At 39.1% G+C, this 122,106-nt stretch overlaps 1 protein-coding gene across 3 annotated transcripts; it reads left to right on the top strand.

The window, feature by feature from the left end:
* Nucleotides 1–20,649: 20,649 nt before the first annotated feature.
* phf14 (PHD finger protein 14) lies at nt 20,650–92,201 on the top strand. Of its 3 annotated transcripts, none has more exons than XM_042506374.1 (18): nt 20,650–20,725; nt 23,092–23,202; nt 24,274–25,028; nt 27,133–27,265; nt 34,828–34,987; nt 35,813–35,924; nt 36,949–37,086; nt 38,225–38,371; nt 38,607–38,877; nt 39,532–39,638; nt 42,398–42,493; nt 48,261–48,367; nt 48,732–48,863; nt 50,484–50,634; nt 55,201–55,263; nt 56,624–56,745; nt 74,958–75,075; nt 91,345–92,201. In XM_042506374.1, coding segments are annotated over exons 1-18 (2,799 nt in total). In that variant the 5' UTR covers nt 20,650–20,724; the 3' UTR covers nt 91,420–92,201. The 3 variants fall into 3 exon arrangements, with proteins under 3 accessions (XP_042362308.1, XP_042362307.1, XP_042362309.1); XM_042506373.1 differs by having other exon boundaries at nt 50,484–50,646; XM_042506375.1 differs by lacking the exons at nt 74,958–75,075; nt 91,345–92,201 and adding an exon at nt 59,825–62,126 and having other exon boundaries at nt 50,484–50,646.
* Nucleotides 92,202–122,106: the final 29,905 nt, after the last annotated feature.

Raw genomic sequence — 122,106 nt, 5'->3', positions numbered from 1 at the left:
CACACACACACACACACACACACACACACACACACACACACCATCTCCCCCTTTTCCTTCCAGTGTAGGGTGAATGTTTATCAGTGCCGCAGTTCCATGGTTATGGATGATCCAGGCGTGATGCAGCATAGGTTGTCCCACCTCGCAGAGCCTAAGCACTGCTTATTTCAGCAGAAAGCTGCGGCGGAGAGCAAGCGTTTAGCAAGCATAAGCACAGGACATGGTGGATGTGATGTCAACAGAGGGCCTCTAATAGATCAATCTGACCCTCCCAGATAAATCTGGGGTTTTATGTTCTTGAACAGTGCACTGGTCCTGCTCCCACTCAGCAAGTCAGAGATTCTGGAGGAAATTGCTTCAGAAATTAAATGAGGAGTGACTGCTAAACCTTAGTGTGTTATGATGCCAACCATCGATCACTCTAAACATGATCATCAAGGCTTTTGTTTAAATAAATGTTTCGCTTCATTTTTTCCTTAAAATGTCTGTATATCTTAGAAATATATCATATTGACATACAGTTCGTTATGATTCTGAGATCGTACATGCAGACACTTTGTTGCGCCCCCTCATCATGTCATATCACTGTAAGGCAGCCTTTGGCATCTTTATGTGACGCAATATGCTTGCAACAAACCCATCTGCTGCAATAGTTGAGAGCATAGAGGGAGAGAGATCAGGTAGGGTGGTTCGGATGGGTGGTGAATGGGTCAAACAAACATGGACTTTCACCCAGGAGATTGATTATTGTGTGGCATGTGAAATCAGAAGTCAGAGTTGTTTTAACATAATGTTACATAAATGACACAAGTACATCCCATGTAAAGCAAAAGTGAGTGAACATGATGTTGCGTAATAGTATTGCATAATAGTAAGAGGTGAGAAGCAGAGGGGCTGAAGTGACTTTGGGGAAAAAATGAGTTCCATGTATGAAATTTTATTTCTTGATGAGCTATTTTTATTACCAAAGGATACTTTTGAAGTCTTAACAAGTGCATATACTCAATTAAAAAAAAATCAATGAGTTTTAATATTAAAGGTTAAATGCAATTATCAAAGTTGGGACAAAGTATAGTCATTTTTTGTTTTGGCTGTCATGTAAAACTGATGAAATGTCACTTGCATCCCTCTGCTAATATGACGTATTGACATCATGTTTCGTATTTCTTTTAACCCCAAAATTATTGTTTTTCTTAACCTAACCAAAATGTTTTCTTACCTAAACCTAATTGTAACAGTTGTAACAAAGTGAACCACGTGTTACACCTTTTACCTCGGAGACAGCTGTGTGTCACATACAGATGCTTAAGGATGCCTTTTGCGTCAGTATCAGATGCTGTGGGGAGTGTGACAAGTGTTGAACTGAGAATGTCAATAACACCTAATATCACACTGAACTTGAAGCAGCTTGTAAACATGCGTAGTTAAGTGTACCAGTGACCTCGGTCTTTAAAGCCAGTCTTTCCACTCTGTTCCCACTGATTCTGTTCACGCACAACCAGTGGGGGAAAAAAGGGGGGAAAAAACAGCAGCTCGAGACTAATTACCACTCAGGCATAATCCATTTTCTCTGATCTCCCCCGATTTTGGTTTAATATATATATAACAGGAAGGAATTATTCAAATAAAACTGCTCAGTGGAAGTCTGTTCTGTACCTGCAGGCATTTGAAGGGGGGGAGAGGAGGAGAGACGAGGGAGATAAATTGGAGGAAAGTATTGAAATGGCCTCCAAGGTTTCTCTCCCTGATATTTTCCCTCTCACACTCTTCTACTTTCTCTCCTGTCGTCTCTCTCTCTGCTTTTCTTTCTCCCGTATGTTGGTGGACATAGTGAACTTTAGCTGATATCCTAGCTAAGCCTGGTAATTGACTCTGGGCTGTTTGGGTTGATCTCCTAAATCAGACACGAGAGCACAGACCTTCAGCCTGCTGAGCTCACACCCTGGCTTTGAAGTAATAACTGATAGGCTGCTGATAGTCTGTCAGTGCGGTTAGCATTCATTTGTAGGAGCATCAGACCAACATCAACATGGCTCAGGACTCGGGCATGTCAACAGAGATAAGTAGCTTCTGCTCAACATGCAGGTATGTGCATTATAAAGGAAGTCAGCTCTGGAAAGAATCAGTTTCATTTTATTGTGTTACCTCTCCACCATATAAGAAATATAACTTAAACTAATCCTTATGTACCCCAGCCTATAGAATTAATAATGAAACCCTGCTAACAGCGGGGCCGGATTAACTCCACAGGTGTCCAGGGGCAAAAATATATAGGCCTATGTAATATTATACAATAATATAAAATGGTTTTTCAGCCCTTTTAGTCTATTTTGCGCTTTAGTTATGTCAAAGTATGACAAACTTGGACCCCTGAGCAGTTGGTCAATTTGTCCAGAACTTCTGTGAGTCAAAATAAAAATATTTTATAAGGTAATATATGCATTGCATATATGCTTTTACGTGTCTCTGCTTACTCCACCTGTGGCTTGTTCCTCCGATTACCTCCCCATATATATGTATACTTGTGTCTCTCCCCCTGTCTTTTGTCACCTTATCTGTGTTTGCTGTTGTAGTCATCACTGTGTTCCTTACTTTTCGTCTCCATGTTCTTCAGTGTGTCTAAGACATCACTCAGTTTCTCCCTGTGTTCCACGTGTTAACCCCGATGGCTTCAGTTTAGTTTTGGTTTGTGGTTTTTTTTGTACTTTGAGTTTTGTTAGCTGCTTGTTTTGGGAGATTTTCATCAGCATTAAACCTCACTTTTAGTTTGTCTGCCTCTTTGTTCTGCATTTGGGTCCTCATCCTGAACTTACTCTTGACATGCAGGGCCCAGAAGTTTTCTGAAATCAGCTTGGCTAATAAAAACAACACACCATCTGTTGCTGGCCACATGTTGTCCTTCATCTTCACTTAAAACTGACATCCATGGAAAAGTTTTGTCTTATTTTGACCATCTGCAGATTAATTCTGTGCTAAACATGTTTTAATCCATTATGATCTGGTTAGGCATGTTATAAGATAAAATATTCCCTGTTTTTGTAATCTTTGGCCGCCTGGCAGAGACCTGATCTCAAGAACACCTTCAGTCTAATACAGTACAGCCCAAATAAGGGAAATAAAATAATGCCTATAGCACCACTACCACTAACCACAGCTTCAGTTATGACCATCAGTGGTGGACGGTAAAAAAGTACATTTAAGTACTGAACTTAAGTACAATTTTTGAGTATCTGTACTTGAGCATTATGTTAAAATGTATTACTCTGACTCCAGTACATTTGAAAGACAAATATTGTACTTTTGACTCCACAGCATTTCTATGAAGGCTGTCATTCCTCATTACATTTGCCTTGATTTCAGCAAATGGATTGTCTTGTTCTTTTCTAAAATGCACAAGTACATAAAACCACCCAAACTGTTGTGACTGGCAACAAAAGTTCACTTTTGGACTTTGAAAATTGGGTGGATGTTACCCCAAAATTAAACACTGTCTGGGAGTTATTCGTAAGATTTTTCTATGTAGCCAAGATGCTGTTGACCAGTTACAAGATGTGTTACTGGAATGTTAAGGTAGATTGTTTATTTATTTATTATGTTAATGATTATTTTTACTTCTGTACAGCACTTTGGTCCACTGTGGTTGTTTTAAAGTGCTTTATAAATAAAGTTGGATTGGATTGGATTTTTCCAAGAAGCTGCATCTAAAGCCATTCCTATGTTTTCTAGAATTTTGGTTTGAGCTAGGACATATTTAAAATAGAGACAAACAAGACCTGCAGTTCAATAAAAAAAGAGGGGTTTCTATGGGCATTTTTTATTCTTCAAGTTCTGCAAGCAAGTGAGTGCAGTCAGTTATGATGACCATAAATATGGATCAACATCTCTGCCAACAATCAAATTCAATTCATAACAAAACAATCATATTGGCTTAAGTTTGGACAAGCGCTGGTGTTATTTTGTGCCCTTGTGTAGGCGTCTATTAAATACTGATACATCTATTTATTTGTATTTGTATACTTTAACAAATATGATACCATTTCAGTCAGCAGAAAATCAAAGAAATAAGCTGTTTACTTTGCTCTTCAGCTAACAACTAACAGTAACATATGCATACACAGGCACACACTGCTCAGCAAACAGGTCATTTAAAACCTGCGGTCTGTTCATGCAGCTGTGTGTGAAGGTGGTGGAATGCTGCTGCTGCTGCTGCTGCTGCTGGGTGCATGGCGATGATGCTGGCAGTCAGGTACAGTGATGGTACAGCTGGAGAGTCCTGTATAATCCCTCAGTGTGAAAAGCCCTGCCACTGGCAGCTCATTTTGCCTCTGTGGTGTCAGTTTGTGCGACAGCCTCCCTCGGAAAATCGCAAACTGTCTCTGTAAAGCTGTTTATTCAGGTAAACCTAGTGACAACACATCCAAACCTGAACAGGATCAAGGCAAGTTAGCTAACAGCATGTACTGTATGATCTTTTGATTATGTTTTTTGTTGTTTAACCAAAAATTAACAAGCAAGTATCTGTCAAATAAGCTGGTGAGCAGGCAGTGACCTCTTTATTTCCTGTATTTTTAACATAATTCAAGGGAAAAGTAGTTTAGTAGTGAATTTTAATAATATTACTTGAGATCACTGTAATTTTTAATTAAAAAATATAAAACAAAAATATAAAATATATAAATATTTAAATAAATATTTTTAAGCCCCTATGTGCATATCTTTAATATTTCTGACTTTCACCACCCAGTGGTAGTTATCTAAAAAGTATGTGGCAGAAAGCAACGTATTCCTCTTTTAATAGAGGAGTTTGTCTGTTCACCACAGGGTACATGTAGACCACATTTCCCCTGTGGTGTTTTTATCAGTTGCTTTTATGATAGTAAGAGACATTTCATACAGCCCTAAAGCTTTTTTTTGCAGCAAAGAAAAGCTCAGAACCAAAACCAAAATAATTATCCAGAGTAGTGTTGTATGCTTGCCTGTAGACACATTTCACATTTTACATGTTGAGCTGACCTGCTTTAAGAGTCTCCTTGTTATACTAGCAATTAATTGGAATTGCTTTATTAAAGTACCATTCTACCAATGTCTCTTTTCTCCCTTTAATTAGTACCAAATACATTTTTTTTCCAGGAACTGATTAGAAAATAATATATTTCAGTGGCTCATATATTGTACTTAAGGTGGTACAACACAACCTGCAGCACTATTCATATGCACTGCATGATACTGATATCAATGACAAATGAATCACGTTATATATGTGTTTGTGTGTGTGTGTGTATTTATATACATACATACATACATACATACATAGATATAGATATATACATATACACACACATACATATACGTAGATATACACAGACACACACACACATATATGTTTCAAAATTATTTTAAAAACATATTCAAAATGTTTTGTTGTCATAGCTTCTGCCTCTTTGAACATACCAAATCAATGAACTCTGAGCCCACAGCAACATGGGTAAATGTATAACAGCTAATGCAAGCATTACCAATAGTCAGAATTGTTTGGCGATGCTTGTTAAACTATTTCAGCTTAAAATATTTCCATTATTGGTTTGATTAGGGACAGCTTTGATCATGGACACTATTTTTTTATTCACACACAGCACCATCTCAACTGCATCTCAACCAAAGGAAAGGGTTCATTCAGTGCGCTAATTGCAATGGTTATTAATAATACTGCCAGGCACTATCTCGAGCTGTCTTACAAGTGCCAACCCTGAGAATTATTCCCATCACTACTTTTCATCACAAATGACACAAACGTTGCACAATGTTACTCTAACATTTCACATAGGAGGGGGGTGGATGTCATGTGACTATTGCAGGATGTGAGAACGCGTTGGTAATCCACAAAAGTAATGCTGAGATATCGGACAAAATAAAGAGGTTTTAGGTGCCCTTTCCTGTGCTGTCTACATAACACATGATTTTCTGCTTTAGTTTATCATGTCTTTTTTATCAGTATTTATCATGTCAAAGTGAAACAAAAGGAGGATGGTGACTTCCCGGGCATTTATCTCGATGTGATGTCAGTGCTGAGAAACCAGGGAATGAACTTCCTTTGGAAGCTGTCGAGCAGTCAACAAATAAAAGAGAAAACAAAGCTGAGGCAGAACCTGCTGCCAGCACCCAGCTTTACTCAACTTGCCAATTAACTGATTGTAGGCAAGTGATCAGCAGTGGCTGGCGCGACCACTTCCATCTCATCAATGTCAGAATCGGCTCAAATCCGTTCTTCCCTCTGAAAACAAGAAACTGGTCAAACTCTATTCTTTTCCCATTTTCCTTTTTATTCTGGGGAATATACCAAAGCTGCTGTTCCTATTCAGATCAACTGATGTGTCCGACAACGGAAGAATCTTTAGTTCATGAATCCTCAACATTTAAGCACCTAATGAGTCATTGTGCTGTAAATAGTGAGCAATAACAAAACAGAAAAGTTTGCTCTGGTTGGTGGGTGGTTTGCTGTTTCATTTTCAGCAAACTTTTGGAAACTTTCTCATTTTACAGCTGAACAGTACACTAACATATGTTTCTGAAAAGATTTTAGGTGAGAAGAAAGGCAATGCAGAAACAGAATCTTGATTCATATTGTATCAGCGCTGCCTAGTTTGACAGTCATGACTGACATTTTTGACAGCTGAGTCAGACTCCTCTGCTCTGATTGGTTGTTCATGTGTGGTGGATTTTTGCAAATGCCATAATTTTTTGCAGTTATGTGACTATTACGATGTGTGTAATTCAGATGGAGGGCAAGAAGTGATCGATGCATATACTGGATCTAAATGGAAATAGAAGAACATGATTACATAAAAATGTTGGATGAACCTGCAAGCAGCAGGTATCATCAAAAAACTGAAATGTGATTTTTCCGAAAACTTGACCAATTTGCTTGATTTGGGCATGATTGTGATTACATATTACCTGGTCCTATAGACCTCCTAACATTACTAACTTTACACAGCAAGTAGACAAATGCATACAAGAGTCTAGTGGACTGTGGGGTTTGGGTCTATGGCTGAAATGACTGCGGTTTTGTTTTTGGTTGGGTGAGCAAATGTGTTTGAGTAAAACTGTTTTTTATTTTTCCACTTTGTACCTACGTGCTCGCACCGCTGTCAGGCAAATGTCAGTTTCTAAGTTAACATTAGATTCTATTATGTCATCTGTTTCCAGAGGTCTGATGAAATGCCGTTAAAAATGTGGGCTGGGGCTTAAAACACTCAGAAGTTGTCACAGCACATTGAAACTGCATCAAATTCAAGGTGTATTTAACAAATGTGTTTTGTATCCCAATTCATCAAATACTTCTGCATTGTCAGTGGACCTACATTTATAACATGATGCGCCAGGTACCCTCCTGCGACAGCTGTATATATGTACTATCTCTGTCTTTATACCACGGTAGTTGCTGGCTATGCCTCAGACTTCCATGGTCCAGGTGTATTGCACTGCCGGGAAGGCTGCCTGACGCCAAGGTCCACTGACAAAGCGGTTGTATTTGACAAGTTGAGTTGGTGCCCGCTGCATTTGAAATTGCCGCCGCCTGTTGCATATCATACCACTGTAAGAGGTTTTCTGTGTGCCGGTGAGATCCACTGACTAAATGGAAGTATTTGGTGAGTTTAAAGTGAGTAAAGGCTGATTTATCACAACACTTTAATGTTAATTCCTCCCATTTATGTCGTACTATTTTCAGGACTTGAAGTGGCCCTTGTTTTTTCCCACTTAGATTAATTGGAACAGCCATAAACAATGCAAATCAGAGGAGTTTGTCAGGGTTGGTGGTCTTTGCCTCCAGTTGCCTGCCCTCCAATAACACAGCTCACCACTGTATGATCATATACAAGGAAGCTTTTAATAGCAGTAAGAGGAGGCATTGTTTTTTTGCCTTATTATCCCTCTAAAAGACAACTCAAGGATATAGTGACAGTTTCAGACAAATAGTGAAGTTACCAGCTACAACTTTAATTAGAATTGTCAAATGTTGCTAAATCCTGATTTTTGCATCAAAGTATATCTATTATCAACTCTTTCTAACTGTCTCTTAAGAGGAAACACAGAGAATTACAGAAGTCTCCAGTTTGAATAAAACAGTTTTAACTTCAGCTGAATATTGTAACTTCATGCAGGCTGCCATCACTTATAGTAAGGCGCTAATTGAGAAAATGTGTTCCCAAGGCCTTCAGGATGTGTGGGGGCCAGATCAGTTCTGCTAAGGGAACTAAAAAGACTTGTTAACAGAAGTATAAACATTACCTAGTGTATGTGAGAAAGCAATTTGGGCCACAGATCACAGGGAGAATGACTCAGTGGGGATTTTTTATGATATTTCATGCTCTGTTTGCATGTTTTTGCATGCTAATATGATAGGAGTTTTCTTTTTATTTTCTCTGGCTTACATCAGCCTCTGTTTTTGATGTTAGTTTTACTGCCCTCTGCAGGACATCTGTACAGGGCACAGCATCTTTCAACACACACACACACACACACACACACACACACACACACACACACAAAACATGAAACAACATTTGCCCTTTGCCCTCTTTACAGTGGTACAGGAGATGCATCCTCTGCAGAGTGTTTGCAGTTGGATGACAGATTAAATACATTAAATCACCTGCATTCATATTTAATGTCACACTCTCGATCCTCTTACTGGCATAGATTAATAAAGCAATCAACACAAGCTGCACTCCCGTTTAACACACACAGGCATTACACTTTCCCCTCTCTTAGTTAGTCTCATTTGAAGTTCTGCACAGAGCCATAACAATTAATCACACAATGCAACATAACGCACCCTGCGTGGTGTTCCTTGGGCCTCTAAATGGGGTAAATAACCCCAGCACTCACCATGCAGGGAGACATTTTGTCAAACAAATATGATCAAAACAAAACTAATGACGTGTAAATTGTTTATGATGTATTCTGAAATGAGCGGGGCCCGGCGCGCTGTCTGGGAGTAATCATAGACATGAGAAAGACATAATCAGGAGGAAATGAATATGAACATAGCTAGAGCGCACTGTGACACTCAGTGCTGTGTGTTGGAGTGGTCTAGAGGTGTGTAATGCAAATGTGTGTTTTCCTGGCAGCAGGAAAACATGTGGTCTCTGCCATTTGTGCTCGGTGAGGGAATAAAAAAAGATACCGTTTGAAGAGTGAATGACTGACACAGATATGAAAAGTGTTCCTCCATTTCATAAAAGAGCAATCACAATACTGAATGAAGTGTTATTTGTAAGAGAGGGGAGCTCTATTGAATTTCCTGAACTGGCTGCTATTGAACAGTGATTCAATAAATGAACTCAGACGACATCATTACGCTACATTTCAATTAACCAACACACCCACTGGTTACCAACAAAGGCAGATACAAATTTGTGCATTATAGTTGCAGGTACGGCCTGAAACAACCACTGCATATCATATGCATAATAATGTCATAATAAAAAAATACAATAATAATAATAATAATAATAATAATAATAATAATAATAATAATAATAATAATAATAATTTATCACAGTTGGTAGTATTAGTATAACTATATATATATAATTAAAATCATAAGCAGAACCACAGGAAGGCACCCCCACTGGTCAGTGTTAAGTTTTTGGGGGTTTTTTTAGAATACATATCATTTTGGTAAACTGGCCCTTAAACAACGGCTGCCCACTTCCCCACTTGCCCATTTAAAACCTCATCAAATTGATTTTGATTTCTTTCAAACACATTGGAGAGTGACTCCTTTTTTTCTGCAACATAATTTTGAATAAATAGAACATTCTGAACATTTTTCCCTCATTTCTTGATCATATCGAATAATCCCTCCCAGTTAATTTTTTAGATCATTTCCTTGTCACCTTTTACTAATTTTTTGCAGCTCGTGGGACATTTCTTGCTAAGTTGCTTATAATTTTTTCCCATGTTTTTGAAAGAAATCAAACCAGTTTTCTCAAGTTTCAGAGGTGTAAATGCCAGTGGAAAAACAACTGAAAGCAATAAATGAACAGCATGGAAATGAGAATAATTCAAGAACTAAAATTTAAAAAGTCTGTAGAAGTCTATAAAGTGTTAACAGTATCTACTATAATGGAACTTGGAGTATCTAGTTTAAACACTGTAAGAGGAGCTCATAGAGTTAATGGCGTTAAAAACAAAACAGTTTATTTTCGGATACCTTGTGACATATTGACATTATAAATGCATTTTAGTCATCTCTTTACACAAGTTGCTTTATTGCACCACTTGTATTGATTTTCTGCAAAGTTTCTTAATCTATGTGATTGCCTAAACTGTGCTGACATACCTTCAAGAAAAGTAACTTTCTCTTTCAAAAAGGTGCCTGCATGACACTGGGCTTTAGGCCCTACTTTTATGATAAATAGGCTACATATTTTGATATTCATAGTGCTTTGAGGTGTAGGGCAGATATCAGGGCACTATTAATGGAAATTTGAACTAAATCCAAGCAACAGGTCAGAAATGACATGAGATTAAATCGGTACACCCACCGTTTCCAGAGTGGTTATATTATGCACATTTAGCCAGTGGCCTGGGTCAATATATTGATCAATTTATTCACTTTTTTCTGTATTTAGTTGTGCAAAAAAAATGTTTTGTCCATCAATTTCATGAAGGCGACGTCCAAATCTGGTCAATGATCATGTTTTGTTATACCTTTGGGTGTCTAAAAAAAAAAAAGGCCGAAACTAAAGCCCTAAAGCCCTGGCTAGTCACTAAAAACGTTTAAACACATTTAAAAACTAACTTCACACCTTCCCCACAATGACACATCTCTGGCAGAGAAATATGTTTTAGCCAAAAACAAATGTAAGCATTTTAATTTTTTTAAAAAAGCAGCTTGAGTTGAGGACAAAAAAGGTCACCATTTGTAAAATGCATGCATTTGTAGAATAAGGTAATTAAATCCTCCTCAGTCCCTGAAAAACTTATGGAGGACATGTCCTCTCTGTCCTCACTAGCTCATTCCTTGGAAGTAGTCGAAGTAGATTTAGCGTTATTTGCCAGGAGCCGTGGCCAGCCTTTACCTCCACTGTGGGCATCCTTCCACAGCCAAAGCAGTGTGGCACTGCAGCCACTGTGTGACATGTGCAACCACAGCCAGCCTCTGCCAAGGCAGTGCATTACCAGTGCTAATCCCACAGGCTGAAGCTGAGGATCCTACATCAGAGAACAAAAGCTCTATTTCAAAAGTCTGACGGAGGTGTAGAAACAGCAGAGGTTTAGCGGGCACCTCAGAGTGATGTCCAGGAGGGTTTAGGACTGGATGAAGGTACAGGCACACAATGTTTATGGGAGAGATGATAAGAAAATACTTTGGAAAAGGAAAGCAAAAGAGAAGTCTTCCAGTAAGGTCATATTTATTTGTTCGATCCTTGTCAAGAAGTCACATTATGTAGCGTTAAAGGACAACAACCTTCCCATATTCGTTTGAAGATAATTAAATTCCCATGACGGGGGGAAAAAAGGAAAAGAAAAAGTGAAAAAAATGCAATCATGTTAGCTACCAAGCTAGTTAAATGCATCTTTGCGTTGACTTTGATTGCAATTTGAGTGCACACACACACAGACACACGCACACACATCTGTAAACAGGAGTGGATCCTGAAAATCCGGAATCATCATCCATCCGTGCAATATTCATGAAATATATATACAGGTATCTTATAGGATATGTATACGGACAATATCCAGAAGCATATGCGACAGATTAGATATTTTCCAGATATCGATGGACATGTTAAAGATAAATTGTATACCACTGGATCTTTCTGGCTAGCTGAAAGCCCCTTTGTCTTTGAAAAATTTTGAGGGTAAGGGACACCTAACCTCGTATGTCTAACAGGTTATAGATAAATACTACAACATTAGCATCTTTGACAAATCAGTTTAATGTTAAACATGTAATCCCTAACACGCTTGTGTAAAGATCTGTACTCGACCATAGATGATCCAATTTTTTGGCTAGCTGAGACAGTATTGCAGGTCTGTGAATATGTCAGTCAGATTTCTTTGTATCTGCAGTTGCCTGAAAATCAGTTGATGGTATTTTTCCAGATCTTTGTGATATACAAATCTAGCATCCTAACGGATACATCACAGATATCAGCAGGAAACATCATATTTATGGATCTGCTAAAGATCAGATCTTCCAGGATACGAAAATGTTATGGATATGTGACAGATCCAAAAACTTGTATACTGTTGGGTCTTTCTGGATACAGGTCCTTTTAGTCCAGTGTTGGTAGTCATGTTTTTCACTTTTAATGTCACGCTGTTTCCCCCAGCCTGCATTAGGCCTATCTATGCTGAGCTGGGCTAACTATGCCCTGAATCCAGCTCTATTCTCAACAGACGTGAGACAGATATCTATCTAAAAATCACATTTGAACCATTCCTTTAATATTGGCTACAGAGTAAAAGTGCTTCAGGTTTCACTCTGACTGTGTGAAGCCCCTTTTCCTGTGCTTCAGAATGGAGTACATTGATACTGGGTATCCTTTCACAGTAAATTTCAATGTCCCAAAATCAGGCTTGTGTTATGCTTTCATTTTCCTCTTCTGCTCCCTTTCTTCACATTGGTCCGCACAGCCCATTACAGAACAGCACTGTGTTGCTCTGCAGTTTTTAGAAAACATTTACTGAACCCAACACAACATCTTTCTATTAAATCATATTTGTTAGGAAGAACTCAGTGTTTCCTTTTTCAGCACTGTATAATAGAACATCCTCCTTATTTCACAGGAAATGTATCACGTGCAGCATTGCCAGAAGTTAATTTACCATGGTGCAGATATCCCGCACCTGTTTTGATATCGATGTAAATGTGTTTGAGGCCTTGAGGAAACATGATTTCTCCATACAATCTCTGGGCGTAACAGATGGATTTTCCCCTCCAGGAGCTGAATGAAGAAAAAGAACATTCAATATGTAATTACCTTCCATAGACATCGTCACGGTGTTGTCAGGAATTCAATATGCACCCATGACACTGGCGGTGTAACGCAAAGGAAATAAATGTTTGTTTGGCTTTGTGGAGGAGGGCAAGAGCCACCACAGTTGTTCATCATAAGAAGCAGGTCCAACACCCGTCTGATCCTGTGAGATGTCTCACTGTGCCAACGAGTTCCTGTTGAAAAAACACACACACATACATTCCCCCCACCAGCTACTTCTCAATGTGGTATTTGTAATGATTGTGTGAGACTCCGTCGCAATATATTTTTTATTCTTATTAACTGCATGGGTGCAATTTATTTTCCTCTCAGGCGATGGAGGTGGTTGGGAGTGAGGGTAACTCTGGTCAGAGCTGATAAGCTGCTGCTCACACGCAGGCCTGCTGGAGGGACCAGATTTACCAGGAAGACAATGTCCACGAGGTCAGACGCATACACGCGCAAAAATACAGGCGCATAGACACATAAACACTCACATATTTTAATTACACTTGTGAGGACATCTGCTGCATTTCTACTACAATCTCTAACCTTTCTGTTAAATAATATATTCCATTTATTTATTTATTTTTAAACTTGGTCTCGGATGAAAAACAAACATAGAATTCGGCAACTGCAGTGCAGAGATTTTGGAGATGGGGACAATTGTTTCCTACAGGAGATAACTTAGAGGAGCTAAGTAAAGGAAGGAATGAATTTGAATGAGAAGGGAGACAGGAGTGAACTTAAAGCCTCCAGAGATAACTTTCTTTTGTTTAAACATATAATTCTGAATTAAATATAATTGCACAATGTAATGGCTATAGAACAATAAAAACACTGTGTTAAAATTAGTTTGCTATTAGCCTAACTTTAACTTTGCAATTCTGCCTGCCAGAGACGATCTCTTGGGAAAAACGAAGGATCGATTTACAGCACAAAAAAAGTGTCGACCATTTTGCAACAAAAGCAGGAAGAGCACTGTGCTGTTTGTTGTCCCACGTCTAACGCTAGGTATCGGCGGAAAAGGAGTAATTCTGCAGTGCATAAGTTACTTTGCAGTTGTCATCACTGTTCACAGTTGTAGTGAAAAACAGCAGAAGATGGAACAAATAAAATAACTGCAGAAACTCTGCTTAGTGAAAGAAAAAGAGCCCTGTTAACGGAGGCTGCAAAAAAGGCAGCGACCAAAATCATTGCAAAACGTCAGTGAATCTTGGACGGGCATTTGAACGATAGAGGACGCTCCAGTATCTCACAGGTTTCAAAATCAACGTTGACTTGGAATTCCTCCTGTTTGATAAGTAAGTAACAAGTATTTTTTTCCTCTTCAGTGGACACGTTATTTCTTCTCTCTTCAATGTTGTGTGTGGACGATGTTAAATAAATCGCTTGTCTGTGGATAGTTGCTAAACTCTGAGGAAAACAGAAAATGACCCAGTTAGTCTTTGTAACGGTGGTGTCAACAATAATACCACTTAGAGACACTAGATGTTGGTAGAATTGTTGAAGTTGAAAAATTATCGCTTTCCACTTTAACAGTAACTCTATTAAAACCAGATGAGTTATAGATGGCAGCCCTGTCACAAACTTCAGTCCAATATAGTCTGAACATTGTACCGTTCAAAAGTTACTTACAAAAATAACGACATCATAACTCAGGAACAGAGGGGTTGACATTTGGTCAAATACTGAATTGGTAATACAAATATACCCAACTTAAAACTGAGCTGATGGTGTTGAATTTGGAGAAATTTCAACTGTGCTAGCTTCATGTAATACTGGAAAGACAAGGTAAACTGCAACTTGACTGGTAAGGGAGGCAAACAAGCATGAGGTGGTGATTCTTGTCTCTATTTAACACAGTCCTTAATCTGATTTGTAATATTAGGTTTGTTATTTTGATAGATAACTTCCTTTGTTTTGTCTTAGCCAAAATGTCTGTGGTCTGTTATTGCCTTAGTGGCTATGTCTATGAGTATAAGTAACATTGTGACATCATGAACACAGAAGTAATTACCATTTCAGATGAGGTAGTGACTGATGACGATTACCTTATGTGGCATCTGAGCTTCATCACCTAAGTTAAACCCTCTCAAAGTCATGATTATTCAGTTGTGCCGCTTGTTTGTTTATATGAGGAGGCCGGAAACAGCAGTCTAACGATAAGGGAGAAAAACTACAGCTTGCAGTGCACAGTCAGGAGCGCAGAGACGTCTATAAAGTAAAAGAAGCACTGCACTGTCGGAATATGACAGCCGATCCATCAGAGAAATGGAGGCTGTGTCTAAAGCGCCAAGGAGAGAGTGCCTGTAAGTTTTATAAATAGTTGCAGCTTTTAAAGGAAATTGGAAATTGTCAGACACATGCCATCTGCATTTTTTTAAGAGTATCTCCAAAAAAAGGCACTTTTTGAACATGACTGAAACATTATAACATATGACATGGCAGAGCTGAGAACCTATCTGGAAACGATTGGATCTCCGGCTGCACTGAGAGCCGTCTATTTGTGACCCAGTAACACAATGTCAAGACGCCAGGGCTAATGAACAGAGTTTTCATGACATTTGTTAACCTTGCTTGTACATATGCTGTGTATGTGTTTGTGAGACTGAGTGTGTGTGTTACTGTATTTTGTAAAAATCTGTCTTTAGGAGGAAAGCTGATCAAAATCTTCTAATTCTTCTTCTGCAAAGAGGGCCATTTGAAGACCGGGATCTCAGGACATAGAAATAAAAATATTATTTAGGGCTGTCAAATGATTAATTTTTTAAATCACAATTAATCACAGAATATCATTAGTTAATCACGATTAATCACATATTTTGTGTTGTCAGTTGTGTTTGTGTTTTCAATTCAGTATTTTTTTGCATTACAAAACAGTTATGAAATCAATTTGGAAAAGGAAAGCAATTCTTACCAGATTGTATTTATTAAGAATCAAATGGCAGCAAAAAAATAGATGTAACAAGCATTAAGTGGGCATGTCTGTAAAGAGGAGACTCTGAAATGACTTTACCATTTTTCCATCGCCAAAATTAAGCCTAACTTTGGAGCATTGTTCAGCCCCCTAACTGACAAGCAATGGACTCCTGGGGTCTTCTGGTTTATGAGTTAATATCCTGTCAAACCTTAACAAAGCATGTTTTACAAATGCACTACAATTTACTAACAAACGCAATGTAGTTTGCAAACGAAACACATTATTAACAAACTGATACATTTTGCATTCTGCTACATCATGCTTCATGAGTGCTAAAAATGGCCCTCATTAATAATTTGCAGATTGAATCCTATTTTGTTTAGTTACTTACTGCAAATTATCTTCTCAAACTTTTTTTTTTTTTAGTTTCAAGGAATTATGCATGCACTGTATTAAGACTCTCTTTTGGATTCATGAGTAAATGGGAATGTTCCTTTAAAAGATGAAATTGCATAAAAACGCACTTTGGCTCATTTTGAAAATGAGCTTTGTTTCTATTGTCCTCCATTGACTTTGCCAGTTTAGCAAATAAGAGACGATTAAAATAAATGAGGTGAGATTGATCCTGATACATGGTAAGGGGAAGACTGATGGTGCAGGCAAGCAAAAGGGATGATTACAACTGTCCTTGCTTGATGACAAATGGCCCCGCATTGTGCTGGAAAGAGGTAGTTTTTTTATCAGCTTGCATCAAAACACTTTGGGGATATCACATTTGCCATCATGGTCATCATCACTATCAGCATTTTAATCGCTTTCTCTCCTGCCCTGATTTGATCAACATAGCGCCTGTGATGCAGCCAGATAGTGTCAGGGGGAATATGACAAGTGTTGGTTCTGCAATCTCATTGGTCAATGTGATAATGTTAGTGAGGCCAGGTGAGAATTTACCAGACTTGCACTCAGTGAATTGGAACGTGGTCCAGGCAGAGCCCAGTTTGTGCAGTTCCTGAGCAGTACAAATAGATACGGAGCAGGAAAGTAAAGGCTATACTTCTCAACATTTGGTCAAATGACACATTGAATTCCAGACATTGTGTTTTGTACCCTTCACTGGGCCGCCTGAGGATAACATTTTTAAACAAGCATAATGGGAGAGCATGTAGCATGTAAGCTGTAGCATTTGGGTTTTTTTTTGTCAAATATGAGAGTAAACCCTTTGAAACCTAAACAAATGGGGTTGCTTTTGTTTTTTTTTTTCCAAGAAGGCAAAGGACAGTTGAACAAGAAAGGGTCCACAATTAGCAGAGTTAGTAAAAAGTAGAAAAAAGAAAATAAGCAACAACAAAAAAAAGAAAAGAAAGAAAGGAAAAAAACAAGACAAACAAGAACGTATGGATTTTCTCTGTAATATAATTTAAAAAAATATGATGATAATTTAATAATTTTTAGAATTAAGAATTTTAAAAATGTTTTTCTGGACTTTTTACCCTTGCTTTTTTTCACATCTAATAATAATAATAATAATAATAATAATAATAATATTAATAATAATAATAATAATAATATATCCCCCAGCTCAATTTCATATCTTTTTTTACATTTTCGCAATTTGCAGGACATTTTAAGTTGCTCATTCAGATTCAGATTCAGAATCAGATAGCTTTATTTATCCCAGAAGAGCAGTTCAGTTTAACAGTCAAGCAGTCACATAAACACACATCCTGAGGCATCTAAATGTAGCACAAGACAACTGATGTCAATCCAGGTGTTAAATTTGGTTTCAATATTTTACAGCTGATATAACTAATAACCTGATATCTGAGTTCCACAACAATGCTGTTTTAATGTGATGTGTATCTGTTAGGCATTCATTGTTCTTTAAATAGGCTGGATGTCTCCTCAAAAAGACAAATACACAGCTTTTTGTAAGGAACAAAACTTTTACTGGGAAGCCCTCTGAAGTTTAGAGGAGACTTGTGGGTACCCATAGAAAACATTTTCATTGAGATATCCTCGGGTGAGAGTTCAAGGAACTCCTAAATTGCTAAATTTAGCCTGACTTTTCTTAGTCAACTTCACAACAAGCTAGCATGACATGGTTGGTACCAATTGATGTGTTAGGTTGTCTAGTTTTAAAGATGCCACATTCTTCTTAAAGATGGTCATGTCTCTGAGGCTCAGATTAATTTCATCATAGGCCTAAAAAAGAACTGCTCTTTGGCTGCAGTATAAGTTGCTACAGAAATTGAGAAATGTTAGTATGTGTTTTTTTTTTTTTTGTTTTTTTTTTTCGGAATAGCAGTGCATGCTATCTTCTTTCTGAGTCCCTGTAGTTGTTGGAACAATCCAAGCAGTATCACTGACATCCTGTCAAATAGAGGGTAAACTCAGCATCTTTTTTTTTTTTATCAGCATCAATAAAACATTAAAATCAAATGCAATAGCAAACAATGAAACATAACAGTGTGTTACTGGAACTCATTGGTTTAAAAAAATAATAGCGTTGTGGAGTTTTCTAGGTGTTGACCATGTGTCTGTGCAGACAGTAATCAGAAAAGGGCATATAATTTACCTATATGTTCAATTTGAAAATCCTATTCTAAATAATCCCACATAGATTCAACTGATACTCAGTATATTGTGTTTTTTCAAGCACAGAAAAGGCTTGAGTTATTTAAGAGGGACAAATGAGGTGCACAAACATACCATATACATTGAAAATTACCCTCAGCCCATTACTTCAAGGGCAGAGTGAAATGCTGCAGACGATAAAACTAGATACTGGTGACTTCAGTGAAGTTTGATTTAAGAGGAGTGGTAGGAAAGGCTGTGCACGCTCAGTGCAGAGAGCTGAGATCTTGAGAAAGTGTCCTACAACAAATATCAGTCAGCTTGATGAACCAGAGGACAGAAGCAATTACATTGGGAGCAAGAATAACACAGGGTTTAAGAAATAAAAACATTACTATAAGGACGCTCCAAGACAAGTAAGGTTTAAAAACCTCATTTGAAGAGGAGTAATTGCATTGCATGTTATTTATGGATCCTGAGGTAAAATGTAGTGGAGTGTCTGTGTTGATACATGCACAGGCTCCTTCCATATCAAGATTTTGCATTTAAATTGGTATATTTATCTATTGATATGCTGTACATCACGTGATGCCATATTCTTGATTTATCTCTCATGAGACTGCATTTCCTTTTAGATCTTGAGAAGGTGAATTATAATCAAATCTCTACAGGGGAGTAGTGTGGATTTCAGAGTTCGGGAGCCCTGACAGCAAGCCCGATCCCCTCTGGTCACAAAAGTGGACCTGGGAACAGCAAGAAGTAGCTGATTAGATGATCTCAGACCACGTTCAGGCTCATAAGGTGTTAAGAGATCCATTATATACACTGGGGGCAGTCCAAGTAGTGCTTTTAAAGTGAGCACATTATTTAAATCGATTCCAAAGTGGAGAGAAAGTCAGTGCAATGATGCTAGGACAGGTATTATGTGCTCCCTTTTGTAAATGTCCATTAAAAGTCTGGCAACAGAACTCTGAACTAGTTATAGCTGTGAAAGTGACTAAGGCAGTAAAACAAGTTGCAATAACCAATTCTAGAAAAATATATATATAATATATATATATATATATATATATATATATATTTTACACACTTGAGTGATCATTGACAAGGAGCACTTGGGCTTTTGTGGAGGCCCGAGATTGATTTAGACAGGTTTAGTGCCATTTATTGGTGATGATTGCAAATTTCAACCCGCTTAAACTTCTCCTGATTAGAATTCTTCATTTTTCACAAGGTTTTTACCAGGATTTAATTATTTGCAGAGGTCCCTTATTATGGAGCATGTGATTAAAATTAGTTAAAACACAGAAAAAAAAAACCCAGTTTTACAGCAGTTCTCTGACAATATTTGCTTGTCGGAGATGAGCTGCCAGTCCAGCACCTGCTAATGTGTGCTCACCTTTTTTCTCTGATAACTTAAGGTCCAGACACTCTATTTTAATTACTCCATTAAAGTGATGTAATATATTGCATTTAATTACTTTTCTAGGAAATGTGTTAAACAGGGCAATAAAGCTGAACATACCTAAAAACATAAGTGCATGGATGTTACTCTCAAATTTGTCATACATGAACACAACACAATTAATGTTTTCATTAATGTATAAACCTTTTACCTTTTTTGCATATGCAATCCCTTTGTAATCACCAACAGTCTGATTAGTAAATGTAATTTAATCATATTTTTTCACGGTAACTGTTTGGTTATCTAATTAAATAGTTACTTATAACTAGTTACTCCCCAACACCGATTATATTATATTCATTATATGCCTATATATCCCCATTAATCATAAGCACTGAACTTTTAATTTATCAATGGCTGTATTTTACAATCCAGAATATCAATGCCAAACTAAAAAACTGTAACGAAAACTGTTTTGTTTCGTTTTTTTTCATTTCTCATAGTAGCATTTGCAATGTTTTAAAAGAGAGTGAGGTGTCTTTAAACGCGTATGCTTTACATACGTGATTTCAAAAATAGAAATGTGTATTAATATCAATTTACAAATTTATCAAATAAATTCAATCATTAAAGAAAACATAATTTGAATTCTATTTTTTTAATCAATTTCTCTTTAATGTAAACATCCTATATCGTCCTTCTCACCTGTCCCCATGGCAACAACATCCAGTCGTCTCCACGTCACAGCTGTGTTTTCCATTGTCCACATAACATGCTGCTAACAGGAGACCTGCCTTGTTCCTTATAGTAAATACGAAATACAGAGTGAGTGCTGCTTTCCACGTTGTAATATTCCTCTGATATTTAGCACGATTCTGTTACGTTGGTTTTGCTAGCACTCCGGTAAAACAACGTTATTTGCTATTTTGAACTGCTAATTATCAGCTAGCCGGGTAAGCTAGCCCATGAAGCTATGCTTTGTGCTAGCTAGCACTTTGTGTTGCTAACAGTGCTAACGCTAATTTGTTTTATATGCAGTTCGGCACCATGCTTGGTCTGTTATTGTCAGTCTAACCGGATTCTTACCCTTTAATGCTTCACTCATAGTGTTACCTGTGTGAAGCGTATTTAAGAATTTGCATAACAATGTCGTGAATGACTACAGCTAATGCTAGCCACATATAGCTACTTCGCTTGGTAGACATGGATGAGAGGTTGCGAGACAACTGCAATAAATGTGTCAGTGACGTTGTTGGACGGGATTACTGTGCACACCGAAACTCGATAGTTGAAAGATAATCTGTATGATTAACTACTGGTCGAAAGTGCTCGACTTTTCTTCAGCATTTTGTAGTTTTTCGGCAGCGACGCAGCGGTGCACTTTGTTTGCTAACTGTTTGCTAACAGCAAACGTAATGTGCACATGGGGAGCGTTCACTCATCTCATATTTGTCAGTGCCAGAGTTGTCTAATGAAGGAGTTGGACTGCATCAGTTTAAGTTTGTGTTTCGCGTTATTGTTGACGCTACTTAATTTAGTCACAGCGGTCTTTGTAATTGTCTGCAAAATGTCAACAAACATCAGTCGTGGGTATTGAAACTCCCTCAAATCCGAAACAGAGTCATGTAAAGAGAGCTGTTTGACTCAGCAAAGCATTAGTTACCTCGGTTGACCTTCTCGATCAAGCAGAAAAGCTGTACATGAGTTGCTTTATGAGAAAAATCTTTACAGATAGGATTTTATTCTGCAATCCCAACACAGGACCTAGATCCATATAGTGCAGTTCACAATGCTGTGTGCTATTTTATTGACAAGGAGGGTTTGGCAGCACTCTTTTTAATGGTAAACCTAATGCTGATATCAAAATGTGGCTGATGCCATGCCACATTTTTAAGTTAATGGATTCTAAGCGGTATGACACTATTCACTATTAATATACTGCTGCTGTTCCAGTGGCACATATTACCTCCCACTGGCATACATTGATTTGCCACTTCTGATTGTGGTATGTGCCTGCTCTGGGACACTTTTAAATAGCATGTCTGCCACTTGTGTTCAACTGGTAGATACTGCTCTCCACCAACATGTTCGTATCATATTCTAAATTGTCAGTGGTATGCCGCTTTGAGTGTTATGCTGCGGCTTGTGTTTTCTCCTACTATTTTCTGATGTTGGTAGAGATTGTTCAGCAACTGTGTTTTGCACAATGAAGAAAGCAATCTTCTTCTACTCAGTAACACTTAAAACATCCTTCTTACAATGATCATTATTCTCTGGTGAATTATTGAATATAAACATGATTCCATTGCAGCAGTCACCTTATGAGAAAACTGGCAAAACAGAAATTACTTGTCCACTATTTCTGTGTGTCATTAAGTGAAGTGGGGACTATAATTAAAGCACAATATGGCCAGATCATGCACATACAGCCTGACACAGCCCGATCACACATGATACATCTAATTAGAGTTATGGGGAGGCCATCAGTGGGTCAAATTGAGCACTGAGCTAAAAATCGAAACCTGTGACCTTTGTTAGCCCTTTGCAACCATCGTAAATCCTGAGTTGTGCATATGCCACTAGATTGGCACTAGATTGGAAGAGTTGCACACCATTGTCTACTTTTTAAGGATGGTGTTTTAAAATTGCAAAATTTTGAAACTGAGTTCAGCTAGGTTACCCTCCACAATATCCTTGAGCCGCCATAGAAAATAAATGTCTGATAGGATGCACTTATTGTTCTGCTAATATGATAAATATATAGTTTCACAAAGACATAATCCTAACAAGGTAACAAAAACTGGAAAAGGAACCATCATAAAACATGCTGGCCAACCTCAGCCCAAATCTGATGCTTTCAGTCTAAATTTGAACATATCAGGTTTTGATAAAGCAGTTTATGACAAATTTTGTATTATTTTGATTAAATCTCCTTTGACAGTTTATTTCAAGTCATTGTTATCCTTCGCGTGCATTAAAGTTATCTCTCCTTATAATTTGTGGAAGTAGTATACTTTGGGAAACTCAAAATAGCAGGTTTTACATGGTAGAGACAAGATTTGTCTCTTTACCTACTTTGAATAGGTACTTTTTTTGTATTTTTGCACTGCTGCTCACTGCAGTCCTAAATCCAAGTGTGTTTTGCTGCTGTATGGACGTCACAGCTCACTCTTTGTTTCTCTTTGTTGTAGTGGACCGCAGTTTGAAGCGCAGGCAGGTAAAGCCCCTTGCTGCCTCTCTCTTAGATGCCTTGGATTATGACAGCTCAGATGACAGTGACTTTGAAGTGGGAGATGCCTCAGGTAAGCCCAATATTTGCAGTGTCTAGAGCCATTATGTAAATTCACATCCTGATTAAACCTTTCAAGAAAGATTACAAAATGTAGGAGTCGTAGGATGCTTAGGCTTTCATGTGTACAATCCCCAGTATGTATGGAAAAAAGTTTGCCTACCTTGATGTGACTTCTTTAAACAAATCAATATCAGCCTATGACCTATGTAAGTTATGGCCTCACTATGGATGTAAGGTTTTTTTGAGGTATTAAGACCTAAAACTATCAAGTATTTCATAAAATAAATAAACAAATGACCAAAGAAGTAAGCCAAACAGCAGAAACAGTGAAAACTTGTATATGACAATATGGGCATCTGCTGTATCGCACATTAATTGATATTTGAATATATTGAATATATCACTTGGCCCTACTTTAAATGAAGAACAAAGTATTTTTAGTAGTCGTTAATACATTTAGGACTAGGGGTTGGCTGATGTTGTTTTTTCAGGGTCGATACCGATACATATAATAATAGTTAATGAGACCATTAACTGATATTTGGAGCTCATATGCATTTACAATAAAAATGAAAATCTTTCTGTCAAAATTAAAAATTTGGAATATAACAAACTCCAACACATAACTTTGTTTAAATGCCTTTAACCATGCCTTAAAGTAACAAAAAACTTCCTACTTCATATACAGCAAGTTCCCAGTAACTTTTTTTTTTATGAGGTCAAGTTAAAAACAATAATAAAAAATGAATAAAATAAAAATAGCTCACTGAATTTTTACAAAGTAAAAGTTCCTACCCTGCTGACACTTTCTTTGCATATACTGCAGAGTGTGTTGTCCGTCTTTATATAAAGTCTATGGTGAAAACAGTAGCACACTTTTTAATTAATGAATTTTATCACAGATTATCAAAATACAACACTGAAACAGATAATCTGCACAATGTGGTTATTACAGTTTTGACCAAATATTTACACAAGTCAGAAAACACACCATCCTTTTACTGGAGCTGTGACCCGGCCTTGCAGAATTTCCTTGCTGTTCACTCTTTTGATTCTGTTGTTATTGTTTCGGTTGTGATAGGTTCAGATGGCACAGGCAATGGCAGTGATGAGGAAGGGTCTAAAGCGAGCGCTGCAGGTTCAGAAAGTGACTCAGACAACGCTGGTTCTGCAGACGATGGCATAGATGAAGAGGAGGCCAAAGACCTGGCTGCTGAGGACAACTTAACGGAAGATGATGAGAAGACCAAACAGCAGCCTTCCTCGGACAGCTCCACCAAAGACACCCCCGCCGTCTCCCCACCCAAAGGCAGACGCAAGAGCAAGAAGACATCAGAGCCTGAGCCTGAGCCCGCTGCAGCAGCTGGCACTGAATCTGCCTCAATGCCAGGGCCTGGCAGTGTGAACACTGAGGAGTCTCAGGCCGAGCCCAAGAAATGGAATTTCCGCAGGAACCGCCCCCTGCTAGACTTTACCACTATGGAGGAGCTGAACGAGATGGACGACTACGACAGCGAGGATGATAATGACTGGAGACCCACAGCAGGGAAGAAGAAAGGCAAAGCAGCTGCTCAAAAAGGAGGGACAGAGGAAGAGGAGGGTGGCAGCGCTAGTGACGATGATGACGACGACGACGACGATAACGATGACGACGACGACGACGATGACGATGATGATGATGATGACGATGACAAGGAGGATGGTGATGACAACAACAACAACAGTAGCAGTGACAGTGAAAAAGAAGCAAAAAAGCCGAAGAAGAAAGCTAAGGGCACCAACACTTTTGATGAAGAGCTGACTAATGACAGCATGTCCCAGGGAAAGGGCAACGAGGTGAGCGCCACTCTAGTGTCACAAGTCCTTACATAAAGTCTCAGACCTCAAGTCCAGCTAAAATGAAATGACATGTTATGTGTTTGTTTATTTATTTTTTTTAATCATTTGCTACAACATTCAGACCTCTTGTGCTTTTTTTTTTTTTTTAGATTTGATACCCAAACGAATGAAATTAGCATTTTGTAGTTTTTGGTTTCATAACAATACCCCATTTGTGCATGAACCGGTCAGAATGCCGTCTTCTGTTTGTCTGCATTAACACATTTGTTGCAACTCGTATCTATATCATTTTCTTTAAGTCCTAAAACGTGGAAATGAGTTAGCATTTTTGCGCTCCAGGTTCCCTCATCTCAAAATTGGTGGGTTTTTAAATGGGTTTTTGGTTTGACGCCTGAAATAAGGTCTGTGGTTAACACAAGCTTAAGAGACTTTTTTGACACGTTTTGTTCTATGACATAAATTATATCAGTAAATACCCCACTGCGAAATTTGAAGCTTTTAGGTATCTCCACGTGTAAGGGACACAGCTCCAGTAAAAGGACACGACATAAAAACAGCTAAAGACTTTCAATGCAGTACACTTTAAATTTCTAGCTAATCTCTCCTTATTAGAGCTGCAACAATTTTTCAATTAACTGAATATTTGCTAGACAAAAGTCGGCTATTGTGATTATCGATTGCTTGTGTAATGTCAGGGAACATTTTGGATGCCACACCACAGATGGAGAAATTGTGGGAGGCTATTTGCTGAGTCTGTAAATTGCAACTGCCTTACACAGTGGTTTTCAATCTTTTTCTGTCATTCTCCTCCTCCTTCAGAAACTGAAAAAAAAGCCCTCCCCATCAGTCATTAACAGTGGTTGGGAAAGCAACAAAGAAAAAGGATCAGTGTTGAATTTTTGTGAAATAAAGATCAGTATGATAGTGACCCTCACAGATACCTCAAGCATAAATCAAGAATTAGGCTTTTAGGCTGAAGGAGAATTTCACTCAGTTTAAAAGTTTTTTTTCTTTCTTTCAGTAATAAAAACCTGAACAATACATTTGGACAAAACAGTTTGGACAATACATTTGGATAAACTACAGCCATTGTTCTTGGCTGATGTTCACCAAATACTTAGCTCTAGCTTGTAACTTTCTTTTAACTCCCATTTTTGTTTTTACAGTTCTGTTTATGTACAGATAAAACAAACAGAATGTATTTTGATAATAAGTGAGCATAGTCTGACTATTTTTTAACTATGGACAGAGCCAGTTTTGCTGCTTCGTCCTGCTGCTAGTCTTTATAAGCCTTGCTTTGGCACCGTGCTTGATAAAACTTGATATCTATCTTTTCATCTAAAACTTTGCATGAAACTGAAAAAGCATTTCCAAAAATGTTGAGCTATGTCTTTATAGCCTTGTTCACCCAGCCTGTTTAGTCATTTTGAGACTGGGAAACAATGTTTTTACAACAAAACCAAAGCAGCAAATGAAAAACCTCTTGAGGTTGTGAGAAGACAGGTTTTGGAAAGTCAGTGAAATTAACAGAAATTCAATCCAGAAACATTTTTCAAAATTTAGTTGTTTAAGTTGTCAAGTAACAAAAGTTTGCATTGAGTGCTTGATCAGATTCTTAGTCTTGTTTATTTATTCTCTGATATCATAGCGCCTGAACTTGATTGTGTTAGTTTTATGTTTTTTTTGTGGACAAACTTCTTGTGGTCTCTACCATATGCAAATTGTCAAAAGGCTCAATGAGAGAACTGCTATACTATTGAGCTACTGAGCACCGAAGCAAATCCAGTCTTCCATCTTGTACCAGTTATGTAAACCACTGCAGATGAAATAGGTATTAGGCCTGCACATTGGCTACTTTGTACAGCACTACAGAATACCAAACAACAATATACATCACAAAGTCACCCTATAATCCAATAAGAGTTTTAGATAGTATCAGAGTGATTCCAGGAGAATTTCTGTCTTTGTTGTAATCGACTTAGCACAGCCTCCATGAGCATTGTATGTAGGATTTACTGTCAGTTACTGGATCTGTGGTCAGATCAGAGAGAGTGGACGTTGATAAGTGGCTTAACTGTCTTTCTATTTCCTGATTACCCAGGATGCCCTGCTGGACCGGTCCCAGGCCTGGAGCACTCAGCACATCCTCATCTGCTGCGTCTGTCTGGGAGACAACAGCGAGGACGCAGATGAGATCATCCAGTGTGACAATTGTGGCGTGACTGTGCACGAAGGTAAGCTGCTGCAGAGTTAGTGTAATATATAAGTGATTAAATATATGCAGAGCCAAATACCCATTTGCCGTGACTGCCTCATAAAATGGTACTCCTTAGAAATGTTATGATACCAAGCCTAATAAACGTACTAAAAACAACTTAAATGTGAACTTTTCTGCATGTACAGTCATGGTGGAAGGACTTTACCAAAGGTGGCCTGTCAGTAGGGTTGTCAACAAATAATTTAAATTCAATTATGCAATCATATTTGTAAAGCAAAAAAACAACATAATACATCTGAAAAAAGGCAAAAAGGTGTCTCAGGAGATCCTACATGCAGCACATGTGATGCATTGTGTATAGATATTCATACTATGTCATGTTTAAATAAAAATGGGAAATGTCAATATTATCCGGTAACGTGAAATTGATTTTCTTTGTGGGTTTATTCAGTAGCAGCGTGTAGGATCCTGTGTTGTATTAATACACTAGAAACTAGAAAGGTTGAGGAGGCGATAAACCTCCTGGTTCAGCTTTATGTGCTGAGTGACTGAGACTGCTTAGAAACAAGATCAATAGTTCTGTGAATCATCCCTTTTGCATCGGTGCCGTCCCAGACAATCCATAGTAACGGCTGGCCATGCGAGATTGATTGATGTGACACCAGTAATTTTAAATCACTTAATTTATTAATTTATTTCCCCTTTCCTCGCTTATAAGCATTAGAAAAAGCAAGGCAGACTCAGAAGAGCTACCCTTTTGTAATATTGATAGAAAACGATCATATAGCTATATAGCTCCTCTACCTGTCAGTGCAGCATGTGCCATTGGTTTGTTCAATTTTAATAATAATATTTATTTAACAGAAACGATTAATCGATTAGTCACTTGACAGAACATTATTTGATAAAACTTAATTAAGTCCTTAATCAAACAAAAATGCCACACATTCACTGTCTCCAGCCTCTTAAATGTAAAGATTTGCTGTTTTTCTTAATTTTGTAAATCGCAATTTCTTTGGGTTTTGGACTTTTGGTTGGAGCAAACAAACATTTAAAAGACAATATAGGGTCCCCTTTAACCCTTTGAAACCTGGATTGACATCAGTTCAGGTGTGCTGCATTCAGATGCCTTTCACAAGCTATGTAAACCTTTACATAACACTCATAACATTACACAAATTCACAGCTTGCACTGACACAGTCACTGTGATTGGCTGAACTGTATCAGGGTTAAGCCTTGAAGCAGCGAACACCTTTGAGGTACAAGCAGGACTTGTTAGATTATCTCAGACACTCTCTTATGATGTGCCTGCACACACACACACACACACACACACACACACACACACTGTAGGGTAGGAGCCATTCTAATCACTGATTCTCCAAAGGCAGGCACAAGATATTAGGAGCAGGTCTTAAATTTATCTTGTTCGTTTGGTTGGTTGATATTTTCTTCCTCTGAGACATGTTTAATCTCCCTGAAAAGACACAGAAGGGAGACTAAGTGGTCTGCAGTAGAGGCTTGAGAGAGAGGAGGCAGTGGCAGCACTTGCGGCCAGTTCCTATCTTACTCTCCAAGGACATAAATGGTCTGGGGCAGTAAAATATGGAACTGAAGTCAAGCAATTGGTTTTGAGTTCCTGTATACTTGTGCTCATAATAGATAGACTGTTGTGGTTTGAAAGTTTAATGTAATAGCTCAGATATATTTTGTCATGAGATATGATTTTATCTTTGAGATTACAGGGCAGAACTTTATCTCAAGGATTTCTGTTCATGTCCCTTCGGTAAAAAATTACTATTACTTTACTTTAATTACTATCTACTAGCCAAACAGGGGTCAAATATGCAAATGGTAGATTTGCTACACTCACCTGCTAAATTTTGCACTCTATGTGTAATGGCTAATGGCTAGATTTAAAAACTGGAATTTCTGCCTCAGAGTTGTACGCCTTTACCAGCCATCAAGTTACAGTTTACATTCATGTCCATCCAGACTCATATTTAGCCAAGACAGTAGACAGTGTTTCAAATATGGATGTCGCTCTAAGGAAGCTACAAATTCTCTAATTTGGATCACACACACCTTAAATCTGGCAGCACAGAATCTTTACAGTATATAGTCACCACAGTTTCAAAGTGGGCAGCTGTGGTAGGTAGCTACATTAAATAATGGCTAAAAAAGGTTTTTTTCAAAAGTATGATGTCATCCCTTTATAATTCTCTCGTAATAGATATTTGTGTGAAATGTCATAATTGTCATAAGAAGGGTATGAATTTTTCATTTACGGCCAAAACATGTTTTGTGAGATTACAATGACCTTTTGCCTTTGACCTCTGACCACCAAATTCTAATCAGATTATATTTAAATCCAAATGAACATTTGTGTCGCATTTCAAGAAATTCCTTCAAGGAATTCCTGAAATATCATTTCACAAGAATGAGATGGACATGAGGTCACTGTAACCTTGACCTTTGACCCTTCACTACCATAGTCTAATCAGTTCATGCTTGAGTCCAAGTTGGTGTTTGTAGCAAATTTGAAGAAAATCCCTTAAGGCATACCTTTATTATCCTGTTCACAAGGATGGAATGGACGACAGACAAACCAATATCACAATGCCTCCGGCCACGGCTGTCACTGGCGCTGTGGCCTGAAAATTTATTCAATTTTCAATAACTCTGCAAATTAATTAGAATGTCACCAGTCATGTCAACATGTAGGAATAGATCCCATAATCGCCACATTAGTTTGGTGGACGGGGTTTGTTTACCCCGTGACCTGAAAGCTGTGTTGTCAGGGGCAATCGCTCCTGGAAGAGTCAGTCTGGACAAAGAGCAAGAACGATCCAAGAGGAATAAGTTGCAAGAAGTGAAAGATAAAATGTATTTAAGAAGGATTCTGTTAATTTACGATCTCTGCACTCTCTTAGAAGAACGAATGACCAGCTAATGAATGCATATGGTGGCATTGGCTCTGTTTTTCTAGGAGTATATAAAAATAGACAAGTCTATGTTTTCAAAGAAAATCATCTCTCTTTACAGGTCAGAATAAGGTTCTGTGTGCATTAAGGGTATAGAAAGAGGATATTTACAGCTTTCTTTTCTTTTTGGAATACTTGTGAACTGGATAAGGGATAGTCCTGATGCTAGAGATAATATCATGCACCTCTGCACTAAAGGTGTACTCATAACATGTTAGCTCATTTTAGAGATCACAAAGTGTCTTGTTCAAGGTTGAAACAAGGTCAAACAAGGAAGGACTTTGAGGCAGAGATGAGAGATGAGCTGTCAGTATCTGAAACTCATACGAGTCAGTCTTGCTGCTCGACATCACTGCTTCTCTTTGTTCTTGCGTTCACACCACTGTCCGGACACCATCACTCCCTCTCAGATGAGAAGAGAGACTGACATGAAAGGTAGGCACACAAGACCTGGGAAAGAGATCAAAAGTTGGAATAAGCAGAAGTCCACAAAGCAAGCATCTACACAGAGCAGATAGAGCAGTCCTGTTCCTACCAGCCTGCCTTTTGATTATCAGACTCTCGCCAGTCATACAGACATCATTACCATACCCAAAGTTCTTCCTTTGCTTTTTCTTATTGCCTTGACTGTAAATGCCAAAGAAGGCCCTTTTGTCACATCTTGTTTTATTCAGCAGTCTGTACATCCAGGCCCCTTATTTTGTCATTAAAGGGCAACAGATTTCTCTTATCAAGGATAGGTTACTAGAAAAGGTAAATGTTAATAATACCTTGCCGTCAAGCTGCCATCGTTTTCATATTCAGGGATGTGGAAGTAATGTTGAATTTTACACTCAAATGTAAGTTCATTGTACTGTTAAGGTAATGATTGCCCCAAATGTGCTCAATTAATTTATGCTGCTAACTTATTAATACCTAGAAAAGGAAATCTGACATTATTCTGTATTTTTTTGGTTCTCAAGAAATCCCATGGAAAGACAAAAAATAGCATGTTAGTCTGTCTCTTAATACTTTCAGAGTTGCTGGTCTAGATTTTGACTTTAGGCGTACGATGTACACCCAAGAAGAAGGCTTAAGTCTAGAAGGTGCCTCCGGTAAACGTTTTATGGTTTGATAGAATGGGAAGTTATGACCAACCTACCTTTATACCAGGCATAAGCCCTGATTGTGCAACTGATATACCCAGTAGCTGATAAATTGATGCCACAAGTGTAATAACATAGGCTGCAATAATAATGACTGAGGCAAAATGTGATGATTGTTATTGTGCTGCATTACCTCATACCCTCTTACCTTTATTCTATGTCTTCATACACACATTATTTCATACTGCTGGATGCATCCACACCTAGTCAGTTAGCTTTTGTTACAGGCAAGCAAACACTTATTTCTATTAAATCTCAATACAGTTGAAAGTAGTTCTCTTGGTTCAGTCAACTCTACCTTGCCCCGTCTTTTTTTCCTGCCAAGCTCGTCATTTCTGACAAGGATAATCTTTCCTTCAGGGATTATGAAGATATCCTGTAGTCATCACTTTTTGTCAGCTTAGCTCATATTAGCCAGCAACCCGTGGCTTAACAGTCTGAGCTTTGTATCTCAGTTCAAAAGGAACACCGAAGATTTGTGCCACGGTTCAGCCATAAGTCGGTTAAACCAGCATGGTGGTCGTTCACCACCCCCAGTTCCACGGTTCAAAGCCCAATCAGTGAAGATGAAGCGCCCAACTGTTGCCAAAGGTATTTCAGTAATACCTTTCTTTAAGTAAATAAACATTGAGTGGAGCTATATTGGAGCTAGCAGGACTTAGTCCCCTGTCCTTGCCACATGCTGTAGAGAAAAATGAAGGTAAAAATAGGCGGTGGTTATCTTCACACTGTGGGTAGTTAGATTCTAAGTAAATCTTTTGTTTTGAAGGTCATGACGAATTCCAGCTGTGACTTAATCGCCCCGTTGGAATAATCAGTAGCGTGATGGTGTATCCTGCCTTTGAGTTGATCTCAAGAAGAAACCAGTGGCCTGTAAAAGCAGAGGATGCACCCGACAGCCTCTGAAGAGCAGAGTTAAAAATTAGTGATTCACCATGACACACAGCAAATGGTCTCGCAATCAGAAAGGACATGGACCCATCAAACAAAGTGTAGAGCTGAATAAACAACTCCATCTGCCCCAGTGTTTGCTTTCGATGGGCGCCCGACTCCCCAGTGTGGCACACAGTGACGGGCATGCAGAACATTGAGCTTTTGATTTGTGAGTCTTTCCCATTGCTCAAAAAGCCCGAAGGCTGGTTGACTGAATTAGGAGTTAGAGTGTTATCTCCCCAACGGAGGCAGAGTCCTGATTGCTGCCCTCATTGGTAGTGACGAGCACGTCTGTCTGGTGTAATAGCTGCCATAGAAACCACATAAGCCAAGTAATTGTTTAGGCAACCTCAGAAAATTAAGAGGACAACATTAAAATTCTTTCGTTCGGCTTCTTCTTGCTTCTCTGGGGCTACATTTTTTTTTATCAAATGTTCAATTTGTGGCATTGCAGTGTCACAGTAGATTGACAGCTTTGGACCAGAGCAGACCAGATCTATTTTTTACTGCTTCTTGGTTCTCTGAGTATTTCAATAGCAAACTACAGGCTTACATGCACTATACATAGATTAAAACATATGGACATTGATGAATTTTGTCCTTCACTGTAAGTCAGTTGTATTCAGGTCATGCAGTGTAACGATGCTAGTATGTATTCTGTTGCTGATTGGTTTCAGTTATGTCTTTCTGCTTTTAAACACAAAGGTAGAAGTATGGCCATTGGAGACATTTTTTCCCCTCTTGTTGCTTTGTGTTGTTACTTCTCTTGGCAGCGAAGGGCAAAACAATTCTATAGCTGAACAAAAGGCAATTCCATGCACTCATCCCACCCTATTCAGTTGGGAAGATTGATGGATTATGTCATTCAGCTGGAGAATGACATCACTCAAGACTGCAGAATATTTCTTGTATATGTATGATTTCCACAAAGAGAAAAAAACTGCAGTTGAATGGTAATAGTTTCTGTCTGTGTCAAATAATGAACTCACTACATACCCAATGACATGGGTTTGTCCATTATATCTTGCATAAGCACTTTGATATTACTCTCTGAATTTAAGTTTAGTAAAACCTAGTGCACATTTTTGTAGATTTGTCCATCATTTCTGTTCTGAATATCTTTGTACATCATGTTCATTTCTGAGAGCTTAGATCTGGAATGTGGCCATGTTGCTAAAAAGTAGACTGGTGGGGCAAGAAAGACGAACAAAGAGGTTGTTAGCCTGAAGGTTAACATAATTGGAAGAGAGCATAAACGATAAAATTATTAACCAAATTGATTGTGCAAAACATCCATTACAGTTTAGCCACTTCATTTACACCCTGTTGCTACTGTATTTTTGACCTACTGCCCCCCCACCTCCTCTCACTCACTCACATTTCTGTATTCTCATCACTCGTCTCATTTGCTCTGGTTGAAAATTTGTGACATGGGATTGTGTTGTTTTTTTAACTTTCACTTAATTGCCTTTAATTGGCCTTTGAACATGTGCACTACTTCAGAAAGGATATTGTTTTCATTAATGTTAACAGTTGTTAATGTTTACTACAGTCCCTCTGCTGTTATGTGCTACTAACCAAGAAAAAATAAGTTGTTGTCATGTTATAGCCTTATTTCTGTCTTTTAATGCAGGTCAAAAGCATCAAAGAATCCAAAAAATAATTGTTTTTACAAGGTATTGTATAGAAATTAGAAATAGTGTATTGACAACTTTAGGAGTTGTAAATGGTAACCACATATTTACTGTAAATAAACCTCTCCACTTAAATTTTATTTTTTTATATCAAAATCAGTTTACTCATCACAAACACCACTACTTAGCCTGCAAAAAGAGTTATATGTGGCTCTGAAAAATTCATAGTATATTTTATTTTATAGTGATGTCATCAGATTATCTCTGTTTGAGCATGAGACTATACAGAGTTTACCAGGCAGTAAGGGATGAATAAAAATATGCCATCAAGTTGCTTTATGGGAAATGTAGGATACAGTGTTGTTGGAGCTCAACCCATTCTAGAGACCGAAACTCAGGATACCTTGACCTCAGCTGCTCTATATTTGGCCATTCTTATTCAAATCTAATCTCTTTTAGGTCCCATGAGAGGTGTAATACTATCCAGGAGGAATAAGTTGGTAATCATTGGTGTTGCCATGTAATTACTACAAATTACATTTAAATGCTGCAGCCTAAACGGAATGATTGAAATATTATTTTCAAAAGGGATTAACCATCATTGGAAGTACTAAACATTGCAGAATAGATAAATAGTAAATACCAAGTTATTTTTTCAGACAGCTAAAAATTAGATTATGAGGTTTTTCAAGGGTTCTTAGCTGAAAGCCATAAAATATCTGCTGATTGGCCTGTATTTCCTCTTCTTCTGAGAGGCCAGTGAGAAACCGTGATGGTCACGCCACAGCCCATTATGAGAGGCAGTGACGTGGATTGATGTTATCTTTAATGAGCAATATAATTAATATTGCTGTATCGGCAATCCTTTCCTGTGTTCCCAGGATGTTATGGCGTGGACGGCGAGAGCGACTCGATCATGAGCTCTGCCTCAGAGAACTCGACAGAGCCGTGGTTCTGTGACGCCTGTAAAAATGGAGTGGCTCCCAGCTGCGAGCTGTGCCCCAACCAGGATGGGATCTTCAAAGAGACGGACGCCGGGAGGTGGGATACAGTAACACATTGACCCAGTGCTCAGCTGCCATTTACAAGAGGCGACGAGTGGAACATGTTCAGAAACAAATAATGCCCAATGACCTTAGCTGGTTGAAATGCTGAAGGCAATATATGTTCAATTTAAACTGTACATATATTCAGTAGTGGAGAGAAAAGGAAGTTGGATTAAGGAGGAGAGAGAGAACTGGCATAGGAATGAGAGAAGAGGATGGAAGGAAGAGAAGAGATAGAGGAAGAAAAGGAGTGAGAGAAAAGAGTGTGTTATGTGAAGCGTGGAGACTTCAGCCACGTTATCGCTGATAGTGCTCCTCAGCCAGGCTGCACCCGAATTTACTACTTCACTAGAGCATGAAAAACACAGCAAATTAAACTGTGAAGCGGTTGCTTGCTAGAGATGGATATCTTTATATTGGACTTCGGATTCTCTTCCCTAAAGTCCGCATTTGAAATTGTGTCACACCAAACTATAGCTCGAGTCTGGGGCTACATAAATCTATGAATCCATTTCTTTTTGATGTGTCTGAGCAACTCACTGCAGCCAATTTCATGATATGAAGTTTCTTATTGTCTGCAGTAATTCACTACACTAAATGCAAAAATAACTACAGCCATAGATTTTAATCAATTTGATGGCGTTGCTTGAAACCAGTGACCGGAAATCAATACATTTTAAATGTCACCTTTATAAAACTGCTTTTCATCTTAAAACATTTTAGGGGCATGATCTTCATACTAATGTGTTGTAGTTTGTACTGTTTTCCCTCAGCAAGCCATTTTATTAGCCAATCTGATTTTCTTCCTCTTCATTTCCAGATGGGTGCATGTGGTTTGTGCACTTTACGTTCCCGGAGTAGCATTTGGAGACATCGATAAACTACGACCAGTGACGCTCACAGAGATGAATTATTCAAAATACGGGGCCAAGGCAAGTACTCTCTTTACATATTGATGCGGGTTGGATTTTAGGTTCATGTTAGGTTTTACTCACATTATGAACAGCAGAAGTTTTTTAGATTATTTTTCGTTAGTGCATCCTGAATGTATATTTAAACATATTGATTATATTTCATCATCATTCCTACTTCATTGTTGTCCAGTAGAACTAGAAAATCGTAAATTTAGGATGCTTACTTCAACTAAAAGCATTTTAAAATGTTAATTTTTGCTTGTATGAGAGATAAAGTTAAAGCTGAGGCACTTGAGGAATCAAAGCGCTGAAAGGATTTAAAGTGATAGTTGCCAGCTGAAGTGTTAGCATTGAAAGCAATTCATATTTAAGTTGAAGGTTAATCGCTGCAGTGAGATAAAGTATCAGGTGAAGTGAAAGTGCAGAAAACACAATAAATCAATGAATGCAATTGAACTCTTGTCTGAAGAATGAGATAAAGCTTAAAGTGTTAAAGATGAAAGCAGTTGAACTGTCATTTTGCCCTTGCAGTGTCAATTGAAGTGGAAGTGCTGGAGGTGGTTATGTGCATTTTTAAGTGTCCAAAAATAATTTAAGTGCCGGTTAATAATAAAGTTAGACAGAACTGGAATAGCTTTCAAAAAATATGTAGTTTTAAATAAAGTTTGTAGCTTGAATAAAGTTTTGGGCACTTTATGCCACTAAATGCCATACCACTATGTCTGTTTGGACATTTTAATATCAGTAAAAAGATCTCACAAAGTCAGGCTTACAAGAAGCGAGAACAGTTATTCTTACTGTTTCACGCTATGAGAAAAAATATGTTTAATAAATATCACATTAGTAAATGAGGCCGATAAGCTGAACAAAAAAAATCATGCCTCTCTGCCTCCTCATTGTAGATGCCAAAATTAAACTGCCTACTGGAGCTTTAACTCCATGTGTGGTGCAGCTAGAGACAATGTCTTCAGTCACCTTTTTTGCTTTTCTCCTTGATGGAGCTAAAACTAAAAGCTTTCTTGTTGTAATCTGTTGAATTTAGGAGTGCAGTTTCTGTGAGGACGCCCGCTTTGCCAGGACCGGTGTGTGCATCAGCTGTGATGCAGGAATGTGTCGCTCCTATTTCCATGTCACCTGTGCACAGAGGGAGGGACTCCTTTCTGAGGCTGCAGCAGAGGAGGTCAGTACTTTTCTAAGGGCTGATTGTTTAAAGATATGAGGTTTTATGACATAGACAAAAAAACACCAAACACAAGACCAGCCTCGTGTGCAATGTTCTACAGTTTATCTGTGTTTTCCTTGAATGGTACATTGAAGGAGAGGTCTTAAATTATCACTCAAACTGGGATATAAGTTGGCTTTATAGCTAAACTTCTGTCACAACCATTAATTAAACAATTTTTGTGTGTGTGATCACCTAAACAAAGTTATTTTTTAACTTACAGAGACAGAAAATTTTGACCTAACAGTGAGGTAATGGGTTGTGGTATTGATTCATGGATATTCAGTACGAACAGGGCAGAGCTAACAGATATATTCGGAGTTCCAGCAAGATAATTGGACGTTGCGCATTTTGTCCACGGTGATTCAGTCCCCAGCACTGAGCTGTTCAACTAAACAGCAGGCAGTAGCATTAGTTTCTAGACTGCAAGCTAGGCAGCATGAAGCAAACAGGCTGCACTGTTCCCTCTGTGACACTGGCAGTGACTCTTAAAGCAAAACAATGCATTGCAAATATTTAAGGTCTCTATTAGTTAAGAATGAATAAAAGTTGAGCAGCTCAAGCTAGCTGTTAACAAGTTAACCAGCCTGGAACAAATTAGCATGAGTCAGTCACAATAGCTAACCAAGCTAGGCTGGTTTTAAATGCTGGTGTGCCAAGCCATCAAATGGATTTAACATTTTGGTTTATAATTTATCTTTTAGCTTTACTGCTTCACCTTTGTTTTGCTGTTCATCATTATATGTATGAATAATAATTGGTGTCCATTTTGCAGGGTAGTTAATGTATGCACTAGACATCAGCTACCTTTGCCCAAAATAAGCATCCAGAAAAGTGCCAACCCACTGCACACCACTTAATCCAGTCAACTGCACAAAAACACTCCTATCAACAAGCCAACATGCTGATAGCATCCACGGCAACAAATTAGGTTTAAATGATTCCAGGGGGCCAGCAGCTGAAAAAACTGCCTCTGCTTTTTGTGTTTTTTTTTTTCCTTGGCAACGGCAGGAATGGAAGGGACTGTGTTGTCCATGTAGTAATTATTACACCTGTGTGTGTGTTTGTGTGTGTGTGTGTTTTTTTGTCTCCTCAGGATATTGCTGATCCATTTTTTGCATACTGCAAACAGCACGCAGACCGCTTTGACAGGAAGTGGAAAAGAAAGAATTATCTGGCCTTGCAGTCTTACTGTAAGGTCTCTCTGCAGGAGAGAGAGAAACAGCTTACCCCTGAGGCTCAGGTAATGTTGATTCATTCATGTAACTTTAGAGGAGAAGAAGATGAGGAAAATATTCCATAGTTTGGACATTTTTCTAATATTTTTAGGATTAGATTTAAGGCAGGAATAATATGAGTTTATTGGTATGCAGTTGTTTGTACTCATAAATCATGGCATATTTTCATGACATGTAAGTATCATTAGGTAGTATTTGATTATGCAGGTATTATAGGAACATCTGTGTGTTTACCTGCAGGCCCGAATTACGACTCGCCTACAGCAGTACCGCGCAAAAGCAGAGTTGTCCAGGAACACCCGACCTCAGGCGTGGGTGCCCCGGGAGAAGCTGCCACGGCCTCTTACCTCTAGTGCCTCAGCCATCAGGAAGCTGATGAGGAAGGCGGAGCTGATGGGCATCAGCACTGACATTTTCCCCGTGGACACGTCTGATGCCAACGCTAGCTTGGACGGACGCAGGAAACACAAACAGCCCGCCCTTACTGCAGACTTTGTCAACTACTACCTGGGTGAGGGAACTCATATTCAGCTCCAGTTCTTGCACTTGTGTCCTTTTTCCTGTCAGATTGCAGAAATATATACTCAAAACTTGGAGAGGGAAAATGAGTTAAAGAATGAATGTTTTTGCGCACAATACATATGAAGTATTTTTTGAATGTGCTCTACATTCAAAAAGCAGCCATGACACTGGCAGCACTGTTTTTACCCTCCTCCATTCTCCTTCAGAGCTGCCTGAGGAAGAGCACTGAGCTTTAAATGTGATGCTTATCTGTATTTGCTAACACCCACTCTTATTGTTGTCTTCCTCTCCGAGCATTTAAGTGTATAGATATGCATTTAAAATATCAATAACATTTTATTTTTAAAAAAAAGTCTATCCTTTAATCTCTTTAGATCTTATGGGCAGAAATGTAGTCTGGTGTGGAAGTTATTTTGACAAAGCTAAAAAAGCGATAGCATTTATACTGTATATCTTGAATTGTTGTACAGGTTTTTCAAGTTATTGTGTGAATCCTGTAAAAGATGCCACGCAAGTAACCTTGAGAGCATACTCCATTAGCCTGCAGCAGAGGGCCTATCTGCCATCAGTACACTCTCTCATGTGCTTTTCCCTGTATATAGATTGTAATCGTGCTATTGATTTTTCTCCCATTGATATTCAGAGCGGAACATGCGAATGATCCAGATCCAGGACAACATCTCCGAACAGAAGAACTTAAAAGACAAGCTGGAGAACGAGCAAGAAAAACTGCATGTGGAGTACAACAAGGTGAGCAGCACAGTCCAAACCATCAGAAAATGGTTAATTTTTGGGGATGGGCTGGTTAATGGAATGTTATTTAAATGGTCTAACTCATTTGTACTAACATCATTACATAACATTATTATCAGCATGATCATAAGGCAGTGACACACTGAGACTTTTTATTGTTTTGATCACTGTGAAATTTGCAATACGTGGCAAAATGGAAAAATTTAATTTAATTCTGCTGTCAGCATCCACATTGTTGTGTATTTCTGGAAGATTTCAAGAATGACATGCTTTCATATATTTCCATTACATTTTCCTTCTAAAAGAGTTTGACTTGTGTAAAAAAATTTTTTTAAAAAAATGCAGAAAACAAAATCCATTCCGAAATCTTTATTGACTTATGAAAGTTTTGGACCTCATTGACGCAATGTGAGGTTGTATTTTCCAGCGATTTCAAACAAAAGATTGGGTCTTGGTGTGTGAAGGCTGTACAAGTTGACAGCAAGGTGATGATATGGATAGATGTTTTTTACTTTGCATAGATGATAATGAATATCTGATCACTTAATCGTTACATCAGTCCACATCAATGGATCGTCACACTCCTAATATCTTCATCTTGACAGTTGGCATGTAAGTCTTTTGAGAATGAGGACAGTGGTAAAAGACACAGAAGATGCAGTTAGTTAATATATTGGAGTCTTTAGTAGAGTTTTTCTTTTCTTTTTTTTGTCTGGTTCTTCCCCTTCATGGGGGTTTTTTGGGGGTGGGGTTTCCTTATTTTGATGTGGGCGTCTAAGGACAGGGATGTCGTATGCTGAGGCAAATTGTGATTTTTGATAATGGGCTTTATAAATAAAATTGACTTGGCTTGACTTGACTTTAAAGGGCAATATTGAGATAATAAAGCTGCAGTCAAACAGGAAAGCAGTTTAATGAAATAATTCGTCAAGAGATGTGAATTTCAAGTGACATTTGCTAATATTGTTTTTTTTTTTTTAAATTAATTAATTAATTTAATTGAGAGGTGGCCATCCTACCTCATTTGTTACCCCAGTTTCTTACGGATGATGTTCGGATTAGCTTGTGCATGTATGTGTCACTGCATTAGATATGGTGTACGCTTTGCTACGTGATGAAAAACCTGAATCCTGTGTGAGCTTTTTTCTCGTCTCTCCTCAAACATGTGACCTCTGAAAAGGCTGCCGCTCCATCTGTCAACATGAGGAAGGGAATACAGCAGCAGAGTAAAAGTCACAAGAGTTAATGTTGCGTTCAGTCGTCTGCCGTGCGTGTTAAGCGTTATTAATGGAGTGTGTGTTGCTAATTGCACTGCATGGGTTGCTCTTACATGACTTTGGCCTTGGAGAAAATGCCAGTGGGGGAATGTCATTACAAGTCTGGCTTTGACTGATGTATAGTAGTAAAGCTCAGGACAAGGTTTACTTTGTGACACAAGGCTCAACTCTTGCAGATCATGTGAAGTGTTAACATTTAACAGTTAGACTGACTGCTCAATTGGAACTCCCACAACATTAGTGGTGCAACTGTGCACATTTGTACATTTATATGGCTGGGTTGTAGTCAGTCATGTTGTCACCCAAGCTGTGACCTTTCCCACTGCTGTTCTACCCCTGTGACCGTGAGCCAAACCAAAGCTAATGACTAGCTTTTTTATTATGCATCTGCGCTAGCGATAGCCATCAGGTAATTGATCAGTTGATCCGGGCAGAGCTGGTCAGGTCGATGGATGAGAGGAGAAGCAGAGTGCAGAGTGAGTGAATGCAAACTTTTAGACCCTGCACATTAAACGCTTAACTTTCACTGTGTCTTTTATTCTGCTGTTCCATCTGTGACAATAGTAAGCTCTGCGTTCCAAGAGTGTGTTGCAATGAATAACTGCACAGTATATACAGAATATTCCAAAAGCACTAGGAAGGGGGGGGGGGGGGGTAGCTAGCCTGATTGCTAGCCTGACTGATTCAAATACCGCATCTCATTTTTAAAATCTGTACACAGACTGAAATGTTAAAATCATTTTGTGTTGAAGTATTTATTGATGATCAAGAAAACAAACAAGACCTGACACCCTCACTATGACTGATGTTTACCCAGAAATGGCTCCAGCACATAACTACACCTAAAACCACAAATTGTTTTCTTTATATTTCTGTCAGCTACAGTTAGAGCAGGCTTTTGGTTTGGAAAGCTCTTGACAGTGCTTCAGCTTTGTTTTAGCTTTCAGACAAAGATTTTTTTTCTCTAACAGCTGTTTGTGAGGGCGGTTTTTTGAAAAATGAAAACAAATGATGAAATGCCTGTTTTCAGAAATATCAGACCTGTGTCTGTGTGTGAGCTAGGCCTTAATGAGCTTCAGAGATGTTGATATGTGTATTTTTTTAACTTAGAACAGGACCCACTTACTGTCACTGTTTCCCTTCCCCCTTCTTTTAGTCATCATGTTAAGTTAGGTTGACCACGTCTTGTCTCCAGCTCTATTCCCAATTAACAAACATGACATCTGATTTCATCTTCCTATTTCACTCAAAACATGCAAGCTTTTAAACTCACCTTTTAATTTATAAGAAGAATATTGGCTTATATGTATCTTATTCTCTTGCTTTAAATCTGTCATTAAGGTGATATAAATTCAAACAGACTTTTTGCAGTGTAAAATTAGTTTTAGCAGCGATTTATATAATCTATATGCTTCTGTGTGTGGGGGGGTGGAAACTGTGAAACCTTTATCTCATGTTGTCTCCTCTTCCTTCCTGCAGCTCTGTGAGTCCTTGGAGGAGCTGTTGAATGTGAATGGAGAGCTGCGGAGCGAGGGCCAGGCCATGTGGACTCTGCTGGGGGGCATCCTGGGCCAGGTACCATCAGTGCTTCTTCACACACACACTGTCTCCTCTTTCACTAGTTCCCTCTAACCATTCTGCTCTCCATACACAAATTAGTCTTTGAGAAAGTTTACAGAATGCCCCTGCTTATAGATTTTCTTTTTTTAGTGTAGATTTGAGATGGAGAGTTATCTAGATTGCACATAGCAACACGCATGGTGATACTGCACTCTGTAATAACGGTGCTCCTTTCATTTAGCACCAACCGATAGACCTGTCATTTGCAATGAAGTCAGACCTGACGGTGGAAAAGTATAAGCCACCGCCCGCTTCTTGTTTCTATGGCAACCAATTGCCAAGATGTGCCACTATGGCTGATTGGTTATTCAATAAATGTGAAGTGCAATCTACAAAAATAGACTAAGAGCTTTTTTTTTGGGAGCAGACTTAAACTTGAATTAACACACAAAGTGGTTGTGAGAATTTATATGTAATGTCCCCCAGAGAAAGCTAAAGCTGGTTTTCACATAACATTTTTGGCAAGAATACAAGAATGACAAGACAAGAAAAAGGAGCTCTAAAGTGTTCAGTCTAAAATAAACCTGACATCATGAAATATATAATCAGATGAATGAATTAAATAAACAAATGTCTTTAAAGTAGCTTTGTGTGACTCTTAGAGCATATCTATGATACAGAGTCAGGGGCACGTTTGTTTGCACTCTGTTCTCAACATGGAAGTAGTTTAGCTGGCTTCTAGCAGCTAATCATGACTCCATAAACAGCACTAACAATGACTACTGTACTGACACAGCTAACAAAACAAAACAGCTGAGTCTAAGTCTCTGAATATTGCATACCACTCCTTTTAATAACTTACTAAATTATTTAAACACAACTTGTATAATGAAATATTATTTTGAAAACAAAATAGTTATATCATTGTTTACCTTAAATGCTTTTTCAAAAATACATTTTGTACTGTCATCAGTCCTTGCCTCGTCACACATCTTCGCAGCAGACTCATTAGTTGCAGGATGGAACAGCAACCTTGCCAAACTACTTAATAACTAAGCTCTACTTTTAATTTAGCCTTTTGATATACACCTACAGTCCAAACAACCAAACAACAGTGAGGGAGGTTCACATGATCAATCTGCAAGTATTCACAGCTATAACAATTTATTATTCAATATTTAGCTACAAGATGTACTTAATATATGATACTAGAACTTTCTATAAACAACAAACCAAATCTAAGTTTATACAATTAAATCATCCATCTTTTCGGTTCAGTGTTGTGTAGTTGAAGAAAAAGGATTGGATGTGTTCAAGTCAGGGTGTCACCTACTTTCACAGAAATGCCACCACATGCCTACAGTGGTGGCACAATGGTGCAGTGGTTAGCCTCACAGCAAGAGGGTCCCAGGTTCAAATCTCGGGTGGAGGGGCCCTTCTGTGTGGAGTATTCATGTGCCAACATGGGTTTTCTCTGGGATCTCTGGCTCCCTCCATCAATCCAAAGACATGCAGGTCAGGTGAACTAGTGACTCTAAACTGGCTGTAGGTGTGAATGTGTGTGTGAATGGTTGTTCATCTCTATGTGGCAAGCCTGTGATAGTTTGGCGACCTGTCTAGGGTGCACCTCGCCTTTTGCCCATCGTCATCTGGGATAGGCTCCAGCTCCCCCCGCAAACCCCTGACAGGATAAGTGGTTACGGCTAATAAATGAATGAATGACTAATAGAAGTTTCCCTTAGAGTGAGAGTGATTAATACCAGAATCAAATATAAACGAATCAATCAAACTAAGGCCAGACACAACTAATTAACAAATGTATTTAGATCAGGGTTGCTAAATTATCCACCATGGTGGCCGGATACTGTCCCTTTGGCTATTTAGAATCTATTGTTAAATTCTGCGTTGAAACTTTTTTCTTTTTTTACCATGTTAAATTTTTGACAGTATTCCACTTATATTGTAGCAAGGATGTAAAATCAGAGTGTAATAAGTGGCTCTTTATTTCACATTCAACATTTAGAAAGCTCAGGTTGAGCAGCTTGTCAGCACAAAATAGCAGAATTTCTCTTTCTGAAGTTTTTCATGACAGCTAGACAACTTCAAGAGAACTAGACTTTTTTTTTAATCTTTAATGCAACACTGTCATGTTTACAAATAGTATGATATCTTACTCAAATGATATTACTTTAATTAATATGCAGTGAAGTGAAGAGCAGTGTAACAGCAACCGCTGAGATAGCCTACTACCAGACCAAATCACAAGTGCAAATTAGTCTGGAACCTTTCTGTTCATTTATGATTCACAAGGGGTGTTATCGACAGGTAATCAACATGCAATCAAGTACATTGTACATGTACAGGTGTGTCTTTTCATTGTCTATAATATTCTTAGTCACAACAAAAACTTGTGTCCTGATCTCAAAGATAGAAAAGGTAGCTATCTCTGACCCTTTACCTAAAATGATTCAAGAAAATGGATATTACATCCACTGTGTTGCCTGGCACAGTGCAGTCTCCTTTGGGGTTTTATGTATTGAAGTACCAGCTAAATCCATAAAAAGCCTTATTAAAAGTATGGTCATTGAGAGAATGAGCCGTGTAGATAAATGGTCAAATGATGTTAATGCAGTGGCGAGGCAGCAGAATGGACAGGAACTCGAAGGAGAGTGGCAGTGAATCTGCAATGACCACCATAAATCACCTAATTATGAACACGCACGATTTAAGTAGCAACATCAGTCACAGCACCGCATGCTTTTGTGTCATCTATCTGCCACATTTTCATCTCCTATTTGTCATCCTGCCTGCGCATTTGCAGAAATTATTGATGTCCCTTACTGGGACTCTCATCCCTCTTCCAGTACACAGTCAGTGCTTTTGTTTCTGATGCTCCTGGAAGTTTAGCGCTCCTGGCAACTTTACAAGGAAACACTCAGAAGACATTTTCCAATGGCCTCTATAAAATCCTTCGAGACTTAAACATCTTCTAGACTGCTGATATTATAACAGGGATAAGTGTTAGAGTTAGTGTCAGTCAACAGAAAAGTAATTGCCAACCAGACCTGCAAGCATATATCCAGGTTTAAGCATCTGACATTAGGGAAACACTGATTGTGAAATTATGGGCTGATACTGATTTTTTTGTTGTTTTTGTCATTGTGTTTGTACCAGTAAAAAAAAGATAAATGAGATGTTTTAAAGTCAAATCAGCCTTTTGTTTTGACTGAGCACAAAGTTAGTCAGACAACTTTTATTAAACAAATTTCAATACAATCAACTTTAACATCAAAAATACCTTCAAAACCATAAATGCTCCAAAAGCCTTTTTACTGCATATAATGTACTACAATTTCTTCTTTAATATCTATCTTATATTACTGTAAACAGTTAATCATTGATCAAAATGTTTAATAACATTCTGAGGATCGATTGTTGTATAAATTGACTAATCATTTCAGCCCTAAAGTCAGCTAAATTTGTGGTTTGTTTGAACCTGGGCCTTTTGAGGTTTGATTTTTTGAAGCTGTTAGATAAAAGAGGTTTATGTTTACTGGAGATTGGAAAGGTTGCAAATGTCAACACACCGGATGGGCTTCCTTAAGTTGTTGTAAAACTTATCTTTGCTAAAGGAGTCCCACTGAACATAAACATTATGACTGAGAAACTGAGTTGAAAACAGCTTGCTGGTCTGCTGAGTGACAGAAGAAGCCAGACTGCAGTAGGCTCGTCCTTTTGCCAAGACAAATCAGAATCAAAAGTCTGAGATAAAAGAAAAAAAATCGAATCAAGAAGCACCATTGCTTATTGATTGGGTACAGACTTTGTTGAGAGTGGCTGCCATATAAAGAAGCTTACGTGCCTTTACAAGGAAGTGGCACAACTTCATATTTATTGTTTTGCTGTATTGAATATGAGGAAAAATGCTCAGCAGCAGAAAGTGCTCCATTTGCTCCTGCACTGTAACGTTTTGATGCTCCCAAGTTTTCCCAGAGGACTCTGCAGTGTGGCAGGAAGCCAGAAAGCTTGTCTGTGGCTGTTTCCACTCACTATTTATAATCTGCACCTTTAAACTTCTTCATCTGTCTGATAAAGCATGTTGACAATGTTGAAACTGGCCCTTATCAGCAGTGGAGACACTTCCTCGTGGTCAGATGCAGGCAGACTGCAGTCCAGGTTGAGGAGATAGCCCCGGCAGCCCCTTGTGCTTTGGTCACCCTGCCCCCCCATCTATCAGGCCTCCCTGCGGGGACGCTCCCTCGGTGCCGCAGGCAGAGCGAGCGCGCCTAGATTAGAGCTTCCTCAGGGGAAACCTTGTCTGTTTAGTGACAGACTCGGTCCCTACAAGATAAGTTTTCTAATTAACCTGCGTGGCAGCAATGCACCTGAGATACAGGGAAGAATAAACTGGCCGCCTGATGCTGCTTTTCACCTGCCACATACAACAAGTTCCCTTTGCTTCTCCTCACAACTCTGCTATAAGGGAACTTTTACAGCTTTGCTTTGGCTAACCCTTTATTTGGACAAGCTAAACTGTCAGCCAGCACAAAGCAGGTGTTCAGTAAAGTGTCACTTGTTGGTAACTCTTACTTCAAAGCCAGCTTACAATTTCACTTTTCTCTCTGGGGTGTATTGGAAACGGTAAAATCGCAGGTGACTTTGCTCAGAGGTGGAATACTCAACTAGGGGGCACATATGACGGTTGACTGTTCTTTTACTGTAACAACATGAACTCTTCCTAAACATGATTGGACTAACACCACTTGCTTGTCCATCATTGGACTGTAATTTTAAAAAGATCACAGTTGTTCCCAAAATGTCCCTCCTAAACTATCCACCAAAATGAGTTGAACATAAAAAATTAGAAAGAATCACTTATGTTGTACCATTTTACATGAAAGTAGGCTGGTTTTAAATGAATGAACATTTATCAAAAATGTAAGTCCTTTAGGTGAAATCAAAATGGCAACAGGTATTTATGATTTCACCCAAAACCTGCTGTTAATCAGAATGTTACTTTTAAATGAGCCGTAAAGTCTGTGGGTAAACCACAGACTGTATAAAAATGGAAATAGCTACCATGACATCATCCATTGGTTTGTGGACTCCAAACCCCAAAAAACTGTGTTTTCAGCATCTCGGCCATCGCCGTCTTGGTTTTTTTGGAGCAGAAGTGACCATATTTGAGATAGGGTGCCACTTAAATGGTGACTTTACCCCAAAATCAAAATACATGTTTTTCTTACCTGTAGTTCTGTTTATCAACCTAGATTGTTGTTTTGGAGTTGTGGAGATATTGGCCATATACATTTCTGCTCCCTCTCCAATATAATGAGACTTGTGGTGCTCAAAGTGCCAGAAATATACTTGAATTTGAAAAACTCAACAGCGATGTATCTCTTCAGAAATCATGATCCAGTTACTGAAGATAATCTACAGATCTTGTTTGTAAGCAAATTCTTTCTACCCAACTACACCCACCAATCGTGTCACCGTGCAGAAAGAAGTGTGCATCTACTGCAGGTTTTTCTGGTTTTGGGGTTAACTGTTCCTTTAGGATTAATTGTATCATCGACTTTTTCTAACTTTATTCTGAAAGATCCACCAGCTTCAGTGTTGACAGTTTTGATTGAAGCTTCTTTCTACAGAAAGAATCAGTACCTGTGCAAACTGGCTCACAGCTGTCCGGTGGGTTACCGCATAGGATCGGGTAAAGGTTTAGGTAGGGAATGTGTCATGTTGCTGGTCGTTACTTCAACATTTCTGCATCTTTTTTTGTCAGAAATTAAACACTCCAGCTGTTCTGAAAGCCCCAAAAGAGAGGAAACCCAGCAAGAAGGAGGGAGGAACCCCAGGAAAGTCATCCAGCCTGCCAGCGATCCTCTACAGGTGAACACTCAGTGCCCTAAGAGATGCTGAGGAGGGAATAGGTTGGATATTAAATGAAGGTTACACCTTAAAGATAGTGAAAGAGTTGTTTTAAACATCATCAACTGCTAGTGGCAGAAACACTGGTTCTGCTGCAGACGTCCATCACTGTTTTAAGAACATTTAGGTTAGAGTGTATGAATTTACATCTGCGTCAGATGGGTCAATCACCATCTACAATATATGAAAAGACAAAACATAGAAAGTGTGTTGATTCTCAGACACCACTATTTAGGCAAAGTCACCACTGTGCTCCAGCATTTTCACATTCCAAAAACACCATAAACCAGCCTTCTCTCACATAATATCATATGTTTTCCTGCAGCTGTGGCATCTGTAAGAAGAACCAGGACCAGCATCTGCTGGTGCTGTGTGATACTTGCAAGCTCTACTACCACCTTGGCTGCCTGGAGCCACCACTGACACGCATGCCCAAGAAGACCAAGAACAGCTACTGGTGAGAGACATGTAGACAGAAGGGGGTTGAGGAGCCATACATGGGACAGATACAGTGTAAGGGCGTAAACTGGAACTAAGGGACCATAAAGCTCTTCACTGAAACTCATGTACAGTACATTAATGGAAGTAAGTGAGAAGTTAAAAGAAAGTGAGTCGTTTAGACTCATACAGGCCACAGAATCACTGTAAGCATGAGGAAACAGGCAGTAATCCAGACTGCCTGAGAGCCATTAATGAACGTTACACAGATCAAACTCCATCAGGAGGAACGTCTGCAAATCAGTGTGCTACTTTCTCCTGACTGTCCGCTGGTTACTAAACCGACATCAATACTCAGAAAAATAGCCAATACTTCACACTCAATCCGAGAATTGTTACTTTGTTATTGTTACTAAAAAAAAAAATCACTTAAACCGGTTGATCAATTGTGAAATCGGTTTGATTGGTTGGTAGTTCACAACTAATTAATAAATCATTACAATCATAGTAAATACAAATAACAGAGCAATCTCAAAAGTATAGAAAATTACAAAATTGTACTGTAATGCAGCATTTAAAACTAGGAAAAGACAACACATATGATATTATGATATCAAAAATCTAAGAAGATATCTGGTCTCTTATCACAATATGGATATAATATTGATATGTTGCCCAGACCTTTTTGACATTCCTGCTTGATACCGATTTCACAAAACATCTTCATTTTGTGAATGAACAGGATGCTTTTCATATTCATTCTCTGTCTGCATTGAGTATTTACACATTACAATCCAGAGTTTGTTTATGCATACTCGTTCTGGCATTTGAGGCCGGTCTGTGGCAGCAGGATTATCAGATGACGGATGCTGAGATGGGGGAAATGTCACAGTCTCTTCTCTCAACTACTGCAGTTGCTTATCTAGAGAGATTTAGTGTATCTGCGTTTTCTCATATGATAGTTCTGAGATATTCTGTCACTTATTAAAGTACTTCTCCCGCTGTTTGATGAAAACGAGAAGCTTTTTCTCTTTCTCGGGTAAATTAAAGAAATGCAGAGATTCAGCTGGTGTTACAACACAGGACGTGTTTGTGTTTGTCTAACACAATCTGTCTGTGACTGGAGTAATTCATTTAGCAGTCATTGTGAGCATGAAGCTCTTTTTGCTTTATTGGGTGAAAATTAGAAACTATTTGAATGATAAAAGTGTGTGGAAGCAGAGTCATAACTAATTACACAGTTTTGCACGTAGAAACCACAAAGACTACAGGGTCTTTTGTACAACAAACAATGGAGGCAGAAGCTGCTTGTTTTTGCAGACTGTTCCCATTCTCAGGTCTTACTTTGACCTGATGCAGTAAATATCAGTATCATCTGATAGGATTGTGTATCGTCAAGCAGCTCTGATAAGGTTTGGGTAAAGACTTGGACATTTTTTTTTTTTTATCAGACAGAATTCACACATATTTCTATATTAATTTTTTTTCCTTTCACTCAGCCTTATTTTGTCACTTACATGTTTTTGTTTTCATCAGTTGAAACAATGAAAGCTTTTTTTACAGTAAAGACTACAGATTGGAGTCTATGATAATAAAATCAATACAGTGCAGTGAGTGAGGCTCTCTTCCTTCTTCTCAGGCAATGCTCTGAGTGTGACCAGGCCAGCAGTGATGAGGCAGATATTGCCATGGAGACGCTACCTGACGGCACCAAGAGGTCCAGGAGGCAGATTAAAGGACCAATCAAATTCATCCCACAAGAGATGTCGCCAGAGCCCAAGAAACATCAAGTGAGGGGCACGGTGTGTATCGACACACTGGAAATTTATTCTTTATTATCTTTATACTTCAGTAGAAGTACATTTTAAAAAACTGTTGTTGTTACTCACAAAGATAATGAAAAGTTTGTGTGCCAAACACAATGAGAGTTGTATGCATACAATCAACATGACAGGTCTCAATATAGCTAGCATCAACAGCAAGCTAGCAACAATGTGGTTAGTACTTATAAAGAGTTTCACACACATTCATTTATTTGTGGTGGCCTGCTATGATCAAAACATCTGCTGCCACATACTGATTTTTGGAATATATATACCGATCGGTTTATGATTGCACCACACTCTTGGGGCGTGGAGTGTAGTCTGGGGACAGACAGAGCAGAAAAACATCAGGTGTGGTGAAAGTGAAACTTAGGCATTCATTACGCCGTGTCGAAAAGTTTGCAGCAGCTGCTCCTCTCATTCATTGATCAGATCTAATCAGCTCTGACCGGATAGACATATCAGTTTTCCACCCCAACACTCAAACTCCTCTAACTGCTGCTGAGGTAAAAATAGAAGTCATGACGAGGTCTGCCTTTTCGAGACCTGCAAAAATGCCAGAATTTAGAGTAGAGAGGGAACACAGAATGATAAAACGCACACATTCAGGATTGAAAAGACAAAGGAAGGGTTATCTTTTGTCTTTAAAAACACAAACTTAAAGATGCAATTCAATAAAAAACAAATAAATGACAAAGAAGCACACAGACTAGACTAATACATATACCTTAAACAGCACGACACAACTCGTACACTGCCAATCTGCCGGAGTAATCCATGATATTTATATAATTTAAAAGTGAATTTTAAAAAAAGACGCTATCAGCCAAGTCTCCATGATGGCGGCAACAAATTTGGTCACTAAAAGGCTTCCCACTTACCCTATCTGGCAGTCTACAGTTCATCTGGTAAATCAGATTTGTTCATTTTCAAGCATGCAGTTGCTCTCATTTGCGCCACCACAAATCGGTGCCCTGGTGTTGGTTTGGATGGGAAGGCAAGCTTTTTAATCATGACGTTGGGCTCAGGTGTCGATGACTGACAGACATCGGCTAAAGAATGTCTTCAAGACTTGGCAAAATATGACTTAGTAAATGATGCGACAACTAATAAAGAAAAGATTACATTTCATTACACCAAAAGTTGATGTTCAGATGTTCAGCACCAATGACAGCAGTCAATTTTTGTGCGGTAAAACAGTCTTAAAAGGTGTCTAGGCGACAACAGTGTCAATTTTGTATAAATGTTGCCATAAACCTTCTAGCTGTTTTCACCACGACTTTTTTCTTTGTCCATAAAAGCGCAACAGTATGTGGACTGTGTCAGCTGGAAGTGTAACATTTTATGTCAGCTGTGAGAGGGAACAGAACCCTCTCTCCATCCCTCACTGGATCCTACTTATCTGTACCGACCATGCTCTGATCCTGCGATACAGAGCAGCCTCCCGCTCCCTCAAGAAACACTCCAGATTGATATCTGACAGCTTGGTGGTGTGGAGGGGCGACTGGGGCTGTCTTTCACTCCCCTTTTGTTTTTTCCACTGTCGATATGTGACCCAGTGCCACTCACCTGGGACCCGAGGGAACTTTCCTCTTGTGACTGTGGACGCTCACAGCAGAGTCAATTCCACCAAAGCTGCTCCTGACTACAGTCTCTGTTACAAATAGAGAAATGAACAAAGAAAAGGAGGAGTGTCTCAGCCACTTCTCCACTCTCTGCACTCTATCTGTCTGAGAGGGGAAATAGCCGAGTGTCGGAGCACAGTGGCAGTCTGGGTTAATGTGTTTTTCTGTTCAGGTTTGGAAACCCTGGGCCCAGACATGTGCCGAGGACCCTGCTGGAGCTCTCAGGGATTAAGCAGATTTCTGATTTTTCTCGCAGCCACAGCCACTCGGGCGAGGCACTTCAGTGCAGCATTTATCTTCAAATGCAAGGCGCGCAATGGCAGACGCTAAAAGGGCCCTGCTTTGCATTTTTAATGCTTTTACCAGGGCACCCAAGCACTGGCACTTCTCTAAAGCCATATTTCAATTTATCAGGACTGGCTAATCAACCTCCCGCTGGCCTCTAAGGCTGTGGTGTGTGTATGTGTGTGTATCGGGGGGTTTGCATGTCAGGAAAGCATGCATGTGTGTGTTCACATTTACATTTGGCCAAAAGGGCTGACATGGCCCAGTACCACCTTGATGAAGCTGAGAGTCTTGTGGCTGTTATTCATAGCTTGTAGTGGATTCTGCCTACTGGAGGAAAACCTTTTAAAGTCAACCTGTGAGCTGAATTTTATTTAGCATGTACATAATGTCGCAGCTGTAAAATTAATGCTCCATAGCACACTGTCTGATTTTACACAGCCCTGCTTAAGACAGATACCTTCTCAGGCCCTCTACAATCCAGATGCATATATGCTCTTTATTACGGGCAAAAAAAACCAAAACCGTTGCCGTGTTTTTTTTTATTTTTATGGATAGGTATGGAACCACTGACATACCAAATTATGTCATTTATGAGTAGCACCTAACTAAGCTTACTGAGCTAAGGCATGTAATGACCATGTAATAAGCCTGTAAAAAAAGGGGAAAAAAATGTTAAGTTTAACCTTGGTTGCCTCCATTCCATTTAAAGCAGCCTCCTACAGTGGGTGAACATGCAGTGCTTCCTATATTTGAGCCAATACAAGGCCCAAAGGGAAAGTGTCCCTCAGCATCAGATACCAATGCACCGAAACAGCCTTTAGTGGCGATGTGAAATGCATTGAGCCACTGCAAGAGACTGCTGTCTGTGTTCCCTGCAAAAACCAAAAGTCAATCAAGTTATTATTATACAACATAGTATGCTAGTGTAGCATACCATGCCAGAGAAGTATGTTGCGAAACATTTGACGTATGCCACGTGACGTTATATTGCATTAGAAACAAACATACTTAATTTAAGCACAACCATGATGTTTTTACCAGTGTTTTAAGTTTATTTTCAACATAGACTTTACACATTTAACGAGTGAAAACTGTACATTAGCTTTTGAAAGTGTAGGTTTGTTTTGAAAAGACACAATTCATGTAACAAGCGTAAATTGATATGCTGTCCCTAAGCGTCCAAAACTGATGCTGAAAGGCTAACTAGCAATCAATATCCAAAAATGCAAATTCCAATCCAGTTAATATTATTCAAAAATAAAACACCAGAGATTGCCCTGCATTTATTTGATGCAATGATAAAGGCATTTTCAAACCCTAGAGCTAATTAAGGGGAGTTTTAAAGGGGAATTCAGGGTTCGAGAGGCTAACTGAAGGTTGCAATAAAATGCTCCTTCCTAATGGGACATGATTTACTGCTGCCTGCTACCAACCGCAGTGCTAACATTAAAACCTCCAATATGAACATATGCCATTAATCAGTTGGAAATTATGAGAATTAAGTTAATATATCTAGTTACTACCACTTCCTATGCTCTGTTAATTTCTCTAATCCTGTGTGAAATGATTCATGCTTGTTAAAGATGCACTGATGTACTTAATTAAAAGATTGATTTTGCCTGGGACTTATAAACTGCCTGCAGTTTTAATTTCCTCACCTGAGCAGAGCCTGAGATTAGCTGTGCTGTGCGGCTGAGTGTTTTTTAGCTGAACCAGCTACTGAACTGCACCCTGCTCTGCCTGGCCTTATAGATTACTTTACAGACACTATGCAGATATAACTAAATAATGTCAGGCCATTGTTTGGTGGTGTAGTCGCAGGAGAAATAGTGAAGGTTTGTAGAAGCCAATTGGCAGCATTCTTGCAGTTAGCATTCTTAATGATAAGTGCTCCATCTGGCGAGTGGTGGCGAGCCAAAGGCGACAGATGGGATTGTTTTCACAATCTGTTTAAATATGTTGTCGATTTTTCTTCCCCTTTTAAAGCCTCCCCAGCAGCTCCAATGCTCACTTGCTAGCAACAAGAAGGGAATGTTTGATTTTTATTTCCTTTCATGCTCTCTCCAGCCTCCTTCGAGGTGAAAGTACACTTCAGACCTGTGTTATAGATGGGAAAGTTGCTAGACGTTCATTCAGCCTTGTTGAGCTTCCATAGAAATACATTGGTGTCTTGGCATGTTCGGCAGTCACGTTTAATGCCACTGCGTGACTACCCATGGAAGTTGGTAGCCAGTATCGCTGTTAAGTCAGGCTGCCTTCAATGGGGGGGTCTTTTTTTTCATCTTTTATATGCGTATTTGTCTCTTTGAATCATTCTGTGTCCTCTCTCTAAAATCACTCTCAGTTTTTGTGGGTCAGTGAAAGCGTCATTGGCAAAGCTCTCAATTACTTCTTTTTTTCCTCCACAGCAGTTTGTCACTCATGAAAAGCAAAGATCAAAACAATAATGCCAAAGTCTTTTATGTAAAATAGCCAAAACTTTGTTAGAAAGCTGTTTACAGAGATGTTAGTCAGGAAATGATACTCTCACCCTGATTTTTTTTACTCAGAAGAAAGTTGAATGGAAATGTTCATTGTATTTTTGAACATAGCTTAAAAGTTAAATGTTTTTGTTCTGCAGAGAACCAGAGGGCAAAAGAGGAAGAGGGTTCCCATCTGTGAAGAAAGAGAAGATAAAATTGAGGTTTGTCTCTTCATTCTGCTACAGAAAACTACTGCTGTTGTTCTAGTCTACATGCATAAGACATATTTATGTTCTTTATGAACCACTTTGTCTGCTCTTAATCTTCACTTATATTTGCTTTTTTGGCCCCTTTAGTTTCTTTAATAATTCAGGGTTATTTGTCCTCTATCATCTTATTCTCTTGCTTATATTTGCCAGTATTGTCAGTTTTATTAAAAATAAAATATCAGTTAATGGATTTCATCTACCACTGACATCTTAATGGTAACCCTCTTCACAGTATGGATTTCAATCCAGCATTTATATGGACAGTAGGAGGCTTGATCACGCTGGCAAGAGTAAACTTCAAAGAGAAAAAAAACGTTCAAGAGAAACATTACTTTTACAACTCTATGGTAATAAATTGATTTAAGAATATTCTACTCAGTCAGCAGGAGACCTATCACTAATTTTCTTGAATTCATTAATCCTCTATTAATTATGATTCTTTTATATATCATTTAGTTTAACAAATGTCGAAAACAATGGGAAATGCCCATCAGAAGTTTCCATAATTTGAAGTGATGTCTTACTTTTTCCAACCAGCAGCTAGTGTTAAATCAATGTAGCAAAGGAAGACATACAATTCAAATGTTTGGTGTTTTTGATTGACAATTCCTTTTGTTGTTGCTTTGTACCATCTGCACTCTTGACTGTACGGGGCAGAAGGACACACTGTTGGTCATCAAGAAAAAGTTTTAACAAGTACCTAATCTAAAACCATGAATCGATGGTTTTATATTTCTGTTTGTGGAGAGGTTTAACAAATTGGGTACAGTGTGCAAATTTGTTAACTTTAGATTTTGTGGCATGTTTTAAATTTTGAACAAAGCCATGTTAGCTTTTTTAAAGTCATGCCAGCTGTTTCACTCTGATTCAGGTCTTTATGCTGTAGGTTAACCACATCCTGACTCCAGCTTGTAAATACAGATATAAGTTTGATGTAGCTCTTCTCATCTCACTCTCAAAATAAAACCATAAGTCAAACACTTCCTTACTCCTCAGATTTGACCCAAGGAAACTGATACATTTGTGTTGCCTATGGTAATTTTGATGTGGATTGTCTATTGTTTTTCCTAGAAACAAAAACCATCAGAAAGGTCTAAAGATTAAATTGTTTTACACAACTGGAAGTCCAGAAATGTCACCTGTGAAGAATACGCATCAGTCTAATCTTAAATCACTTTTAATTGTATTCAAAAAATGTTTCTCTTGTGTATTCACCATCCTTCCTCAGTTTAAGATTTCATTCGTTTTAAACATCCCAATGACCAACAAGTGTCCATACAGCTCTTGATTCTAATCAGCCGTGTTTCCATAGGAACCACTGCCTCGGGAACGCCGACAACGCCAGTCTGCAATGCAGAAAAAACCCAAAGCTGACGACACGAGGACTGAGTGTACAACCTGCAAAGGACCAGGCGACAACGAAAACCTCGTGAGGTGAGGGAATGTGTGTGTGTGCAGCTCATGGAGGAAGCTGAGGGGTAGGGTTATTAGACATGCTCTGTGTGCGTGTGTGTGTGTGTGTGTGTGTGTATGTGTGGTTGTGTGGGGAGGGGTAGGGGTCTCGTGAGGCAGCCATATCCTCCTGATGATTAAAGTTCAGTCTTCATTAGGCTCTGGCCGCCTGGGCTCCGCAGAATTAGGGGGCTGAGGGTATCTTCTCCATAGGCCCCCTGTATTGACCTGCCACATACATTTGCACAGTTCATTAAGGTGTAATGAATAGCACAATTTATTCTGCTCCTTTCCTGGGATTTCAGGTGTCAGGCATCTAATAGCCAGGATTTCTCTTTGACATTGGAATTCTGTGAGAAAATCAAAAAGTGGATCACAGCAGGCACCTTGTCAGAACATCGTCATGTGATGAATCTCTTACATAAAACATTTCTCCGTTTCATCAGACCAGAAGTCTATGGAAGCCCTGAGAGCCAAGGTGGAAAAGAATTGCAGGCAATTTTAGCCAAAATCTAACTTGATCTCCTTAGTAGGATATATTATCACATACGTAGATGTCCTTTGTATATTGTCTCCTACATATGAGATAGTAATAAAACTTAATTTTTCATTTCCTCTCATTAGATATTAGGCTCTTTTTCATTAATTACAAGTGTCTACTGTAAAACATGAAACTGTGAGATCTCTACATAAATGTTTTATGTTTAATGAACATTATGGCATTATGGCATGGCCCAGTTACCTAACTGGGAGGGTAAAACCCTTTTTTTTTTTGCTGCATTTTGCTGAGCTGTCAATGCCTTTTGTATCATAGAGTGATTCTGCATGGCTTCTCACTCTCAAAGAAACCAAATTAAGCCTGCCCTAATAATATAATATTAATAATAATATTTCCTACTTAGACAATATTATCTTGTACATAAAAGATTTAATCTCATACATAGGAGATATTATCCCATATGTAGGAGATAATGTCTCATTTGTAGGATTTTCCTGTACTTAGGAGACAATATGTCATATGTAGGAGCTATAATCAGGTATGTAGGAAAAAATATCTCCTATGCAGCAGATATTATCCAGTATGTAGGAGATAATATATTTTTCTATCTCTTTCTATATTCTATTAAAGAATATTTAAAAGCAGACACAGCTTACCAAAGTGCTGAACAGTCATAAAACACAAGAGTGATAAGTAAAGACGAAGATTAGAGGATACTGTGCTGTAGTAGGAGATAATATCCCGTTCGTGGGAGATAAATTTAAGTGCCAACATTGGGTGCAATTTTTGTTTTTGTTTTTTCGCCTTGCCTCTCAGTTTCCAGTTGAATTCCCTTTATATGTTTCATATTGTCTTTCCATTTTCACTGGCTTGTCACAACTCTAACTGCCTAACACATTTTGTATTGGTATTTTGAAACATTGCCTTGTCCTTCAAGTGTGACACTCCCCTCATCTTTTTTCACTCTACCAGTTGCTTAACTGTATAGTCTAAAATAGTGGCTGGAAGCTTTTATTTAAAACCCACTTGTAATGAAGACAGGAATTGGTCTTGTTTTAAGTCATATTTCATTATCTTAATATCATCTCCCTCATTAACTGATCTGCTTCTGCTTGAATTCGCTGTTGAGATAAACTCAGTACTTCCTCCATCTTCACTTGTTGTCTTGATAAATTCAGATTCAGAGTAATGTATATGCTGTTTCACTCATTAATTTACTACAATAACAGAATCTTGCCATACTCACCACTCTGGTGTTTTTTTTTATATAGATAAACTATGGCCACTCACTACCTAATCCACAGGTCTGGACTGTACTTTGCTGCTTTTCAATTGCTGTTTAACTGGTGTCAGTGAAACTCAGCAATTTCTGCACGGACGTTTAACTTCCCAGAAATTCATTTAATCCATCTAGAGCTGTTTTTTAACCTTTATTTAAACAGATTTGTCATTTGAGAACCAAGTCTCATTTATAATGGCAACCTGGTCAAGAGGCAGCGACAAGAGGCAAGTTGATACAGTTCCTCAACCAGCAGAAAATTCCTCTGAAACTGCTTTGATCATCGTATGATCATTTGTCTTTTTTAATGAAATATGCTCAACATTTTGTGAAGACGGGCTCTACGGAAATGTTTACTATTTTCTGACAAATTTATACCACAAACAGGTAATTAGATGATGAAATAATGATTACATCTCTAAAGCCCTCCCTTTTTCTGTGGGTTTTTATTATTAATAATAATAGCCATAATAATAATAATAGATAGGACTTTTATAGCGCTTTTCTAAGTACTCAAAGACGCTTTACCTGAAAGGCAAAAAGAAAACATACAAATACAAAATAGAGAATACAAAATACGGAACAAAAGCTTACATGGACAGAACATATACAAATACAAGAACAGAATACAAAAGCAAAATTTAGAGGATAATGTTATGTCAAGCATGGTCAAGAAGCATTGCATTCTATTGATTTTTTTTTATTTCTCAACAGTGATAGACAAAACAGCAAAGTAGATGCAATTTGAATCATTATGTATCCCTGTAAAAAAAGAAATTCCACAGCAGAGTGGTGACTACGACATGATTCTTTTGTCCTGGTGGAAATAGTGCTGCCAAAATGTGCAGTGTGCTGAATTTACAATTTAAGGTAGGTCATTTCACCACCCACCATACCCCCGATATTTTACTGCTTGTCTTGTCAGCAACTCGCCTTTTTTTTCCTTTTTTTAATCCATCCTTATTATTTAAGACTATATTTGACACTACTTTGCAGACCATTATGTGTCGACCAAAAGCATTAATAAAAAGCCAAAGTGGCATAAAATTTGAAAATTAATAATTTACTTCGATGTAGTGATCTTGTACTGCTTTTTAAAAATGCTGCTTTGTCCTTGGTAAGAGCAGTGTCATAGATACAGACAAAGTAAAAGCTCAACACTTCAATACCAAGGTGTTAGTGTTGCATTTGTCGTGCTCTTGAGGCAGCGTTTAAGTTGTGAGGGATGCTGGACGGGGTGTGAGGTGTGCTGCCCTGACTCTTTCTATCTTTGCATTGCACAGGTTGTGAGAGAGCCGGGGCAGCCACCTCACCTCCCATAAAAACTCGGGACAGATGACCGTTGGCTTAGAGACAGAGAGAGGCAAATTGAAGTGTTTGAAGAATGGCGCTCGAGTCAGGCTGAAGAACGAGACCTTCACACCATCCCGCAACCACCCTCTGATCCAAACTGGACCAACAACTGTCCAACGAAAAATTGAGCAGAACTGTCTGATTCTTAGACATGGACCCTGAATACTGAGGTGTTGTTGGAGTCAGAGTTTGTTTGGTCAATGTCAAACACTTCACTGCTTTTTCACACCATGAGTAACTTGGTTGATTCTTTTTGTGACCAATTGTGGCTGAGGTTGCATCTATGCAATTGTCTGCATCTACTAAGTTTTAATCAAGTATTCATGTTTATTAGGCAGCATTACACAGGAAGAATTAAACAAACAAGTCAAAAATGACTGAAATGTTTACCATCAAACCTACTGATGGACTCGACTGCCCCAAATTTTAATTTGTAAGACATTTACTCAGAGTGTCTTTACAGATCCCATGACATGGTATCATTACTTCCTTTATGTGATGTAGTTCATTTAGAAATAGAACATAAGACAGTAAGTATCAGCTATGGAGCGTAAATCAGTTTGTTTTTATAGGACGGACAGAAAGGCAAGCTTCTTACTGTTTTGATGATAACAGAATACCAACTGATGAACCACTGAAGATGGACTGTTTTCCACATAGAAGCAGCTTTCTAAAAAACACCCATTTCATGAGATCTTAAAGATTGGGTTCAAATCTGGCTGTTGAGTGCAATAACTTCGTCCAAAGCCAACATGCTTCTTGAGTGCTCACATGGCAGCTGAGCTTCACTCTGTCAGAAATGTGGAAGTGGAAGACTCTTGGCTTTATGTTGATCGTGTTGCTCACAGTGTAGAGGCACAGTAAAAACACTTTAAGTTTTATAACAGACAGAAACCGGCTGCACTCAGTTGATTTGTGCATCCTCTGACTTAGGACGCTATCCCAAACAATTCCTCTCTATGCCTCTTAAGTGCTCACCTGCATCCAGCATGTAGTTATTTTGGATCAACACTTTTTTTTGTTGTTACCAGGATGGTGTTCTGCACTGTTGACCTCCCAATACAACTTCTCATCAGTATCAAGCAGTTTTATTTTATGAAGTCATCTGCCACCCAATCACCCTGAGTTTTTCAATGTGAATTTGCTCAATTTCAGACACACTTTCAGACACACAGACACACTTTCAGACACACTTGAAACTTGACTTCCCAGACTTGAATGTTGTATTGTGTTTTCTAAGTAAATAGAGGACCAGAAGTATTAAGAAAAGTCAGTGTTGTGTATCGAAAAGCCAACTGTTCCTGGTGTATCAAGCGTAGCAATGAATACATGCTACTGTTAAGCATCTGTAGTAGAAACAAACTAGTGTAGTTAGTGGTAATAGCACTTAAATATTAGTCCAAGTGTCTTTAGGCATTTAGAAGTTTTCCTCTGTCTCCATATCTTGAAGTGACAGTTAAACTGACACATCCTCAGAAAGAAGCCCAGCTTTGTCTCCATGTCCCTGGTGGCCCGTAGTCAATGCTGTCAAAACAACAGCTGCTTGCTGCTCTGTCAGGGCTCAAGACAAGTGTCACATTCTGCCCTCATATGTCACTCTGTTGCCTGTACGGAGCCCTATATGCATGCTTTTGGGAGCAGTCAGACCCTTGCAGTTCACTGCTTTTTTTGCTTCTCTGGGGTGTGTCCAGAAACAACACCAAACTGGGTTTGTCTTTAGAGATGAGATCTTGGTGCAGAATGACTTGCTGACTCCTGACCAGTCCTTTCCCATCACTCATGCTCCGTCTCAGTTTTAAAATGCATGTCTATATCTATTTAGCCAGACCTGTACAGTAATTTAAAACTGAAAATACGTGATGTGGTCTTGTAGAATTTGAATGCCAGGTAGCTATGTAGTGTGACAATGTGTACAGTATTTATTGAAGAGGCCAAACATACTTTTTTGTGCCTGTATACTTGATTATATACCATAAGCTTGTGTTGTGAACAGAGTTGAACTCTGATTTTTGACTTAAAGCGACTTCCATGTTTTTTTTAATTGCCAAACATTTGTTTACGTTCGTTTACATCCATGCATTTAAGGGAATATTTCTGATCAACTGTGTACTGTTTTACTGTGATACTGTATGAAGTAAGAATGTGAATGTTGCTGCTGTTGTGTATGTGAAGTGTCTCAGCCTCTGGCCTATAGCTCTTGAAAATTAAGCGGAGCTTTAATAAACTCTTGACTTTTTCACCTTATTGCCGCAGTGATAAATGAGTGTCAGCCAGCTAATTAATTGTTCTAAAGGTGCGGCAGCGGCAGTCCGTTTGTGCGTGTAATGCCCTCTGTCATCTGTGATTTATCACCTGGGAAGTGGCCTTCTTGGGGGGGTGGTGGCTTAGACGAAATATTCCCTCTAAACCACATGCAGAGTCTAAAGCTGATCTGCTGGATTGTCTCACTGCAGTCACTGAGGAGGTTTGATCTATGTATTTTTATGTTGTTTTTCATGGTAAAAACTGTAAGTTCAAAGTGTTGCAGCTGCAGATTGTTAACATCTTGACCTTTACTTTTGGCCATTTCATGTCCAAACATACAGAAAAATCCAAGTTCTCACATTTGCAATAGACCTAAGACCATATCGAGCCTGAGACCTTAAATCTGGCCACCCAGTTGTATAATTAGGCCTGGGCAACATTTCAATATTTTCTAAATATCTTGATATGACACAAGATGTCATTTTAGATTTTGGATATCATAATATCCTCAGTGTTGTTTTTTCCTGGCTTTAAAGGCTGCATTACAGAATAGTGATGCAATTTTTAGACTGTTCTAGCTGTTCTGTTGTTTGCCTTTCCCCACTTAGTCATTAAATCCACATTGCCGATGATAAGATATCAAAATCTTATTGTGTAAATATTTTTTGAAAGCATCATGAGTAGAACAAATATTGTTCAAAGATATCTAGGTCTTTGGTTAAAAATACTGTGATATTTGATTTTCTCCATATTGCCCAGCCCTATGTGTATTATGTATAATGATTATTTAATCATCGAAACTGCTTCATGTATGTCACAATTGAGTTGCACTGATTAAATTTAGTATAAAAGTATAAAAGTCAAAAACAGTGGCCATTGAAGACAAAAGAATTCATCGCTTCAGCATGAATGTGCTCAGCAGATTTCAAGGCAGTTTGTCACTTAGTTCATGACGTATCTGTGTCTCAAGTTGGCAAACTGGGCTTAGATTGGCATGAGAGAAGCATACAAAGGAGTGTCTAGAATGAAAATGGTTCCTCATGGCTCATCATTGTGTTCAGTGCATTTCTTTTGAGTCTGGCACTTGGATTTTGTGGCTTCTATCAGACAATTATGGTGATGGGGGTCAAACACTATTAAATCTTTCCTGAGGAGGAATGCCTAATTTCTAGAAAACACCAAACTAAAAAAGTGACAAAGCAGTGTAGTAACACTGAGTAAGTAATTAGGATTGTAACATACAGAAACATTGCATTCAGTAGTCCACCTTACACCTACTACCCCTTTCTCTGTCAACTTCTCTCTTTTCCTCTCAAATACAAACACACAACCTGGAGAGCCGTGTCTTGTGTTTACTGGCTGTAGCATGCCACCTGGTCCAGATGCGCATGCAAGACATTTGTAGGCAGGTTTCCATTAACTCTCAAATTGAAATTGCAAATACAAAACACACCTAATAGAAACATGTCAATTTCGAAAAAACTCCTGTTTATTGCAAAAAAGTTTTTACGTTTTTTCGCTTATGTGGCTCATACGATGTGCATCACTGGGTGGCGGTAATGCAACTTTATGCCAACTGCTATTAAACCCAAAGAAGAAGAAAAAGTACAACAAAATCACAAGACATTCTACAAAACATGACATGGTATATGTGTAAAAAAATTTTAACTCTTATACGAGACAAAGGAATTAAGGCAAAATTAGGCTGACTTTATTGAGTGGCTGCAATAGAAATAAACCTGGCAATGTTTTGGACATTCATCACAATGCCTTTTTGGAATGTTATCACATAACATAGCGAGAGAAGTCGCATTATATCCCTCAGTGGAAACGCAAACATCTTGATATTGTGTTTTATCGATATTTTGAAAATATTTCTTAATTTTTGCGAAAATCTGTAATGGAAACCCACTCTGTGATGCATCTGTGATACATAGCAGACTTGTGAGGTAACTGCCGAGGAAATGCCAATTTGCCTTTGATCTGGGTCATTTTGGGTGCTCTAAAACCGTCGGCGAGCAGAAAATCAGGGCTAAAGGCATGTAGTGTGAACTAGACATAAGTGGATCTTGTGCTGGAAACTTTTAATACCTCTGCGTTGGCAGCAGTCATGGTTGGAGGCGTTGTGTTTATTGGGTTGTCTATACAAACGTCCCATTCTCGTGAGCCCAGTATCCCAGGAGCCCCTTGAGGGATTTCCATAGCTCAGGAACAGAAGGGGAGACATTTGGGCAGATACTGAATTGGTGACACTAATCTTGGGTGCCCGTCTTGAAACTGTACTGATTGCAAAGATTGTCTGTGCTGCTGGATTGAAGATGTTTGTGAAGCATCCGCATTTTAGATATTGTAACTTCTTTGTAACAACATCCATATTTGAAGCATTTTCTACTGTCATGGCTTCAACTTCCTTTTCTTCTGGTAGTCCACCACAAGTTTGTTAGTTTTGCTGATCTTGAGTTTCAGGTGATTGTTGTTGCATCATGTGAGTCCTCTACTCTTCTGTGAGAAGTTATCTCTTTATGAAGACAGCTATGCATATATTATTTTTCACTGAAATTGTGCAAGTCAATATTGTGTCAACTTCCTCTTCACCAGAAAATACACTCAGTACCTCTATGAGTCTTGACAGAGATGGATGCAGACTGCAACTTGACTAGCTGGCGGATTCATACAACACAGAGGTAGTAATTCTAGTTATTAAATTGTAAGTAGTTCTTGAAATACTTCACTGCTAGTCAGTTTTTGACAGAGAAAAAAGCCGACATTGACGTCTCCAATTGATGAAAAGCCTACATAAAAATTTGCTACATCCTACAACAAAAGGGACTTTATATGAAGGTGAATGAACAGCCTTTGTTCTTTCAACAACTGTAGGAGAACACAAAAAGAGACACATTTTGGTTTTCAACGTGGCATCTCCGAGCGATGGAACCAACTCACCGTGGTGAACTGTAGCTGCCCCAATCCCTCATCCTCGACCCCGTGGTCTTCGGGGACCAAACACCAGCCGGCAAACCAGAGATCAGCTCTGCTACAGCTGGTTTCTGGTTAGGGGATGAGACTGGGGCCAAGAGGCGCAGGGAAGGGGAGGGGCAAAAAAGAGAAAAGCTAGCAAGGAGGTTTCTGGAAAGCAGTAACCTTTCCGATGATGAGTGCGTTTCCCATTACTGCTCTGACACCGGATCCGGGGAGATGATTTAATGGCGGCATTTTGTTTTTGCTGACTTCACCCTTTTTCCCCCCTATTAAAACAGAAAACACAAGAGCTGGGACTGGGGCTGTGTGGGAAGTGTGGCCAAGCAGCTAAAATCTATTACTCCCCTGCTTCTTCCCCCGTCTCTTTATCCCACTGATTCCGCCACAGTGTGGGTCCGCTCCAATGCTTCCTGAGGTACACGCTCTTCCCTTTCCTCCTCCCTAACTGCTTTCTGTCTTATCCTCTTTAAACTGCACTGTGTTGCCTCCTACCCCATTTTTTAATCATTACACACTCAACACAAGCCACAAAGCCCTATGGGTGCCTTATATCTTTATTGATTACCTCATCATAGACTTGTTTAATGGAGTTGCAGTTGGCTACAAGCTGTTCTAGTGGAATTTCCGTATCAAGGTACCAATGGAGTAGAGACTGAGTTTCTGGCCGAGTCAGACGCTACAAGGCTCGAGTTTCTCCCACAGAGGTGAGGGCACAGACCTGCAGCTGAAATCGACTCTTCTCCAGGGTTGTACCCAGTTCACTGGGGCCCCCTGCTGGAAATAGAAAGGAACATGCCATATAAAGTACCAGGTGAGAGCTGTAGCGATCACTCCCCTTCCCCTCCATCGCAGCTGTGAATGAGTTGTGTCCAGACCAGCCAATAAAGGCAGCCGCTCTGACTTGGCTTTTTCCATAGGTGCGACTTCAGCAGTCTATTCATTTCTTCCCCCTCTTGTAAAACAATGGCTCTTTTCTAATGTCGCAGTGACCCGACAGTAAATCAAAAAAGTAGGAGGCTCGCAAAGTCCAATAATCTACTCCTTTCTATGGGAAGACACTGGCACACTTTGTCATGGATGAGAGTCAATGGCCGAGTGCTTTGTGTCATATTGATTTCAGTCACGTGGCCACTCCCAAGGTAATTGCATTGCCCACTTGTGATAAATTCATTGCCTTGTTTCAGTCACTTGGGCTCAGCACTACTAGAGAGAAAAGAAGTTTCTTAGGGCACACAAACCCACTGTCGATACTGAGGGCACAAAGCAGGTGGGAAGCAACAACCATCAATAATCCTGCAGGTTCTGCCTCATCATTAAGGTTATTCAGCTCAGTGCCTCATTTGTGTTTTTGATTTCTGTCATTGTTTTTGTAGTCTGGTTTGGTTTTGATAAGGAAAGGAGAACATGGGAGCCGATGCCTAAAGGGGTTCAATTCAGTCACAGAGAAGCAAATCAGAATAGGCAGAATGATAATACTCTCAACTGGTAAACAACAAATACTCACATTAACAGATTAGTTAACAATTAAAGCAAGACATATTTTTATTTATCATGCAAATGAAAAGCTGAATTAAAAAGAAACAAAACACACTCTCTTGCTCAATTCAATACACTCAGATTTTGCTTTTTTTTGTAGCTTGACCCCAACAGGGCTTTTCTGTGTGCATGCACTTTTCTTGACGCTCCCGCCACAGTTAAACCCAACGGAAAGAAATCCAACATTGACCGATGTAAGATTTTGTTTTTTATGACACTTCAAATATGAGGAAATGGTCAAGGTGTTGTAATGTAATTTTAGCTGACTTGACTATATTTTGATGAGAGGTTGGAGCTGTGAAGGAGTGAGAGGTGGATTTGAATCACAGACTGTAGCAATGCCTTGTGCGCAGCCTGTCACTCTGGCCCGCCCTTAATTATGCATAACTTTGGGCCTTAATAAAATGTAGTTAAAAAGTTAAGTTAAAAAAAAATTGCCCCCATACCATTATCATGAATGTTGAAATTAGCTACAGAGACCAAAGCTGTATGGTTTATTTTGCTGTAAAGTTGGGCATTTTAACATCAGGGTCTATTAGGATTTATTCTATTTTGGAGCCAGCCTCAAGTGGCCATTTGATGAACTGCACTGTTTGGCACTTTACATTGGCTTCATTTTTCAGCCTCAGAGGCTGCCATTTGGGTATGTTCACCAACTTAAGCCAACTTTATGGAGATATAATGCTTTATAGCAGACATTACAGAATTAGTTTGCTGACTGCTGACTCTTGTGAACTTGTACCACATTAACGCTTGTTTTAACATAATCTCATATTGCCACACATTCCCACAGTTAGAAGGGTGGGTGAGGGTCCATGTTACCATTGCAAAAGGTGCATATTTTCTTCAGTGTTATTTAGAAAACTTAGAAAACTCTTCTGTGCTAATCATTTGCCTTTGAGAATACACTGAGGAAATAAAGTCTTTGTATAAATTAACAGATAAAATCCTGAAATTAGCTTACAAATGACACATTATACAATTATAGTGTGTTATGCAGCATTATATTGGTCTGTAATAGAACGAAATACAGACTGTTTTGAATAGATAAGGTTTGTTCTGTCAGGAACCACAACACAAAACTCCAAGCATTTATACATAAATATAAATATAAATACTGTATACATAACTCATTTGACTTGGTTCACTTTGCATGAATTATCTTACTATTATTCAGGTCCAAATAGCTCATATTTAGAAACAGAACATACTATTTGATCAAACGGACTCCATCTTATATTGTGACAGCAATGTTCTCGTCAGTGCGATTTATTAAGTTGTGGTCATAGGTCACAGAATATTTCTGCAGCTTTGGTGGATAAATTGAGGCTCTTTGCGGATCCTCAAGTCATGAAGCTTTCTCTTTTTGGCACCTGGACAGCAATGTGACAGCCATTTTGAAGAGGTGGATGAGATCAAACGAAGCCAGTTTATGGGCCACAAGGCCCGCTTGGCGAGGATGGGTCTGAGGGGAGCGGAGGGGGGTCTGAGAACTTCACACAGAGATTAAATACCAGATGAAAGTGGACACGAATCGCCAACCGAGAGCAACATGTGTAGCAGACAAAAGCAATCAATCACGTCCCCTCCACAACCTCACCTCCAATAAGATTAGATCAATCAATAACCTCTCTTATGAGTGATTGGATTTTGTCTGCTTCCAAAGTGCAAGGGAGGGGGATGGGGACTGCTCAATTTTCCCAATGATTAAAGCTGGGCCAAATTGCTTTGATAACATCAAGGACCTTGCTGTGGCAGGGTGTGTAAGGGCAGTGTTGGGAGCAGATAGGCTGGTGGTCGCAGGTGACAGTGAAGAGACTTAGAACGACACTGGCTACATTTCGTAGATCAGCAAGTGAAGGTCCAAATTCATCCTCCAAGGGGCAATACTGCCAAAATTCGACTTTTATGGATCAAACACTGGCCAGAAACATCAGTTTCCTCACTGCCTACATAGTTAACCAGCCTAAAGAGCCAACCACACCAAGAAAGATATGGCTATAAATATAAAATCGTTCTACTTAGTTGTTAGTTGTTCTGACTCAAGTGAATGGCGGAGTCTATGCTTGAGCAGTATAAGACGGTGTAAGTGGCGCTAGAACTTAATTTCAGCTTTTCAGACAAATAAATGCATAATAGAAACACACAAAGTGTTAAGAAAAGTAATATTGTCACACCTGTTTTCCTTATTAAACAGAGAAATACTACTTTACACCTTGTGGATGCTCACATAGTTAATGTTCTTGGTGCGGACTGCCTTTAATACTGACTGACCGCAAAACATATGTGGTCTGTGATGTCACCCATTGTTTCTAAATTGATGTTTTTTGTGATTTACAGTTTGGTTGTCTGAGCAGTCATTTAAGCCAGAAACTATACTTTTAAACTAAAAAGTATACTTTTGTAGGGTTATCGAGCGAAGCGAGTATACTCTCCGATATAATCCAATGGCTTTTTGTTGGGTGGCTAGGTGGATATACTGTAAAATGCTAGAAAAAGACACCACTGTGCACACACATTCTTAGTCCCCAGAGGAGGAAGTCAAATTACCTAGCACCACCAACTAGCCAACTACTGCAATTATGCATTACATTTGCACTCATTTGAATTTAATGGAGTACAAGTAACCAATGAAAAGCTTTACACACACACACACATATATATATATATTTTTTCTTTCCTAGGTGATTCTAAGTTAGATTTTGCAAAACTATTTGTGTTCAAAATGCATACACATGAAATTGATATCAGTGGAATGACTATTAATTTAAAAGCAAATGAACAAGTTTCCTATAATGCTGGAATGTTCCCTCAACTGCTCCTGCAACTTTTTGCCCTTTTACACCATGAACTGGTATCCTGTAGTATTAGTTTGCATGACACAGCTAATATTATGATAGTTTTCATAATTCTGGGCTCTACCTTTCCCTTCCCTCAAAGGTCAGCGCTGTCAAGCTTTTTTGCTATCTGTCAACAGTGCATAGCATTGTGCCAGATTTCACCAAAATACAACATCAGATCTCCTTGTGTATTAACAGCGACTCTAACAACAATAGCTCTAAATGCACTGAGCACATTGCATTCCCTCAGACACTGCTGTCTGTGTTACCAGGCCCTTACGGCAGTGGACTGTTGTTCAGCCCTTAGTGTGAATGTGTGGAATTCTTCAAATGTGAAGCTCAATTCTGCACATTGTAGCCCACCTTTCATAGATAAATGAAGATTAAAAACCACATTATCACACACATAGAAAACCATGCATCTGCATCAGTGAGCAGTGCTTTAATTCAAACATCTTCCCCACGATACACAACAAACATTAAAAAAGGTTCATTAAGGTAAAGTAATTAGGGAAGCGCGTGTGCAGTCGTCACAGTCTTGCCAAATAAAAAGAGCCCTCCTGCGAGTTTGGACGGTCTTCAAGAGTCTCCAGCAGCGAAACTGAGGAGTTTGCTCCTTCCTTTTCGCCTTAGTTGGAGATTCATGCGAAATCAATTGGCGGTTTGTGTGCAACATAGGAGAATGGTCATTAGTGGAACACACACACTTTGGTCATTTGTCTTCTATTCACTAGGTGGCCAGAGGGCACTTAAAATTCCCATCGTTTTCTAGGCAGATATGCCTGCTCAGCCCATCCCAGGTCCTTTACCCTGTGTGTATGTGAGCAAGAGAAACAGAGAGAGATCCACCTGCCTTGGCATATTCGTGCTAATGTGCAGCAGCTGTTAGCTTATGCCCCTACAACTCATAAGATGCCAATTATCTATGCCAATTAAATTTCTACTCTGATTTTCAGAAATCCACCACGCTTAATGTGTAAACACTACAGGTATATTATTAGACACATTCACAGCCTTCCCTAGCCCAATGCCAGAGGGCTACGTTTAAAAAATTTATGCTTATTAGAGTTTGGCTAGGCTCTTTCTAAATGGAGGTCCCCACTGTTCTGTTGGTTGCTTTAAGGATACCTCTGGTTGTCAGAAGTTTGGCTTGAATTTGTGCTTTTTGCCATGATTTCTAGTGACCTGAAGTTACCCAGTTAATTGCTGACATGGGAGATCACGGTGGTGGGCAAAGAAACATGAACAATCAGACAGTCACACAGTTTAGAAAGTTTGTTAATTTTTGATTCATTTCTTCCTAAGTTGCCCTTTGCATTCTTAGCGTGTTTTAAAAAAAGAACATAAAACTAGGCCAAATTATTCAAGTTTCAAAGGGTTAAGGCGCCAAAACTACTTGGTTAGGTTGAGAAAAGGATTGTGTTTTCAGTTAAAATAACTCTGTATGCATAAGTATGTTGTGAACATGAATTGATAGTGTAAAGGACATAGGTACCTAAAGTTAAAAGAAGTCAACATGACTTATAGTTTCACACAGGACATGAACAGCTGTCTCCTGGGGTCCTGTGTGTGATCCCACCTCTACGTGGACTTTCTCGCACTTTCAGCTACCTCTGAGGTTGTAATATTAACCCACCACCCATTGCATGTTGTTGTTGAACCAGGGAATTCATGTGTTAAGAGTTTGTGGTCATTTTAAGTCTTACTGTGAGATGAATCACACAAATCGCAGTAATGCCACCTTGTGCGGAATTTGTATGCTGGAAAACGTTCTTTTCTTTCCCCCTGAATTCAAATTGTTACTGTCAGACAGGTCAGTATCCTTACAAAATAGCTGTAACTATATCCACATAGAGCATTTGAACCTATGTTTACCGCTGTAGGTGTTAGAAAATTAATTGTCAATCTTTAACAAAATTAGTCCATCTCAATGACAGAAATTCACTGTTGTTTTGGTCACTGTCCTAACAGAAAGACGTTTAACATAAAGTGAACGAACTACAGAAAGGATCCTCAGCAAGCTGTTGACTCCTGAGGCAAAGTTGCCATTTGCCATATTGAACATGTCTGCAGAGCCATCAGATCTGATAGCATCAAACTGCCTAATTCCTTTCAGCACACGCATCCAACACAGAGCTGGCTTCATTGTTGAGGACTCATAATTGATATCCAAACATTTGCTGCCATAAATCATGCCTAGACAGCTTCTTGGACAGAGTGTATAATGTGATTTCATGATATTCATCCTGAAACCACAGCATGAGAAGACAGAACAATCTCAACAAAATGAAACTGAATCAGTGTTGAGGAGCAGTGATCACCCGCTGATCCAATAAATCCTGTTCATTTTTTTGACGGAGGCGAGGAGAGTGGATCAGCAGCTTCCTGAATGCCTCAACTCTACAGGAGTGATAGCTATGTGTCTGTTAAGAAGAAAATAGAGTGAATTTCCTGTAGAATAATTTATTGGAATATCTTAAATATGGTTTCAGTCAATTGTTTAGCCACTTTCCTAGATAGATAGATAGGTACTTTATTGATCCCGAGGGAAATTTAAGAGATCCATGTGTAAGGTATGCTATTTTTCACGCTTTAACACGCTTCCTTAAAGGGTCTTTCAGTACAGTCAACACTGAACAAGACTCTATAAGGTGGCCAGAATGGTACAATTAATTTGTATGAACTGAAAAGACACTAAAATAGCAACAGCTATTTCTAAGCCCATACTCTGCGAATAAAGGGTTATGCCATGATCAATGACATCAACCACCTCTGACTCAAAAGCTCAAACATTCTTAAATATGCATAAATTTAAGCCTCAGTAAAATTTACACGTTTAGAAAAAATAAAAAATTAAACTCCTTTTCAGTTTTAATGAACGAGTAAATTAGCAATAGAGACTACAACATATTTTGCAGTAGGTTGTAACCAGGCTGTTTATTTCTTCAGTAAAGTTGCCATTTTAACCTGGGGATAGATGGGGATTGACTCGCCTTTGGAGCAAGCCTCAAGTGGTTGATCCAGGAATTGCACGTTTTGGCATTTTGGGTTAGCTTCACTTTTAAGCCCCAGAAGTTGCCACTTGGCAAAAAGTCAGATTATCAGCAATGTTACTGCAATTCATTCAGTTCAAGTCTGTAATACATTTCGTGGCAATCCATCATTTCACTCATTTCGTTTCGTTTTACGCAAAAATCCTATAACCATATAATTTAACAAAGGTTTGGGCCAATCCACCCAATAGTTGTTGACATACCCACAGAATAAGTAAAAACTTTGACCTTTTGGTGGCGCTAGAGGAAATATCAGGGGATCACCAAAGCTTCTCATGAATACAAAATGTTAATTCATCCAATAGTCGCTGATACATTCGGCCTTGACTGAAGTACTGAAATAGACCTCATGTTGTAGCTCACACAGCTGTTCCTTTCTACCTCCTCTCGCTGCCTCTTTGAGCAGGAAACAGGCCTATTTTGCCTGCCGCTTATAATCACTACACTATGAGCACCTTCATTCATTAGAGAGTGGCTGCACTGAGTAATATGTAACGAGTTGGACAGAAACCCACCCTGCAGGAACTCTTACAACCCCACTGCCTGTATAGACTGTGACTTTATTTTACTCTAACCAACAAAAGCCAAAGTCATTTTGTGTGCAGTAAATAAAGCAGCAGTCAAAGTTTCTCTTTCACAGTTTTCACATGTCCCAGTTTACAATATATATTTATGTTGAACTAAAAGCCCTTTTGGCTATATTCCAGTGCAGTACATAATTACACCTTGGGACACCTTCATATTAATTTATTTTTTAACTCATTTGTAGAACAAGCAAATTCATTTTCTTCTTTTTTATTAACTGATGTCCATGAATCACTGGTCAGCAGAGCTAGTGAAACACCCAACAGCAGGAAACAACTGAGGGAAGTCAATACTGTATTGATACACAATACATTAAAAGCACAGCTGTGTCTGAATCAGGAGAGATTGGCCTGTGACTGTTGCACAAGGAAGGCAGACTTTTCTTTTAATCATTTATGAGACTGACTGCCCTTCAACAAGCTCCCCCTGCCTGGTAAACACACACTCACTCCACAATTAGAGCCAATTATGCCCTGATCAATGAAGGAGATTCACATTCTCCAATGAAAATCTGATAACAGCTTAACAGCCAGGGAGGTCAACCTGAACCCTCCCTGTTCGTCTCTATTACTGGGGAAAGAATGATGGCAAGAGGGGTTTGAAGACAGGGAGAAAAACGCAGAAAGACAATAGTGACAAGTGTATCTGCAGGGTTGAGACAGACTTTAAGACGTTAGTATGGTAGAGTTTAAGATCAATTTCTAACCTGTGAAACTACAAAGGAGCGTTGTTCTAAGAATACAGCACATGTGACGCCTACTTTTCCTGAATTCAGTAATCACATTACAGTTACTGATCAAACTTTTATGTCATTACTTGTGTAATGTGACTTCATGCATTATCTGCGTAATGGGCAAATTGAAAAACTCAAACTTGCCAACAGCTAGTGTGCCTTCGGAGAGGCTCTTGTGCTGACTTTGAGGAGGAGCAGTAGCTCCTACTCATGAGCAGCAAGAGAGAGCCCCAGTAATCATTCTTAAAATCCGGAAATCCGCATTTCAGCATCTACCCTCGCCTAAAAGTCTGAGTTTTTGATGAGGAGACTTAAATCAGGTCTGTAGTTAACACAAGCTGAATAGTTTCTTTATTGCATTCTTATCCTCCGGGATGCAGACACTGAATAACTAATTGTCAAAGTTGTAATAACGTAAACAGTCTTTTTTAAATAGGAACATCTTTCAAAAAACAATTTTCTGAAACAAAATTCCCAAATATAATAAACATGACAAAACAACAACACATACCTCATGGCCATTGATTTTGTTTACATAGAATTGCATTTTGGATTTTGATACAAAAAATGAGTACATATTTGAGTGCTGGCATGAAGTCACATGACCTGAGCAGCTGACCCATCTCCTCCTTCAGCCTTTCTCATGACATAAAGTGCACCCATGTAATGCCCCTCCCAAATGACATGATACAGAAACCATTTCATTCAGTAAATGAGGGATGTTCTAAATCTATTCAACTCCTGGGTATAACCATCTCTCAGTGTGTCCTCTCTGTTGTGCGACCCTTGTTACTTCACCTGAGGACACAGAGTCAGTCCAGCTTTAGGAGACACGACAGGCATTTATCTGACACTAACAAGGCCTGTATTTATCTGGCTGCTGATATGAACCATTGGACAGTCAATGGCTGTGTAAGGTCAAGGGAGTGGAGTGATTAGAGGGACTTATGAATGCATTAACAAAGTCTCATGACTGACAACTAGCTGCCTTGTCATCATCCATCATAGCTCCTGAGCTCGCCTCATCATTGTAGGGAGACGGGGGCTTTATTTATGTGAGACGTAACACGTGCCCTTCCTGTCTGTGCCTCAGGTGTGACGAGTGCCGGCTCTGCTATCACTTCGGGTGTCTGGACCCCCCGCTGAAGAAATCCCCCAAGCAGACAGGATACGGCTGGATCTGCCAGGAGTGTGACACATCCTCCTCCAAGGTGAGTGTTGACTGTATGTGTGCATTTCTGAGACAGCAGTGGAAGAGGGGGGTTCAGTTGGGGAAGGGCTGGCGTTCTCTAACATCTCATCATCGTGAGACTATTGAAATAAGATATGCGTATGTCATGATGTTTTTTATTCATTCTTGTACTTATTTGTTCAAAATTTTATCATTCAACCTTTTATTTATCACATGAAATCGTACACAGTACCCTTTGTTTGTAATTGAACCCCCTGCTGGAGATTCATAGTACTGTCTGTAACAACTAATTTCCCGAAGTTTAAACTTAGCGTTATTGACCAGGCTAAAAAGAAAAAAAAAAGGTAAGAAAAATATTTTAGGTTTTTTAAGAGCCACATTTTCAACAACCAAATCACATTTTAAGTCCCAGGAAATGTGGTATTTTGCACTGTGCGTTAAGAACATTGCACATTATCCTAGAAAAGATAACAATTCACTAAATAAAAGTAAACAAATACCATTTATCTGTGTATTTAACGGCCCAACTCATCTCCATTCAAATACCACACACACACTCATGCTGTCACTTTCATGCATCAGTGTGCACCAAAGTGAGACACAAACACACACACCAAGTTACAGAATTTTCAATATCTCCCGTGCGCCTAACCAATGACAAGACTAAGTGCCTCCCTCATCCAGCCTATAGCGACAAGTGTGTGTAAAGGCTCATCCAAACTTCCTGCCCTCCTTGGACAGCTGAGAACTTGTACTGAACAGGTGGATGTGTGTGAGAGACAGAGACAGAGAGCCTCTGACGATCAGAGACGCCGCTTTCACATGCCGATCCAAACTCCTCCCATTTTCCTGTGGGTATCTTCATAATAACTTTAATTGTTCGGTATTTCTGGTACCGGCTGGCGAGGTTATCAGCGTTTAATAGACTTGTAATCTGATCGTGCACATCCCTCATACCGACTGACAACGTTGTTACTGTCATTTGATTGGTGCGATATTTGTGTGGACGGGCCTCGTTTCATTATTCCAGCATGATGATCCACAATGCCAGCCTTGTTGTTTAACCATGTAAATTGCATAAATTAGCTACTTATCTATAGTTACAGGTACAGACAAAACGTCTGTAGCTCCTTTTTTAATAGCTAAACCAACTGAATAAGATATTGTATTTTCTTTCGGAGTATCAGTGTAACTACCAACAGAGGTGGCTTTGCAGCCACTTTGCCACTGTTGGTACATGTGTTGTTGGCTCACTGGAATAACTTACTAGAACACTTAGTGGAACTGGGCCACCATTACTGTTATCGGTTTCACCTGTGCTTTTCCTATTATGACAAGTCAAAAAGGCCTGTTGGAAATATTGTAGCAGTCGAGAAATTGCTGAGAAGTGTACAAAGTTCTGAGGTCATTGATGGAGCTACCTGACAGCCTGGTCTTTTTGCCATCACTGAAACTGGACTCATGAAAAAGAGACAACTAATGCTAGTTAGATTCTGTCCTTTCTGTAGGACTAGCATGGTGCTGACGGAGCACAGAGCTTGACACCAACTCAGCAGTGTTGAAATAGCGTGCACAAAATATAATGTCTATGGGAATCAGTACCAGCATTAGCAGGCAATTCGAACCAGCTTCCATTTTTTCAGTGGAATATGTTGTCTATAGCTGTCCAAATGACTGTCCATCTCTAAAATAGATCCATAAAAGCAGGATTTAATTTTCATCAGATAATACAAGAAAATGAACCTGGAAAACTACTTTTTTTCCCTCTTTTTGTTTAGTCATTTGCTTGTTTTTATTAAATTATATTGCAATAAAAGGTCACATTTGGCCACTTCTCAACGTAATTGATAAATGTATCCCCATTTCTATCTCTCTAGAAACTGGTAGCCTGCCCCGTGAAAAATACGGGCTGATTGATGCTGGTGCAGGAGAAGTAATTTTTAAAAGCAATAGTAACAATGCTGAATCACAAGAACAGAACATTCAATTATCAAGAAAGGTCTAATGAAATTTTAAGTGGATCCGATAAGAAATTCAATAAGAAACCTTTTAGTTTCATCTTTATCATGTATGTTTATTTGTAGTATGTTTTTGCATCAATGAACAATTTTAGTGCTATGTTTTTTTTTTTATTTGACATTCAGTATTGTATATTCACACAGACCATAAATATTTGGTATTTTAAGTAAAACTGATGAATGATGAATTTACTCCAACTTCAGCCAACCTGACAGTTTGATCTTTGACATAATTGAGTTATAATGGTCACACAGATATAAGTACACATGAAGAAAAACTGAATATGAGCATCAGTCCAGGCAGCATGCTCTAGTATCCGATGTGACGTCTGTCTTTTTACATTCATAATGTGATTTCCAGTTAGTTCCAGTTTACTGGGATTCTACTCTACCTGTTATCCCTCAGCACAGTTCTGTTGAGAAGAATTTTAAGCTACAGTTTTAAATATTGGCTGTTTCAATTGATTGTTTTTACCATAGACTGACAACATTACAGTTACCCAGAAGTAAAGGCAAAACATCGCCCCCTAGTGGCTGGCTGCAGTATAGGTCATAAATTCCACCCACTTCAAGTTAGTGGGTGGGACATGGGCCAAGCTTAAAACTCAAAGTACACATCAAATACATTTTTCTCAAAGAGAGTTTGTCATTTTCGATATAGTTTGTTCAAGCATTTGTTTTTCTGATATAAAGTAAACCAAGATTTTGCTTCTGTGTTTCTTATGTTAGCCTATACGGTAAGCTAAAAAACTTGTTTTAGCTTACCGTTTAGGTTTACTGTAACAGGAGATCATTTGTTATTAGCCATGCGGCATTGTGTCAAATGGACAAGTTTGCATGACATCACCTACCAGTGGTAGGCATTATTATTATTATTATTATTATCACCATTATTATTATTATTATTATTATTATTGTTATTATTATTATTATTATTATTATTTTATACGGTACCAAACTGGTTAAGAGGCACAAACAGAACAGAGTTGGTCTGCACAAGTTCTTTATAATCAAATCTCAAAAAGTCACAAAGGACATTTTAGTTTCAGATCTCATAACTCAGTTACAATATTCTAATATTATACTTTTATTTTGTAGACCTTTAGCAGTAAAGACAAAGAAACCGGTCTCTGTGGCTCTCCGTCCCGTCAGCTCTGCATCGTCTTGCCCCCTCTTAACTTTCCTTTCTCATTCCCTCTGGAGTATCTTTTCCCTGTGAAGTTGCTCCCATCCTCCTCCCCCTCCCTCCTACTTGTTAACATCAATGGGAGAACCAATGGCCTTCGTCTCCATCTGTCCCAGAGCACGTCGAAATTTCACTGGTGACAGAAGAATAATGTTTGCTGTGGTGACGTGACAAATTAATGTGAACGTTTTTCTCTTCATTCCTTTAGCAAGCAAAGATCAATCATGTTCAGTAACTATGAGTTTGTTCAAAGCATCTGTTATACCAATCTGTTTATGTTCTACTTAGGAAAGTACTTCATAGATAGGTTTAAGGAGTGAATAGTTTTTGCTTCTGGAGGATTTTTAGTATTCGATTTGAGTTCGTCCGGCACATTGAAGAGGTATGTTTAAGCAACAAATGGATGAAAGAAGCCAACACGTGTATGCCACTTCTAATGTTGCAGGGTCTACATTTTGAGAGGCAGTTAAAAATGTGACATTTTTGAGAACGCATGGTGTACAGACCTTTTAAGGCGCAAGGTGCTCAGAGTGTCTCAGTAATAGCAAGTGTGGGGAGATAATTGACTGCACTAAGGGCATCTAAAAAGCACTCTGAGATGAGAGCTGTATTTAAGGAAACTTTTATTATCTGCTTTTAAATGCCAAGCCATGCACCGTTTTTGCCTGTGGGGGGAGAATGTTTCTTAAATGCCAGCATTAAGTGCAGAATATTACCTGATCGTTGCGACTGAGATTCAGCTGCTGGCAGAGATAGCGGACGGTCGACCCCTCTGCCTGTCAGCCTGCTACAAAGAATGGTGCAGGAAGTGATTTGTCAGAGCTCCCCGCAGCCACTGCTCTTATCTGAGAGGGAGATGTATGACATCTGAGGGAAGAGGTACGCAGGAAACGGTGCAAAGTATCTTACAGTATGTGATGCTGACCGCAGTTTTGGTTGAATGTCTTGTTTGAAAACCAGTCTGTTTGTGCGTTGCACTAAATATATGAGAGGTTTGCTAGTATGTTAGTATAACTTGAACAGCAAACCGCTCTGTTTGAGTTCCAAAAATTAAGGTCTGAGCCATACCAAGTTGATCCACATCTTAAGACAAAAGTATTAATACATGTGCAACAATAAGACTGCTGTCCTGTGGAGAGGCGAGACGGAATAAATCATACAAATGAAGATAACAGCTTGTTAATTATTGTTCAGTCATGGCATATGTCATTTTAGATTGACTAATCGTTTGCTTTTGGTTTATCCAGCAAGGTAAATAGCTGGAAAATCAAAGAACTTCATCGCATTAATGCAAAAATTATACACAAAGACTAAGGCCCTGTGTCTGCCAAAGCATTTTTTTCCCAGCTGAAAACACCAGTGCCCCTCAGGAAACGCCAAGCTAGGACTGTTTGGTGGTGCAGCGTTTTTTCAGCAGGGACGCTTTGCTTTGTCATTTTAATTCACTTCATTAATTAGCTCACATGGGAGTCACACATCCAAGCTTGTCGCTATTTTTTGTTTCGGTTTTTCTGTCGCTGTCTTTCATGAATGTAGCGCAGTAGAGTAGCTAGCTATATGTGGGTACATGACATTACAATCATAATTCTGAAAGCTCTGATTAGTTGAGTCAAGCTTTTCCAAGGTCATAAAAAACCTGGAAAAGTCACTGTATTTCACAATCACTTTTTCCAGGCTTGGAAAAGTCATGGAATTTTGTTGTGTATAAAAAAAATGTTGCAGTAATCATCCGTAGATAACCTTCTACATGATGTTATCTAATGGATTTTTTTTTCTGTTGCTGACAACGTAACAAAGCGTAATATGAATTGATGTGTGACAGTGTTTTGTTGACCATCATGTACATTTCTTTATTTTCCTTCCATGTTTCATCTCTCCCGCCATGTATGCCAGCAAGCTAAAATTATTTTTGAATAGAGGTTGAATTTGAAATGTATATATAAAAGGTTTGGTCTGTGATTCAGATGTATCTTAGACACATTGTAGGAAACAGCCCTTCACACAAGTGATTTTGTTAATGTCTGTTTGTCTCATGTTGTCTTAAATTCCGTCTGTGACGTCCTGATTAATGACAAAGTATCTATTTGATGATGATTTGTCCCTGTGATTTGCTTGTTTTGTTGAGATGTTTGTAGAGCGGTAGTAATTACAGAGGAGCTGCTGGTTTACAGTGTTGCAGGAAAATGCAGGAGCTGACCGTCGGTGCCGTTGCAGGCATGTTTCTGTTGTGCAAAGGAGCAATAAAAGGCTTTATTAGACAGGCTTGAGTTCATTATAAACGCTGTGTTTCTGTCGGCCTGCTCGGCTTAGATAAACCTCGCTCCGACCAAGGCCACATCCCTCCCGCTGTCGCCCCAGGCCACTTGCTGAATTGATTTCAGTAGTAAAGCGACAGTGTTGCCGTAATATACGGATGGCCTTTAATTCAAGCCTGTTACCGTGCCAAGGGGTGCTTGTTTAAGACTTTATTTACACCCTTGCAGCGCTGCCTGGCATGCTGGGCTCCACGGTGAATCAGACCAGAAGATTTGGATAAAAGGTTTGAAATGCCAAAAGCTCTTAAAGTTGCTCAGGCAGTGTTTAAAGTACTCAACTGTGAACTTGTGTGGGATGCAGTACTTAAACTGCACTCAAGACTTGTTGTCATCAAAAGGATTTCAACTGTTGAAATTACTGTCCGTAAAAGTTTCATTTTCCTCACTTCCTACGCAGCCATAGGTCTACGCCTACTCAGCAAACAGTTTGAAGTTCTTTCATGACCTCAGACTATTCAGCCCTGTTTATGTATATATGACAGTTATGTGTTTGTTTTCCTATGAGGTGTTTATGAAGCAAACGTACCTTAAGCACTAGTAATTTCTGATGGTTTGCGGCAGTGTTCGTTTGATGTCATCCCCAATTCAGAGGAAGATTACCTTTACACGCTGGGCCATCAATCAGAAGCTTCATCACTTGACCTGTGAAAGACTGTAATTAAGTTAGCCTAATTAACTTAATGAAGTGTCACACATGGCTGCCTGTACTATATTGGGTAAATTGGAAGAAAAAATAGGCATCATTACTCATCAGATGTTATGGTATTTAGAGAGAGCAGAGGGAACGATTTTTTTTTACCAACTCCTCGTCCAGTGGGTGTCTATTTTAGTGGAAAAATCTAACCTTTAGCCTGTTTTTATTTTCCCAATGAGGCATTTTTCATTAGCACTCTGATTGGTTTAATCAGTATCATTGGTGCATTTATGGAGTGGAGATAAATCCCCGCCTGTGATTTGAATTTGTTGTTCTCTACATTCTCTTATCTGTATTCAAGTAGAATCTAAATGCCGCGAGGACTGCGCGATCAATAAGCCCAACAGTCGAGGCTTTTACTCAAGCGTATGAGGTGCTTACAGCATGATAACCTCATCAATGAAGGTTGTCTTTTAGACATGGCCAAAGTTTAACCGCAGTTTAATGTGATTTAAAGGCAAGCAGGGGCAGCTAAACTAGCCTGCAGGGAGCATGGGACATGGTCAAGGGTGGCCAGGCGGGACGCCAAAGACAAAGAGAAAATCAATGGTTAGGAGTCACCTCAATCACTTTAACTAGGCGCTACAGACGCCCATGCCCCTCTCAGGGGCCAATTTGTGGAGTAAACAGGAGTGTGTGATTGCTGCCGGGGTCCCCAGCGGCCCCAGCAGTCCATTTCTCTGGACCTGGCTCATTCTAATAACCCTCTTAGCGGAGAGCGTACATGAGGCCACTTTTCGGACCCCCTCTGTATTTTATGGTCATAAACAGTCTAGCAGACACTTTTTATCGGCCTTCGTTAAGATAACATTCCCACATGTCCCTGGCTCCTGCTGCGTAGGCAGAAAGCATGCCATATCCTCCAATAAATAAACAAAATAAACTTTAGTTTAACATTTCTTTCTGTGAGCACATAGCAGTTGGGTACCTTGAGATTTTTTTTTGGCCTATACTTATGTTGAGGGCTGACATAAAAAGATCCAATGAGCATGAGACTAGCACTAATAGACATGAGACTTGAAATATACTTTTCTTTTTTAAATACATTCATTCCAGCGAGACCATTTTTGTTTTCTTTACAAATGATTATTGGTCAAGCACAGAGGCTGGCTTGGAAAGAGCACATAATGCAGACAACAGAAGTTTCATCAAGTACTCTTTGTTGCTACAAGGTAGCGTACATGCTACAACACAAATGCTCAAAAATGTTTGGGAGCCTATTGTAAGTACACTTCATAATGATTGAATATGTTTGAGTAGGTTGCCTTGGAATCATTATCATTTGCCATTGCTAACTATTTAAATCCATATTCTTTAATTTTGAAAAAGCATGTTTACATAATTTATTTTGGAAAAAAACACACATTTTAAGTGCAGGACCTGTAACAATCAACAACAGGATTAAATCTACTTTCAGTGTCGTGCAGGCTCGTTTTCAAAAAAAAATCTCTTATTATATATCACTCCTCGATAAACATTAATTAATTGACAAATACATGTAGAAAAACAAAACAAATGAATGAACAGAATATTTTACATTGTTTGTAGTTAAATGCAACATGGAAATACAGCAAATGCTGCTGGATGGAGCAGCGAATGACAGCAACCCTGCCGCGTGATCACGGAGAACAGTGTTAAGAGTGTCATCCTCGTTACACTTGTGAAAGTTGAAAACTACATCTTCCGCCATCAAACTGACCAAATGAATTGTAGTTTATCATTTGTGTGAGCCATACGCTAACTAGAATGTAGACACAACAGTTAACTTAATTTTTAGAAATGAATATAATACCAGTGCTGTGTTAATTTATGTTTCACAAGTATGGACAAGAATGCAGACTGAGAAAGCCCCAATTAATTAAATGAATATTTCATGATGGATTTTTTATGTATACTTCTATAGTCGGTGTGGTGAAACTTAGGGAGTACGTCACATATGGCTCCGTACAAGGAATCTGTAGTGTTTTACCTCTGTGGTGGTTTGCATAAACCAGGCCTCGTCATTTATAATTGTGTGCTTGTAGTGAATGTTTTGGGGAACCCGCATCAAATTTTCATTGTAGATCTCATTATGCCATGTAAAACACATTCACCACTTAGTCACAAGCCTCATCCTCTTTGTTTTCATTTTACAAGACATTTTCTCTTTGACATGTTGTGTGTTCACAGCCTTGTTCAGAGATAAAGCCCAGATACAAAACCACTTTTCCCACAGTGCCCGAGCACTCAGACCCATTTATGATTCTCCGCTTTATTCTAAATGCTTCAAATTGAAAACAGAGCGAACGCAGCTCCTCTTTTTCCCAACCGTATATCCTCTTCCAGGAGGCATCTGTAGTTATCTGACGAGGCGATAAAAAGAAAAACCTGCTTGTGAATTTTACCTCTGATTAAATTAGGCGTCGCCTGGTAACTTCACCACGGTATCAGTCATGCCTCACTAAAATGGAAATACGTTTCTCATGGAAAAAGAAAAAACGGGACATTATAGAATGCCCTTTGTAATAAATGAAATGGGAATTGCAAATATGCGCAGTCATGAAATTTAATTGTGCTCTCTGGTGACTGGTTTGTGAGTGCTGAGGAGCAGAGGTGCAGGAGAGGCGCTGGGGGCAGAGGTGGTTAAATGTAGCGCGTAACGCACTGCCTGAACAGGCTAATGAAGCCGCTGTTTATGACCCGCTGCAATTGTGTCATCTCTTGAATGGCAACAAGATGCCAGCGCACATAGAGGCAGTCACGCAGATACATGGAGCTGTACACACACACTACAGAATGTGCTTCTATCAAACGTGGTATTGTCTTTAGTGGATTTTATTAATATAATTAATGTTTGTTTTATTAGAGAAAAATGAGAGATATGCACAACTAAAAGTCTTCTCTAGTGCTGGGAAGAGGCTACATACGCTATAAAATATGGCAAGATGATTTTACTGAAACAAAAGAAAAATCCAAGAAACCGATTGCCTTGAAAAATGTAAGTAAATACAATTGTTAATTTTAAATTCAGTTAAATTTACCTAATTTTTTGAAGTTGAACAACTGTTTTTCAAACATGTTAACAAAACAGAAGCTGCAGGTCTCCAAACCTCATCAGTGGCAAAATCCTCATTTTGATGATCGAGTTAAGTCATGATTTACTGAAGTTGCAAACACTTTGACAGAGAGTAATTTAATGTGTTATTTTTTAGGTTTCAACAATTCAACAAATTCACAATATTAAGTAAATACAGCTAAATTCTGAGTAAACTTAAACGTCTGGGTTTTAAACTGATTTTTTTTTTTTTTTTTATAAATTAGGGTTTAATTTAAATTGTGCAACACTACTGACTCTCAATTCACATCTGGTTTCATTATTCAAACCGGTGTATGCTTGTTTACACAGACTCTAATTTAACGAAGGCTTTCCCTTTATGCTTGAAGCTTTGCACAAAAATATGCATGACTGTGCTGTTATCTGTGTAGCTGAACATTTATCTAACTGCGAGGGCAGTGAATCCATCAAAGGTGAGAGGACACTATAAAGCGGAGCCTCTTCTGCATACAGACATTGTGCAGTGTAAGACACACTCATAAATAAATACAGTGAAAGCAGAAAACATGATAAGAAAATCAGTCACACTAATTAACTGCTAATTCTTTTGAGGACTGCATAAGCTTGATAAAGGGAGGCAAAGCTTATTAAAGTACATGCTGCGTTGTATATTATGATTCCTTTACAGCATAAATTTAATCCAAGTTTATGAGGTTGATTGGTGTATGGCTTGCAGATCTGTTTGTGTGTGTGTGTGTGTGTGCGCACGCTTGCGTGCTCAGGGGGGTGCAATTAATGGTGCAAGCAGTAGGGTGTTAGGCTGAGCAGTCTAAGCGCTGGACTGTTTTTTGTTGCGACCCAGGGCTATGTCTGAGCCGTCCTCCTCCTCTCTCTGCATCACATGACAGAGACGATGCTCCGCTCCTGCCCTTTTAAACGCGACCTCAACTCGAAAGAAAAATGTGGCATTTCATTATCATATATGTATATGTTAGTGCCAGAGGGCCCGTCAGCCTATGTGAAGTTCACAGTGAAAACAAACCTGCTCTCCTCTCCTCTCTCCTCGTTCCCCCCAGAGGGAATTGATGGAGATATCCCACAATGCCAGAGCCCATCAGCTCCTGCAGGCCCAGCGGAGGGGGAGTGTCTGCCTCTTCGCTCTTCACAAAAGCAAACGTCTCTAGCAGGGGCCACTGATGCAAAACACAGCTTCTTACCTCAGCCTCTGTAGTCCAGAGTGAGAGAACAGGAAGAGACAGAATAATGCTGCTTCAAGTCTCCTCGTTCACATCTTCTACACACAGATGATATCAGGTCTAGAATAATTAATATGGATGTATGTTATTAATGGTGGATATTTTGTTCACCATTAAAGTGATGAATAAGATGCATTATTATTGATTACATGTTTACTGTAGTATTCAAAAATTTTTAAAAAAGAATCTTTGTGTCAAAGATGTATACAAATAACAAGGAATAGTAAAACACTGAACAGCCAATTGTTTTATCATTATCATCACTATTATAAGTATTAGTATTAGTATTATTCATATTATTTATCCAAAGTCCTCACTGAAAATGTTTCAGTCAGTGAAAGCATCTCTGAACAATGTATAGATGCATTAAGTGAAAAGAAAATATACATATATAAAAGAAAAACAATAGAATTTAAAGAAAACCCCCAAATAAATACACATACAGATATAAATGAAAAGCACAGGCTCACTTTAATTCAGGAACTACAGAAGAGATGGTTTATCGTTGCATTTTGATATAATGATGTCATTTAGCACAGGCTCTGTCAGCATTATCTTTGTTGTAAATACCTACTGACAGTGTGTAAAAAATCAAATATTGTACCACATCTCCTATGAATGCAGACAAAATACATCTGGATTAGACATGCAGTTTATTAATATTTATACATAGAAAATTCAGGAACATTTTTTTTGTATCAATTATAGCCATCAATAATAAATGTTAAATTCACAGTTAATAAACTTAAAATACTTAACTGTAAAAACCAACTGGGTGGCCATTACAAAATAGTAATGTTTATAAATGCACTTCACAGTATTAACATTTCACAGCATATTATAATCAGTAGTGGACACTATTATAATTGCCCTCCAAATAATGTCTATGGACCATTTACAAAATTATTAACTATTAACAAATACTGAATATAGTATAAAATGTTATAATTTGTGCAATAATACACGGTTAAAGACAACAAATTATTGCATTACTAATAATTATATTATAACATTATTGATTATCATGTCATTGTCAGAGTTTAAAAAAAAAAGACTATTGATAATTAACTATCAATTGACATTAAAAGAAAAAAAGTTAGGTTCTGTTTGCACTTTGTAATTATGGGGTAGAGATTTTTGACTGACAGGGTAAAAATAGATTTGAATTATTTAAGCATTAGGATTCAACATAGCAGAATGTGTAAAAGTGAAGTGAGATTCTGAGTTTTCAGTGAGATTCTGAATACTTCCTTTTTGTTGGCAAGTGTGTAAAACTGCACTGCTTGAAATTTTTATTTTGACAATCAGTCACATGGCTTAGTTTAATGTGAAAGAGGCGCTCATCCTCACCAACACTGCAGTTCATCTCACTCTGCAGAGGCTATTAGCCTATGAGCTCGTTTTTAGCTCATTGTTTTGGTTTTCCAGCATGCTGAATGTACTGTAGTGTTTAGTTTCACCACTATTACATCACTTTGTTTCCACCTGCAGGCAGTTACAAAAAACTTATCTTACAAAGCCACTGTACATTATAGCAGACACACAAAGTAAGCAGCTAGACAGTGAAGTGAAGCATTTAGCAGCTAAAAAGCCAGATAGTTTTCCTCAGGAGCTGGAGGAGACGGGAACAGCTAAAATCAGAGTGAATATTGGAAAGTGGACACTAGAATGACTCCAAATGAATATAAATTTTGCTCTGTGTCTATTGGATGAGTAAATAGGTAACTGTTTGCTAACATGTCCAATAATATATCACAATATATTGTGTTTACAGCTTATTCTGGTGCCCCAAAGTGGTCATGAAGTCAGTAAATGCAGCCTTAAATAGGGATCCCATTCTCAAAAAGCTTTAGATCACCTTTTAATTGCAGTGTAGATATTTCAGCACACATTAATAATGCTATGGCACATATAATGACTGACTGCTCTGTATGTGTTCTCTAAAAGGAGCTACACTCCTCTCCAAACAACTCTTAAGAGACTCCCCAGGTGACGTGTGCATTTCAAATATGACTAACGGCTCTTCTTCTCCGTCTCTCTGACACTTTAAATTGCATGCTGCACAGGCAATTTCTGTAGACTCACTCCATAAGCCTGACTATAAGGGCAGATAAATGAGGAGTGGGCCCTAACGGAAGGCAATCTTCAGCTGTAGTATCTCTTCCAGCATAGCGTCTCACTGAAATTCAAAGAAACATGAAAACAGATGAGGATAGGGCCGCGTCTCTCCCCACCGCTGCCCTCCTACCCAGACAGGAGGAGGAGGCGGCTCTGCAGGCGCACAGACAGCAGGATAATACCAGCAACAGGGAAGCTGTGGAGCGCAAGCACCCGTCTGCCCTCCCTCAGGCAGAGACAGGTGTGATGGGTGGCTGAGAGGTTGGAGTGGGTAGGATAAAGAGCAAATGAGAAATCCTGTGAGAGGCCAGGAGGACTGGTGTCACCCTGCTCCCCAGGGACACACACTAAATCATCGGAGGGAGGCACATCTCTGGCTTTATGAGATAGTTAGCATGCGCTAGCCCCTCCTCCCTTCTTGTTTCCCATTTAAGAGCTGACTGGCCCTCTGATAACGGATGGCGTCACAGGTAATTGGAAAATTGGCAGGCCTGTCAGGGAGATTTGGTGGATGGCACGAGTGTACACGATGGCGGAGTTCATGAGGTGTCACCCAGCAGCTAGATTTATATCAGCCCTATGGACCGGCACCAGAAAGTATCCAGAGTTCAGGAAAAAGTAGCACATTTTTCTCTAGGGTGAGACCGCATATCAAGACTCCTCCAGAGGCGCCGACAAGGTTCCTGTTAGTAAAGAGATAATATATGGGCCATCCTTTTGCATTAACCCTAACCTTAATTTACTGTTTCTACATGTGCCTTAACAACTACTGCAAATAGAGTCCCCCTCATATCCTGCACGCTGATTTATTTACACTAAGATCCAGGAAATACTTGAGTTCAGCTTATCTTTATTATACGTGACACTTTAAATTTCATTATCAAACGGTGGTCTACATGATAGGCACCAACGTGTATTTTTACTACAGAATGAGATATTGCAAAGTATCTTCATTTCACCAGTTAAGACTATCCAGTGAAAGTCAGTCAAAAAAAAGAAGAGTATTTGGTGGCTGCAGACCCCAGCCCCACTGCTGGCCAGAGCAAAACACAGAAAAAATATAATTTTTAAAATTTTGAATAATCTGATCATTTTGACAATTTCTGTCCAAGTGCTTGTAGATTTCAAGTATGAAAACTACTTGAAGGATAAACATGTTTTTTTTTTTTTTTTTTTACTTTACTGCTCAGTTATAGAGCTGTGTTTCCCAACTGGTCCAGCCACGGGGGCCACATCTGGTCCTTAGTCAATAGTTCAAGGTCCACACCTTAAACTAGTGTGGTCTTAGTTCTGGTCCACTAATTCTTAGATAAAAATGTTCTTTTTTCTTGACTACTTTTATTTAACTGCAGTTGTTAAAGAGTTTTGTGAAGCTCTGCTTTGAAATACATAAGCTCACCTAAAACAGTGATAAAGTGCTAAATTAACCTGCATTAAAACAGGAGATTCTCTGAAGTCCTGCAAAGAAATACACAACAATATAACAATGCAACTGGCCACATTCTCAACTGATGCTGTCGAGGGGCGTATCATGCAGATGCAAAAGGTGCCTTTTGGTATCATATGCCAAAATCAGCGGTATTGAATGAGTTCGGAATGAGAGCAGGTTGGCCGAGTACACCGTCACGGAGCCCTGGAGCTATTGTTATAAAGTTACAACATAATTTTTCCCAAATTACAACCTAAACAGTCACAAAATGTTTGTGAAATAGTAGCTTTGAAAAATGGGAAAATCCTTGTTTTTGTAAAATATGAATATCTTTGTCGTTTTTTTGCCCAGGAGTGTAATGTAAAATGATTCTGCCAGTTGAATTCCCCTCTATGATCAATTGTTAAAAGATGTATTCTGTTTTTTAATTCGCAAGCGCACAGCTGGGACACGCTGTAGTATTAAAAAAAACTGCTTTCCCACTTATTGGCCATGAGGGGCAACAATTTTCTGTAGGCATGGGCCAGATTCTTTCCCAGTGAGTCTATCAGGAAGAGTTTACAATATTTAAGAGACATTATCATACATTAATGCGAGCACACAAAGGATCCGTGTGGGGGAGAAACGGTTTATGATCGACAGAGTCCGAGCCGAACAGCTCGCTGGAGGAATGTGGATTTATGAGGTGTTGTGGGCTGCAGGTCCTAACCTGTGATCACACATTCTGGTGTGTAGATGTGTTTATTAACCTCTGGAGGGGGATAATTGTGTCTGTCAGAGTCGTTTAATCACCGCTGCAGCTCTCACCACTGTCACTTTCACTTTGTCTGTTTTACTAAATCAGCTGGCTCCTCGGTTGGCCCACTATGACTCCTGCTCTCTGTGTGTCACTTTCTTTTTGTTCCTAGTAAACTTCACATGTACATTTGGGAGCTGTTTGGTAATTTATATTAAAAAAAAGTTTATGTTTTATTACTTGTGTAACTCTGTCCAGGATTTAACAAGAAAGAGTAGAATTATGATAGAAACACTATTTTTTCCATCGGTACAGTTTAAAGTGTTGGCTAAAACGATAAAACACCCATTCTACCACCTACTGCCACAGCAAATTCGGGCCCAACTTTTCTTTCAGAGTTTCTATATATATTTTACACCAAATATTTATCAGTCCAAAAAAAAAGTCTCCTGAAATAAATAAAGTAGTCCTTAAAAAAAAACTTACTTTTAACAAAAAAAATGTATTTATTTACTGAACTACACTGACTCATCAGTGTATGTAGATTTATTTATTGATTTTATTTTCAATTTTATTTCAGGATTTATTTCACAGCCATATTTATTTATGTCATACCATATTTACGAATGTATGTAAATATGTATGTATCTATGTATGTACGTATTTATTTATTTGTTTATTTATTCATTAATTTAGTATTCAATTAAAGGTCATTCTATAGTAGTGGAAATTAATTATATGCCTTTAATTAAATTAATTTAATGCTTTGAAGGCACAACAGTTTACAGTTCAGGATGTTTCTAGGATTTGGGGACATTTCTAGGATTTTAGGATTTTTCTAGGATTTTATGACATTTCTACAATTTTTGCACATTTCAAGGATCTTAGGACATTTCAGGATTTAAGGATGTTTCCAGGATTTTATGACATTTCTACAATTTTTGCACATTTCAAGGATCTTAGGACATTTCTAAGATTTAAGGATGTTTCCAGGACTTTAGGACGTTAGAACTTTAAAATTTGACGATTCAAAAAAGCCCTTGAATGAACCTTAAATTGTCATGTTTTTTATGTTCTATGCCAATGATTTTAAAATTGTCACTTTCTACAATATCTATAAATATCAATAATGTTAAAGTTAGTCAAAGTTTGTGGTCAGTTGCGCTATTTGACCATCCACTCGCCTGCCTTCGTTTGCGTCGCCACATAAAGGACTTTCTACTTCTTCCATTGGCACTGACTCTTGGCCCTGGATGTAAATGTTGAGGTGAGGAAATTTGTCCAAAATTGGTGTTGCACTGGGGAATAATGGGCTGTTCAACACTACATCCATATTTAGTATTACAGCACTCCGAAGTACAGACATGATCCAGACAGCAGGATATGTAAAAAAGAATTTCACTTTGGTGGTTAAGTGGTGAAAGTCAGTTTAGTTTGTCTTTCTGTTTGTTGCTAATGCTGACCTGTTTTAGGTGACTGTATGACGTGTCCTCTGTTTCCAGGAGGAAGAGGAGGAGCACCTGGCAGAAGAAGAAGCTGTTAAAGAGGAATCAGCAGAGCAGGAGATTCCAAACTGAACCAGAGGACACAAACACACCACTGCTCCGTGGCTTCACCTTCAGTCTTAGCATTTCTGTTCAGACTATAACACACGCAACTTTCTACTGGCCTCCCAAAGTTTCTAAACAGCCAGCAGTTAGCTTCCATATCAGATAGTTTGGCATCCAGAGGTGTATTTTAGAAAACACATTATTTAAATGGTGATATCTTTAGATTTAAGGGTAGAGTTTGTACTTTTTATGAACGAGGCTGGACAGACGGACAGACATCTCTCAGATTTCCGACATCTTCATGAAGCAGTACATCGAAGCATCCAGCCACAGGAGCATGCACACACACGTACACACACACACGCACACATACACACTCACACCACTATGCTTCTTCTGCAGCAGAGATATGTGTCTGACTGTTAACCCCCAGCCACCTGATGTATTATAACACTTTCCATGCAATCTATTTTCATACACTAATGATCATAAAACAGTGTGTCCGCACAGAGTATCCTCAGTGTCCTGTTTACAAGACGAAGCTAGCAGAGCGGGGGTGAGCTTTTCTTTCCGAGTCCACAGAACACTTCCTCTTCCCTGCTGAGCATGCTCACACCGGTCTGACGTCAGCAGTGAAGTGCTTTCGAATGCATTTCACTCGACATTTGACTGGAGGATTTTATTTTTATATTTCAATTAGTCTTCATTTGTCCAATGTACTCATAAAAGGTACAATTCCAGTAAAGTCCTGCATATATTTTTGCTTCCCCATCTTAAATATACTTATTTTCTTGCTTACTTATTTTGTTTTTTTGTGTTGCAAAGAAACTTTTTTTTTTTTTTTTGAGTAACAGTATCTTTAAGTGCTATTTGTTTTGTCATTGGATTTGTAATCATTTTCCATGTTTAGGACATGTGTCTACTCAGAGATTGTATTTACATAACTTTGTAAAGTAGCATTAGTTTTGGGTTTTTTTTCCTTCCTCTTTTCTTTTCTGGTTCTCTGACCTGCTAGTCGTCTGTGGTCCAAACCGGGTTTCTCAGCTCTCTGTGAATCATCACTCACTTGTCGGCAAAGTTTAGTGACTGAAAATTAATTGAAGGCACGCAAGTGTTCAAAGCATAATTCCCTTAGATCCACTATCAAATAACATTTGATACAGTGGATTTTACCCCAAATTAAGAGTAATGTACATTTGATTTGAAGTGATGATCACATTTTCTGACTGTTATCAGAGAGCTAATAAATTATCAGATTTGACTAGAGACTGCTGTCAGGCCAAAGCATCACAGTTAATCTGGAATTATCCCTTAAAGTGCCAATAAAGCTGAACTGCAAACGTTTTTTGCTACTCTATCACTGATGCACATTAAATGTTTGAAAACTCCCGATCAAGGTGGTTCTTGGTCTGTTTGGTGTCTGGCTAACAGTGACACAACAGAGCATCGAATGAAAGACAATCAGTTTGCATTGTGGGAAATGTAGTATCCAGATTTATTTTTTTAGATTGCCACATACTAAGAACTATAAGTAAAGACATCTTAGCTGCTGCTCTTTAAAAAAAATATTTAAAAGAGAGATGTTAAATAATACTCATCTGCGACCTAAAGGTTAAAATGTCTACAAAAAGTACAGCATTCAAACATGGTTCAGGATGCAAAAGAGGAGGAAATTATAGATTTAGATGCTATGTGATTGAACAGTTTGCTCTGCAAACAGCCGTATAAGAGATGATACAAAGTCCGACAGTGCTGGATAATGTCTCATGGGATTAATCAGTCTCACAGTGTTTCACAGGGCCGAAGGGTTTCCCTTTTAATGCTGAGGATTAAACACTTCCAACCCTCCATTCACACACATTACACAGTACTGTACAGGTCCATGCTGAGCAGGGAGGGAGGAAGATGTGTGTGAGGGGGGGGGTCCTGCATATCTTTACAACCCCCTCACACTGTCCTCCCCTCCAGTGTGTTTCTCAGATCTTCATATTCCATCAGCAGTCAGACCCGGGACGTCAACACTCTCGCATTCTGACATTAAGGCATCGAGGGGTGTAATTCCAATTTGTTTCAAAGGAACTATTAATTTGCCCATTTCAAGGCCAGGCAGGAGGGAAGCCCTGTAAGACTACTGAACCGTGAAAGACATTATCAGGAGGTCTCAGATTTTGGTGAAGAGACATGTGGAATTGATGACGGGAGGCGTCGACGCCTGCAGACGTTTGAGCCGGGCTCCCCGCAGTCGGGCTCCCAGCATGCCATCTGAGAGCGATGTCATTAGGCGTATGATAACAGCGATGGGCACATTAATGACAGAGTGGCCCCCTCTGCCACCCAGTGCCCCGCCAATCTTCCATTTACAGCCGCAGCATACTAAACAGCTCCTGATGATGAGAATAATACGCAGAACAGGAGCGGTGCTTACCAGCCAGCTCTCAGCGACAGAGGAAACGCTTTGTTCTGTCTTCACATCCATGTTACATCCTCGCCATCACATAATAACACACACTGCTTATGATGCTGCTGCTGCCATTGTTGTGCAAACTGTTACAATCGCAGCGGTTTTACAGATTCTGTGCCTAAGATGCATTTATAAGTCGTTAACACATTTGGATTGTGACTTTGGTTGCATATAATATCCTCCTAAATGTCCCATTTTTATTACTTATCTCCATTATGTAGTATCACTAGAATCTTTGAATTCACTTTTACGTCAGCGACTCAATCCTACCAAGGAAATCTGAATGACTTCAAAGTAATGGTATCGTTATCAACCCTTTAACACCTCGATCATCATCAGTTTTCTTGTGCCTCGTTCAGGTGCCTTTTAATAGCATTTATATCTCTGAAACCTTTTTTTTTTAATTTATTTTCAGCTAATTTTCTTTTCTATTTTTTTTTTTACTCATTTCTTGCTCATTTTGGGCCATTTCTTGTTGATTGCTTGTTGCCTTCTTTCCATGTTTTCAAAAGAAATCAAGCCAGTCTCAGGTTTCAAAGGGTTAATAGTAGTGAAATGAACAGTTCAATAAAAATATTGTTGTTAAGACATTATCAGTCCCACTGCATGGCTTGAAATAATATTAGTGCCAAATCCTTTATTTATTTGTTTGTTTGTTGTATGTCTTTGTTCTTGTTCGCTCATTGTATAATACTGTAGCTCTATCCCTGACCAATCAGTGGTGCAGCTTGTGATTGGTTGGATGGGCGTATTTGGGGCACTCAATACTGCAGGTATTGCTATTGCACAGACTCCGGCTCCAAATATTATTACTTGTGCAAGATGGCGACTGGGGTATCCATAACATTTTGGCTTTATTTTTGTAGAGTGGGGGGACATGGAAATGTATTGTCCATACTTAAACAGTCATTGGTTGCTTCTTATTGAAATGCTCCGTGGGAGTCACAGTTAATGTCTCTCCTTGTAGAAATGGCAATGTATGTCGGTCAGTCAGTCGCTTTGGTTCAGACTGTAATATGTTGGATGAATTTCCATGAGATTTAGTTGAGACATTCATTGTCTCTAGAGGATCAATCAGACTTTGGCAATCCCTTTACTTATTGTCATCTAGCAGTATTAGCAGGTTGAAGTTTTCACTTATCCTCTGAATATCTCAACATCAACAAAATTTTGTACAGGCGTTCATGGATCCTGCAGGGTGAAGCACTATGAAACAGGAATCGTTTAAAATACCAATAACAGCTACTGCTTAATTTACCCCTGAAAAATACCGGAGCCATTCATTTTACTGTGGAAGCCTCTGGTAGATCGTTTAATTCGTCAATTTTTTTTGAGAAGGCAAAACCAAAGCCTCTTACAACTTTTCAATTTGAAAAACCCTTAATTAAAAACATAAGTAAAATATAAGGGGTACATTTCCCTCAATTATCAAATTGAACTTCCGTTCAGGGTTTGTCCTCTGGCATCACCATATCAAGGAGGATTAATTATATCTTATTTTTTAGTGAAGAGATCGATGTAGCATTTAGTTACAGCCTCATAAAGCCTCTAGCATGGCTGTAGATTCTTAGTCCTGTGTCCACAGACTTGTAGCTTTGACTTCTTATCAAAGAAGAAGATATTTTGATATGCAGTGGTCCAGCTTTTGTACTGCTGATTCAACTGCTGATTATGTCCCTCCTAGTCATAGAAATGCACTAACATAGAGGGTAAACAGGGTTTGCACATCCAGCCATCACTTTTAAAAAATAAGACCCACCAATCTCACTGGACAGGTCTCTGAATTTAAGCTTTAGTTTCAATCCAAGGACACTTGGAAAAGTTTGAAGGCTTGCTTAAAACTGTTGTTTTCTTTACATCCCACAGCACAGATGTGTCCATTGGCACTAACAACATACCGATAATTTCACTTTCAGTGAAGGCTAAAAGTAAAAGTTTGTCCTGAAGGTGTTGTTAGATGATAGGTCACTGGGTCAATAAAGTTAAAATGGTTAAAAAGTTAAAATGCTTTTAGGAATGCTGACATGCTCAGAAAATGTATTGCAAAGAAGATGAAAGGGGATCACCAAAAGCATAAGGGATCATCCTCTCCAGACCATGAATATCCACAACACATTTCCTAGCAACCAGATGGCAGTTAATTGAGATATTTTGCGCTGGATCAAAGTGACGGACAAAAAGACCAACTGACATCACTATCCAAAACTGGAAGCAGGGTACCTTATCAATCCTGTTTAGTCTAGCACAAATCATACACATTGAGCTACAGAAACCACAGCAACGAGTGCTTAGCAACAAAGATGGAGATCAAATTTTTAATAGCACTTTGTGTCCAATGTTTTTAGGCAGAAAAGTACCAGCAGCTTGATCACGCTGCTGCAAATCACTAGATTTGTGTTCTGACATCTACAGTTCACCCCAGCTAACTCTGTGCCGTGTAGCCTGTGAGTTACATCAGCAGCAAAGTAAGATTTGCTTTCATGGTGACATTTACCAGACGATTTGAGTGTGTTCTTATTCTGTGGTTCTCTGTTTTAATTGCTGGGGATAATGCCTGAGATAACATCACCATGTGGTGAAGATGTTTGGATGACCTTTTCCGGCTATACTTTAATGACAAACTGCTGCTTTATTGCTCCTGCTGCTGTCGGTGTGTGTGACTAGTGTGCATGTACATCGGTGTGTTCTGTGCAGTGTAATCACATAGAGCTCAGACGTGTATCTGTGCTGTATATTCTAATATATACTGTCTTTGCAGACATTTATTTAAAGGAGTGTCTGAGGAAAACCTCTCAGCCTCCAGACACACAGTCATGATGCGATCAAGTGTCGGCCTCAATAACGCAGGAGCCTTTATTTGATGTAAGCTGGCTTCACACTAAAAGTCTCTACAGAGCAGTGCAACCTTAACTGGTAGACCAAAGGTGATGACTCAATGTCCCAACTGTCAGCAAGGGTCCAAATATTCAGTGAGGCATTGATATTGATAAGGGATCAATACCAACCCACAGAGACACAGTAAAACGCTGCTTTTGTTCGTCAGGACAGTAACAATTCTTAAAGTTAATGGACTTTTAATGACATTGGCAGTACAAAAGACAAACTGTATGCATCAAGTTCCAAGTCGATTTCAATTTTGACCTTGTATGTTGGTGACCTTTCAAAACGTAACCAACAATAAGATGTCGATGAAAACTGAAATAAGATTAAATAGATGGGGAAAAGTTTGGTGTATCCAAAGTTATCTTGACCTTCTTTTGTGTGAAGCCCAACTCACATTAGAATTTAACCCCCCTACAGTTTACATAAACAAGGAAATTAGCTCTAGACGGTGCTGATTCTAGCACATTTGGTGCTCTAGGCAAGCCTCCACCCACCCCCTGATAGCTTATACCAACACTGATGTTTGTTTATTGATTTTTGTTGTTGTTGAAAAATCTTCTTTTGTGCCAGGAAATCCAAGAAATCGACACTATGAAAAATACCTGAAATGTTTTAAGACTAATTAAGCACTTCATTGTACTGCCTTTGAATGAGCCCAAATTCAATGATACACATTTATGACACGACCTTTAATATAACTTTTCACATGAGAAATTGCTTCAAAAGCCTTCTTACCACATAAAATATTTCATAGTTCCCTCTCTAATATCTATTTTATATTTCTGTGACAACAACAAATTTCTCCTTCAAGCAGCTGTATTTATTTAAATTACTCGCCGAAAATACTCATTTTTACTGAATAGAGCTTCAACGCATATCATTGTAACTCAATGCAACCTGTTAGTTGTGGCCCCAGGTTGCTAAGAGGTAGCATGCTCTTACTGCAGAATTAACACTGTTTTTTTTTCATTTCCATTCCCTCCACATAAATTTCTCTGACATCCACTTGACTCCACAATAACTTTGGCGTTACCCATCAAAAATCGCATCATCTGTTGTTCAGACTGTGATGACTCATTTATAGTTCTTTTCTGGGGAAAATTTTAGCTCCCCCCTCTGGATGGTGCCCTAGGTAGCTGCCTATATAACCTATGGCAAGCAACGCCACTGGCTATAGAGACCAAACTATTTTTTTTGTACCAGAGTTTAAACATTGTAATTACTGCTCTAAAGTTGGGCATTTTAACATGGGGGTCTATGGGGACTTACTCAGTCTTGGAGCCAGCCTCAAGTGGCTATTAGAGGAACTGCAAATTTTGGCACTGGCACCGCTATTATTTCATTTTTGCCTCAAGATAGATGTGTTTGGTTTTCTCAAAGTTTAATGTTATCAAGAAGGTTTGCTACTGGTTAGCAGTGTATATCATGTCATGTTATTTTCATGTCAGTGTTTATAAAATATGTCCCTCTGGGAGATTCACAGTGATTGACTTTGGCTCTACAAGACAGTTTACTTATTATGGTAACGTCATTGGCAAAGAAATATTTCTGGTAATAAATCTGACTTTTTTTTAATGCTGGAATAACACAGCTAAAAACTTGAACATGTTGCCAGCCTATAATATCTATGCTTCCTTGCACTAAACACAACTCATATCACCATTATGTGTTATGGCCTAAAACAAATTAAATTGTTTACATTGGTTTTTGCCACAGAACCACCCAATCACACTTAAAGTAATGTCAATAAATCTGTTATTTTTTGGTAATTTTGAATGACAGATTGGTTTGTCTGTTCAGACTTGGTTAGAAGTGCATGAAAAGCAAGTGATGACCAAGTGGACCTGCTGTGTGGAATAAAAAATGCATGAAAACCTATGTATGCCTTTAAGATTGAAAAAAAAACTAACAACAAATGAAACACCCTGAAAGTAGCTATCAGTGCGTGTCTGATGATTGATAGAAAATTGACTAAGCGTTTTCTAAGTGCCCTCTCCTTTTAGGAGACACTTTTTAAAAATGTCATATGTTTTATTGCTTTGTACATTGCACTGCACTTTGTGCTGAAAATAAGTGTAAATCTGATATGACATTTTATAACCTGAAATTGAGGGAACATAGTTTTGACCTTTAGAAGTAGATTAATGTGTATGCCCTATTAGATATTTAATGTATGTCAGACTCAAATGTCTGTAATGCTTCTCTGAATTGCAGACTATTTTTGCAAAATTAAAGCCAGTTTATACAGATGTTGTTACTAGCACTAAAGAAGGTAGGCAGTGATTTATGCTTCATTAAAGATGTGCCTGCTCACTGCTTCAGTCAATGATTGATTGGCACATCCTCTCTGTGAGGAAGGGCCCATGAAAATAAGATCACAGTACAGAAATTGCATGCAAAATTTCCAAAAATATAATGAAAGTTTCACAAAAATTTCCTGTCCATGTGTACGTCTACCTTGTGTTGGATATGACCTGTATAGATGTTCACCTGTCTCTATTCTTTTTTCCATTGGACAAACAGCTCATATTTCTGTCTGTTCATGCACCTGCTGATGTTATAACAGATCCAACAAGTGCAATCAGAGCTTTTAGGCAGACAGCTCCATACTTTTACTCTGTAGTTTTTTTCCTTGGTCGGTATATTTTAATGGGCCAAAGAGAAGTATATTTATTATGTAACCACTGCATATGTAAAAATATTCTTTGCATGTTTTATAATGATAATGCCCTCTTACTGAGTTGTTGGTGCAATAAAATATCTGTTTATGTTCATCTTGGGGGGTGACTATTAGGGTTATAGACCCTGCTTCAGATATTTAAAATCAACATAAAATTAATGTGATCATTTTATTTAGATTTTGCTTCTCAACCCTTTTCATATAAGTTTTCTGTGCTGTGTGCAGATGAATTTCCCAAGCTTTTTGACCCTTTGAAAACTGAGCAAATTGGTTTGATTTCTTTCAAAAACATAGGAAAAAGGAAATGACCAACTTGACAAGAAATGTCCCACAAATTGCAAGAAATTCGTAAAAGATGACAATACAAATAGTTTTAAATCAATTAGGGGAGGATAATTACAAAACTATCCAAATATAGGGAAAATGTTCCCCCAAAATATATTTATAAGTATAACAATTTTATATTTAAATGATTTTACATAAAAAAATATAATAAACTACATGAAAGAATTACATTTCTCAGCACTTTTTAAAGTTCAATTTTATGTTTGTTTTTATTCTTCTTCTTCTTTGTTTTTTGCTTATTTTCAGGTGAGTTTCTTGTGACTTCTTTTACCAATAATTAGCTGATTTTTGGCTCATGTCTTAAGTTGCTAATTTCCATCTCCCTATGTTTCTAAAAAAATCACATCAATTTGCTCTGCTTTTAAAAGGTTAACCAAATGTGCCCCTATGAGTCAATACAAAAACAAAAGACATCTGGAAACAGGCTTGCCCTTGGCACATATCAAATTTACACCCACATAAAAAGGTAAATACCCTGCAAGGCTGCACAGATACAAGCTGCTGATTGTCCTTCCTATTACAGCTTTATGGAAGGTGTAATTCATAGACATCACCCACCAGTGAGCCTTAACCGAGAATTGTCTCCCTTCTGAAAATTATCAGCTCACATACAGTGCCTCCAAAATACCTCAACCAGTAAAAGAGCCTATAGAGGAGTGGATAAGATGATGGAGAATTATATGCTGCTCGTGTTATCTGTTGCTGCGAGTGGAGGTTTCCTCTATTTCTACTTCTGTTTTATGGGAAAAACACTGTGGTTAGTCTGATGTGTTCAAACCCATTTTTGTTTTCAATGAAACATGTTTAATCACAGCTGTAAATTCACCATCTGAAGGTAATGTGTCAGTGGTAAACTATACACACACACACACTCAGCGTATCTGACTGATGAATGTGTAGTTGAGTGTGTGTGGTGGGGCAGAGGCTCATGGCTGAGGGTCAGCCGCACATTTTCCTCCATCTAATAAACCATCCACTTCAGAGGACACTCCTGCTGAGCGCTGCAGACCAGTTCCTGCCATTCTTCTCAAACCTCCAAGGGCGTGCACATCACTCATGTTGCCTTTCCTTATGCTATGTTGTCCAAACACGCTGCTGTTCGCTAACAAACAACCATGTCTGCTACAGTAGGGTAAAACTATAAACTTTATTGATTTGGGAGGGCTGGCTGAAGGGTCAGTCTAAACATGAATAAAAAAATAGATATCAATCATCTTGGTGACACCATTAAATGTTTTGTTCTGCTGACCAGCTGTTCAAAACACAGAGATATTCAGTTTACAGTGATGTAAAGGAGCAAATTCATACAATGCAACCTCCCATTCTGAAAAATGAAGCCAACATGGAAGTGCCAGAAACTGTAGTTCTTCAAATGGCTACTTAAGGCTGGCTAAAAATGCCTGTCAGTCCCCATTGACTCCCATGTTAAAAGCCCCAACTTTTCCCTAATTGCCCCCTTTATGACAACCACTGGGGGTGAATAACTCACCTGTTTAGCCTAAACGGCACTGAGGCTTTATGTCATGCATAATTAAAGGTGGGGCCACTATGAGTGACATGTCAGTGCTTTCAGTTGACAAGTCGCTACCATGGCGACAATGTTGGTTTAGTAACGTAAGCATGGCCATGGCCAACCTTTTGCTATTTCTTTGATTTTTTTAGTTCATGAAAGTTGTAATGTTTTGGTTGACTAAAAAGTCTTGCCCAGTGTTTTTGTTGTTGTTAATGTACTAAAAGACCCTCTATGAAGTCAGATTTTCATTTTTTTAAGTAAGTACATTTTGTTTAATGGTTTTAAGCCTGTTTTTCACCAGCAAAAAATTAGCATTAGCATTATCACAGTTAATCATAGCTGTAAACGTAATGTGCTGAAGTTAGCAGCTAGTGCTAGGGTTATTTTTACCCTCTTCTCCCTCCAAATGTGGTCACTCCAACAATCCAAGATGGCGACGGCCAAAATGTCAAACTTGATATCTCAAAACAGAAGCCCACAATCCAATATGTGATGTCACCATGGTTGCTTCTATTATTTTATACAATCTATGATTTGAACCTGAGGGACGTGGAAATGTTTGGCATGTTTGCTTGATAAGTGACTTAAACTATTAATTGATTGCCAAATTGTTGCCAGTTAATGTTCTTTTGACTGACTTCGTTAAGCGTTACAGATCCATCAGATGTAATACTTTTTTGCTTGTTTTCTAAGGAGGGGATGGAAAAATCAAACATCACAGTCTTGTATTACTTGATACGAACTTCAGAGTTGTGTTAAATTACTTTAGATTTGACTTACTCATAGTTTCCAGTCTCATGATGTTGCATTGCAGCCACCATTTGGAAATAATTGTTTATACGTTTGCCATTAGTTCATTCAGTTCAGTGCATCATGGCACCATGGTACTTTGTTGTTGCCTTCAGAAGGTACATATTAAAAGCCTCTTGTGCTTTTTATTTTGGTTTCTTGTATCATAAATTTGAATTTGTGATTATTATTTAAGTGAGATCAGTGGTTTCATTTCACAAACCTGAGGCTGAGGTGTTCCAAAACATAGCCGGATTAACGCTTTTCTGCCAACACTATAATACAAGTCCTTACTGCACTTGTCAGTAAAGATTTAGGTTCATAAAGTATACATTTAATGCATCACCTCACTTTTTTTTAAACTCACATAAGCATGTGGACGTGGATTTCTTTTAATTCCAGACAAATAATGTCTGGTCATTATGTTCCCTTTGTGTCATTCCAGATCATTAGCTGTCCTTCCACAGTGTCTCTTTGAAGGTTATATTCCTTGTATCTCCTCTTTAAAAAACATAACAGGCTGTGGAGCTTTTTTTTTTCAATGCACCTTGTGCATCCAAAGATACACAAATTGCCAGAGCAAACAAGTCAGTGGCTTCGGGGCTTGTTTCCGACTGACGCTGAGGTTACTCTATCTCACTTAAGTCTTGTCCTGCCAGAGTTTGTTTGAGTACTCTTATTAAATCGCCATACTGTTGTAGCTCTCTCCATGACCTGCCAAGGATAAAAAATCTGTTTACTGTAAATTGCACCCAACTTCCTCTCAAATACCATCTGCTGCCCGAACTGTGCTTCGCTCACAACCTCTAAAAATAGACCTCCTGATTGGCTCCTGAGGAGACGGGGGGTCCACATCAGCCTCAAACCCCCTCATTGCTTGTTTATGAGTCTGGTTTTGACTTATGGCTATTTTCATCTCCTGTAGTCCAACATTACATGCACCAATCTACTTAATGTCTAATGAAACTGGCGCGTTTGCATTCAGGTTGGACTAGCAGGGTTTTGAAGCCAAATACTGGCACAGAGTTGTTTGCTTTGGTTTTAACAAATTAAAAGATAAAAGCAAAGTTCAAATTAAAATATTTTGTGATTTTATCAGTTTACATTAAGGGCTTCCCTTACACAACCAGCATACAACTGATGCAATTATAGTGCTATGGATATCATACTCTAGAGTAACATTAATTTACCATATCTGTCATATTACAAAGATATGGTTGTGTAATGGTTCTTAACAAGATTGTCAGTCTAATGCTGGGCACTTTGTGTTTGAAATAGTAGCATGGGAACATATTTTACTATCAGAATATGTGTTATGTTTTAAGAAAATGCCAGTGAAAACAAGCACTTTTAAGTTGCCGTATTCTTTTTTTTTTTTTTTTTTGTCTACTGGTCTGCAGGATTGTGTGGTCAATAAAATCAAAAGGCTTTATCATATTATTAAATATCCTGGTATAAAGTTGGTATAAAATGGACAGTTGTCCTGAAAGTGGTACCAGAGGAAAGATCATGGAGGGTAGACAGTGTAGTATGCGATATGCCTGGTGTAAAGTTCAGAGTTTGTCCAGAGGGTGGTGCTAAAGTAACAAAACAGGTGATGGTTCATCCTGTGAGGAGAATGAATGTGCTCAGTTAATCGTGGCAATGTCTGTATTTGTTGTGTTCACGTGGACTTTTTTTGCAGTGCAGCTGAAGTCACAACATTCATTATTTTGGAAGTAAAATCTTGCCAAAGAGATTTTTAGATGAACTAATTATTTAAAGGAAGAAAACTATCTTTGAGGATACCTCAGAAATGCCCCTGTACTCTTTGATTCTTTGAGTGGGCAGGCAGTGATTTGTTTGATAGAAAGCTAACTGATACTGCAATTTTCCCTTGTGGGTTTTTCAGTGAGCTAAGGTGCAGGACAAGAATTGCCTTTGTTTGCAGATCAAACAGTAACATTAGTAGTACATGAGATGAGACAAAATGTGAAGAGAAAGTGAAAGCGGTCAGTCTTTTTCTGTGTCTTCTTCACTGTTGTTCGCAGTGAAATGTGTGCACGAGCAGTGATTGACAATGATGTGCACGCCCTTGGAGGTTTGAGAAGAATGGCAGGAGCTGGTCTGCAGCGCTCAGCAGCAGTGTCCTCTGAGGTGGATGGTTTATGAGATGGAGGAAAATGTGCAGCTGAGCCCATTTAGGCTAAACTGTAGACACTCTGATTGGTTGCTTTTTATTAAGACATGGTGGATTCTTGTATATGCCACCAAAGTGGATGTGGCACCAAAGAGAAGGTCAGTGGATCATTGAAACCACATGGATTCATCAGGCTGTTTCAAAGAGCTTAGTCAGATTTTGGATGTCAGTGTGGTATGGCAACCTCACTGTAAATCTAAAAACTCAGCTCACTTGTCTGGCACACACCACCATGTCGGTGACAGGAGGGAATGAATACCAGGTGCAGTTTTGTTTATGTGTAGTTTACTTTATTGTAACTGTTAAGGCATTTATAGGCACAGCATCTAAGTCCAAGACAAATTTTCCAACAAAGACAATAAAGTGTATCATATTGTGTCGTATGTTGTCGAATCATGTCGTGCTGTATCGTATCGTGTTGTATTGTATCGTATCGTATCGTATGGCATCGTATCGTATCATATCGTATTGTATCGTATCGTATCGTATCGTATCATATCGCATCGCATCGCATCGCATCGCATCGTATCGTATCGTATCGTATCGTATCGCATCGTATCGCATCATATCGTATTGTATTTGGACCATGAATCTGAACCATCCTTACAGCATGTGGCTATACTCAGCTTTGTGAGCAATAAAACTAGGATGCATAAGTGACAGTAATAAAGTTAGTCGTATCATTCAGTACCTAACATTCTTAATTAATTTTGTGTGAAGTACCCTCTTTAAAGAAGTATCTCTTCTCAATCACAACTCCACTCTCCCTTGGCCCCCTGTGTCAGATCTTAATGATAAAAGGCCATTCCATCTTTTTATAGACTTAAAAAGATTCCAAAAATATACTGTATGTCATTTACATGTAACTGCTTGAATATTTCAAAGTCCTCCCAAATCTGATCATAGTTGCCCTTAAACCCCTCTCTGTTCAGTGGTGTTAAAAAATGGCAGGTACTAGAAAATACCTACTGAAGCGCAAAACTTTTCCATGCCTGCAGATAAAGCAGCTCGTAGAAAAAAGAAAGCTGAGGAATCTATAATAATCTTCCAGAGGCAGAGCCCCGATCTTCAGCTCTGCACATATTTAAAGGTCACCGGCGGTTTTACAAGTAGAGGTAAGGGCGTTTATTCATTTCCATGAATTGGCTGATCTGTCACTGAAGGCTTGTTTATGAGCGGTTTGTTCCTCTCTGCGCTCCTCTCCAACCACAGTGCTCATTTCAGCCGCCATAAAATACACAATTGCTCCGATTCATCACTGAATTAGTGGAACGCTGACGGTTCCCACCATGCTGCTGTATGATCTCTGATCCAGGTGCAGCAGCCACCAGCTATTATTGTATTAACTGATTAGCTGAGACTATCATGTTAGGCTGATTGAAGTGATATAGGCCTAATACACTTCACTGCCTGTCCACAATACAGAGGGTTTGATGATGAGGTGTCCAGACCTACAGGCTCCACTCTGATTATCTATATTGACATTTTTGCCCCGCTGATATTTAATCACATTATAATCTCACAGCAATAAATGTCGCTTTTGGACTTCAACACATTTTAATTTTTGTGAGTTTTTACTTAACTGAGGCATCTCTTGAAATCACAAGAAAATACTTAAATGAGAAAGTTGTCTTGATTTTGCAGTCACAGATGAGGCGATTATATCCAAAGTCAAGCAATCCAATCGGCATAAAAATGTTTGCATTGTAGATTCCTGTGAACCACAGATTTGTTACATTTGTATGTTATTTTGTAGCCAATATGCTGAAACTTCACCTTTCTAACAACACTGTGGTTAATGAGTGGTTATGTTTAGGCATAAATAAAACTCACCTGGGTTAGGGTTAGGGTTTGGTTTGCAGCTTGGCAAGCATCTTGCCAAAGTGACAAACCATCCACTATCCCCTTCATTACAATGGCCGTTCTTTAAATGAAAATCAACAAACCAAAATCTGTAACGTTGCCCTGTGCTCCACACCTCCAAGTCCTCAGATTTTGTGTAAATCAGTAGAAAATAGCGTAAAGATATGCTAGGCTAAATCCTCGAGCTACAACAGGGTGTTAAGGTCCTCTTAACAATTAGTAATACAGGATATTTTCAGTTTGTTTAAACAGAATACCCACAGGCCACATACACATAGAGTATTTGCATCGAAGGTAGCATCCCTGAACATCAAATACAAATGCAGAGGGATACGTAGAGCGTAATATGAAGATGTGGAAGTCCACTGACAAAGTGGCAATATGTGACGTGTTGGTCAGACACAGTTAGAGGCTAGCTGGTTAAGATAGCGGAGCATTTAGCAGCTAAAGAGACAGATACTTCCCTCCGTACAGAGCAAAAAGAGTCATTTATGTGTCATTTGCATCATTTATGTGTTTATGCATTCTGTGTTATTTGGGCCCCTTCAAGCCATTGTGAGGAAAAAAGGAAAGTTTAAACATCTCCTAAACATGATGACTTTGATAACATTTCAGGAAGCCGTTTTGATGCTGATTTTTGTTGGTTGGTGTCTTTACAGCAAAACTCAGCGGGCTGACATTGAGGAAAAACAGCCATTTAAGCAGAGCATGGTGCCGAGGACAGATACTGATGCTCAGCTTGCTGCCTGTGTATAATATTGTGAAAGGTCGTTCTTCTTTGCCCAGCATTTTTAGTACAGTTCTATCTCTCACCTCCAGCTCTGCCGTGGGGTGATAGCACCAAGGAGCGCTGTAATTTTCCTGCGTTTTCTCATCTTTATCTTCTCGGCTGGTTTGGCTCTGTATGAGCAGAGCGTGTCCTACACACACCCCGGAGTGTAATCTCACATTGTGTAGCAGCTTCATTTAAATGAAGCCCTTCTCAGGGTCATCACCCCACTCTCTCGCTCAAACACACACCTTCGAGGAGTGACTCAGGGGCCGCAACCCACACTGGCCCTTACATACAGCACACACAGCAGGTGGAGGGAATGTATCTGTGTTCATCACATACACTTGATAAAATAGTGGACATAGCCACGATGTCACCCATTGGTTTGTAGACTTCCTTTTGGAAGCCCTGAGTTTTGCATTTTACTGTCGCCATCTTGGATTTTTAGAGCCATAAGTAACCATAATTGAAGGGAAGGTAGCATGGTTAGCGCGGTGCATTTACAGCAATGGTTAACTGTAAAAATGCTCATGCTAATGCTTACCCAGCTCGCCATCAGTGTCTTTAGACGTTCATATTTGGTTGAATTCAGGTCGACGTCAGGTGACCAAAATTTCAGTGTCATGTTCGGCATTAAAAGCCATTACACTATAAAGTGACCTTTACTGTTTATTTGCACTCTGGTTAGATGCCAACTCCTTTTCGTTGTAATGTACTTCTATTGTGCAATGACAATAAACTAATCGAATCTAATCTAATATATGTGATAGGGGACAGTTTCGAACACAGCTTATGTTTAGGCACTGAAGATGTTACAATCAACTTTCATGAACTGAAAATGCACTGACATAATGACAGCAGCATGATATGAATCTAAGGTTATGCCATGCTTAAATTTCCTAACCAATGTTGTCACCATGGTAGGAACTCAAAGTGGCAATGCCCTTAATTATGCATAACTTTAAGCCTAATAATAATCAAATAAGTGTATAAATATAGAGACCAATACCTTTTTTGTACCAGGCTGTAAACATGTTTATTTCTGCTGTAACAATGGGCACTTTTACTGGGCACTTTTTTTTAGAAATGTGGAGATTAACTCACTGTTGGAGCCAGCCTCAAGTGGCCATTAGAGGAACTGCGGTTTTTGGCAATTAGCTTTATTTTTCAGCACCTGAGGTTGCTTACTTCATATCAGGCTTACTTAAAATCGTGTTGTATTTACTTTTACTTGTGGTTAAAAACTGCAAAGACAATGTTTTCCTCAAACCCTAGAATAGAACTGATAGCTATCATGTTGTTACTGTCCACATCCATAAAACATGTAATATTAGTAAACTTGGTAGGAGTTGTATAGGGCTTCAAAACAGTGGAAGAAGAAGCAGCAGCATTAGAATGTGCTGGAGCTCCGTCAGCTGGCTGCAGGCCTTAGCTCGCAGCGGGGAGCCTCGGCTGGACGGCTCCACGCCACTGGAAGGCAAATCACATCACACCCACCGTCTGAACCACACACGATAAGGCTTCATTACCATACGTTTATTTTATCCCGTTGAAACGGCTGCTAAAACAAAAGGGCAGTTGATTATTTTTCCTTGATCAGTGTAGCATTCAAGGCGTCTGATTTGAAAAGGGGCGGGAGAGGGGGGTGCGATGAAATCCCTCCCAGGGAATTGGGGAAGGCTGACATGCATACAAGGCAGGGAGGACGGCTGGATTCTCGAGGTGGGATCAGCCTGTCCAGCCTCCACAATGGGCCCACGAGACGAGACGGACACACAAAAGAGCTGAATCTGACAGTCCGTCCACTCTGCCGGCCACCGTCTCCAGAGATGCCGAGCTGGCCGCCGGCTCCTCCACTATTACAAAAGCTTCCTTCAGCATTGTACTGAATATTTGACAGATTTGACACATTAGACTCAGTTCACAGAGCTATGGCCACATGGGGAATAAACTCATTTAAATAGGAGGGGGATGAAACTTTAGAGTATGTTCATGTCTGTCTGGCTGCATTCCCATATAATACCATGCTATAACCATCCCTATATGCTTTGTTATTAATGGAGGTGGGGAATTTTAGCCGGACAAACATTTCCTGTTCCATGTTCCAAAGTGGGCCATACCTATGACTTCCTCATGGCATTCATTATCCATGATACAGTCATGTAATCAAATGCTGAAGAATCCAGTAGAAAGTGGATCAGCTGTAGGAACACAATGCCTAAATGGTAGGTAGACCCCCTTTTATTTGAGGCATATTAAAAGAAAAGTTAGTGCAGTAACACTATGCAAAAAAAGAAGGCAACCACAAAGTCAGCTAAAATTTTGCAATCCTTTGTCACAGATTTTTGCCAAAGGGGACATTCAGACTTAAAACAGCTCTGCATTAAAACAAAGACAGGGCTGAAGTGGTGAGGGCATGTTGCTTCAGGTATCAGGGAGACAATAGGCCTTTTTAAACAGAGCACCCAAAACTTTTTTTTTTACTTTTCTTTTTTAAACTGAGCCAAAGAGAGCTGGCATAATGCAGCCCCAATGTGTGATTTTAGATAGCATGCAGGGATTTTGGAAGCAAAAGAGCCATGACGTGTAACATAAGAGCGTTGGCATCGAGTGTGATGACTCCGGTTGCAATCCGTTTTCATTCCAGATCGTCAAAAACAGATGCTTCGTCGCACCCTCTCTCAAAGTAGTCTCAAAGCAATGCAAGACACATTCTTAAGCACAACAAAACCACTTGCTTAGGTTTAGAAAAAATGGTTGGGTTATAATAGGTATGTTGCATAACAATAACATAACATAATGTGTTCAATGTGTTTTCAAAGAACGGGTCATAGGATGCTTTATGAAAATGCGAGCACAAAAGTTTGTATAATATTATACAAATTAATGCCCCATGAATGACGTTATGTCCTTAACATAGTTACATAATTAGCATACAGTTATGAAGGTTTAGGCAATAAAAGTTACAGTGGTATAGGTCAAATGGTTGTGTCTGTTTAGGTTTAGGCAAGTAAAGTCACTGTGGTTTTGTTTAAGAAAAGAAACAGGACATACCTTAAAATCAAAGTTCGCATGGTATCAAACATGCGTCTCTCTTGTTTACTCTCAGGTGTATTGGTCACATGTTTGCAGCAATGTATGAATTTGGGTGCAACATTTTTCGCAATTTTCTGGAATTTTATTGACAACAACAACTAATTGATTATTTGAGAAAAAAAAATCTAATTGACAATGAAAATAATTGTTTACTGCAGCCCTATTGATTGTGTGTGTGAGTGATAGATTACATTTTCTTCTAGATATTATACTCTAATGTGATTCCCGGCTGCTGTAGTACAAATTGGTGTGGTGTTTAATGGCACAATAAACAGTAACCCTCTAGCTATGATTTCAAAGGACACGCCTCCCACCAAACACCAAGTGTTGAGGTGTTAAGTGTATATTTAAAGTCAATGAAAACTTTCTGGCAATCTTGCAAAAAAAGTCCTAAAGGTCCATTGTGTACGATTTAGTAGCATCCATAGACTATAAAAATAATGGAAGTAGCTACTCTGATGTCACCTATTGTTTTTTGGACTCCTGTTTTGAAGGCTCAAGTTTTGCACTTCGACTGATGACATCAGGGGCTGGAAGTGACCATATTTGGACGAGTGAGTGGAGCTGTGGAGGAGCGAGGAGTGGATCTGACAACCCGTCACTTACGAGGCCACGTCCTTAAATATGCGTAACTTTGGGACTTCATGAAATGTAAACGGGTGAGTTATAAAAAAATTAATTCACCCCCTGTACAATTGTCATGAATGTTTCAGATAGCTATAGAAACCAAAATCATTTTTGTACCAGACTGTAAACACGTTTCTTCTGCTGTAAAGTTGGACATTTTAGCATAGGCCTGTATAAGGGTTGGCTTTATTTTGGAGCCAGCCTCAAGGGGCTACTTACTTTTGGGATTCAGTAGATGGCGGACTCCATGGAAGAGGACCTGCTCCTTATGTAGGTATGAACAATATAAACGCCTCATTCTAAGATAATTTAAAACTTCTTTTTATATTTTCAGGTCATTATGAATATAATATTCCTTTTCTGCCAGTAAATGCACCTAAATCCTACACACCAGACAGTTAAAGCAATGGATAAATGGTTGAAATGTCCATCTTTTGCCACCCAAACTCCGATAGGACGATGAGGGTACATCGGCTTCCACCAATGTCACGTCTTTCCAGCGTTGTCACTTATAAAAAAAAAACTGTCACTCTGCCTGTTCCAACTATAAAATGATTTCTGCCTCCAAGAATGTTTGTACATCTCAGCTTTTAATCTGTGTTTTCATTAGAGTGTGGATAAAACCAGTGGGTAAAGAAAACAACAACAACAACAAAAATCTCCTATGCAGATCTGTTTATAGCAGCACTGTGGAAGTGTGTGTTTAACCTCTGAGCTGTGCCTTGGTGTCAGCAGGACTGATTGGCTGAATGAGAGGGCTCTGATTGGGGACAACTCTCACTAACTACCCGCTAATTTAAAGGCTTGATTGGACGGTGTGTGAATTCAGAGTGAAGGGCAAACCAACCTGTGTGATAGCAACTTTGAATGTCTTCATACACGCGCGTCGGTTGTGTGTGCTTGAGCATGATTCGATGTGTTCCGTTATTGTTTTGTCTTTGATAAATAAGGATTAGATTTAGCATGCAGCTGCGTCTGAATGGAGAAACAGCAGCATTGCTAAGACGGCTACAGGAAACAGAGGATTACAAGCATCTTTTTGCTCCCTAATTTGACTTTAAAAGAGTCTTACCTTTGTTCTATGTGCCCAGTTAGGATGTGCTGGGAGGTTGAGATTAGCACGGAGAATCGAGTTTGTGACAAAGCCGATTAGCAGTTGAAACAGGGCCAACAATGGTTTTCCTCTTAGACAATCTGCATTTTAGAGTAACATTTCTCCTGTCAAGCAAGGGAATGTTTCTATTTCCTGCCCCAATTCTGTGCCAAAATTATTTGTATAGTATTCGCAATAATGCACTGCAACTGTAAAATGTATTAACTGTTTTAACATTTCACAAAATAATGATGGGGACATTTTAGTTTCTTCACAAGGAATCTGCTTCAGCTCCAGCAGTACTGTGGTTGTCTACTGCCATCTGCTGGATAATTCTATTAATATATATCAGAAAATGCATTATTCCAAAACAGGTGTTTGTGAGATTTTATTATTGTCAAATAGGTATCTGGAATAAAAGGCTTATATCAAAACTAGACTGTATACGACTGTTACAGTTGTTCTGTTATAGGAGAATCTATATCCGAAATAACTTGTTTTTTTCTATAAGCATTTTGTCATTAAATTGTAATTGTTCATATTTTATAGTTAGGAAAAATGTCATCAGAATATAATAGTAGTAGTTTTTTTGAACACTGGAGGTGGAATCAACTGTTGTTGACCCTTTTTGCATGTGTAAGTAAATAATATAATTATTGTCTAATTTAACTGCCAATAAATAATTTAATATTAGGATTATTTTATAATTTTTATTATTTATTTAGAAAAAATTTAAACATTTTTCTCTTTTTTTCAAATGTGTAAAAAAATTGAAAACAAAAATGGACTCTAAACAAGCAGTTAAGAAATAACAGGTTAAAGGTCATCAGTATGGTAAACGTCATCTGTAACACTTTATAATAACCAGTAGTAATAAATGGTAAATTGATAGTTAAGTCATAGTTTATTTGTTACTTTGCTGTTGGCAAATAATGAAATGATCATTACTAATGCTATAATTTTAATTGATTTTAATTTAATTAAACATTTTATACATAATATTAAGTATTTGTCAAAGGTCACAAGTGAATTTCAAACTGTATGAACATTATTTGTATGCCATTTGAATAATTTGATTTTTTATGCTATTTTGGATGACATACTGTACTAGGTTTTTATGATATTTTGGAAGACATACTTTACAATGACTTTATTAAGCTATTTTGGACGAAAAATTTGGTATGATATTTTAATGTTATTTTGGACGACCTATTGGAGTATGATTTTTTCATGCTATTTTTTTTTTGTTATTTTGGATGACATACTATAGTGTTACTTTTTATGTTATTTTTGGGTGACATACTCTGCCATTTAAGAAACATACTATAGTATGACTTTATTCTGCTGTTTTTGACCAAAGACTAAGACCTAAGACTTTTGTCCAAAGTCTGAAGTTTTCTTGCCATTTTGGACAATACATTGTGCAATTAATTGTTTTAATGCTGTTTTGGACAACATACTATAGTATTACCTTTAACCTCTGTTTTGAATTACATACTTATGGCATGACCCATTTTGGGAAAATATTCTATACTATAAAATTTTATATTCTATTTTGTGAGTCATGCATTACTATGATGTTTTTAGGCAACCTTGGTCGACATACCATACTATTTTTTTATGGCATTTCTGTCAACAAAGCATAGTAAGACTTTTTTCATCCTTATTTTCATTAAAAAAAAAGTTCTATGACTTTGTTTAATGCTCTTTTGGATGATAAACTATGATATGAGAGTTCTTTTTTTTATTGCTATTTTTGGATAAGATACTGTACCATGAGATGTTTATGCTATTTTGAATGACATACTGTAATTTATGTGCAGTTAAAAGACTCTCTTTTTGATCATTTCACTCACTGTTCCATTCCAGTTCCTACTCTCTCAGATGAGTAAGGGTTTTAACCTCAGGTAATCCAACCAGATCTTTTCCATTATCAATATGCTGTCAAATTTAAAATGGTTGTCTTCATTGTTGCTGTCAGTTGTATTTGCAGGACAAACACATGGGATTGTCCTCCTTCAAATTCAGATCCAGTCTACAGCACATCCACTGCTCAGTCCTGCAGTCCAGTCCTCAATTATTGATGGCATGGCATCGCTAGACCCTAAATGTCACAAAAGGGTCTTATCACCAATATTTCTCATCCTATTGTGCATTTTGTAATATTATTAAACTATTTTTCACTCAAAATATGTTTCCTCTGATTTAAACGCTATTTTAATTTTTTTTATCTGCTATTTTGTTTGACATTCTTCACAATGAATTTTTAATGCTATTTTGGGTATCAAACAATATTGCGACATTGTTGCTATGCTATATTTTATGGGGTTTTAAGCTGTGTTTTGGACAATTCATATTTTGACATTTTCCACCAAACTAAAGTATGCCTTTTCTTGTAATTTTTTCGATGTGCTATACTATGGTAATTTTGTCCATTTTTGGAACCTTCTATGCTATGTCGTGTCTCAGCATGCTAAACTATGTCGTTTTCAGCTGTTTTTTGGACAAGTCATTTTTTGACATTTATCGCCATACTACAGTGTGGCATTTTTTTGATCCTTCTTTCAACATGCTATATTATAGCGATTGTGGGCGTTTGTGAAACATTCTGTGCTATTAGATGTTCGGCAGGCTATATAAACTGGTTTTCAGCTATGTTTTGGATGTGTTATATGTTGACATTTGTCGCCATATTATAATATTGCTTTTTTGGTCATTTTTTTTTCACATGCTATTTTATGGAATTTTTGGGAACGTTTTACATATTTTTTCAACACTGTATACTATAAAATGCCTCTGCATGCTAAACTAAGTGGTTTTCAGTTGTTTTATGGAAATGTCAGGCTTTCACAATTTTGACACACTATAGCCTTGCTTTGTTGGTCATTTTTTAAACATGCTGTTTTATGGGTTTTTGAGAACTAATTTGGATGTTTTTCCAACACTGTATGCTATCACATGCCTCTACATACTATAATAAGTGGTTTTAAGCTGTTTTTTTTGGCGTCAAATTTTGACATTTTCGCTTTTTTGATGATTTTTTCAATGTGCTATTTTATTTGTTTGGGGCCGTTTTTGAATGTTTTTTCGACACTGTATACTGTTACAAGCTTCTACATACTATACTAAGTTGTTTTTCAGCTGTTTTTTGAACATGTCAAATTTTGACATTTTTGTCTTGCTTTTTTTGTCATTTTTTAAACATGCTATTTTATTGGTTTGGGGGCTGTTTTTGGATGTTTTTTCAACACTGTATACTGTAACAAGCTTCTAACATGCTACACTAGGGTGTTTTCAGTTGTTTTTTGGACATGTCAAATTTTGACATTTTTGCCTTACTATAGCCTTGCTTTTTTGGTCATTTTTTTCAACATGCTATTTTATTGGTTTTTGGGCTGTTTTTGAATGTTTTTTTCAAAAGTGCATGCTATAAGAAGTTTCTACATGCTTATACTAGGTGGTTATCAGCTGTTTTTTTGAACATGTCAAATTTTGCTATTTTTGCCTTACTATAGCCTTGCTTTTTTGGTCATTTTTTTCAACATGCTATTTTATTGGTTCAACATCTTACTGTTTTTGGATGTTTTTTCAAAACACTGTATATGGAAACACACCTCTATATGCTATACTAAGTGGTTTTACGCTGTTTTTGGAACATCTCAAATTTTGACATTTTCGCCTTACTATAGCCTTGGGTTTTTTTTTTTTTGGTCATCTTTTCAACATGCTATTTTATTGGTTTTTGGGCAGTTTTTGAATGTTTTTTCAACAGTGCGTGCTATAAGAAGTTTCTCCATGCTATACTACGTGGTTTTCAGCTGTTTTTTTTTGGACATGTCAAATTTTGACATTTTCGCCTTACTATAGCCTTGGATTTTTTTTGGTCATTTTTCAACATGCTATTTTATTGGTTTTTGGGCTGTTTTTGAATGTTTTTTCAACAGTGCATGCTATAAAGAAGTTTCCCCATGCACTATACTAGGTGGTTTTTCAGCTGTTTTTTTGGACATGTCAAATTTTGACATTTTCGCCTTACTATAGCCTTGGTTTTTTTTTTTGGTTCTTTTTTCAACATGCTATTTTATTGGTTTTTGGGCTGTTTTTGAATGTTTTTTCAAACAGTGCGTGCTATAAGAACATCTACATGCTATACTAGGTGGTTTTCAGATGTTTTTTGGACATGTCAAATTTTGACATTTTCGCCTTACTATAGCCTTGGATTTTTTTTTTGGTCATTTTTTCAACATGCTATTTTATTGGTTTTTGGGCTGTTTTTGAATGTTTTTTTCAACAGTGCATGCTAAGAAGTTTCTACATGCTATGCTCGGTCGTTTTCAGCTGTTTTTTGGACATGTCAAATTTTGACAATTTCGCCTTACTATAGCCTTGGGTTTTTTTTTTTTGGTCATTATTTCAACATGCTATTTTATTGGTTTTTGGGCTGTTTTTGAATGTTTTTTCAACAGTGCATGCTATAAGAAGTTTCTACATGCTATGCTAGGTCGTTTTCAGCTGTTTTTTGGACATGTCAAATTTTGACATTTTCGCCTTACTATAGCCTTGGGGTTTTTTTTTGGTCATCTTTTCAGCATGCTATTTTATTGGTTTTTGGGCTGTTTTTGAATGTTTTTTCAACAGTGCATGCTATAAGAAGTTTCTACATGCTATGCTAGGTCGTTTTCAGCTGTTTTTTGGACATGTCAAATTTTGACATTTTCGCCTTACTATAGCCTTGGGGTTTTTTTTTGGTCATCTTTTCAGCATGCTATTTTATTGGTTTTTGGGCTGTTTTTGAATGTTTTTTCAACACTGTATAATTTAACAAGCTACTACATACTATACGAAGTGCTTTTTAGCTATTTTTGGACATGCCAAATTTTGACAGTTTTCACCCTACTATTGTCTTGCTTTTTTGTGTGATTTTTTCAACGTGTTATTTTATTGGTTTGGGGGCCATTTTTGGATGTTTTTTCAGAACACCCCTTTGTGTAACTCAGGTTTTCAGCTGTTTTTCGGTTCCATAATTCAGCATGTTGAAAAATGGCCAAAAATGCCTAAAAATGCCATAGTATAGTATGATGAAAAATTACAAAATATGTTTTCAAAAAACAGGTGAAAACCACATTAAATAGCATGCTAAGACATGTCATAGCATTGAAGGTTGGAAAAACAGCCAAAAACACCATAATGTAGCATGTCTAAAAAATGACCGAAAATGCCATCGTATAGTATGGCGAAAAATGCCAAAATATGACACCCAAAAACCACTTTGTATGGCATCATGAGACATATAGAAGCTTGCAACGCTGGGCAAAAACACTACAATACAGCATGTTGAAAAAGGGCCAAAAACCATATTATTGTATGGCAAAAACGTCATAATATGACATCTCCAAAGAAAAGCAGAAAACCACATAAAATAGCATGCCCAGATACATCAAATTAATGATGCAAAAATGGGTAACAACACCACAATATAGCATGTTGAAAAAAGGATACTATAGCAAGGCGAAATGAAAACCATAGAAAATAGCATGTCGAGACATGTCACAGTATAGAATGTCGAAAACATGGCCAAAAACATCATAATATAGTATGTGGAAAAACTGACCGCAAACGTCATAGTATAGCATGTGAATAGCATTTTTTTTTTTTTTGCCGTTTTGGACATCATACTCTATTATGACTTTTTTGTCATATTTTTGAGGACGCACTTTTGTATTACATATTTTTCATGTTTTGGACAACCTCCTATGGCATTACTGTAGGGCCTGCCAAGAGGAGACGGTTGAGGACGGTTTGCTGGTACTCAAAGGAGCAATTAAAGACTATGCCAGCTTTATTGTTGTGATACACAACATGGTGCGGGAGGCACTAGAATTTAGTCGAGCTGTTCACTGATTCTGAAGGTAGCTATACTACATAAACAGACGTTTCCAGCTTGTGGATCTCTTGGTTATGTGTTTCAGTTCGCTAACTGTCCTTCAGCATCCAACGTTCAGTAGCTCTAAGAAGAGCCATGACTGTGCCTGGAGATGCCTGAAGGTGGGAGAATTCTTTCCGCCTCAGTAACAGGGTGGCGTATTGCTTGACTCCATGGACTGATACATGAATGGTCTTTGACCCCAGCAGATCCATAGCCTGTTGATCTTCTTTCAAGCATGTCAAGTCTTTCTCATTCCTGAGGGGCAGAATGTCTATCTGCCACAGCCATTCTACTTTCTTGTAGAGGTCTGGAGTCCGCGGGATGAAAGAAGAGTGTAAACAAACACACTCATCAACCTGTTGTGGTAGAACACTAGCAGGTCCTTGGAGTGCCCAACCCAACTCAGTACAGACAACCACCGGTCCCCCTTGCTGTCCGCAGAGCACGTCACAGACCAGGGTGATGACGTGAGTGTTGTCAGATCCAATCAGGATCAATTGTTTTATCTGGCTAAAGTCTTTAAGAAGTAGTCCATGAAGGTGGCTGTAGCTGTTCTTGAGGGTTTCTATCAGGCAGGACTGCTCAGCTAAAGCCAACTGGTCAGCAGTGAAGGCATTCACTATTCTATGTCTCACCTTGGGCTTGGCTTTGGTGGATATTTCCAAGGTGATGCTCCCGCTGTTGAGATGTAGAACATCCTGACGGATGGGCCAGCACTTCATCTTGCTTCTTCAGACCGAGGAACTTGACTGCTGCTGGAAGTATTATGGTACCCTGGAACCATCGTCCAGCACTGCAAAAGTGTCCATTGTCTTCTTACATTGTGTAGCTGAACTCAAACCACTTTCAACATAACTGCCAGAGTGACTAAATTGGTCAACATAGATCACACTGGAGGCAGTGCTTAGGATTCTGCTCTTTTGTCTTGGCAAGGTTGTGCAGCACGAGAAGGTGTTGTTTGCCACAAGTACTGCATGCTTTCTTCAAGGTGCAGTTGTCAGCAGAGTGTTTCCGTCCATCTCCTAGCAGGAACTGCTTGAGGTCCTAGTGTCATGTCAGCTATGGGCAGCTGCAACACTACAAGTGTCATTTCTCTCTGTGGTGCTTGCTGAGGTACAACATGATTTGTAATGTGGGGCTCAGGGTGCGCTGGTTACACAGGCCTGAGGAAATAATCAGGATATGATGAAGCCATCCTTAGGGCTGATGAGGATCTACCAGCACCATAAGAGGTGCTGCTAGGGGCCAGGCATGTGCAGTTGTAGAATCAGGGATCAGACCTTGAGGTGCTGATGTCATCTGCGCCTGCCCACATATTCTCTCAATATCCTGAACCCGTCTTGTCTCACTCTGCACAACAAGTCGCAAATCTCTCCATGGGCAATGTGTCTCTCTGTGCCCAGAGGCAACCTGCTCCAGACACTCTACTCGTTCACTGAGTTCACTCACCCACTGTCAGCTGGAGCTCCCGGATCTCCATCCTTTGCCATCTGAATTCCTCTATGTCCTGCTTCTTGCTGTAGCTGGAGTTCAACGATTCTGTTATATATTCCTCATGCATTGTAGGTGGTAAATTTTGTCTTGTAGGATAGGACAGCTCAAAGTCCTCCAGATGTCCAGAGAATTCTATGGATTGACTGGGATGGGGACTTGTTGGTTCATCATAATCCCTGGATGTAGCCATGTTGTATGAATACAGGTGAAGCTCGGAATCCAGCATGAAGGACCACTTTATAAAGCACCGGGTATGTCTAGTAGCTGGTGGAATTGTGTGACACTTGATTCTTCCTCGGTCAGATGGTGATCCGGAGATTAAATCCACAAAGTCTTCATTTACCACTACCGGGATGGAACAACAGTCTTTGGAATCGCTGAATTACATGGGAATGGAATTATAGGTATGATGGGTTGTGAACATCAGGACCTGACTATGTGTGGGTGTGGCTGTCATATAGACGCACACTAGTCTTCACAAAAGGATAGAGCACACACAGTCCACTTTTAGGAGCCGGCATTCAGCAGGCAGCAGCAGAGGACAGGCTAGACTACTGTAACAGCGCTGGGAATAGTGTCCATGACCAAGCTAGGGCTGCTGGGAAATGTAGTCCTGACAGGATAACAGGGAGTTTTTAACAGTCATATTTTGGATGACAGTTTTGGACAGCAAACTATAGTATGACTTTTTTGTCAAATTTGGGAGGACATACTGTACTACAGTATGAATTTCTTGGCCAGTTTTGGAGAATATACTATGTATGACATCCTCCCTGAGCTACCACCTTATCGTGGTGGAGCGGTTTGTGTGTCCCAGTGATCCTAGGAGCTCGGTTGTCGGGGGCTTTATGCCCCTGGTAGGGTCACCAATGGCAAACAGGTCCTAGGGGGAGGGACCAGACAAAGTGTAGCTCACCGTACCCCTTATGATGAAAAAGAAAAATCGTCCCTTGCCCGGACGTGGGTCACCGGGGCCCTCCCCCTGAGCCAGTCCTGGGGCCGAGCCTTTACCCATGGGGCCAGGCACAGCCCAAAGAGGCTCCTTCCCGTGGGCTCACCACCCGTAGGAGGGGGCCAAAGGGGCGGAGCTGTCAACCGATCACCACCTGGTGATGAGTTGGCTCCGATAGTGGGGGAGGACACCAGTCAGAACTGGCAGACCCAAACGCATTGTGAGGGTGTGCTGGGAACGTTTGGCAGAGTCTCCCGTCAGAAGGAGCTTCAAGTTCCACCTCCGGGAGAGCTTTGACCATGTCTCGGGGGAGGCGGGGGACACTGAGTCCGAGTGGGCCATGTTCCGTGCCTCCATTGATGAGGCGGCTGACCGGTGCTGTGGCCGTAAGGTGGTCAGTGCCTGTCGGGGCGGCAACACCTGAACCCATTGGTGGACACCAGCGGTAAAGGATGCCATCAAACTGAAGAAGGAGTCCTATCGGGCCTTCTTGGCCTGTGGGACTCCGGAGGCAGCAGACAAGTACCGGCAGGCCACGGCCCGGGTGTTGGAGGAGTTCAGTGAGGCCATGGAGAACAACTTCTGGACGGCTTCAACACTGTGTATGGTGGGGACGGGCGCTGCTGACCTCGACACGGGACGTTGAGGATCGGTGGAAGGAATACTTCGAAGACCTCCTCAATCCCACCGACACGCCTTCCGGTGAGGAAGCAGGGCCTGGGGACTCGGGGGTGGGCTCTTCCATCTCTGGGGCTGAGGATTCCGAGGTGGTCAAAAAGCTCCTCGGTGGCAGGGCCCGGGGGTGGATGAGGTCCGCCCGGAGTTCCTCAGGGCCCTGGATGTTGTGGGGCTGTTGTGGTTGACATGACTGCAACATTGCTTGACATCGGTGGCAGTGCCTCTGGACTGGGAGACCAGGGTGGTGGTCCCTCTTTTTATGAAGGGGGACCGGAGGGTGTGTTCCAACTAAAGGGGGATCACACTCCTCAGCCTCCCTGGTAAGGTCTATTCAGGGGTACTAGAGAGGAGGGTCCACCGGACAGTTGAACCCTGGATTCAGGAGGAGCAATGTGGTTTTTGCCCCGGTCGTGGGACTGTAGACCAGCTGTGGACCCTTGGCAGGGTCCTTGAGGGTGCATGGGAGTTTGCCCAACCAGTCCACATGTGCTTTGTGGACTTGGAGAAGGCATTTGACCGTGTCCCTCGGGTAGTCCTGTGGGGGGTTCTCCAGGAATATGGGGTTTCGGACCCCCGATACAGGCTGTCTATTCCCTGTATGACCGGTGCCAGAGCTTTGAGGGAAGGATGGAGCGAGAGATCGACAGGCAGATCAGTGCAGCGTCTACAGTAATGCGGATCTGTCCAGATCTGTCGTGGTGAAGAGGGAGCTGCGCCGAAAAGCAAAGCTCTCGATTTACTGGTTGATCTTCGTTCCTTCCCTCACTTATAGTCACGAGCTTTGGGTAGTGACCAAAAGAACAAGATCGCAGGTACAAGCGGCTGAAATGAGTTTCCTCCGTAGGGTGGCTGGGCTCTCCCTTAGAGATAGGGTGACAACCCCGGTCATCCGGGAGGAGCCGCTGCTCCTCCGCGTTGAGAAGAGCCAGATGAGGTGGCTTGGGGATCTAATTAGGATGCCTCCCGGACGCCTCCCTGGTGAGGTGTTCAGGGCACGTCCCACCGGTGGGAGGCCCCTGGGTAGACCCAGGACACGCTGGAAAGAGAATGTCACTCAGCTGGCCTGGGAATGCCTCGGGATCCCCCGGGAAGGGCTGGACCAAGTGGCCAGGGAGAGGGAAGTCTGGGCTTCCCTGCTTAGGCTGCTGCCCCTGCGACCTGACTCCGAAGAAGCGGAAGAAAATGGATGGATGGATGGATGGATGGATGGATGGATGGATGGACATTTTGTCATATTTTGGCGACATGCTATAGTATGACTTTTTGTCATATTTTGGACCATGTACTATAGTGTGACTTTTTTGTCATATTTTGGACGACACAGTATAGTATGACTTTGCTGTGCTACTTTGGACGACATATT

Source organism: Plectropomus leopardus, chromosome 18 (genome assembly GCF_008729295.1).
Source record: "Plectropomus leopardus isolate mb chromosome 18, YSFRI_Pleo_2.0, whole genome shotgun sequence".
Taxonomy (NCBI): Eukaryota; Metazoa; Chordata; class Actinopteri; order Perciformes; family Serranidae; genus Plectropomus; species Plectropomus leopardus.
This window is presented reverse-complemented; position numbering and strand designations above follow the sequence as displayed.

Excerpts from the sequence above, each read along its gene's own strand:
- phf14 (XM_042506373.1), top strand. Across the intron at positions 34,988-35,812 it reads AAAGAGACGGACGCCGGGAG|ATGGGTGCATGTGGTTTGTG; the intron begins GTGGGATACAGT and ends CTTCATTTCCAG. Across the intron at positions 50,647-55,200 it reads AACATCAAGTGAGGGGCACG|AGAACCAGAGGGCAAAAGAG; the intron begins GTGTGTATCGAC and ends TTTGTTCTGCAG.